General features: G+C 37.8%; 2 protein-coding genes, 1 non-coding gene and 2 pseudogenes across 3 annotated transcripts; 2 read left to right on the top strand and 3 right to left on the bottom strand.

The window, feature by feature from the left end:
• The window catches only part of LOC144252770 (RNA-binding protein 14-like), an 8,252-nt pseudogene extending 4,346 nt beyond the window's left edge, over positions 1-3,906 (top strand).
• Positions 3,907-32,078: 28,172 nt separating this feature from the next.
• On the top strand, positions 32,079-33,645 carry LOC144252803 (BUB3-interacting and GLEBS motif-containing protein ZNF207-like; annotated as a pseudogene).
• An 11,626-nt stretch (positions 33,646-45,271) lies between these two features.
• On the bottom strand, positions 45,272-88,960 carry LOC144252766 (profilin-1-like). The gene is made up of 3 exons (XM_077794881.1): positions 88,943-88,960; positions 46,408-46,465; positions 45,272-45,848 (listed from the first exon to the last, which is right to left on the bottom strand). Exons 2-3 carry the CDS (start codon positions 46,415-46,417, stop codon positions 45,358-45,360), a joined length of 501 nt encoding a protein of 166 aa, XP_077651007.1. The 5' UTR covers positions 46,418-46,465; positions 88,943-88,960; the 3' UTR covers positions 45,272-45,357.
• On the bottom strand, positions 87,597-142,470 carry LOC144252802 (DNA polymerase alpha catalytic subunit-like). Its single transcript, XM_077794910.1, is given in 29 exon segments — positions 87,597-87,647; positions 90,110-90,232; positions 90,659-90,808; positions 93,145-93,202; positions 93,204-93,258; positions 95,044-95,139; positions 97,214-97,337; positions 97,822-97,951; positions 100,761-100,936; positions 102,175-102,291; positions 105,327-105,416; positions 106,738-106,799; positions 107,713-107,797; positions 110,693-110,847; positions 111,719-111,865; positions 112,740-112,818; positions 114,430-114,546; positions 115,295-115,407; positions 121,553-121,728; positions 122,267-122,468; positions 122,725-122,812; positions 123,244-123,336; positions 124,164-124,226; positions 124,694-124,809; positions 130,795-130,875; positions 131,905-132,001; positions 136,040-136,164; positions 141,174-141,520; positions 142,400-142,470. Coding segments are annotated over 29 exon segments (3,387 nt in total).
• LOC144252806 (small Cajal body-specific RNA 24) lies at positions 93,967-94,099 on the bottom strand. The gene has a single exon (XR_013343062.1).
• Positions 142,471-144,179: the final 1,709 nt, after the last annotated feature.

The following is a 144,179-nucleotide window of genomic DNA, read 5'->3' as shown; positions in this document are numbered from 1 at the left end:
GTCCTGTTTGCACCATTGCAATTTCTACAATTTCTAGTATGGACACAACCCCGAGAATTTTTTTTCCTTTCTAAAGTTTTCTTCTGTGGTAGATTAATAGTTCAGTTTTGAGATTTATAGCCTGTCTTAGTCCCTCTTCCTCACACAATTCATTCAGGTCTTGAATGAAAGCCTCAGGGGTGACCTTCTAGCTTGCAGTGATTGCAGCTTCTTGCCTCACAGCTGAGAAACCAGGTCTTTCCTGTGTGCAGTCTGGCCTATGAACAGAACTCCAAAGGATAAGGTATACCTCTCTGTCCTTTAAAGAGGAAGTGGTGGAGGATGTAATATGCCTGAGGGGGAGGGGTCTTAGTTTCCATTTCCCTTACCTTGTAGATGTACATAGGATCTAGAATCTCTCTTTCTAAGCTTACATTTTTTTTTTCATACTACACAGTTATACCTTACACCAATCTGTCCCAGGGACAGATGGGTGTAGCAAAGGGGCATGGGGCATAGAAGAGCTAAAACTGGTCCTGACATTGATATACTTTGATTTGGGCAAAGTAAAAATTCTTGAACATGTTTGCCCAACAGTAAAGTGGAGATGATGATCCTTTGTTGTGCCACCTTACAGGATTGTTATAAGGCCCAAGTGAGGTTGTGTGCATGAAAGTACTTTGAAAGTTGGAAAGTAATGTGAAAAGAAGGGAGATTACATTGGAGGAATTTTGTGAACTGCTTGCTCTTTGTAGGCTCTTGCCTGAATTGAATCTCTTTCACCTTAATTGATCTAGGCTGAGAAATGGCTAGTGCTTGAGAGCTAAGCGTCAAAGGTGAGCAGTGGTGTTTGGTGAGCATGGGATGAGAACACTGAATAATTGAGTGATCCAGAAACCCTTTCTTTGTTTTGTCTGCTGGTTTAGTCTTAAAATAGCTGTGAAGATTTTTATCCTGTGTTGCAGTTCATCTTTACTCTTTCTTTTCTCACCAGGGAGTTGGGTGAAGTGGCAGGGGGAAAGGGGAGAATGGGAAAAAGCCCTAGTCAAAGGTGACTCTTTGGGACAGTCAGAAGCTTTGTTATGTGGGAGCCAATATTTTATGACATACTCCTGGGGAGGAGGGTTTGGTGGCCTGGAGGTAACTGGCAACAGCTGGGGGCTGTTGTATCCAATTTGGGACCCATCTGGTAGCATGCCCTGCCCCCCTAATTGCTAACCCTCTGTCTGCTGCTTTATCAGACTACGCGTTTGTTCACATGGAGAAGGAAGCAGATGCCAAAGCCGCCATCGCGCAGCTCAACGGCAAAGAAGTGAAGGGCAAGCGCATCAACGTGGAACTCTCAACCAAGGGTCAGAAGAAGGGGCCTGGCCTGGCTATCCAGTCTGGGGACAAGACCAAGAAACCAGGGGCTGGGGATATGGCATTCCCTGGAACTGGTGGCTTCTCTGCCACCTTCGACTACCAACAGGCTTTTGGCAACAGCACTGGTGGCTTTGATGGGCAAGCCCGTCAGGCCACGCCACCCTTCTTTGGTCGCGACTGAAGCCCCCTGCGCCGTTCACCTCCCCGAGCCTCTTATGTGGCTCCTCTGACGGCCCAGCCAGCCACCTGCCGGGCCCAGCCCTCAGTGTCGCTGGGAGCTGCCTACAGGGCCCAGCCTTCTGCCTCTTTGGGTGTCGGCTATCGGACTCAGCCCATGACAGCCCAGGCAGCCTCTTACCGCGCTCAGCCCTCTGTCTCCCTTGGGGCCCCATACAGGGGCCAGCTGGCTAGCCCTAGCTCCCAGTCTGCTGCAGCTTCTTCTCTCGGCCCATATGGTGGAGCCCAACCCTCAGCCTCAGCCCTCTCCTCCTATGGGGGTCAGGCAGCGGCAGCTTCTTCGCTCAACTCCTACGGGGCTCAGGGCTCCTCCCTTGCCTCCTATGGTAACCAGCCATCCTCTTATGGCGCCCAGGCTGCCTCTTCCTATGGGGTTCGTGCAGCTGCTTCCTCCTACAACACCCAGGGAGCAGCTTCCTCCCTAGGCTCCTACAGGGCTCAGGCTGCCTCCTATGGGGCCCAGTCTGCAGCCTCCTCGCTAGCTTATGGAGCCCAGGCAGCTTCTTACAATGCCCAGCCCTCGGCTTCTTACAATGCCCAGTCTGCCCCATATGCTGCACAGCAGGCTGCTTCCTACTCTTCCCAGCCTGCTGCTTATGTGGCACAGCCAGCCACAGCTGCTGCCTATGCCAGCCAGCCAGCCGCCTATGCTGCACAAGCCACTACCCCAATGGCTGGCTCTTATGGGGCCCAGCCAGTTGTCTAGACCCAACTGAATAGTTATGGGGCCCAAGCATCGATGGGCCTGTCAGGCTCCTATGGGGCTCAGTCGGCTGCTGCGGCCACTGGCTCCTATGGTGCCACAGCTGCCTACGGGGCCCAGCCTTCTGCCACCCTGGCAGCTCCTTACCGCACTCAGTCATCAGCCTCATTGGCTGCTTCCTATGCTGCCCAGCAGCATCCCCAGGCTGCTGCCTCCTACCGTGGCCAGCCGGGCAATGCCTACGATGGGGCAGGTCAGCCGTCTGCAGCCTACCTGTCCATGTCCCAGGGGGCCGTTGCCAATGCCAACAGCACCCCGCCGCCCTATGAGCGTACCCGCCTCTCCCCACCCCGGGCCAGCTACGACGATCCCTACAAAAAGGCTGTCGCCATGTAGAAAAGGTACTGTATGCCCCCCCGCCTCTGCCCCCAGCTGGGGCTTAGGGCAAGGGGCTGAGGTTGGCATGGGAGGGGAATTTTAGGCCCCTCCCTCGGTCTTTTCTCCTTTACTCCTGTGGGGTGTGCAGAGGCCGAGGGGGTCGGTGTCTGTGAACTTTTCTGGTCACCAGGGTTCAGGTGGAGCACAGAGCTCAGCCTGGGGTGGTACCAGTCAGGCTGGGAAAATGTCACCATTCTAGACTAGCCCAGGTGCCTTAGGAGCCACTGCCTGCAGGATTATGGCTCATACCCTTTCCCTATGTCTCAGGGATTCTTAAGCCTGTTACCTTGTTGTCCTGGTATTGGTGGGGGTGGGCGTGAAAGAGTAGTCCTTTTGGCACTTAATGGCTGAAGGCAAGTTTATGAGATGCGTCCACACTCTGGGAAGTTGGGGACCTTGCTTTCATCCGCCATTCTGTTGATAAACAACCAAAGTCTTTGTGTAGGACCCATGGGTGGGGATATTTTGTTTGTGGTTTGGGACTATAGACCAAAATTCACCTTGGCCACTTCGGAAAGGAGGGCTTCAGTGGAGGGCTTGGTTTCCTAATGAGTTGAACCCAGGCTTGATTTCTTGGCCTGGATAGGGTGAAGAACCTTCTGACACAAGGAAACCAAACTGTTGGAGACCAATGTGATCACACCCTCCCTGTCCCTATTGGCATCTCCCCCATGCCCATCTGGAGCCCTCCCCTCAATTGTCTCATTCACCAACTGTCTTCTTCTCTCGACTAGGTATGGTTCCGACCGGCGTTTAGCCGAGCTCTCTGATTACCGCCGTTTATCAGAGTCGCAGCATTCGTTCCGCCGCTCGCCGACAAAGTCCTCGCTGGATTACCGTCGCCTGCCCGATGCCCATTCCGATTACGCACGCTATTCGGGCTCCTATAATGATTACCTGCGGGCAGCTCAGATGCACTCTGGCTACCAGCGCCGCATGTAGGGCCATCCTGGGGATGGGGCACCACGGGGAGGGAGGGAGAGGTAGGTAGGGTGCAGACCCAGGTTATAACCACTCTGGCCCATACCTCTCCCATTGCGGTTTTTCATCCCCTCCCTCTACCATGTGGGCCTTCCCCAGGAGACCATCCTTTTGAGTGTTTGGCAGTAACTTACTTTGTTCCTTCGCCTCAGCATCACATCTTGTTACTGGCTCTAGATCTGCGGTTTCCCCTCTACCCTGCCTCCCATCTCTCCAGAATGGAAATTACTTTTGTTTTTATTTTTTCCTGGCTCCCTTTTATTTTTGTGCGCGATATTTAAGGTCGTGTGGATGGGGAAGCAACCTGCAGCTGAGGTCGGCGGCGCCTTTTTCTTTTAGATGTGAGGGAGGCCAGGAAAAGGTTAGCTTAACCATTTCCTGTGCGCCAAGCTGTGCCAGCAGTCCAGGGGTCCCTGATTGTTCCTCTGTAGACTGTTGAGACTGAGATCCTATTGGGACAGTCAGTTGGTATGTGTCCAAATCCCTGCTTACCACTGATGTTCTAGCGATGGTGAGCAGCACAGTCCCAATTCCCCATCTCCCCAAGTAGGTGGTGTTAGAAAACCTTAATTTCCCCCCCTTTTGTATGGACTACAAATAAAACTTGGGGCGATTTGCAGTTTGGAAAAAAAAAATAAAGTGTGTACAATAACCCTCTATCAGTAGTTGATCAATCAAAGAGCTAGACAACAAGTACAAATATTCATGAACCAAAGAGTTCTACCTATTAGCTTGATGAAATTGACATGTACAGAATATTCCATCCAACAATGGCAGAATTTACATTCACATTTACATTAATATGAAAACTTGACAAAGATATAACATTTTCTGGGTCATAAAACATACTTAAAATTTATTTAAAAAATCATGACTGGAGTTGTGGCTCAGGAGTAGAGCACTTACCTCACAGGTGTGAGGCACTGGGTTTGATCCTCAGCAACACAAAAAACTAAATAAAGAAAATGAAGATATTTTGTCTATTGCCAACTAAAATTTAAAAAAAAATCAAAATTATGGGCTGGGGATGTGGCTCAAGTGGTAGCACACTCGCCTGGAATGCGCAGTGTTGGGTTTGATCCTTAGCACCACATACAAATAAAGATGTTGTGTCCACTGAAAACTAAAAATAAATATTAAAAATTCTCTCTCTCTCTGAGTGTCTCTCTCTCTTTCACTCTCTCTCTAAAAAAATCAAAATCATACAAAAAATTTTCCTCTTATCATAATAAAATTTAGAGGATTCTTTGAAAAATACCTCAATATTATAAAATAAGTGACACAGTTCTGCAACAACCCACTACTCAAATTATCAAGAGAAGTTTAGAAATATTTTGAAGTAAATGAAAATGAAAATACAGATTACAAAAATTTGTGCAATACAGCTGAGCAATGCTTAGATGGAGTAATTTATAGCATTAAATTCTTTTTTTTAAAAAAATATTTTTTTTTAAAGATAGAGTGAGAGAGGAGAGAGAGAGAGAGAATTTTTTTAATATTTATTTTCTAGTTCTCTGCGGACACAACATCTTTGTTTGTATGTGGTGCTGAGGATCGAACCCGGGTCACACGCATGCCAGGCAAGTGCGCTACCACTTGAGCCACAACCCCAGCCCCAGCATTAAATTCTTATGTTGGAAAAGGAGTTCTAAAATCAATAACCCACGTTTCAGTAGAAGTATAGCAAGTGAAGTTCTAAAGCAAACAAGAAATAAGAAAGGGGAGGGGGAGGATCATCAAATTTGAAGCAGAAATAAAAAAATTGAAAAGCAGGAAATAATAAAGAAAATCAACAAAACCACAGTTGGTATTTTGACAATATAAATTAATAACAATTCTAGCCAGGCTAACAAGATAACGAAGAGAACACATAATAAGCCAACATTATAAAGGAAAGAGAGACTATCATTACTAATCATGAATCTTAAAGATGACAAAAGAGAGCTATAAACAACCAGCCCTATCTATAGCCACAAAACTGGTAGCCTAGATGAAGTGGACCAACTACTTAAAAAACACGAACTAAGAAAATTCACAAAAGAAATATAAAGTCTGTATAGCATTGTATATTTACTAAGAAATCCAATCAATAATTAATAACCTTTCAAATAGGAAAGTATCAGTCTCCAGTGTTTCATTGGTGAGTTCTACCCTAAATTTATAGTTTTCTAAATTCTCCACAATCTCTCCCCAAACATAGAATCAGAGGGCATAGTAACACATTCTATAAGACCAGCAGCACCCTAACCAGATAAAGACATTGCAAAATAGGAAAAGTATAGAAATCTCTCTCTCAGTAACACAAACACAAAACCCCTCAACAAAATATTAGCAAATAAAATGTGTAAAAATGTACATACTGACAAAGTGGAATTTATTCTAGGTATACAAGGTTTAACATGATCTACTACATTACCATGCTAAAAGAAGAAAATACATGAGTTCAAGTAAAAAAATTACTTAGCAAAATCCAATTTCTATTCATAATAAAAATAAAAAGTCCTTGTCTTATACAGAATATACACAAAACCCTAACGAAAACATCATACCTAATGTGAGCAATTTGATGATTTTTCCAAGAGAAAAGCAAGGGTACCCATTTTCACTATTTCTATTCAACATCATATGGGAAGCCCTCACCAGTTCAAGAATAAAGAAAAAAATATACATTCAAAGGAAGAAACAAGGTGTTTTTTATTTTTAGATGACATTGTAATCTATGTAGAAAATTCAAAAGAACAAAACCAAAAACTATTGGAAATAAGTGCATATCGCAAGGTCACAGTATACAAGATCAATACTTGAAAGTACATTTTGGCCTCATAAAATGTGTTTGGAAGTATGTCCTCTGCTTGTATTGTTTGGAAGAGCTCAAGAGCTAGGTAACAAGAGTGGTGATAGAAGGGGAAGTGGACACCGGAAAATGTAGGCAAGAAGATACCAAGTGGCAATGTACAAGATAAGCAAGTTTAGAGATGTACTGTACAATGTGAGGACTGGGGTGATGAAATTGTACTATGTATGGTTTGAATTAAATGAGTATATTTTAGCTATTCTTGCTATGTAAACAAAAATGGGCAATGTAAGATGTGGGATGATGATATGCTAATTTTCTCCAATGTAGTAACATTTTTATTCTGAATATCTTACAAATGTATTCTCAAGTTTGTATGAAGACGACAAAAATTTAGATAGACATAATTTGGAGAAACTGAACTACTCAAAATTAATAACCTACAACTTCAGTTAAAAAAATAGGGTCTCATAAAAAGTATGTAATCACTTTGCATAGACACGCTGACTCAACATAGAGACTTATAATTTTGCTTCCACCAATTAGATGCACTTGCAGGACAGTTGATTGAGGACATTAGATATGCAAGGGAAGAAGCAGAACATAGAATATCCATGCCTGTGTGAATCGTGGCAAAGACAATGACTTCCTATTACAGTAGGTAGAGACACTCATTTTGCTACTAAGTTCACTGGATGGAGTTGAGTTTCAAACCACTGAATGAAGTCACTAAGAGGGCATATGGTAATGTAACTAATGGCCTCATCTCAGTATATGGTATGAAAATGAATTCTAATTTGTTGTCATTAGTAAGAGGGTCCTAAGGGAACCCCCCTGTCCTCACAGGGTGAGAGGCTGCCTGGGAACATGTTCTCCAGTTACCTTTTAACTTCCACCTCCATGTCTCAGCAAGTGGACAGTATATGAAAACAGAACTTGATGCATTATAATCTCATGCAGGAATATACTTTTTTCCTGGAAAATTTATCCCAGGACACCTTAAAATCTCGACCCTTAGCCACACATTTTCCTGACTTTGATTGTTTTACATAGATCCAATGCAAAGCAAAATAAAAAGGCATGTAGATCTTTCACCATCCAAGATTTCCCTACTCAAAGGAAAGGTCCCTTTGGGACTGGAATTGAGACTTGGCGGGCACAGTCGCCAGCCTCAGAAGATGGCTCCGCAGGTGTCTGTAATGTCGACGAGGATGGAACTCACAATCAGGAGCAAATACACAATGGCAGCTTGAGGACTTAGATTAAAACATATAAGGGACTTTCAGAGTGAGTTTGAAATCTGCCTTGTCTCACACTGTGCTTATTTTAAAAAATCAAATAGTTCTACAAGGCTTCAGACTAAAAAGGGGCCGTTCCTTCCCTGGTTTCCCACGCCACCCCTCACTCTTCTTCCTCCACAAAGCCACTGCCACTTCCAAACGTCATCTTTCCTTTTGGTACACATTTGCCTTTCTTGAAATAGCACCGCAGGCCGCCTTCTGTGGACATGATTATCCCTGACCAGCTCCATTTTCCTGGGGACTCCTTCCACCCCTCTCTGTCTCTGAGCCCACCTCCTGCTCATTCTTGGCAGCTCCCACGTAGGATGAGCACCAGGTGCCATGTGGTGAGCAGGCCCCAGGCAAACCTCAGAAGTGGGCCTTTTTCCCCTTGACTTCTCTGATAAAAATCTAGATGACTGGCAACTTTATTTCTCGCCATTTTGATGCTGTGAGGCAGCTTCTGATGGCGTTTTTAATGTGCCTGCAGGAATCAAATAATTTGTTGTGGCGCACAGTGTGGAGGGATCCTAAGCCTTCCCACATCAGCTAGGATGACTATATGATTTATCATCCCTACCAGAATACTTGAGCGAGTCAAAGGGAGATGTGAGCCATCAGCCAGGACACAGTCCGGGAGCCCGGCTGTCCCAGGCACCCTGCAATGAGTAGTTGCTCTAATATTAGCTTATTTACTCTGTGGTTAGCCTGTGGTATGCCAAGAACGGCTGTGAAACTTCACAGCCGGCACAATGGAGCAAATGACCAAACGCCCCCAAAATGACATGATTTGGTGGAGAGGCCACAGCCAAAGATTCACAATGTTCTGTGGCACTTACTGTAGAGACAAGGACGACAACGCGTTTTCTGAATGGGTTGATGTTCCTAAGCAGAGAAAACCAACCAACTGTTGCTTTTGATCTTCCACTTCATTTCAGATACTTTGAAACATGTAAATTCTTTGGATGAATGTAAATCATTAAGGACATGTTGGATTGAATAGCCTATTAGGGTAAAAAGGCCATGGGCTTCTTAGATAATAAAGAGATGTCACATCTCCTTGGACAATAAACAAATTATCTAAGAGGCTCCAGTGTTCATGGCTCTGAGATGTCAACATTTTTGTAGTAGAATAATGGAGTTGGAGTGGCCTTTGATGAGGCTGTCTGAGCAGAAAGTACTGCTTCTCAGCCGTACCTCTCCTCCACTGTGGCCCGTCCCAGTGACATTGGTGGTCCAGGAGCTTGGCTTTGTTAGCTGAGCTATGGAGCTGCTACCATGCCTGATGCTCCCAGCCAGGGGCAAGGCCAGGGAGCCCACAGATCCAGTGGAAAGACATTTCCACCAGCAGGAATCTCATGAGCAAAAGCCCCTGGGGCAGGCAGTTAAGGGGTTTGGGGAAAATGAAAAGCAGAACTGTTGAGGGCAAAGAGCATCTGAACTAGAAGCTCACAGATGGGACCATGAAGGATCCTGAAAGCCAGTGTGCAGAGCTGGGACTTGGTTTCATGGGCTTCTTTTTCTCCAAGGATGACAGTAATCTTAAAATGGGAGGGTTAGGAGAAGCATCCCTTGGGAGGCGTCGGCAGGAGTCCAAGGCCAGCGAGGGCTGGGGACTGCAGCTGCCTTCTCCAGGCCTCCGGAAGCCACCTTTCATTTTGCCAGATGGGAGTCACAGAAAACTGGGAAGGGAGAAAAGCTCATCATTTCCCAAAGAGCAGGAGAAGCTGGGTTCTGGAACACACAGATGATACGTTGGATATTAATATTGGTTCTGAGCAAAGATTTCAGCAGATCTTTGAAGAGCTAGCGTGTCGACACTTGGCAGGAAAGGTAGTTCCTCAGAGCCAAGCCAACTAAGTTCCTCTCTTCATAGTGTTACCAGATTGGGTTTCCAGGGCCGTGGCGGAAATTCTTCTCCAATCTCCTCAACGAAACGGAGGAAGGTGGGCAGGGTGGGCAAACAGCTTGGCAAGAGCCCAGATATAAGCAAATGCATGATTAGAGGTGCAGGCAGATGTCCCCAGTGCTGCCGGAGGGCTCTGTCCACATCCTACCCTGATGATGTGCTCATCAATGACAAGGGTGAGGAGACCTTAACGGGTCTATTATGGCATATTCTCTGCTGTCACAGAGCTGATGTGTTACATGTCAGACTTAAGAGTTTAAGAGATTTTGGTTGTAAAAGGATGCATGGAAACCAATAAGATGACATTTAACAGGGATAAAGATAAATCCTGTCTTTGGATAGAAAAAATTAACTAGCTCAGTATAGGATGGAGAAGACCCAAGAGCGGTTCATCTCAAACAGACTGATGGTCTATAATTGACCGGAAGTTCAATGTGAAACAATAGCCCACATCCTGGCTGCTCAAAAAAAAAAATCAATATAAACTTTGGGTGCATCAATAGACTCATAATATTGAAGGTATTAAAGGGAAGTGCTTCCAGGTCAGAGCGTTCTGGGGTTGTCGTGTGTAGTTCTGGGTACCAGGATCAGGGGACAGGACTTGGGGAGGAGGGGCACATGCATCTAGGCAGATGAGGGTCTAGAAGCTGTCACATGATGGACAGGGAGGAAATGGGGACGTTACTCTGAGACACGAGGGCTGTCTTCCAAGCATTTGAAAGTCTGTCGAGTGTAACAGGTGGCCAATTTTGTCTGGAGGGTTCATTCATTTATTCAGTAGCTTTTTTCTCACTGCCAACTACATTCCACATTGTGTCAAGCATGATGGGTGTTAGAGGCATGTGATCTCCCAGGAGAGTGGACACAGGGTCCCACGGGCTGAGGTGGATTGACATTAGGGATACATAAGGGAAGCACAAGGGGTAGACTTGCTTGTGCCTACAGAGGCCCATTCATGCCTACCTGACCAGGAAGTCAGGGTGCTGGTGGGCCAGGAAGGCGGGCACTTGGGACTGGGGAATGGTGCTGACTGAGGTCCAGAGTATTCAAACACATGGCCGTGAGAGCCGTGAGCTAGAGTTTGCGGATGGCATGGTGTGACAGGGGTGTTGGATACCAAAGATGGCCTTCGAAGCAGGACAAAGTGTATGCCAAGATGTTTGCACTTAATAGTAGGCAACAGAGAATGAAATGACATCAAGTACCTTGTCTCTTTGTGCAAATTAACCCTCCAGTAATGAAGCTGAGCTGGGGGCTTAAGCCCCTGACTACCATTGCAACATTTCAGAATAGAGGAAAACTTGAACCAGGGCAGGAGGAGATCGAATTGACCAGACAAAAGCAGGACCTGCAAAGGATGCTTTGGCAAGGACAATTTGGGCTAAAAATAAGCAACAGTCTATTTAATCATTGAGGTTCTTCAACTTGTGAAAGGAGCTGAGTGACCACTTGTCAGGGATGCCGTAGAAACCACAGCTGCATTGCCAGGCAGGTGGGACCTCACAGGGCTTAATGTCCCTTATCAGTGCTAAGAATTGGTGATTATCTCTCACAGTGTGGAGTGATGATTTCATCATGAGAAAGCATGTTTCATATTTTAATATCAGTAATGAAAGGTGGCATTGCTGGTTCTTGGTTTTGAGATTCTATGCTAACGGTATGGTCTTGCTAGAACTCCCGGAGCAAGAGACCACAGACTAGGCAGTTGAACAACAGGCACTTGCTGTCTTTCTGGAAGCTGGAAGTCCAAGATCAAGGTGTGGGCAAGGTTAGTTTCTCAGAGGTACAACGGAAGGACCAGGTCCAGGCCCCCCTCCTTGTCTGTAGATACAGTTTTCTACCTGGCCACCATCTTTCTTCCTTGAGAAATTGTGTTCACATTTCCCCTTCTTATGACACTTGTCACATTGGATTATGCCCCAGTATAATTACCTCATTTTTACCTGATTGCCCCTGTAAAGACCCCATCTCTGAATAGGTCACATTCTGAGGTCCTAGGGGTTAGGACTTCAGCACAGGAATTTGGAGGGGGCATAATTCAGCCTATAACAGTAACTGAAGGTCAACTCTGGACTTAGAGAGAAACCACAGCCCCTAACAGGATCTCTGAGCCCTCCTGTGAGCAGGCCCCCTCTGCCACAGTGAAGTCCTAGGCTCCTCGGTGCCTTCATCTGCCAGAAGTGGACTCCCCAGCTCAGTGCTCCCCTCTGGTCCCTCAATTTCCTCCTCAGGCCAATTCGGATCCTCCAGAACTACTGGAATCCTTCCATTTTGTTTCATAGCACTTATTATTTGTAATTATGAATTATTTTACCATCAGCGTGCCTCTGCATATTCCTGGGGGAACATGCTTTAAATATCAACTAGGCCCAGGTAGCTGCATTTAAAGGAAAGACTCACAATCCAAGTAAAAATATGTGTTCTTACTATGTTCAGTACCCGGGGCAACTCTCTAGTCCATTTCATAATTTTAAATTGTGGTAACAGAGAACATAAAATTGACCATTACATTCATTTTTAAGGGTACAGCTCTGAGGCATTGGCAGAGTCACATCATTGGGCCACCATTGCCACCATCCCTCTCCAGAACTTCTTCATCATCCCAAACTGAAACTCTGTCCCCATTCCATCTCCCCAACGCCCCCGGCACCCACCATACTATTTTCCAAGTCTATGAATTTGCCTACTCTTAGAGCTTGATATTAGTGGAGTCCTGTAGCATTTGTCCTTTGGGGACCAACTTACTTCACTCTGCACTATGTCCTCAAGGTTCATCTATGCCATAGCATGTGTCTGAATGCCCTCTCTTTTAAAAATGGAATGTTCCCTGGTCTGGCTCTCCCGCCTTGTGCTTCTCCCATCGTCCATTGGAGTGTACTTGGTTTACTCCTACTTTGGGCTACTGTGCACTATGCTGTCGTGAACACGGGTGTACAAATACCTATGAAGTCTCTGCTTTCAGTTCTTGTGAGAACATACCCAGAAGTGGAATTTTCTATTTCATTTTTAAGGTGCTGATTACAACCCTATAACCTGAGTTCATGGCCACCTGCAGTTGGAAAGACTCTATGTTTTCTGTGCTGCACCTTCGGCCCCAAGCCTGGTGTCTGGCACTGTGTAAATTTTTTGGAAGCCTGTTTCATTAAACAATAGATGTCCAAGGCTTCATGTTTCTAAGTAATTTTTTTATTGCTCTCTATGAATAAATGGTACAGAGCTCCTACTTTCTTTTCTCTTTTTTCACACATTATACAAATGCTGTTATTAATTCCACTGAACACTATGGTTACATTGTCCTACAGAGTGTACATCATTTATTACAATGACAACATTTTCTGGGCTTAGGCCACAAATTACCTCAAAATGATGTGGAATCACAGTCTGTTAAAATAATTGGGAAAAACATCACACATTATTAATTAAATCTTCAGAGATTTTTCTTGAACTTTCTCCATGAATTCTTTTTTTAGTGTCATGTAGATTAAACCTAATTGACTTAATGTTAATATGCTTGAAATGATTCTATATATTTTTTTAAGCCTAAGGTTTTATCATTGTGGGAAAAACACAGCTGTTGGATACCCTAGGTTGAGTGTAATGATGATCTTTATTGACTCAAAAGCAAGTGGACTGAGTTCTTCCTTGTAATTCCACTCTAATGGAATTAATATCTTCTAAGAAAATCTCCAGCTCAAATTTACAACTGAACTTTTAAACAGAGTTTTCCTTTCCCACTTCTGAATTTTCTTTACTTCCAAACCTCAGCTGTGGTGACCAGATAGTATTCTTTTACCATTCAAAGTCAGGAATACAAAATAAATATTTTTTAAAAAGTCACTAAAGAGAAGCAACTTCTTAAAAAATATTTATTTTGTAGTTATAGGTGAACACAATTCTTTATTTTTTAGGTGGTGCTGAGAATCAAACCCAGCACCTCACACATGCCAGGCGAGCACTGTACCTCTGAGCCCCAGCCCCAACCCAAGAGAAGCAACTTTTAATCATGTATTCATAGTTAACATTTCCCTTCCTAGTTCAGAAATGCCACGCCCGGATTATGCCAAACCTCCCCTGGATCCTGAAGCTCAAGATTGGGAGGTTGAGTGTGAAGATGGGCACCGAAGAGGGGAAGGGTGGCAAATGAGAAAACAGGAGGGCAAACTCAGAATGTTCATCGTGTTCCGTGTCGCCCTTTGGAAGCTCTCTCTGCACAGCACCTGCCTCTTAGAAATGCAGGGGACAGGGAGACCTTTACTTGGCCCTTTTGCCAAGTGTCTTGGGCTCTCATTTCCCTTCCCTGATGAAGTCCTCAAACATGTGTCCTCCTCTTGGCATCCAGGAACCTGATTTCCATTCCCACTGCCCCCTGAGATGCTCCAGGTAACCTGGGAGCCTTTTGCCACCAGATGAAGGGTCTTTCCCCATTTGCATCTTCCCTGGCCTTCTGCAGAAGACCCTGCCAAGCACTCACCCCCGGAAGCTGTCTGTGCTCTCAGCTTCCTGCACCACATCCTCTGAGGAAATTCTGGCCTCTCCAACTGCTCCTTTGGAATTTCCTTCTCCCCCCCTTGCCAAGCTCTGCCCCAGTTCCCCTCTGACTTTCCACTCTCTCCTTTAGAGAATTCACTTACAACTCTTTGCCAAGGATTCCTAGAGCCCAACCCTCTCACTCCAGCTGCCACAGGGCACTCCTCACTGGAGGTTTCGCTGTCCCTGCCTATCCCCCAGGTCCACCTTGGTTCCTCTATCCAGGCCCTCAGTGCTCATTTCTGGAACACTCAAGACACCCTGGGCTGCTCCAGCAGCAGTCCCTGACCCCTGGTGTCCAGGTCACACACAGACTCAGCTCCCAGCCCCATTCTCATCAGCATGTGCACCCATGAAAACCTCCACATAGCCCTCCATCTCCTGCAGGGTCTTGTTTAGACCCCTCTGGCTCTTGGAACTCTCTCCCCTGGCTCCTGGCCCTCAGTCCAATCTCATTCTGCTAATGTCTGCTACATGAGCCATCCATTTCCACCAGGCAGGGCAGGCTTCTTGGCCCCTCTGCAGGTCCTGCTGGCCTTCTTTCCTGCAACATCCTTAGGACGTCCTGCCCACTGTCCTTCACCCACCTAGGTCTTTCAGCCTTTATCCTCCATATATCGTCCCTTGTCAACAATCCTTGTTTTCCTTAAAGAACAGGCCTTAAAAGTCCCCCTTTGCCTGCAGCACCTAACAGCAGCCTGATTTCCCCATAAACTAAATGGGCCACACACAGAGTGACAGACCCCGTACCCCACCCTGCCATCTACTGGTATCTACTCTAGTAGTTTCCAGAAAGACAGGCCTCCAGACCTAGGGAGGCCCAAAAGTTCCCTAACAATAGCTCATACATCCCCCCGCTATGTTCAACCTACAAAGGTTCACACCTAAAACTTCAGATTTGCCCATATAACTCAAGGTACGAGTGGTTGTGCATCAGAGGTGTAAACGTCACACTGTCGCTTCTGGACTAAGTCCATCGGGGTTAGAGCACCCTCACCGCTAGTGCCCGCACTGTCATCACTTCTGGCCGTGGGTAGTTAACTCAGAAGGTTGACCTAGCTTTAATAGGGGCAGGAAAAGTTGCAAACTCACGGATGGGCGCGCTTCTCCCGCTACGGTACTTTGTCCTGACCCTCGGCCTCGCCCTGACTGAATGAAGGCAGATGCGAGGCTGTGACTGTGACGGGCCGGGCTGCCCTGGGAGGGAAGCCGCGGAGGGTGGCAGCTGCGCGCTGTCCTGGCCGAGGCAGGGCCAGCCGCGGGGGGAAACGGGCGGCGAGGGCGCGCTCGGAGGACGCGGCCCCAGGGAGGCGCCCGGCCAGTTGTCTGCGCTGGGTCCCGGAGCTGCGCACGGCGCGAGGACAGCGCGTCCGCTGAGCGTGGGCAGGGTCCCGCGCCCCTGCTCGCGGCCTCGCCCTTTGTCCCCTCGAGGCCGCCCGCCGCTGCAGGGCCGGGCCTGGAGGCAGTAGCCGCGCCCGCCCTCCACGTCCCCGCGCCTCCGAGGCGCCCCCTGGCGGGCGGCCCGGGCAGCGCGGGCGGTGGCGGCGGGCCGGTTGCCATGGTGATCGGCGGCAGCCGCCGCCACAGCAGGGCCGGCCCCAGCGCCAGCGCAGCAGCGGCGCGGTGCGGCTCAGTGTGTGGGTGAGCGGCAGCCGGCTGGGAGTGGGCGCGGCCCGCGGCCTCAGCATGGAGGACTGCTTCTCAAGCTACAGCAGCCTGTACGGCATGTCCTCGCTGCTCCAGTTCTGCAACGGTGAGGGCCCGCGGCGGGCGGCGCGAGGGGGGCCAGGCCTGGCGGCCGCGGGGACCACGCAGTCACCCCGCTCCCGCCGCCGCCGGCGCATTGTGCTGGGGCCGCGGGGCCACGCTCGCCCCGGGCCCCGCGCACGCGGCCTGCGTGCGGACCCCGGCGGGAAGCGCGGGAGGCGGCGGGGAGGCCGGCGGCCCCGCCCGGCCCTAGGAGGAGCGGCGGCACGGCCGCCCTGTTCCCGGGGAGCAGCGCCCTGGACGCTGCGCCCGGCCGGACAGCCCCAGGCACCGGCCGACTCCCGGGATGCGCGGGTGTGCTGCAGAGGGACCCGGGACCCGCCGTTTCGCGCAGCCCGGAGCTTTTCAGCGCAAAGACGGCGAGGACTGGCTCCAGGGTGCTGCGTCTTATTTGGCGTACGGGATAATAGTTTTTTGTTGAATTTTTTTACAAGAAGGAAACATTCCTACCTATGCATAGGGCACTGGGTAAACAAATATGAAATCCTGCATGCTTGGAAGAGTTCTGGTCTCACTAGCAGGGCTGAAACAGATTTTCACAGCACGCTGCATGTATTATCAGAACATGATGTGTGATAATTCATGCACAAAAGTTTACCACCTATTTTTTTACATGTTGGGGTTATTGCTTCATCAGAGGACCCCCAAAGTTTGTTAAAGGAAAAAAAAATGTGTATTTTGTAGAATATGCTTACATTGCAGTCGGGGATAATTCAGTCACTAAAAGATGGGGTGTAAAATTTCAGGAAAAATTGTAGAATCATCTATTTTACATTTCAACTCAGTTAAATTTTGCTTCCTGTATTTTGAAGCTCTATATTGGGCACACACATGTTTAGGATGTTGAATATTCCTGGTTTTTATCCCTTTTTTCATTGTGGAATGACTGTCTAATATACACTTTATTAGACACCTAGTTTTTTTGACATTAACAGTAGTCCAGCCTTCTTTGCTTACTGTTTGCATGGTGTATTTTTTCTATTCATTTACTTCCATTCTATCTGTATCTTCATATTGAAGTGCATTTCTTGTTAACAGCCTATAGTTGGGTCTAGCTTTTTAAAAATATCATAAACAGTACCCATACAATTTTTTGTCAGAGAAATTAATCATGGCCGTCTATTTCTTGGTATTTGATTAGCATTTTGCAATTGTACATTCCTGCACATCAGATTTGGCATATTTGGACCATTGTTTTTTAGATTTTGTTTTTGCCCTATTCTCTTGCTTTTCCTTGTGTGCCAATTAAGTGTGTGTTGGACTGCTAAGAGTGCCTAGTAGATTCCCACGGCTCTCTTAATTTTTGGTCAGGCTTTTTTCTGTGTCCTTCATCTTCATTGCTTCCGATATGCCTGCCTTCAGGTTTTCTTGATCTTTCCTCTGTGTGTCCTTTCAGTTGTTGTCCATGCAGTGAACTTTTATTTCAGAAATTGTGTGTATGTATATATATGTATAAGTTCTGGAATGTGTATTTGGTTCTCTTTTTAATTGTTTCTATTCTGCTGGGATTTCCCATTTCTCTACTGAATTTTTATTCACTGAAAGAATGTTAATTTTTCTTTTTAGAATAGTTATAATATCTATTTAAAATTCCTCATCTGGTAGTTTCAATATTTTGTTCCTCTTGAGATTGGACTCAATTCTATTTTCTCTTCTCCTGAGAATGTGCTCCATTTCTTTATTCTTGGTGTGTTTGGTTATTTTGAATTATGTGCTGGGCATTGTGAATGTTAAGCTACATGATATCTTTTTTCTTTGGTGGTGTTTCCTTTGTGTTAATAGGTGCTGTTCTTGTCTGGACTTCAGCTGCAGACCCTATCTCTGGACCAACAGCTCCACTCTCAGTTCTGATGTTTTGCAGTTCGCTGCCAGATCAGTCAGAGATTTGAGCATATGGGATTTGGGGACCCTTCTCTTGCTTTTTTCCTTGTAGGATTTCCCCACCTTTTCCAGTAGTGTTTCCTAACTTGATTTTTTTTTTAATTTCTTAGGGCAAAAATATTTCAAAGCTTACCACTTGGGCCCTTACCACTGAGTGTACTGCTTATCCCCAGGGTAAAAGCAATGAGACAGGCTTCTTGTATAGTTTCCTACATTACTTCTTCTAAGTGAATGTGAAGTCTTCAGTGTTGAGTGTGAGCATCCCTCTGGAGATGAAATGTGAGTGCCCACCAGAGTCCAAGTGTGAGCTCCCCACCATAGTCTTAAGTTTGAGCTTCCCACCATAGTCTAAGTGTGAGCACAAGGGCCCACAGTGCCCGCCAGAGTCTCAGTGTGAGCTCTCCACTATAGTCTTAAGTGTGCTGTCCACTAGAGTCTCAGTGTGAGCTCCCCATCAGAATCTATGAGCTCTCATTAGGTTGAGTGAGCTTCCCACTAGGGCAAGTGTGAGTGCCCACCAGAGTGCATGTTTCTGTTCTCTTCCCTGTACCTTCACGTAGATTTTTTTTTAATGCTACTTCAGGCTTTTGGTTTCTGCATGGGGTGGAGGGTGCTTCCAGGAGGGTCTTTTAGTCTGACATACCCCAAAGCAGAAATCCCTCCACGATGCTCACATTCCAGGTGGAAGGGTAGCAGTGAACATGCCAGCAAGACCATTTTATAGTTTTTAGAACATGCTGTGCAACAAATAAGGTCAATGAAATAGAAAGTAACAGCTTTAGATAAAGTTTTTGGGAAAGTTCTCCCAGAAGCTCCTATTTGAGTTGAGTCTCAAGCATAAGAATTTGGTCATGCAAAAAGTTGGCTGAGAAACAGCCCAAGCAAAGGCAATGCAGAAAAAAAAAATCCCGAGGAGAGGAGAGGCCAGCCCCTTGGAGCAGGATAGGCGAAGGGGAGGACAGGAAAGGCAGGAGGATGCCGGAGTGCCTGCCTGGGGGGCATGGGGGGTGCGATGCTATGTACCGAGCACACTGGGCCACTCGGCACTTTGTTCTTCAAACTCAACTGACATAGCCCTGTGTGGCCTACCGTCAGCATAGCTGAACACAAGCCAGCAGACCAGGCAGAACAGACTTCTGTGCAGGTGAAGTGGACAGATGCCCGCATCCCTTCTACTTCCGAATTCTTAATGTCATAGAAAAGACAGTAAGTTGGCCAACCTGCAGAAAAGGACAACAGCAGTTAAAATCACAGTTGAAACTTGAGAGGCACAGACTAAATGAAAGGAGAACAGGAGGAGGGAGGGCTGGAGCACAGGAAGGAGGGCTGGAGCATGGGAGGAGGGAGGGCTGGAGCATGGGAGGAGGGAGAGCTGGAGCAAGGGAGGAGGGAGGGCTGTAGCACAGTAGGGAGAGCTGGAGCACAGGAAAGAGGGCTGGAGCACGGGAGGAGGGAGGGCTGGAGCAGAGGAGGAGGGAGAGCTAGAGCACTGGAGAAGAGAGAGCTGGAGCACAGGAAGAGGGAGGGCTGGAGCACGTGGCAATGCTGGGACAGATCTGCCTTCTCTTGTGCTCTTTTCATTCTGTCTGTGTCTCTCAAGTTTTGAGTTTATAAATTACAATTTTCATTTTCAGTTTATAAATTTCAATTAACAATGCACAATTTACAGTCTAGTTGGAGCCTTGTGCCAGCCTGTGGTTGGAGATGTGATTGCTCTGGGAGTGTCTAAAACTATCCCCATCTTCCCTTTGGCCTAGATGACAGCGCGTCTGCCGCGAGTAGCATGGAGGTGTCAGACCACATCGCCTCCTTGGAGCAGCGGGTCCAGATGCAGGAAGACCATCCAGCTGCTCAAGTCAGCGCTGGCCGACGTGGTTTGGCGGCTGAACATCACTGAGGAGCAGCAGGCTGTGCTCAACAGGAAAGGACCTACCAAAGGTGAGTATTATTCAGGAACGAGGGCGGCACAGGTCTCATTGAGATTGCTGACAGCAGCAAAACTCAGAATCACAGTACAACAATTCGCTCTGTCAAAACAACCACGTGAAGTGTGGCAGTATTTTTGGCACAATGTTGGTGAATCACACTGCCTAGGGGGTGTGCATTTGTGTGGTCATTCAGTGCTCTTTGGGTCGGAGAAGGGACTGTCCACATGCCCTGCTGAGAGCTGTGTTCATCAAGGCTGTGGGGCTAGAGCCTGAAGAGGAACCGCTCCTTCCAGCACCTCAGAGGGCCCCGCAGGGATTGGTTGCTGCCAGCTCCCATCTCTATCTGTGCCCTCAGCTCACACAGCACACGCTTCACTGATGTACGCCACCAGGGAGGCCCCCAGCCAGGGCACAGAGGTTGGGTCCCTCCTTGAGGAGTTCTGAGTCCTGATGGTGTCCCTGACTTCCCTGCCTGGCTAGGGCACTCCTCCCGGCCTCCCCTTCTGTCTCCAGTCTTCTCTGCCATGGGGTGGGGCAGGGGTACCTGTGCAGAGGTCTGAGCCAGTGGATTTCTGGCAAATTTAAGTCACTGTTTCATGTCCTGTGGCTCCTGGGAATGAGGCATTAAAAAGTATTTGTGGTAAGTACTGCTTAAAAATTGGGGAATAAATACCTCGGAAACGTCTCCCTGACTGGGTGGGCCCCAAGGCCTGCACTGGATGGGTGCCATTGCTCTTCTGCCACAACGTGTTCACAGTGGCTGCCGTCATGGCTGAAAGGTTCCTTTGGTAAGAACATGTTGAGATCCCTTGAAAAATGCCTTTCTTTTTTGTTTGGATTCAGCAGATCACTTCACAGTTAATGTGTTTTTCTTGATGTGGAGATGACTGTCCAGTATATCTCTTAATTTTTTTCTCAAGTACTTGGCTGCATTTTCACACATCTGGGAAAGGAAATCTCTCTCTTTGTCCTTCAGTGGAGTCCTGCCCCACTGTGTGTCAGATACACATGCTTAGCGGATGTCTATATTTTGAATAATTGTTTTAAGTAATCTTTTTTTCCTTCCGAGTTGCAAAGTGATCAGGGTATTTTAAATAGAAACCAGGTTATTTTAGGTATTCTTGACCTACTCGGCTTTCCAAAAATAAATGTGATGACGACTGTATCCCAGAGGGTTCATTTGAAGGAGTTGCCTTATGAAGATTCAAACTTCTAAAACTTTATTTTTAGAAAAGTTGGGAAAAAACAATATAAAGGGCTTGCCCAGGAGTTTTATTTTCTTGATTATGAGGAAGCTTGGTTTTTGTAAAACTTCTTCTAAGAGAAATGATTTGTTTTCATAGTTACTTGACTTTTTTTTTATACCTTGCTCTTCATAAGTGAAAATGAATCTAATCATGAAAGCCAGCAGGTCACTGAGAGATGGAGTCCACAGAAAGTGGACGAGCGGGAGGTCTCCCGGGAGCAGGCGTGGTTTCTGCGCACTGTGCAGCTAAGGAGGGGAGGGCAGGGGAGGACAGGGGAGGGGAGCATATGCATCAGAAGCTGTGGGTGCCCCTCTGTAGAGAGCTGTCCCTTGGCCATGGCCTTGCACCGTGGCCTGACCCTACACTCTTTAGCCACAGTTTGGTGTAGGATTTCCTCTGTGAGATATGTTAGGGTTTTGGGAGGCTGTGTTATTACAGGTCAAGCACATCTTACCTGAAACACTCGGATCAGAAGTATTTCTGACTTTTTCAGATTTTGAAATAGTTACATATACTTCATGAAATATCTTGGGGATGAATCCTAACAAAATTCATGTATGTTTCTTTTTTTTATGTATGTTTCTTAAACACCTTATGTACCAGAAGGTCATCTTGTTAATCAGTTCTCCATTAGCTGTACAGATGCCTGAGACAGTCAACTCATAAAAAGGAAAGTTTTATTTTGGCTTATAGTTTTGGTCCATGATTGACTAGTGTTATGGCTCTGGGCCTGTGGGAAGGCAGCACATCATGTGACACTGCATGCACCATGGCCTCAGAGTGGATAAAAAATGTGCCCCCACTTACCAGAACACCTCCCACTAGGCCCACATCTTCCAGTAGCCCCAAGCTGAGAACAGTCCATGAAAACAGGGCCTTGGGGAGCCACTCCAGATCCAGGTGGTAGCAGCAGTTTTCTACAGTGATTCTGCATGTCTGCATTTTTACTGCAACCTGTCATGTGTGGAATTTTCTACTTGTGGTGTCATGTCAGTGTTCAAAAAGTTTCAGATTTCGGGGGCATTTTGGATTTTTGGATGAGGGATGCTTGACCTCTGTTATTGTTATCATTTTGCAATATTTTGGCTCTTGTTCCTATTACAGCTTTGAGATAGGCTGGACACAGGCATTCTGAGCTTTAAGTATTTAGGGACTCCCCCAACCCCAAGATTAACTGACAGAAACTCTAGGCTCAATGTTTGGAGCTGCAGGTGTGTATCCTTGTTCTTTGCCTAGGTGACAGCGTGGGTGGTTGCACCACAAAGGAAGAGGCTGCCTTAGAAGCCAGGGAACATTCAGAGTGCTCAGGTGGTTCAGCTGGAAGCCAGTGCCTGATGTGTCCGTCTTTGCGGTGGTGTCCTTCACTGTTAGCCTGCAGTTAATACTCGCTAGCCTCAGTGCTGCCTGGGGGCTCATGGACCATAGGAACAGTTTGTTCCACTCGGCGTGTCCCCATTTTGCTGACCTTGGATTACCATATAGTGGAGAAGAGATAACCCAGTAGTTTGAAGTTTATGGAGGCCTATCTTCTTCTTTTTTTAAAATTTTATATATATATATATATATATATATATATATATATATATATATATACACACACACACACACACACACACACACACATACATACATACATACACATACACATACATATGAGTTGTAGTTGGACACAATACCTTTATTTTATTTACTTATTTTTATGTGGTGCTGAGGATCGAACCCAGTGCCTCTCACATGCCCGGCAAGCGCTCTACTGCTGAGCCACAACACCAGCCCGAGGCCTATCTTCTTAACGTTCCTGCTCGTATTATTGTTTTTCAGAGACGTGACTGGAGTGGGGGTCTCGCTGCTGGCCGAGCACAGTGACCCTGTAGATGCTGCTATTGCGATGTGGAGAGAGCAGATGCTTGAGGGATGCAGGGATCCCTGCAGAGCTGTGCACAGTGGAGACCCCGAATGGGAAGCAATAGGGCCAGCCAGCTGGCAACAGGGCAGGCCCCAAATCGGTTACTTCCATATGGCTACGTCCTGTTCAGTCTTAGAAAATGCTGAGAATTGGTAATAAAAGGAAAGCGCTTGTACGGTATTTTAAGTCAAAAGCAGGATATAGAATTGAATACACTATCACTTCAAGTAGAGATGAAAGTCATGCAGAGAAGACTGGAATGAAGTCGACCAAAAGTTGGTAATTTTTTTTTTCTGAGTGTGGGATTAAATTTTTTTTTTACTTTTTATATAATTTTAGTTTGTTTCTAAGTGTTCTGTGGTACCTAGTCCTTAATAAGCAGGAAAAAAAAATGTTTTAAAAATCACTTCTTTTTTACTGCAGACTCTGAGGTGGACAGCAGCGCTCTTGGCAATGTCAGGAGGTGGGTTGGCTCCCATGTGTTCTCAAGGATCAGGGTGTGGGGTTCACTTAATAAAAGATCCATTGTGTGCAGGCATGGCTGATTTCCATGTTAGTGCTGGAATTTTAAATGTAAAATGCAGATTAAAATTTGCTATTCTTCCATGTATCTGGGATTATCTCTTGTTACTCAGGAACCAGCAAGTAGTTTATATTATTTTAAATTATGCTCATTCGTTCAGACTATAGTTAGGCAGCTTATCTTTTAAAATACTTTAATGTGCCTTTGGAAACTATTTTATTGGCTATATTAGCTAGTGGATCCACTCATTAAGAGATTGGAGAATTACATTAATTAATAGCTTTATTAATTAATAGATCAGATAATTACTAAAGAACCAAAAGGCTTCAGTTGGCACAGTCAGCCAGCAAGTGAGTCCTGCCGTTCTAAGACCGTGAAACCCTCCAGCCCCAGACCTTAACCTCGGCCACCCTGGCCACGAAGACCAAGATCTTCTGCCAGCCCCTGTGCTAGCCTAACTTAACACTGAGCTTCAGAACAATTCTCATAACTACTGCTGTTGATTGGACTTTGCAATAGCAATTTTGGACGTGTTGGCGCATTTCACCTCTCCACACTTCCACGTGGCAGGTGTTATTGTGCTCTTTTTATAGAAGAAAAAGCGGCCTCCAGGAGGCCTGGATAATTTGTCCCAGTTGCTCAGCTGGCTGGGGACAACCCTAGGCAGCACCTCCAGGAATTCTTTTTGCCAGGGGGCTGCTTCCTTATGCAGGTGTCTTAGCAATAGAACTCAAAATTAGCATGAATCAAATCAAACCAAATAGTTAAGAAATGAATAGCTGCATGGCTGGAAATAAGAATTTTATCCACCAAGATTTAATTTTATTTGCAAAGTATTTCCAATATAATAGACCACATTCAGCACGCCCTTGTGTAGAAATATTATGCTATGGTCTCTCCCCAGGCTTTATTAGGTAGGTACAACTAACAAATTCAATACTTGGGGATATTCACCCTCATGGAATCAATGAATAATTAACTTAGTTCTTTATCCTGGTTAACCAATTTCAGGGAGCAAATGGCCTTTTCTATCTCTCTCGTCTATGCATGTTCTCCATATCTTTCTCCTCACAAAATGGTGAATTACAGGGGGAGAATTTCTCTCCTTTAGCTAGAAGACCCTGTTTCTTTCACTTTCTCAATAGTTGCCCTGCCAGGCTTAGTAGGTTTTTTGCACTGTTTATAGAAAACATTGAGTATGTTCCTAACTCTTCAGAGGTCAAGATTGTTCTTAAACTTTGTAACACGAAAATGTTCAAATGTACACAGAAGCGGGACAGCACCTCTGCCCGCCTCCTCAGGGACTCCCTCCACTGCTCTCCGTGGTGGGTCACCTAAAAGCAAACCCAAGACCAGTGTCACTTGATTCACAGCACGTCAGTATGTCTCTCCAGGCTACAAGGACTCTTCCCTAAGTCTGTAAATTACTGATCCTAGTAACCGTTAAACACTGACAGTTCCTTTACATCCTCTAATATCAAGTCAGCCTTCATGTTCCCTAATTACCTGATCCATTCCTTTAACAGCAGATTTTTAAATTTTGTTTAATATGAGATGCATTTCACTTATCGTATTGGTTTTTAATATTCACAGAAATCTTGATATCACCCAGGTAGGAACCCGCCCTCCTCCACAGTCATTTCCAGTGGCTCCTCTTGTAGCTTGCAGCCACACCATTGTCCCTGTGGGTCCTCCCATTCTCCAGGGGTCTTCTGTAAACAGGATCCTACAGTGCGAGGGCTGTCACCACTGTCTTCCCTCACTTAACATAACCCTTCCAAGGTGCATCCATGTTGTAACATATCTATTACGTATTTATTCACTTTTATTTTTTTCAGTGCTTACTAGGCTAGCACTCTACCACTGAGCTATATCCCCAGCCCCCATCGTTCCTTTTTATTGCTGAATAATATTTCTACTAAATGCAACATTTTGTTTATCCTTGCATCAGTTGATGGACATTTAGGTTGTTAACAAATGACATGAATTCAATTCATTAGTGTCTATTTTCCACATATTTTTATTATTTTGAATTTTTAATGTTACAGCATTCTTGCACAACTATACCCACCCCTCAGAATTCAGATTAAAAAATGGTACAATGGAGAGCCTCATCCACCTGTTGATCAATATATTAAAACTCAACTTATGCATTTAGATCATTTAAATTTTGGGGGAAGGAGGTACCAGGAATTGAACCTAGGGGCCTTCAATCACTGAGCCACATCCCCAGATCTTTTTAGTATTTTACTTTAGTATTTTACGGGGTCTCACAGAATTGCTTAGGGCTTCACTAAGTTGCTGAGTCTGGCTTTGAACTTGCAATTCTCCTTCCTCAGCCTCCTGAGCTGTTGGGATCACCATGCAAAGCTCATTTAAAAATATATATTTTTTAATGATGTAAGAAGCCAGGCATGGTGGCACATAACTGTAATTCCAGCAGCTCAGGAAGCTGAGGCAGGACAATCACCAGGTTGAGGCTCTAAGCAACTTATGGAGACCCTGACTCAAAATAAAAAATAATTAGGGCTGGGCTGTGACTGAGTGGTAAAGTGCCTCTGGGTTCAATCCCTGGTACCAATAAATAAATAAGAGTTAGGGGTTCAAGCCTGCTTTACATCTTCAGGTTTGTGGGGCAGTGAGCACCAGGTACCCTCCTCTGTGCTTTGCCCTGTTCACAAGGGCGTGTCCAGAGGCCTGCAGGGCAGTGCTGGGAGTTTCTAGAGCTGCCTAGAGCTCCACATGGGGTTGGGACATGGCTTACTCAGCCAGTGTCGTGCGGTCTTACTTACAAATAGCTCTGCCGTGCTTGGCCTTGTGCAGAGGGTGTTTTATATTTTGGCCAGGACGGCTTTAGGATAGATTCCTAGAAGTGGGGTTGCTGGGCGGGAGGACAAATGCTTCTGTGATTTTGCTAGGTCCTGGTGGAGGTGATGACAGGAATCTTCCCTAGCACTCAGCAATCATCTATTTTGTTTTGCAATTTAGCAAAACCAGGTTGCCTTCTCCTATTCCAAACATGGACATCTTTTAGATTTTGAAATAGATATTTAGGAATTCTTCCTTTCTTTTCTTTTCTTTTTTGGCAGTACTAGAGATGGAACCAAGGGCCTTATGCATGCTAGGCAAGTGCTCTACCATTGAACTTCCTTCCCAGCTCTTTTTATTTTATTTATATCCTCTGCCTCAGCCTCCCAAGTACTGGGGATTACAGATGTGGCCCACCTGGCCTAGTGATAATTAGGGATTCCTGATGCTTAATGGTCAAATGTACTAAATTAAACTTCAGATTTCCACATATAATCATAGACAAAATAATATTTTGTATAATTACATTTATTTCTCAATCTAATGGGAAGTTGTAGGTACCAGATATTATACACAGAGTTATGAATATCATGTAAGGTAAAGGGATTGGTTGATCTTTAGATTGATACTTAATCCCATAATAATATGCTTTAGTAGGTTTGACTAGCTTATACTGGAAATTCTGTATTTACAGCAACTGCGATTTTGAAAATATATCATCATGATTAGTACCTCTTGAAATCTAGATATCCCAAAACTCCCATTAAGAAAGATGAGAGGAGAAATGTCACTCCCGGCTCGGGGAGTGTTTCCGTTGCTGCCATCCTGGACGTGCTTTAGTTAGAGCCAGAGATCTTTCAGTCTCCTAACTCGAGTGCGACTGCAGGGAATTTGACCCCGGGTGGTTGGTGACACTGTCGGTCAGCGTGGGGCGCATCAGGAAACCACCGGCCACACATGCTCTGCCTCTTGCTCTGGCTGCTGTCCCTCAGGCCTCTCAGACCTGACAGTCTGCCAGCGGGAAGGGATGCAGCATGCTCAACTGCAAGCCTCAGATGTCACTTGACAGAGGCTCTTCTCACCTGTGAAGGGGCATGGACTGCAGAGCAGGAAATTCCCTAAGCAACATTTAGATGGAAGCCTTTCCCCTGTAGGCAAGGAAAGCAGGGCCCAGGGGGCCTCACCTGTGGTCACACTGCCAGTGGGAGACATAGCAGGCACCAGCACCCTGGTTCCTGACCTTACACCTGAGTCCCCTCCCTGCTCTGCCTCCTGCGTCCCTTTGCCTGGCATCAAAGGGAGCACTTCTCTGAATGTGATTGGCCATGGCTGCTACACTTCCCTGCTGTCCTCGTGGTCCAGGCGGAACCTGTTCAGTGGAAGCTCCATCAACCAGCTTTGCACTGCTGTGCCAAATGCTACTGGTGACCTGCTTACAGGAGGAAAGGTTTACTTTGCTCCTGGTTTCAGAGGTTTCAGTCCACGGTCACTTGGCCCATTGCCTTGGGCTGTGGTGAGGCAGAGCATCACAGAGTGAGCACGTGCTGCAGGGAGCTGCTCACCTCAAGGTGGCCCAAGGTGGTCGGCAGGCAAAGAGAGAGCAAAAAGAGGTCAGGTCACAATGTCCTTGTAAGGGGATGCCCCCAGTGACCTGCTTCCTTCTGCTGCTGGACCCCACCTTCCAAAGGTCCCACCTCCCTCAGCACCACAGGCTGTGACCAGGCCCTCAGCAGTGGGCTCCTAAGTCCGTGCTGTCTGGAGGGCAGCTGCCCTTCCTTCCCCTAAGGGAGAATGCGAAGGGCTTCAGAGCCTGAGGCTTTTGTGATTTGGTGACAGAAAAGGAGCCTGGAGAGACATCACGTGCAGAATCGGGGTTCAGTGCACTGTTGGAGCTGGGGTGATGCTGGTGTGGGAGAGGCCAGTGGTGTCACACGTGGGGAGTGTGGCTGGAAGTGATCTTGCCAGTGCGGGAGCTTCCCAGCCTCATCCCAAGGGTGCTCCCTGGCCCTCCCTCCCTTCTCCCTCTATCCTTCCCTGATTTCTCAGCCCAGCTCCAGTAGTTCTGTCTACTTCTGATGCTACTCTGGTAGATTTTAAGGTAAAATTTCTTATACGCCGTGCAGCGTGCACTTAGTTTTCATTACACAGGCTTTTAAAATCCTATTTCTGCTTTAGGGAGAAGGGCAATGCTAGGTTATTATGAGGCTGAATTTGAACTATAATTCAAGAAGGAACGAGCAGCCAGGTGTGGAGGAGCACGCCTGCAAGCCCAGCCCTCGGGGGGCGGGGGGGAGGGCAGGCCAGCCTTCCTTCTCCTGAGACCTGGTTGTAAAGTGGGAGTCAGGCCAGGCCTCAGTGCTGGTCAGGAGACGCGGTGTGCTCCACGCTGCTGACCCTGCCCAGCTCCAGGCGCTTGGGGACTGCTGTCGTTCCAGCGGTTGCATTTTGCCTGGACTGACCACCTGTAGCAGGTGTAGCAGCAGGCTCCAAAGGGCCCAGGAGTGTGGGAGGCCATCCTCGCATGTGATTTGAGTTACCTCCCTGGCTGGGAGAGAGGCGCTTAGACACAGCCGTGTCAGAGCCTTTCCCACCCTGTCCCAGGTACGAGGGCTTGTCCGTGCAGAGGCGTGCCTGGCCACTGCCCCGAAGACCCAATAGCTGGCCCTGACCTTGGGATGCTGCCCCCCTTAACCTTCATTGGATGGGATTTTCCCTGGAATTTTTTGTTCCCCAATAAAAGCTCACTCCCTGGCATGCACTCCCTCTCTCGCTAGTCTCTTCTGTAAACCTCTCCACCGCATTAGGTGGCTGGAGGTGGGAGCTAGGAGAAGCCGTCCCGGAGCTGGGAATAAAAGTAAACGAGAGTCTGCCTCTTTAATTTAAAACTCACTAGCAATTTTTTATGCATCGAACCTTCTTTTATGAAGCTCGCGCTGGTTGCCTGGCAGACAGGAGTGTTGCTGGGGTGTTCTGACCAGAGCTGTAAGGAGACTGGATTGGACAGAAGCAGATGGCGGGAGATGTGCTGGTTCTGGAAGGCTGAGAGGGGAGACTCAGAGAGAGCAACAGTGGGGACAAAAAGAACTGTGCCACCAAAGCCCACTTATTCTCTGGGCCCAAATCAAGGTGTCAGCAGGTAGTTCCTTCTGTACTCCAAGGGAGCACTGCTGTATTCAGCGCTCCTCAGCTGGAGACACATCATGCTGGTCCCTGCCTCTTCACACAGCCTTCCCCTGGGCATCCACACATGGCCTTCTTGCGAGGGAACTCTCACTGTGTTTAGGGACCACTCAATCCAATGGTTTCATCTGGCTCCCTACCTTGATAACACCTGCAAAGGCCTAGTTTCCAAATACAGCCATATTCTGAGGTTCCCAGTGGATGCAAATTTGGTATATCCAAATTAGGAGCTCAGTATGTATATTCATATATATATATATATATATATATATATATATATATATATATATATAATTTTTTAGTTGTAGATGGACACAATATCTTTATTTGTTTTTATGTGGTGCTGAGGATCGAACCCAGGGCCTCCCATGTGCTAGGCAAGCGCTCTAATGCTGAGCTATAACTGGCCACTGTGTATTCTTAAAGAATGGATGAGACTGAAAGGTGGGTAGGGCCGAGAGAGGAGGCTGAGATGAGGCGGACAGCAGGAAGGAGAGCAGATGTGAGAGAGACTGAATTCTTGGATGGGAGCCACGACGTGTCTACTGAGGAGGGCATTAAAATAACAAGGGAGTATGTCCCTCTACCTCAGCACTAGAAGGTATTTTAAAATTGGAATTTTGTGTGGAATTGTCATGGGTAGTTTGGAGACCTAAATTTAAGGCAGATTTAATTTTGTGATTAACAAGTAAATCATGCTAGTGTTTTGAAATGAACTTTTATTTTAGAATAGCTTATATTTACCGAAGGGTTGCAGGGGCAGGCAGTCCCCTGGACCCTGTGCCAGTGACCTTCTTGCTCACGATTCTCTGGGGCCGCTGTTGGTACAGTGTTAATGAAAGCCCATCCTCTGTCAGATTCCTCACTGCCCCTGCCCTTGCTGTGTCCCAGGAACCCATCCATCCAGGACACCATGTTGCTTAGTCATCTGTCTCCGAAGGCCCTGCTAGACTGACGGGCCCCCTGTTTTGATGACTGGGCAGTTTGGGGGAATTCTGGTCAGGGCGTCCCTTGGCCTTCAGTGTAGGGGGCTGCCTTCTGCACTCCTGGTTAGCCTCGGGTTGTGGTTTCAGGCAGGAAGACCATGGCGAGTGTCACTCTCTTCCCATATCCTGCCGGGGTACAGGTCCTGGGCATGACTCACCTCTGCCCTTATTGACCACCTTGTGAGGGGTCAGGCTTTCCCTGCTCCACCTTGTGTCCTATTTGGAAGGAAGTCACTGGGCCACCCACACTGAAGGAGTGGGAGTTGAGCCCTGCCTTCTGGAGGGAGTACCTATAAAAGTCAAGAACATGGACATTGTCATTCTGCCTGGGGGTGTCCCCGTTTATTTATTCATGCAACCATTTATTTATTTGATTTTATTTTTTGGGCGGGGTGAGTGCAGTCATTTATTTTTCAGTCTGTGCTTATGAATACCTACACTGCGCTTTGGTTACAATCCAGCGCTCTGTTCCAGCTTTGGCCACTGAGAACTTTCAGTTGGCTCCTGTATCCCTTTGGCCTGCCCCCTCAATCCCGGGTTTGGGAGTTCTCTGTCACTGAGTGTTTCTCTCCTTATCTCCCCCTTGCCTATCTGTCACTCATCTCCACCAGTGAGAGACCCTGCTCCTACCATCACCACTGCCTCCCAGGGCTGGTCACCACCAGCACACCGTGCTCTGCACAGTTCCTCTGTCTTTGTCTTCCAGTCTCTTCTGACCTCTAGAGTTTCCAGGTGGTCACTTCCCCTCACCCTGCTCAGCGGGGTTGTGGCATGCATTTGCAGTAGGGTTGGGCTGTAGGTGTGGCAGAGCACTTGCCTAGCCTCCAGGAGGTCCTGGGCTCAATCCTCAGTGCTGGGCTCAATCCTCAGTGCTCGTAATGCAGGTACATTCTTGTTTGCAATCTGCATTCCGTCACAGGTCCCTATCTTCACTTTGGATTTTAGTTGGTTACATCCAGTTCCACTCTTGGTGGGTCTCTGGGTTTTCACAAGGCGTGGTGCATATATCCACCACCACAGCATCACAGAATAACCTAGAACGTCTCCTGCTCGACCCCACACCAGCCTCAGCCAATGTGCCCTTCCAGAATGTCATGTGAATGGAATGACACAAACTCCCAGGGTGGCTCACTCAGCCACGCTATTGGTACCTTGGTTTGTCCCTTTTAAATCCCAAGTCATGTCCACTCTGTGACGAGAGCACTTTGTTTCTCTGTTTACCTGTCTAGGGGAATCTTGATTGCTTCCAGTTTATGACAGTCACAAATGAAGCTGCTCTTTGTTTAAAATGCCAAAATTCAGACCAAAGAAAGATTTTTACAGATTCAAGAGAGAAGCACCAAGTCATTGGTAAAAGGTAACACATCTGGATAACTCAAAGGGCCAGAAGGACATGCAATAATATATTTCAAGCATTAAAACAGAAATACTATAGTGGCACCTCCTCATACACAAATGCATCTTCATTAAGCTTCTCCACAGACCCTCACCATAATTGTTCTTGTTTACAATGTATCAGCAAAGATCTCTACAAAATGGCTCAAATGTGGTTACACTCCCTATTTCTTTTTGATCTGCTCTGACTTGCAGAAACTAAATCTACCCCTGGGTTTCTTGTGGGACGAGGTGGTGGCCATTGGGTCAGAAAAGTGAGCAATTTATTTCCTCCTTTTCCTGCTTTTTTCTCCTCCCTTTAATTTTCCGAAAGGACACAGCTATGGGTCGCAAGAAGAAGAATTAGCTGAAGCCGTGGTGCTGGTATTGTAATAGAGATTTGATGATGAGAAGATCCTTATACAGCACAAAAAGGAAAAGCATTTTAAATGCCATATATGTCATAAGAAATTGTATACAGGACCTGGCTTAGCTATTCATTGCATGCAGGTTCATAAAGAGACAATAGATGCTGTAAGGAATGCAATACCTGGGAGAACATACATAGAGTTGGAAATATACGGTATGGAAGGTATTCTAGAAAAAGATATGGATGAAAGATGACAACTTCTTGAACAGAAAACACAAGAGAGTAAAAAAAAAGAGGCAACAGGATGATTCTGATGAGTATGATGATGATGACTCTGCAGCCTCAACTTCATTTCAACCACAGTCTGTTCAACCTCAGCAAGGTTATATCCCTCCAATGGCTCAGCCAGGACTGCCACCAGTTCCAGGATCACCAGGAATGCCTCCAGGCAAGCCTCCACTGATGCCAGGTGTTCCTCCTCTGATGCCAGGTATGCCACCAGTTATGCCAGGCATGCCACCTGGATTGCATCATCAGAGAAAATACACCCAGTCATTTTGTGGTGAAAACATAATGATGCCAATGGGTGGAATGATGCCACCTGAACCAGGAATACCACCTCTTATGCCTGGTATGCCACCAGGTATGCCCCCCCCCCGTTCCCTGTCCTGGAATTCCTCCAATGACTCAAGCACAGGCTGTGTCAGCACCAGGTATTCTTAATAGGCCACCTGCACCAACAGCAACAGTACCTGCTCCACAGCCTCCAGTAACTAAGCCTCTTTTCCCCAGTGCTGGACAGATGGGGACACCTGTAATAAGCTCAAGTATAGCTTCATCCAATTCATAAAGTCTTTCTGCATCTTCTAAAGCTCTGTTTCCTAGCACAGCACAAGCTCAGGCAGCTGTGCAAGGACCTGTTGGTACAGATATCAAGCCCTTAAATAGCACCCCTGCAAAAACTACAGAACCCCCAAAGTCTACATTCCCTGGTTATACACAGTCTACAGCTTCAACCACTAGGGCAACAAATAGTACTGCAGCAAAACCAGCAGCTTCAATAACAAGTAAGCTTGCTACACCTACAACCACCAGTGCAACCAGTAAGTTGATCCATCCAGATGAGGATTTATCACTGGAAGAGAGAAGGGCACAGTTACATAATTATCAGCATAATCTTCCTCGATTAGGACAGGCCCCAATCAGTAATCCACCAGTTGGACCAATTGGAGGTATGATGCCACCACAGCCAGGCATCCCACAGCAGCAAGGAATGAGACCCCCAATGCCACCTCATGGTCAGTATGGTGGTCATCATCAAGGCATGCCAGGTTACCTTCCTGGTGCTATGCCACCATATGGGCAGGGACCAACAATGGTACCCACTAACCAAGGTGGGCCTCCTCAACCTCCAATGGGAATGAGACCTCCTGTAATGTTGCAAGGTGTGCTGTTTATATAGCCGAGCTTCCGTCAATAAGGCTTCATTGTGACTTTAACAAACATTATCTTCCCACATACCAGGAAGTATTGTAAATTTATTTCACATAGGAAAAATTATTTGGAATAATAAAGCAGGAACTTTTCCTGAGGTTGCAATTTATACTGCATGGCTTCTTTTTCATGTTTCGTCTAGGTTTTTAGAAGTGAAGTATAGTAAATTTGGATTGTTAAATTGTGAAGGCGCTGGAATTACATGAACATACCACCTTAATAAAGGCAAGTTCTGTAAGCTTACATTGCTATTTGTAAAGTTATGCATTCACAGCATTTCAGATGCTGTTGGACTTCATGTCCCCAACCTAGTTTGGTGAGGGCTGTTTCCAAGTACCTGTACATTGGAAGTCTGAATGTGTAACAATACTTAATGTATTTAGAGTTCCTCATGTTGCAGGGTTTAAGAAATCTGACCCACGAAGGTCATGTGACTTTTCTGTACTGTTAAACTTCATTGTAATAAAGAGAGAAAAAAGTATGCCTTTTTATTTATAACCCAGCTGTGGACCACTGCCTGAAAGGTTTGTACAGATGCATGCCACAGTAGATGTCCACATAATAAAATTCATAGTTATCAATGCAGTTTTGATACATTATTGAATTCTGTCCTTTGAATAGTAGATTGTTTCTTAGCTGCATGTTTTAAACTGAACAGTTTATATAGAATTGTATGTTGATATTTCCATTAAATATACATATTAATTATTATGCAATAGGTTTGAAATCTTCATATTGTCACCTTTCCACACCCTTGGGTGTCATCAGATCTCATAGATATTTAAAATATATAAGCCTTAATAGTTCTTCCATGAGCTATTTAGAGCCTACTGCCAGACCGATTAATTTCATGCTGATTATTTTTGAGATTTCAGTACTGCATGGACCTCAGAAGCTTTTCAGGTACAAACTTCTAGAAGCTTAGGTGCATGTAGTAATAGCTACTTATGTTGTTAATGGGTTGTTATATGTTATTCTAAGTGTACTACTGTGCCTCTTGGGGTACTTTGATGGTAATTGGTGGACTGACAATTTTTAAATATATTAGGTTCCTGGAAGGTAACATTATTTATTTGATTAGATGGATACCTTCTGTTATTAAGCCTACTTGGCTTTGCTGTTTTTATCCTTGGCAAATTTGAATATTATTGTGTTCTAATAGAGAACTTTTCTGTAGAGATAACTGCCATTATTCAGTATTTTGTGTTACAAATCTTTTATAATAATAGCCCTTGTTGGACTTTTTGTTTTTCCTGATATCTTTAAGTATCAAATAATCCACAAAGTAATTATCAATGAATACAAGTGGAGTTTCTCTAATTGTAAGGCTTCTAAAAAGTGAGTATTTCTTAAAATAACTTTGAGGTTATGGGAAAAATGTTAAAAAATAAAGTTTTAAGGCAAAAAGGCTTTAACTTTGTAGGAAAATATATTTAAATGTTTACTCATTACAGAAGAGTTTGTATTTAAGTGAATAATTTCAAGTATTTTAAAGCTGAATGGTTTTTAAAATCTGGTGTTGTGCTCTTCTGATATAGCTTCTGTACTCTGGTACCATTGAGGTGCAAAAAATTCCATACTTTGAAAAGACAGAATCCATTTATCACCATGAAAGCTTTTGCCAGTCCCACAATCCTTTCCACTGTTTGCATAGCTAAATTGTTTTGTAATATGCATAAGTTTTTTTTAGATTTGGTCACTTGTTTTTCATACTTCCAAAGAAACAAACTTTGTTGAAAAGTATTTAAGGTAAAAGTGGCCTGATTAAGAATGATTAATCATTTATAATGATTAAATAGGAAATGTTCTCCCAAATCAGTGTCAATAAAGGATTTCATGTACAGATTTATCCACAAACTTTATAAGAGTTGGTAGACCTTTATAAAAATTGTGTAAAGCTTTATGTGCATTTTATGAGAAGACCAATATTTTATAGCAAAGTTTATTGTTCTCTGGGGTCCAAAGGGATAAAAAAATTTAAACAAGTGATAAAATTCTAATGAACAATTAATTGATAGTGTTATGCATGGCATTTAAGAACTAAGTACATTATCTTTCCTGTACCTTGTAAGTTATGTGGCTCATAGGTGATGCCCATTTAGTGTATGTAATCTGTAATTTTCATGCACCTAAAGATGATTAAGCTTCTAGAAAATACCTTTTACCTAACTGCTTCTGGGGTCCTTAATGTGGTTGAATCATGAGTGGGACAAATTATGTTGAAATAACTCTTTTGACTTGTGCTTCTTTAAGTAGTAGATAAAGTTGAGTCAAATTGAATTTTAACTGTCCTACTTTGGGGATTTGATAAATTCAGGCAGGCACTGTAATTGCCATTATTGAGGAAGTTATAAGATTAATAGAACTGCAGTTTTGGCTCTTTCATCTACTCCTCTTATCACCCTTTGTAGAAAAGCAAAAACAATGTTTTGTCTGGCACTAGTTTCTATTTTATAAGATTTACAACTGATGATAGTAACAAGGCTGGCAAATGAGGATCAATTTTTGAGAGACTGCTGGAATTATTTCATTTGAATTTGTGTTTTAGAAATCTCTCACAATGTTTGCCATTAGATATGGGAGAATACCTATTCCATTGATCAAGTTATGTGTTGAACTCAGTTTAATTAAACTTATATAGGGGAAAATTCCCTTTCCCTAGGAAAAAACAAATATGGGCTTAAAATGGAATTGTAGTAGATAAAAGAGCTGCTCTTTTCTCCTATTCTTGCTTGATCATTGGATTTTTTTAAAAAAATAATGCATGTATTTTAAATTAATTGGGTAATGTTTTTCTAAAATTAAAATTTTCTTCTTCCTATAGCCCTGCCATAGGCTGAGGCTGAGTCTCAGTGTTGCCCTGTTCAGTCTGAGGCAAGTAGGATTTATTTTATTCCTTATAGGGGCTTTCACAGCTTTATGGCTGTTGGATATTTATGTCCCCAAACTTGCAGCAAGTTTGGTGAAGGCCCCTAAATTTAATTAAACTTAGGATTTTTATAATCTTTGGGCAGAGAAGGCTTTATATTAATATTCACATTTGACTGTGGTGTAAACAAACAAAAACAAAGTATTTTATATTACATTAACAGCCTCAGTAAAGTTTATATTATTGTATAGAACCTCAGTAAATTGACAATTTGACATTCTTAATTTGGAGCCATGAAATGTTTCTTTCAAAATTTTCACTTTCATTTCTAGGAAAATCTTACTGGTTATACTCTCCCCAAACTATTAAATTTAACCTCAAGGATAAGTTAATTATTGGAACTGCCACAGGGTACTGATATATGTTATTAATCTTAAGCTTATACATTGACATCAAGGTTTGAAAGGACATCTGGAGATGTTTGTGATTTTTAATATTTTCAGATGTCACCACATTAGAGCAAATGTTAATGTAGTGCCCTGTGAAGAGTGGGAAGGTTGTATGTGTTTGTGTGCTTGTGTGGTATGTACGGGTGTAGAGTACATGTGTGATAGAAGAAAAGGGTTTGAGTGTTACAGACCTGTCAACCTGGATAGTTTACTAATTTTTAGGAAACCAAACTAAAATTGGATCGTGTGGCAAAGTTACAACTATATTAAACTGGTTTTGAAAATGATTACTTCATAGTTCATACTCACTCTTAGTGAGCAGTGTTTTATGCAGTATGCAGAGATGAATAGTATCCACATTTGTTTCCAAGCAAGATTAGTTTTATTTGGTGAGAAAAGTTGTATGTCTATGTGTGTGTGTGTTATAGGGGATAAAGAGAAAATTGGAAGAGGGGCCAAAACAAACCTGGGTTATGTTTGTTCCTTCTTCTGTATTAAGACACCATCCTAGCCAGATAGCATTTCCTCTGAATGAGAGCAATTAACATATAGTATGATATAGACCTGTATTGTGTTTTTATTCTTGGAAACTTAAAAATCATTAAAAAGCAATTCAAATTTGGGGAAAAAAATTTACCCCTGGACTTAATGAATGCACTCTGCTTCTGTGGATTTATAATCTGTAAAATCCCTGACAGTTCTAAGAAATGAGACACCAGGTAACTTATGAGAACTCACAGAAAAAAATAACTTTCATGTAGACCCCTGCAAAAATGTATACCTTCAAGCTCCCCTGTCGACACCACTGGGTATAAAGCTCAACAAATGTCTGGACTCAGTATTCAGTGAGAGAATTTGTTTTAAGTGAAAGCTCCCTCTGGAGATGCTGCAGACAATAAACCTGCTTCCTGCTAATTCCTCTGGTGTCCAGTCTCATCTGTCTTACTTCAGTACTGCCAGTCTACACTGTGATCTGCATCAAAGTTATTCTTCAGAAATAAAGACTTTTCAAAACAAGAATAAACTAAAATAAACTATGACAACTAGGCTACCAGTGTAGGAGATTCACAATGGAATTTTATATACACAAGAAGAAGATTAAAATAAATCATTGGAGAATACAAAGAATGAATGTAACCAGAAGAGTGGATAAGCAAATGCGAATTAAGAGTGAACCCTCTATTATAAAGAAACACACCTCATTAACATTGGATTCACATCATGTTAATTATCAACTTAAAAGATATAGACTGAAATATTCAATTAACAAACAAGACCCAAATGTATGTGGTTTATAAGAAACACACCTGACTTGCAAAGTTGTTCACATAATAAAAGTGAAAAAATAGAGAGATATTCCATGTAAATGAAAGCCAAAAAAGTAGTAGCTATTTGTAAATGTGATAAAGGTGACTTCAAGCAACAATTACTCAAATGTAGCAAAGAAGGTCACTACATACTGCTAAAGGGAAAAATCCAACAAAAATAAAAACGTCTGTAAAATATTTACACGTGAATGGCATTGCAATCAATTTTATAAAAATAATTACTATTCAGTCTAAAGGGACAAATAGGCCCCAATAAAAAACATAAGTGTTGGTGAAGTTAATATTACTATCAAAAGTGACTGGTTAGGTGGACAAAACATCAATAACTGTCCTATATATCACTTTTACTTTATTTCATATCAACTTAATAGTTATCTACACACTATTTCATCAGAGAAGAACAGAACTCATAATTTTTTAGCATACAAAAAACTTCCTTTCTAATAGATCATATATTAGGATACAAAGCATGTCTTAGTAAATACAAAACTGAAATAATTCCCTCTAGCCCTTACCACATCACAATGGATTGCTATCAGAAAACAACACATACAGCCTTTTTAACAAGTGGGTCTGGGAAAAAATAGATACACACATTAAGAGAAAAAGTCAACTCAAGAGTGGATCAAAGATTTAGGAATTACACAAGAAACTCTACAACGGCTAGATAAAATTGTAAGGTGAACTTTTCAACACATTAACACAAGCATCAATTGCCCTAACAAAACTCGTAAAGCATAAGAAATAAAACCAAGAATCAATAAGTAGGATGGCATCAAATTAAAAACTTCTGAACACTAAAGGAAACAAATAAAAGCATAAAGACAGAACCTGCAGAATGGGAGATCTTTGCCACCTGATCCACAAATGCGTGTTAATATCCAGAATATATAAAGAACTCAAAAAACTTATTATAAAGCAATTAATAACTCACAGAATAAATTGAAAAAAAAACTAAAGAGATCGTTCTTAAAAGAACTACAAATGAACAATAAATATATTTAAAAAGTTCAACATCTCCAGCAGTTTGGGAAATACAAATAAAAACTACATTGAGATTTTACCTCACTCTCTATAGGATGGCAATTATCAAAAACTCAAGTAATAGTAACTGTTGATGAAGATGCAGAAGAAAAGTACACTTGTACATTGTTGGTGGGACTGCAAATTAGCACAAACACCTTGGAAAGCAATGAAGAGATTCCTCAAAACACCAGTAATGTATTACTCAACTCTCCCAGTCCTTGGTATATATTGAAAAGATTTAAAACCAGCACATTTTAGGAATGCAGCCCCATCAAATTTTATGGCAGCACAATTCAAAATAGAAAGGCTATCAAAAAGAAGCCTAGGTGCCAATCAACAGATTAATGTATAAAGAAAATGTGGCACATACATGTAATGCAGCTCTACTTAGTAAGTCATCAATAAAAAGAAATAATGGCATTTGATTGTAAATGAATGAAATTGGAAAATGTCCTGCTAAGTGAAATAACTCAGACTCAAGAAAGTCAAGGGTTGAATATTTTCCCTTATATTAAGAAGGTAGATAAAAATAAAGAAAAAATGGGGGATTCCATAAAAATAGAGAGGTCAGAGGAGTAGAGGAAGGAGATTTAAAGGGATGGAGGGACTGTCAAAGGAAGTGTGGTGAAATGAATCTGAAGAAATTTTCCTTTGTACACTTAGGAACATATCACACTGAATTTCACTTTGATGTATATCAATGATGTACTAATTAAAACAACTACAAATAAATACAAGAAAGAACAGTGGAGTAGATAACAGATAACAGAGGTAGGGAAGGGAGAATACTGGGAATTCAAACTGGAAAAATATATACCATGCTTGTATGATTATTGCAAAATGAACCCCAATATTACATGTGAAATAATTATCTAATTATAAAAGAAGCAAATAGTGAGTAGAACTACAGAAACTGCATGAATACTTGAAGAATCAATAATACAGTTGCACAATCAAAGGGTCACTGATGAAATCAGGGGTGGAAAAGTTTTAAATAGACCCAAGAACCACAAGAGAGTCAAAACACAACATCTCTATATTTATGGGACAAAGTAAAAGCAGTTATTTTTATTGCTTGTTTTTTATTTTATTTTACTGAGACATTGTATGTAAATATAATAGTGGGGTTCATTATACTATATACAGAAATGCACATGTCATATTTTGATAAATCTTACTGCACAGGAACTTTTCTTTCCCTCTGATGTCCCTTCACTAATCTACCAAAAGCAATTGTATGAGGGTAGTTTATAGCAATGGCTACCTCCATTAAAAATCTGAGATATTTCAAATTAAATACCTCATGAAGCATCCAAAGTCTAAGAAAAACTTCAGTAAATGAATTCTAAAACCAATACATGAAAGGAAATAATTAATGTCAGAGCCAAAATTATAAAATAATTAAAAAACATATTAATAATAAAACAAATAATTGGTTATTGAAATTGTGAATAAAATTGATAAACCCTTTGCCAAGGGAACTAAAAGAAAGAGAAAGAAGATTCAAGTGAATAAAGGTAAAAACAAAAACAGAAATATTAAAACAGACACCACTGAAATCCAGAAGATCTCTAGAGACTATAGGAAAACTTATTTGTCAATGAATTGGAAAATCTAGATTATTTTAAAAACTAAAATTGCAACAAAAATATCTAGAAGATATTTGTAAAATATGGCCTAAAATTTTTGAATCAAAGGGATAGAAAAAAAAAACCAAACAGCTCAATAACAAGCAATTAGGTTGAAGCAATAATAACAGGCCTCCAAGACCAAAGGTGAATGCATGGCTAAATTTTATCAGATATTTAAAGAAGAACTGATATTAGTCCTCCTATTACATGTAAGAGCAAAGGAAAGATTCTTCCAAAGCAATTCTGCAAAGTATTACCCTTACTGGAAAAGAGAATATGAACAGAACAAGGGAAAAAATTGATACCAATATCTTTGAGGAACATAGTATAAAAATCATAAAATCTTTACAAATCACATTTGACAACACATTACAAAATTACATACAGTGTCAGGCATGGTGGTATATGTCTACATTCTCAGATAGGCAGCAGGTTGTTGAGGAACACTGTAATTTCAAAGCCAGCCTGGGAAATTTAATGAGACCTGTATCAAAGTAAACAATAAAAGGTGCTGGAGATGTGGCTCAGTGGTACTGTGCCACATCCTGGTTTGAGACTCTAGTCACATAAAAACAAAAACAAAAAACATAAAAGCTGGTTTTGCTCCAGGATGATTCAATACATGCCAATCAATAAAACTAATGCACCACATATAGAATCAAGGGCAAAATTTTATGATCACTTAAGCAGCTGCAGGAAAAGCCTTTGATAAATTCAATCGCCCTTAATAACAAAGCCCGGAGAAACTAGAAATATGAGAAATTTATTATAAGATAATAAGGACCAAGTATATCAAGCCCAAAGCCAATAGTATAATGAAGAGGAACTGTTGGAGTCTGTAAACAAGTCAGGATGGCACCTGGCATTTTGCCAGAGAAATGTTAGAGTCTGTAAACAAGTCTGGATGGCGCCTGGAAAAATGCCAGAGGGAGTGGTTTGTGAAGTAAGGCCAGCGAACCATTAAATGTGGAGATTCCTTATTGGTTGACTGATGTATCTAGTTTATGCTAATTAAGATAAGCTGGGTGGAATGTATAAATACCTTTGTTGTCCTACAATAAAGGGCTTCTACTCCTGCTGTATCAATCTACACAAGTTCCTCGTCACCCCCCCCACCCCCGCTATTTTGCTGCAGCTGGAGTGCGGCAAGGAACATTTTCACTAAAATCGGAAAAGACAAAAATATTCATTGCTACCAATCTCACTAATCACAGTACTTAAAAGTTTAGACAAGAGAAAGAAATAAAAGAGATTCAAATAGGGAAGTTAAAATGTTAAATCATTTCTATATGCAAATGATATAGTCCTATTCTTAGAGGAACATAAATGATGTATCATGAAAATTCTACTTTTGATGAACGAATTCATCAGAGTAACAGGAAACAAAATAAATATATAAGAATAAAGTGTCTATACACCATAGCATACCTAGTGAGAACAAAGAAAGAGTAATAGCTCATTCAAATAGCTTTAAAAATAGCTAGGAATAACCCTCAAGAAGACAGTGAATGACCTCTTCAAGAAAAATTACATTTGATGAAAAAGGAAACTAAAGAAGAAAATAGGAATTAAAAAGACCTCCTATGTTCATGGAGAGGCAGAATTAATATTGTGAAAATGGACATAGTACCATAAATGAATTATATATTCCATGTATTCCCATTCAAATTCTAATGACATTTTTCACAAAAATTGGGAAAAAAAGAACTACTCCTAAATTTGTATGGGAGGAAAACAAACAAAAAAAGACTTAGACAAAGTGATGCTGATTATAAGACAAACAATGGATAAACAACAATGCCCAATTTCAAAATATAAAACACAGCCATGGTAATAAAAACCATGGCCCTGGTGTAAAGAAAGACTCATAGACCAATGGATAGAAGAAAATTCAGAGAGCAAAGTCACACAGATACAGTCATGTGATACTAGGCAAAGACACCAAAAACATATTTTGGCGGAAAGACAAAAGACATTTTAGAAATAGTGTTGGAAAAACTAGATATCCATATGTAAAAGAAGGAAATTAGATGCCTATTTTATAACACTATACAAGAGTTTATTCAAAAAGGACTAAAGACATATGTACCAGACTAGAAGGTTTACAAATGCTAGAAGAAAAAATATATGGAAAACACTTCAGTATGTAGGCAATGACTTCCTGAATAGAGCCCCCTACAGCTCAGAAAAAAAGAGCAACAATGGATAAGAGGGGGTGCATCAAACTGAAAAAATTCCTGCATAACAGTAAGAAGTGGTAGCCTCCAGAATTGGAGAAAAGAGTAGCTTTACTAGCTACTCTTCTGACAGAGGGTTAATAACCTGAAAATATTAATGCAAATATCTTAACACCAGAAACACAAAAACCTTTTCAATCAATGAGCAAATGCACAGTGAGTCCTCAAAATAAGAGATACAAAGGCCAACACTTCAGTGAAAAAAAAAAACCATAACATCTTTATCAATCAGGAAAATGCAGATCAAAACAACAAGCTCCCATTTTCCACAATTCAAAAAAGTAATCATCAAGAAAGCAAATAATACTGGGAAGATGAGGAGAAAAATCTCTTATATGTGAATGGTAGGAACATAATTACTATATCCCTATGGAAATTCATATGAAGGCTACTCAAAAACTGAACATAGAACTACTTTATTATCCAACTATACTACTCAGTACTTAATGGAAAATATTAAAATCTGCTTACTTTAGAGATATACATATGCCCATCTTTACCATGACACTATTAATGATAGGCAAGTTATAGAATCAGGCTAGATGCTTGTTAATAAAAGAATGGATAAAGGAAATGTGGTATATATACACAAGGAAGATTTCTATGCATAGAGAACAACAAAAATAAGTTAATTTTAGCAAAACGAATGAACCAGGGAAGCATAATGTTAAGTAATATAAGCCAGACTCAGTAAAAAAGTATCATATATTGTTCTCATATGAATAACTAGAGGTGGAAATGTTCAACATAAAAATAAATGAATAAAAATTTTTAACCATTAGCATACATAAAATTGGGAGTAGGGAGGAAAGAATGTTGAAAACAGAATTATGGGAATATACTTGATCTATATGTATGTACAAATATGCCACCGTGAAAATTCTGTATAATTAATGTGTATCAATTTTTAAAAATTTACCATCTTTTTTAATTTTTAGAAGTTCATTTTTTTATTTATTATATTCATTAACACTAATACTTGTTCTGTTTAGATTTTTATTTTTTTGAATAGCAGTACTATCTGTATTATATATATGTATATATTATTAATTGATTTCTTTTTAGTTATATGTCACATTGATTTCTTAAGCATATAAAATATGCCACATTTATTTGCTTAGTTTTCTATTCATTATAATCACAAATGATTGTGATTGTAATCCCAAACCCTGCCTCCTAGTCATTGAAGGACGTCAAGAGTAAATGATAGACAAATATGACACATTGTTCTATATGTCCAGCATGTACTTCCCATAACATTCCAAAGTTTGGCCTAATATTAAGTTGCTACTCTTATTAATTTTAATATTTATTATTTAAGTATCAGCCATCTTGACTCTTATTCAATCTGGACACAACTTTCCCTTCATAAATGAATTCTTTGTATGCATCCCCTTTTCTCAGGTTCATATTCATAAAGCTGTTCTTTTGGCTTCTTTTCTATTTCTTTCATTCCATAAGGGCACACTGAAAAACTGTTTATTCCCACCATATTCTCTCAATGTTAATTCTATAAATACATCTCATCTGTTGCTATCCTTGTTTTCTACTATAACCTGGTAGCCTTATTTCTTTCTAGCATGTTTGTCATCATGGAAGATGATATGTAAAAAAAAATGCAAAGAATTTTTTTTTTAAAAATACATTACCTTTGAATCAGGTGACGGAATGGAAGGACAATCATTCTTTATTCTGATTGCCTCCACAAGTGTGATTTCAACTACTTCCTTCTTTGATTGGTAGGTTTACTGTTGACAGGTAAGTTTCCACTCTTTTGGTTCCCAATGTCATATTTTACTTCTGACGGTAAAAACATAATAAACAGTATATAAAATTCTGTAATTTTTTTTAGTAGAATCTTTTTTATTCAGAAAAAAACAAAACCAAAAAAAAAAGAACAAAAAATCCAAAACACACAAAAAAAAATGAGAAAAATTTTTTTCCAACCACACACAGGAGGAGTATGGGTAAGGGGCAGGTATCTTTCCATCCAGCCCCGGCCCTGCCCCAGCCCCAGCCCGTGGTTTTGGCAGCAATAAGGGTAATAAGGTAATGGCCCAAAAAATAAAAATGGTGTCTGTGTATGGGAAGGAGGGGGTGCAAAAGCTGTGGGGAGTGGTGAGGGAAGGGACAGAAGAGGTCAGTACTGGGCATGCCGCAGGTGGGAAGCCATTTCATAACATTTCTTGTTGATCAAACCACCGTGGACACCTTCTTTGCCCATCAGCAGGACTAGCGTCTTGGCAGTCATGGTGACAGTGACATTGAAGGTGGGGGCTCCACCGGTGCTCTTGGTACGAAGATCCACGGTAAATTCCCCATCCTGCAGCAGTGAGTCCCGGATCACAGAACATTTCTGGCCCCCAAGTGTCAGCCCATTCACGAAAAAACTTGACCGGTCTTTGCCAACCAGGACACCAACCTCAGCTGGCGTAATGTTGACGAAGGTTTTCCCGGGGACGCCGGCCCAGACGGAGGGCGAGTCCTTGTAGCCCACGATGGCTGCGACCTGACAGGTCCCGTCTGCCATGAGGTTGTCGATGTAGGCGTTCCACCCGGCCATGGCGCTGCTGCTGGGACTGCTCTCGGAGCTGCTGCTGGGGCCGCGGGCTGGGCTCGGGCTGCCTCGGACTGGCGGGCAGGGGAAGGCGGAGAGCTCAGGGCACGCGCTACCATCCTGACCGCAACTCTGCTAGCTGTGCAGCAGCCCTCGCACCGCCACTTCCTGCTCTTCCCCCCCCTCTGGATTTTTATTTGCAAAGGCGGTAGGGGCGGGGCCTGCTCCCCATTCTCTCCCTCCCCCCGTCTGCCCAGATACCTAACTTTGCAAATGCAATTTTAAAAATCCCTCCCCCTATTGCAAAATTTGCAGAGTTCGATGGAAAGCTATGAAAATGGCTGGGGGTGGGGGGTGGCGGGGGAAAGGATAAGATTAGGTCTTGCCCCAGTCGGCATTGACTACAAACTAGACTTTGGTATAGGGGAAAGGGGTGAGCCAGAGAATGTAAAAGAGAAAGGAGGAATAATTAGCAAAATGCAAATTGAGCAAATTAAAGCGAGTTCGGCGAACCCAGGGTTAAACAGAACGACTCCTCTTTCCCCCACCTCCGCCGGAGGGAAGGAAAGGCCAAAATTCTGTAATTTAAAGTCAATAAGCATCAGAATTTCAGGCAGTCTTCAAATATCTTACCATTCTTCATGGATTGTCTGGAAGCTTCAATTAATTCTTTTCCTTCTTCTGGGATGTTCTAGGAAGAAAAAAAAATTAAAATATAATAAGAACCAAAGTTGACAAAATAATTAATGTTCTCCACTACTGCAGGGTACAACAGAATAAGCATTCTGATGTATACTCAAACTAAAATTCTCTCACTAATGGGGTAAGGATTATGAGCCATGACAGAGATATCTCCAAAATGTCACTCCCCTTACCTCCAATTGATTTTTACACAAATACTGAAATACATTACACTATTTTTAAGTTGAATGTTATAGAATAAAAATCATATCCATATTTATTTAGAATACTTTTGAAAAAGACTAACAATATGAGAAATTATAGGTAATATTTTAATGTGTTTTTATGACTTAATATTGGCATGAATTACCTCTTGAGGGGAAAGCTCATAAGACATGAGCTTTTAGAGTATCAAAGATGATTGACTGTATTCATAAACAGTATAAGTTTTGTCCATCTTATGTGTTAAATAGCTAAAGATAAATGATTATACAAATTTTGCTGCTTTCAAAAGAAAGAGAAATGACAAAAACCATCTTCTGGGGTGATATCAATGAATAAAAACCACACAGAGTTACTAAACAGAAACACTAACTCAATAACCAAACCAAAGTGACAGAAATGGCACAATGAAAAGACACTGAAGAATGTTTTCTGCAGGGAAAATTAGGCATTAGAGTAGGTTATTGTTTTAGAAAGGGATATATATATATATTCTTTTCATTCCAGTACCTTCATATAATTAAATTAACAAAACAATAAGATATAAAACAATACAATATCTCTTAATAAACCAGGTGGTGCTGCTAACCACATCACCAGGTTTGCTTGACATAGGTAACAAAAGACAGTGGAATATGTTGTTTTTTAAAGGATAAGCAAGAAGGAAGAAACTACAAATTTTCATCTGAAGTCCAAATTTAAACTCAAATTTGGAGAAGGCTTGGAGGATATTGTTGTTCCTACTAACACATTTATGACATTACTCTAACTTGTTTATTCTTCCTTTATAGCACCAATTTGAGATAACTTGCTCAAAACTTTCACATCCAACATATTAATAGAGAATGAAAAATTAAAGCATATTTTTGAATTCAATATACTTAATTACTAGTTATATCATGCATATTATATTACATATGACGTTTCAGCAAGTAGACATTTATTTTATCCACATTTACTCATGTTCAACAAAATATATAACACCAATTGCTAGAAATAGTGCATTTTTCCAAGCCAAATGAGCTCAGTTAAGTTATGAATAATATCATAATAGCATTCTAAATGGAATACAGTATGATAACTCTATACTTTTATCCCCCAAATAAAAATTACACCCTTCTTACTCACATAATATTTGGATCTTCATAACTGAAATAAAATTAAAGTTATTCAAAAACAAAAGATGTTGTTTACATTTAACCTTATTTTAGCTGCTCCAGGATATTTGCAAATATATTTCCTAACCTAGAATAGTTTATAAAATAGTAGTGTTTTGCAATGAACATTTAAGTAAATATAGAAACATCTAAAATTTGAAATTTCAGAGTGTGACATAGAATTTGGATATTTTAAGAAAGTATAATGAAAAAACAACAATTCTGAAACTAAAGTATTTCAATTATTGGAGTTTCTGCTTCTAAACTGGTTATTACTTTGCACATGCCATCTAATCTTCGATTAGATGAAGAGTAAATTTTTAGAAAATTTCATTACCTGATATTTTTTTGAGAATTTTTATTGGTTCTTTTCAGTTATACATCAAAATAGAATTTATATACTAGGATATAATTATAAAAGCATAGAATTTAATTTGTTCTAATTCAGGACCTAGTACTTCCTTATGTTCTTCTAATCTATCTGCTATTTACTTATAGTTTTTAAAATTACTGAAAGTTTTAGTGGAAAGACTCAATGTATGGATATGTAAGCCCTTCTTAATGCAAGTATTAAGATATAGATTCTAGATTACTGGGTTGCCACAATTCGCAATATTACTTTAGTATAAATACAGAGCCAAGGAGTGAAATAGAGAATACAAGTCTCCTTAAATGTTATGATACCGAAACATCAAGGGTCCAAGTGAAAAAAGAAAAGTTATATGCAATGTATATTATACATTCCAAACTAATGGCAACAGGGAAATTCCACAATTCTATAAAAATTAATTTAGGAATGGATATTGTAAGTCATGTAAGAATGATTTAAAACCACAGTAATATAAACTGACCCAAAAATCCTTGACTAAAATATTATATTTTTCTGCAGTTAGAAAGCTGCAATTTTTCTGTTACTATTTATTTCCCAGGCTATCATTCCTTCCTACCCCCGGGACCCCCAAGTACTTAAGAGAACATTGATACAAAAAAAACACATTTTTAAAAAATTCAACATAATTCTTTAAAATGGATTATTAGTAAATTTTCATATAAAATGTAAGAAAAATATAGCTACATTTTCAGCATTAACATCTTAAAACACAAAATTCAGAGCAAGAACATGAGCTTTACAAAACATCACTTTACCTTATTATGAGCTTTATACTTGCTCTCAACCCTTGCAAAGCAGCAATCACCTGGATGTGATTTTTTAGTAGATTTTTAGAGCAAAAATGTATAAAAAAACAGGTGAGTAGTTTTCTTTTTAAAGTAAACTCTGTTTAAAGTTAAGGTATAATTTATTAAATAAATGGTGTTTCTTGATTGGCATAATTAAAATATGACCTCCATTTAAAAAAAATAGCTCGTATTTACCTCTTTCTGTCTCTACTGCTGTGAATCTATAAAATATTCAATGAAGGCACTCTTAGTTCCAATTCAGAGAAAAAGCCAATAAATCAGCAGAACCTGATAATAATTTATTTTTGCAAATTGCCTGTCTTGAAGGCTGAACTTAAAATCCATGTAATAGCTGGCATTTTTCTTCCACCTGAACTGAAACAAACCTCTGATAACTCAAGACAAGGTAGCAAGATGCACAGTTCCCTATCTTGGAATTCCAGGAGTCAAATACTAAGCAAGGTGCTTGAAAATGTCGGTCTTTGTTATTCAGCATGGAAATCACCAGTAATAATACACTATCCAATCCCTTTATACATAAAAAGTGCAAAGAGTTCTCTGGAACTTTAAAAAAATTTTGAAAGCTACAAAATTTGTCTGAAAGATGTATTCTAAATGTTATTAGAATACATCTTTCAGACACATTGAAATAAATTATAAAATTGATTTTTTTTCTGTGTCATTCCCACTTTATTCAAGTCCTCATAAACTAGGAAGCATTTTAAAACCTTTACAGACTCTCAAGGGGAAAGACTGCCAGAAAAGCAGAGTCTTGGTATTTGTACCTCTGTTTCCCTAACTATTATGTAAATGTCCTCCTTCCTCTGGGAATCCATTTCCCAGTTTCTCATCTGCAAAAATCAGTGGCAGTCTCCAAACTTGAAGTTTACATTCCTTAAATATACAGATTCCTGACATAAGGTTAAACTAAAAGGAATCTCAATCAGTGGCCTGTCTAAATATATATCTAATCAAAATAGAAATAAAAATATTAAAAGCTTATGACACTGATGTTTTGTTATAAAATATTCCTCCAGACCCATATTGGAGAAATTTTTAGAATTAATATTAATTGTATTTCTGACAGGTAATTAATGAATGCATTAAAAATTCCTATGTCTCCCACTTTGTACTTATCAAATGCAAGGAAGAAACATGGGGATTATAAAAGTTTGATACTTAAAAGTAAATTATTGGTCCCATAACCTTAATCTTTACTAAAAGCTGTAAAAATGAAAGAAAACCTTATCTTTGTCACATAAAATAGGATAAAGATATCAGTGTCAAACAAGGGGAGACAAGCAGGAAGTGGCTTTTCTCACAGCTCCATGACATGGGATTCAGAGAGTGAGAAAATTACTTCTCTGTGAGGTGGGGATTAAAGCATGCCCCTGATACTCAATATTGGACAGAGAGCCTTGAAAACTGGGGAATTTGGGGTGCATCAGATGAAGATGAGAAACAGAACTGAAGCTTAGGTTCTGATGTGAGTGGGGGAAATCAGTACATGAGGACGGAAAAGACTGAAAAGTGCTGCAGACAAGGGGCTAGTGTTATGCCTCAGAGGTAGAGTGTTTGCCTAGCATGCATGAGGCACTGGGTTCAATTCTCAGCATCATGTAAAAATAAAATAAAGATACTGTGTCCACCTAAAATTAAAAAAGATAATAATAATAAGAACAAAAGTGCTGCAGACAGTCTTGGAATGCAGAATCTGGGACCAGGGGTCAAGCCTGCCCTGGGCAGACTCAAGTTTTTCTACTCATTAAACTGTGGAATGAAAGTCACCACCAGTCTGCCTGCTATGTACAGGTAGCAGAAGATGGAGATATATTTAAACATCTGTTACTGCAGTGGCTCCAACTCAGACTGAGTACTTAGATCCATGTGTTGAGGCTCAGTCCGATACATAAATCTGCCAGACACCAGCCACAAGGCCTAAACTGAGCCTAGCAAATCAGTAAAATTCCTGGCATGGACAGTATTTTTCCTGGAGGTAATGCAAGTCAGATAAGCCAAAAAGAGCCTATCCTCCTCTCTTCCCTTGACACAACAGTGCCCAAAACCAGTGGCAGTGGCTTCAAAATCTCATTGATCAGGATTGATGGTTCTTGGTGCTTGGTAGCAGACCTCAGGATGTCAGAAAGAACAGTGCCCTGGAAATACAGAATGGTAAAGGATTGGCTTCACTGTCCCATGAATGTAGCCCTGAGGAGAAGAGTGAGGTATAGTACGAGGTGTGCATTTATTTATTTATGCCTAGTAACTTCCCATGGAATAAAACAATTGGGGAAAATACTGGACCTCACTGCCTTCCCTGAGTATATCTTGTACAATGCAGCATAACCCTTATCATGGAGATGCAGCTGACAGCACTTCTCACAGCTCCCCATGCCATTCCATGGAGAAGGGAAACTGAGATATGGAAAGATACTTTGGAACAGACAACAAGCACATAATCTCAGTAACAAACCAGGTTTTTATTTTTGTTGTTGTTATTGTTGTTTTAGTTTTTCTCTGTGTACAGATGGATACATGATGAATATTTATACATTTGCACATCTACATATGTTTCTGGTTCTTCATTTGTGCCATTGTTAAACATAGTTATTTTTTCCATTATCTGTTTCTGAGGGTTAAAGATTTCAATTAGCATATTTTGCATTGGCTTTTTATTCTGTTTCAAATCTTTTATTTCCCTTTGTTTCTATATCTCTCGTTTCTCTTACAAATAATCAAATTCCATTGTTCTCTCTTTACTCTTTATTTCTTTTACTACTAAGCAAATAATCTAACATTACATTTTAAGGACCTAGAGAAAAACACTAAAATCAGCAAAAGAAAGCAAATAATAAAAATCAAAGATGAAACTGATAAAATCAAATATTGAAAAAGAAATTAATCAATTTTTTAATAAACAAAATTGGTAAATTTTAGCCAAGCTAACACAGAGAGAAACATGCAAAGTACTAAAATCTATGGTGAAAATGGAAATATCAGCATAGACACTACTGTAACAGAGCATAAATAGAGTCTATTTTTCAATATCTATATCCAAATAAGCTAGAAAATCTTAAAGACATCAGTAAATTCCTGGAAACATGAAGTACCCAAATTGAACCAGAGGATATAGAAAATTTAAACAGATCTATTGCAAATAATGAGAATAAAGAAGTCGTCAAGACTCTACCAACAAAGAAAAGCCTAGGACCAGATGGATGCTCAACCTATTTCTACCAAACCTCTGAAGAAGAACCAATACCAATCCTCCTCAATCATTTCATGAAAGTAAAAAAGAGGGAACTATTCAAGTTAATTCAATGAAGCCTATCTCACATTGCTACCAAATCCAAAGACACATCAAAAAAAGAAAAATTCAGACTAATATCCTTGATGAACATAGATGCAAAAATCCTCAATAAAATACTGCTAAATCCCATACAAAAATATATTTTAAAAAATAGTGCACCATGACCAAGTGAGTTTCATCCCAGGAATACAAAATTGATTCAACAAATGGAAATCAATAAATGTAATTCATCACACAAATAGACACAGAGATGAGAACACATGATTATCCAAATAGATGCACCATCTACTTTTGACAAAATACCACATCCATTCATGCTTTAAACTCTAGAAAATACAGGAATTAAGGAATCAAACCTCAACATTGTAAAAGCTATACATGACAAACCCAATGCCAACATAATTCTAAATGGAGAACAACTACAGAATTTCTTCTAAAAACTAGAATGAGACAGGGATTCCCACTTTCACAACTTCTATTAGTACATAAAGAAACTCCTAGCAAATACAAAATGTAGATATAATACCCTGCAATCTATCAGATCATAATGGAATAAAACACCGAATAACCAAATTCACTATTGAATGATAAACAGAGAGCTGAACAAATCAGGTCCTTTAATCTCTAGCTAGAGCAATGTGGCAAAGGAATGTAATTAAAGGGATATCAAAATGAAAAAAAGGGCTAAAACTAGCTCCATTTAAAGAGGACATGATTCTATACTTAGAACACCCCCCACAAAAAAACTCACTAGAAAACTTTTAGAACATAATTGAATTCATCAAATTGCAGGATACAAACGTAACACTCATCAATCAATTTTGTTTCTATTCTCCAATAAAGAATGAGCTAAAAAAGAAATTAGGAAAATTATCCTATTCAAAATAGTATAAAAACACTTGGGAAAAAATCTAACAAAAGAGGTAAAAGACCTCTACAATGAAAATTACATAACACTCAAGAAAAAAATTGAGGAAGACCTTGGGGGATGGAAAGACTTCCCATGTTCTTAGTCAGAATTAATACTGTCACAATGACCATACTACCAAAAGTGCTATAAAATTTCAATGCAATTCCCTTCCAGAGCCCAAAGATGTTCTTCACAGAAACAGAAAACATGCAATCATGAAATAACTTAGATAAACAAGAGACCTAGAATACCCTAAACAATTCCTAGCAAGAAAAATGAAGCATGAGGCATCACAATATCAGACTTCAATTACACTACAGAGGTCTAAAGACAAAAACAGTATGCTTTTGGCAACAAAACAGGCAAGACCACCAATGAAACAGAAGACAGAAACAAAACCAAATAAATACAGTTACCTCATACTAGACAAAATCACCAATATAATATGCTGGAGAAAAGATAGCCTCTTCAACAAATGGTGCTGAGAGAATTGGAAATCCATATGTAGTAGAATTAAATGGAAACCTAATCCTCTCACCACACAAAAAACACAACTCAAAGTGGATCAATGACTTATGTATTAGACTAGAATCCCTGCTCCTGATGGAAGAAAATGTAGGCCAAAAACTCCAACATATCAGCTCAGGAACAGACTTCTTAATATAATCTCTAAAGTACAAGAAGTTATTGGTGGGCCTGACCATGGATCGACAAAGAAGAATGCCTATCTTGCTCATTGTGCAACAGAGAAGTCCTAACATACAACACTATGTTTTGGAACAGAGTGTTGTCAGAACACTGGCAAGCACCATTTCCCTGCTCCTTTGACAATAAATTATTCCCCTGTTGGTACAAGGCAGTTCCTAGACTCTTGGTTTCAAGAATCCTGTAATATTGGCACATACCCACTATAGAAGCTATTTTTGCTGCATAATAGAGCAGAAACAATTCTCTGAAAATGTCTTTGGAGCAGTTTCTCTGTGCCTTCATGCTCCCAATAGTAGATGCTGGAAGGGCAAGACTCTTCTGCAAAAAGTAAAATCAATTATCAATAAATAGTACTGCATCAAACTAAGAAGCTTCTTCATTGCAAAGAAAAACACCAAGAACATGAAAAGGGAACCAACAGAATAGGAAACATACTTTTGCCACCTGCACCTCAGAAAAAGCATTAACTTCAGAATAAAAAACTAAATAATGGGGCTGGGGATGTGGCTCAAGCAGTAGCACGCTCGCCTGGCATGCGTGCGGCCCGGGTTTGATCCTCAGCACCACATACCAACAAAGATGCTGTGTCCGCCGAGAACTAAAAAATAAATATTAAAAATTCTCTCTCTCTCTCTCCCCTCTCTCACTCTCTCTTTAAAAAAAGAACTAAATAATGATGATGATTTTGATGATGATGATGATGATGATAATAATAATAACTTAAAACTAATAATAACACTACCACCCATTTAATAAATGAGCAAAGAAATTCAACAGGAACTTCACAGAAGAAATACAGATGATCAACAAATATATAAAAATGTTTACAGAAGTTAAATAAAAGCAGTAAACAGACCAGGGAAAGATGGCTTACAAAGACATTCCAGTGTAGGAGAGAGCAAATATGCTAATATCTTACTTCCAGCTACTTTTTCTATTTTATGTATGGTACCAACAAAACTTTACCTCCCTTAAGGGTAAAAGTGTTCAAAGATGGCAACCTTCAGAGTTTATATACTCTTATCCACACCACATTGTCATGGGTAAATGTAGAAAGAAGCACTAGAAAGGTATCAGTAAGTTGTTATGTAGTAGCTGATATAATAAAATATTTACATAGACTATTAACTCACTCATGCTTTCAGAAGGAGCCAAACATTGTCTATCCACATAGGAGAAGAAAATCTTTCCCACTTCATTTACATTATAGAACAAAACAAAATAATATAACAACAACAATCAAAGAAAAAAAACAATGTGAATCTTGTGGCATTTCCTCTGAATTTCCTGGTAGGACAGAGGAAAGAGATAAGTGGTAATGTATAGCATAGAATGTATGAGCTCTGGCTTCAATCCCCAACAGCAAAATAAATAATGATGATGATAACTATAATGGAGATGATGATGACTATGATGATGAATGATGATTTTTTTAAAAAAATTGTACTGTTAAAATGATACAGGCTGAATTTATATTCACCACTCAAAAGAAGAGAATTATTTCAATTCATGCATTCTATTCAAATTTGAGTCTTATTTCCCATGGCAAGGTAAATGTAGAAGACTTTTTGATGACAATTTTATAAACTATGACTTCTTTAAAAATATGTTTTTAGTTGTAGTTGGACATAATACCTTTATTTTATTTATTTTTATGTGGTACTAAGGATTGAACCCAGCATCTTGCATGTACTAGGTGAGTGCTCTACTGCTGAGCCAAAAAAACCCAGCCCAAACTACAATTTCTTGAGACTGTAAAATTCCATTAAGAAGAGTTTATCTGGTCCCAGGAGAGCAGGATGGTCCATTTAGTACTGTGTTATACAATATGATGTCAATTTTCCCAACCCTCCTCATAAGTGGAAGTCTTTTATAGACTCCACACTTCTTCAGCATGCTTCAGTATGCATTTTATATGTCCTCATGTCCTATTCTGATGAACAAAAGCACTAAAAATGGAAGACAACAGCTTTAAATGTACCCAACTCACAGAGAATGTACCTCAATTTCATGATGCTATGCTGGCACCACAAAAGCACTAATATAAATATAAATATAAATATAAATATATATATATATATATATATATATATATATATATATATATATATATATATGTTCAAATGTATTGTTTTCTTTTTCTGTTTAATTGTGACCTGAATGATTTATGGGCATTCATACAAATTCATATTTTTTCTCATTTCTAGCATTTTTTTTTGTTACTGGGGATTGAACTCAGGAGTACCCGACCACTGAGCCACATCTCATCCTTGCTTCATTATTTTATTTAGAGAAAGGATCTCACTGTGTTGCTTAGCACCTAGCCATTGCTGAGGCTGGCTTTGAACTCAGCCTCTCCTGTCTCAGCCTCTCAAGCTGCTGGGATTATAGGCATGTACTACTGAGCCCAGAGACTACTAGCATTTTTGAAGCCACTTATTTTTCATGGATCAATATTTGGAGCTACCAATAAAGAAAATTCCATGAGTAGATAAATTCTATGTCAATTCCTACCAAATCTGTAAAGAAGAAATTACACCCAAAACTCCTCAAATTATTCCATTAAATAGAAAAGGATAGAACACTTCCAAACTCATTCTATGAAGGAAGAATCACCCTGATAACAAAACCAGACAAAGATACCTCAATGAAATAAATCTTTAGATAAATATCTCTGATGAACATATATGCATAAACTCTTGACAAAATACTGAAAAATTACATACAAAAACATATTAAAAACATAGTGCACCATGACCAAGTGGAGTTCATCACAGAGATGCAAGGTTGGTTCAACCTATGAAAATCAAAACATAACTCATAAATAGACTTAAAAATATCACATAATTATCTCAATAATTGAATAAAGAGCATTTGACAGAATACAGCACCCATTCATGTTCAAAATGGTAGTAAAACGAGGGATAATAGGAACATAACTGAACATTTTAAAAGCTCTATTCCCCAAAACCGAAGACTAACATCATTTCAAATGGAAAAAAATGAAGAATTATTTCTAAAAACTAGAACAAGACAAGGGTGCCCTCTTTTACCACTTCTATTCAACATATGAATATTGAAATTCTAACCAGAGCAGTTTAGTTAAAGAAATTAAAGGGATATAAATAGAAAAAGAAGAGCTCAAAGTGTCCCTATTTGCCAACAACAAGATTCTAAAACTACACCACAAAACTTCTAGAACTCATAAACAAACTCAGCTTAGTAGCAGGTTATAGAATTAACACCCATAAATCAATTATGATCTTGTACACAAATTATGTATCAGCTGATGAATCACAATAGGCTCAAAAAATTAGAAAAACAAAATAATTGGGAAACAATCTAAGAAGTGAAAGACCTCTTTTATGACAATTACCAAACACTAAAGGAAGAAATTGAAGAAGCCCTTAGAAGATGGAAGATTTTCAATGGTCTTGGATTGGCAGAATTTATGTTATCAAAATTGCCATACTACCAAAATTCTATAGATTTAATGCAATTCCTATTAAAATGTCAATGATATTTTACAATGAAATAGAAAAAGCAGTTATGAAATTCACTTGAAAAAACAAGAGGCCCAGAATATTCAAAACAATCCTTAGTGAAAAAAGTGAAGGAGGCAGCAGGCATCACAATATCCAATCTCAAATTATAATATAGTGCTAAAAATGGCATGGTTTTGACACCAAAACAGGCAAAAAGTCCAATGGAACACAGAAAACATTACAGAAATCACATAAATATTATTATCTCAAACTAGACAAAGGCACCAACAACATACATTGAAAGAAAAGACAGCCTCTTAAACAAGTTGTACTGAGAAAATTGGAAATATGTATATGGCAGAATCAAATTGAACCCATATCCCTATTCCTGCACAAAACTCAACACAAAGTACATCAAGAACTTAGGCATTAGACCAGATATCCTGTACCAATGGAAGAAAATATAGGCCCAACTCTCCATCATGTTGGCTTCCTCAATAAGGCTTCTAAACTGCAACAAATAAAATCAATAAATGGAAAGGTAACAAAGTAAAAAGATTTCTCACAGCAAAGAAAATTATCAGGAACATGAACAGAGAGCCTACAAAATGAGAGAAAATCTTTACCACCTGCACCTCAGAACATTAGTCTTGTGGATATGTAAAAAACTCAAAAAACCAGCTCAGGAGGCTGAAACAGGAGAATCAAGAGGTACTAAACAACTCTGTGGCTAAATAAAATTCAAAACAGGGCTGGGGCTGGGGCTCAGTGTTAGAAACTTGCCTTGCCGGTGTGAGACCCTGAGTTTGATCCTCAGCACTACATAAAAATAAATAAATAAAAAACAAATAAATAGATAAGTAAATAAATTGTGTTCATCTATAACTAAAAATAATAAAAATAAAATGCAAAACATAGGGCAGGGGATGTGGCTCAGTGGTTGAATGCCCTTGAGTTGAATCCCTAGTACTTGCCCCCATGGACAAAAATCAAAAAACTTAACCCAAACATACAAATAACCCAATACAGTTGGGCCTATATTCTCTTCTAGTGGGCACAGGATGTCTATAAATATGCAAAGAATCTGAACTGGTAGTTAATAGAACAAGAAATACAACTGGTCAACAAATATATTTTTAAAATGCTCAAAGTCCCAACAATTAGAAAAATGCAAATTAAAACTACATTGAGATTCCACTCTTGGTTCAGTCAGAATGGTAATTATCAAGAATGCAAGTCACAATAAATGCTGGAGAGTATGTGAAAAAAATGTTACACTCATACATTGCTAGTGAGACTGCAAATTTGTGCAAGCATTCTGGAAAACAGTACAGAGATTCCTCAGAAAATTTGGAATGGAAACCCCATTCAACCAGTTATCAACCCAGTTGATTCTTGATTTTATTTGTTGCAATTTAGAAGTCTTGTTGAGGAAGTCAGTTCCTAAACTGACATGATGGAGAGTTGGGCCTACATATATAACCAAAACACACTGTAGTATGTTAAAATCAACATACTACAGTGACACAGCCATATCAATATCTACAGCAGCCCAGCAATAGTTAAGCTATGGAAACAACCTAGGTGGCCTTCAAAAGATGAAATTTAAAGACAATGTGGTATATATACACAATGGAGTATTTCTCATCCTTAAAGAATAATGAAATTTATGGCATTTGCTGGTAAATGGATGGAATCTGAGATTATTATACCAAGTAAAATATGCCAATACCAAAAAACCAAATGTCAAATGTTCTCTCTGATTGTAAATAGAATAAGTTATATCCCATGTATGTACAAAATACACTATACTGTCATATATATCTTCAAAAATAAAAATAAAACCTGGTGCTGAAAGAAATTAAAAATAAGAACAGAGATAAAAAGTTTTCACCTAACACACCCATTTAGTAATGAATAGAGATAACTAAAATTAAATGGTGTGAACATCCTAAAGCAAAACTAAAAATAAATGAAGCAACTCTTATGGAATTATGCAGGTATGAGATCTTCATTTATTCAGGTCCTCAGCCTAGGTCTCTCCAATGTATTTGCAGACAGCACATTATTGACAAGTTTGGAAGAACCACAACAGAAAATGCATTTCAGATACTCTACTGCCTATATTACTAGTCCAATAACGTGACTCCACTCTCACAACACCAACACAAAAAGTTGTTACTTGACAGTGCAAACTATCACAACTCAGGAGTCATAGATAAGACATAGGAAACTACAATACAGACACCATTTGGAAAAGAATTCAACATTACACGTTTAACCAATAGCACAGGACACATCATCCAGGGAAATCTATTTCCTTAGCAGACACTCACATAAATGTGGAAAAGATATATATCCCTGAAAATGTACAAATTTCAATACAGAAATATACGAAAGGTAAAATGCAAGGTAGCATGACTGCTTCATAGTTCATAACTCTAGAAACTCTTTCCAAAGATAATGCAATAGACAAAAGTGCCAGAAAAAAAGTTTGGAAAAGGGGTTTAAAATTGTGAATTAATTCAAAGATGAAGCAAAGAAAAACTGAGTAAATGAAGGAAAACAATGCAGGACATGGAAAAAAAATTCAATACAGATTCTGGAAAAGAATCAATTAGAAATCTTAAAAATGAAGAGCCCAATGCCTCAAATTAAAAATATCCAGTTGAAGTCAGACCCACAAACTAGATCAAGTGAAAGAAAAATATCATAGCTTGAAGGTGATGAAATATCACATTCACACAATATCAATAACAATTAAAACAATTGTAAACAACTTACAAACCCACTAGACACAATTCATAGACTACTTTTATGAATCACTGGTACACACAATGGAGAAGAGGTACAGGCTGCAGGCAATGCAAATTTTCTCAGTGAACAAAAGTAACTATTTCTTTTATATTGTGAAAGTTATGGACATCCAGGTATAAGATTTTAGAATACCAAGTGGACATGGCCATATGAGAACCTCTCCAAATCATAGTCTATAAAATTACCAAAGGTAAACTGAAATCTATAATAAGGGCCAAAGCAATTATAAACACATCAGAAAAATATTAGATTTATGAGTAGAAATTTAAAGGCCCAGGATAGTAGGAAATGGTATAATTCAAACCTCACATGAAAAGGTTAATAAAAGAAACGAAGAAAAAACTGTAAAATGGATGAAAAGGGTGGTCATCATGTTAAGGTGAAAAAATCAGAAAAAAAATCCAATTATCATATTCTCTTCCTAACATATGGTATCTGGAAAGAGAAATTATGGAGGGAATATTAAAGAATAGGGATGGTAACTGGGGATGAAAAAGAGAGAGTAGGGAAAATTGGAATTAAGGAGAGTGGTCAGGATTCAAGTATTGTATATGAGTGTATAGAAATATCACTGTGAAATTCACTAATTTGGTCATTCAATAGGAGTTGATATTAATAGTTGACAAGAACACCTGTTTTTATAACAAGGACAATTTGTTATCATGTGACCATATACAAAACACAATGTACTAATTTAAAAATATTATTCTTACTTCTGCAAAGACATAAAATTTCAGAATCAAAATTAATGTAGAATTTCTTCACAATATCATTTAGATGATAAATTTCCTATAATTAATTACTAACTCCTGAATTCTATATGATCAAGAAAGATATTAAGAAAAATATGAATGGAATTTGAACATTTATTTTTTTCCACTGTTCTTTTGTGATCAAACTTTCTTACTCTTATTTACACAGGGCATGAACACCAAGAGTAACTCACTTTTGTGAGTCTTACCTGGATTGAAATTTACTGATGTTCTAGATTGTGCTTTCATATAACAAAGAATTAGATTCCTGTTGCTGTGTTTTGAAAAGTAATAAAATTGGTATTTTAATATTCAGATGAAAACAATGACCAAATACATTTCAATACTTATTAATGTTTTAGATCTAGTATCAGAACTTTTTAATATGCTCTCCAAATCTGTATGCTGTATAAACATTTTATTAACTTGAAAATTATTTGTACAGTGTTGTTCTGTTTTTGAGATGTTTTTTCATGATGATGGTCAGGCTGATCTTAAATTCCTGGGCTCAAGCAACTGTCCTGCCTCAGGTTCCCAAGTGGCTGGGGTAAATGCATGTGTCTCTGTACTCATAACTTGTAATTAAAAAGAAAAAGTAAGATGAAATGATCATGAATTGAGAGAAAGACAGGTACATATATTAACTAGTGTGTCTTGAACTCAGAAAATGCTCTGTCTGTAAAAAATAGCTTTTTGTTCTTGCACAAGTACTTTCCCTTAGGCTTAAAAGCCTTCTAAAAAATTAGGGTTGTATAACTTTAGTTCACCTGGTTGTTATTGAGATTTACGAAGTTAATATTGAAATATTTTAAGCAAAATAGTAAAATAATGACATACTTCACTACTTAAAACTGACCTAGAACTAATGTGTATTTTTCACAGATTCTAATATTCAAAAGTTAAAATTATTTTAAAAAATGCTTGTGTCCTAACTTTCATTATTAATTGGGCTCTTCTTTGTGCTTTATAACTCAGAGCAAATCAGCAATTAATTTATAAATCTATTTATAAACATCTCCTTTAATAAAGAATATAATCATCCCCTTCTGTGAGACTAATCAATAGCATCAAAGGCAAGAAATTAACAAATGCCAAGTACTGGCTTGGTCGACTACCATTTCTTCCCTACCTAGTTGAACAGAACCAGCAGATCTTTGTAAGAGTAGCTACGTTTCCATGTTGATCTCCAACTGACATGGAACACAAACTCCTCTTTAACACAATGGATGCTGAGGAGTCATGATGGGGCTTAGCTCTCTTGCATTCAATGAATCTACTTAATCTCTTCCTTTTGAGATAGAACTTAATAAATGCTCAAAACTTTAGGCAGTGATTCCAACAGCTTGTAAATTTTTCATTGCTCCGGAAAACCATTAGAAGTGCCATTCAAAAGTTGGCACCCACCCTGGAAAACAGTGATATGGGGCTCCCTGCAGTTAAAGAAAATCTATTTCAAGGGATGGAAGGATTCAGGGAACAGATCTATTAGCCACATTGACAAAAAACTCTTGGTATCTTCCAGTGACATTACTTGAAGCTCTCTAATAGCTTTGAATGATTTTAATTTTATGACAGAAAAAAAAGTCCTCAAAGGATAATTCACCAGAAAGGGCAAGGCTAATAGGAATCAGGTTCCTACAATGGGGACAAGGTCAGAGTGTTTAACATTTGTTGGCCAAAGCTAGAGGCTAAGTTGCCAAAGCAGAGTGCTGCTGCTTGGAAACAATTGTTAAATAAAAAATCATGAGTGCATAAGAACTAAAAAGAGTGTTGTAACTATTGAGTCTAAGTGTGTGTTACCATGAAGACTCAGAGTTTGGGATCATGTTATAATAAAAGCTGTTCATTACCAGACTGCAGGGCCAGTTCTTGCAGAAACACCACAGCAACAGAACTGACAGAGACAAAGGAATAATTTAAAACCTATTTATCCCCCTCCTTTTGATTATAGAATTGTCTTCATTAGACTTCAAGGACTACCACATATCCAGCAACCCCTATTGGCTATATATATCCCAAAGGAATGAAATAAGTATGTCTAAGAGACATTTGTACTCTAATTTTCATTGCAGCACTATTGAAAATATCCAAGGTAAAGAATCAACCTTAGGATCTATTAATAGATGAATGGATAAAGAAATGGTACATACACACAATAGAATAATATTCAATCATTAAACTAAAGAGAATCCTGGTCTTTGTGAGAAGATACATAAACATGGAAGGCATGACGTTATTAAATTAAAACCATGCACAGAAAGATAAACCCCATGATTTTACTTGTAAGTACAATCTAAAATTATTTCCCATTGAACTGCAGAATGGTGCTTACCTGGGTCTGAGGTGGATGTGGGAGGGTTGATAGAGAGATTTTGGTCAAAGGAGACAAAAATCTCAGTTAAGAGTAACAATTTTAAAAGTTCTGTTGTACTTCATGTTAGCTATAGTCAATAATCATATAGCTTAACTTGAAAAATTCTGGGACAGTGGATAGTATGTGTTTTCACAACAAAAATAATAAATATGAGACGTAATACATATGTTAATAAATAAGATTTTATTATTCCATAATGCATACATACTTCAAAACTTGATGTACATAATAAAGAAAGAAAGAAAGAAATACAATTTTATTTGTCAATTAAAATAATAAAAAAGAAAAAAATAGAAAAAAAATGTTAACTGTAAAGTAGGTGGGTATAAGATCAACATCTTTATTGTGGTAGCTCTTACCTAAATTGAATGCTTGAATAGAACAAAATAGCAAACTCTCCCATGAGTAAGTAGTAAGGAGCTTCTCAACTGTTTCAGTTGTATATTTAACTATATATATCACAGACAAGGGCTTTTTCAATGATGACCAGATTTTGTTGTATCTACCAATGTAATTTGTCACATAATGAACAGAAACTGATGAGTATTAATAGGCAGATGAAACATATTTAATAATATTCAATGTCTATTAGTGACTAGGAAATTATTTTTAAAAATCAGAAGTATAAATCAATTAACCTATTAAAATTAGTTTCCATTTTTCAAAAGGACAACAAATATGAAGCAAAACATCATCTTGATTTGGTGTGCTTGTATAAGAGACCATACATAAATATCTGCTAGAATAGATTTTCTTATTTTAAGTATATTTTAGCCTTGTCTCTCAAGGCAAAAGTATACTTAAAATAAGAATATTTAGAAGAATTTGGGCAAAAAAGTAAAACTCAATACACTCTTTGAGAAAATGGACATTTAACTTTTATAATTATTAAGACAGCTTGAAAAGTAGCTGGCTATAAGATCAACATACTAAGTTTGATGTTTTATCCGTCAGTTAATGTTTAACATGCTAATTATGTTAAATTAATAAATTCGATTCTAATCCAATGAGAGTTATTTGGAAAACCTGTGTTGTTTTGTTGTTATTGTTACATTGATAACTTTATTAAAAATTGAATAGAACATAATTTAAAGGCTCCATATCCATCATCTTGCTCCCCACTTCCATCTTCACTGAGAAATTCTGCAAAATTTTTTTCTGGGTCTGCTGTTTTGGGCTTCTATTATTAACCACATCTTTATTTCCAAATCTGGTATTGCAACTTTTTGATCATTTTAGAATTAGCCTCAAGAGAATGATGTCTCCTATTGATCCATTGCCAAAGTTGTCACTTTTGTCAATTTTCTGATAGTCTTTTCCTGGATACATTTTGATCCTCCAGTTACAAGTTGCTTATATAGCCTTCAGAGGACTCATTGCATGTCTGTATTTATTTCATCACATTTTGAATAAAAGTTCTGCTCAATATGGCATCTTCTGCACATTCCTCCTAGTGACTTTATTCTTTCTTTTTTTCTGACAAAATCTTGATTTTACTCAAAATTTGGACATCTTATATCTGTACTTTCTCCAAATTTAATTTAATAGAATCAGGAAAGTTTTGGAAGAACATTAAATAGGGTCTGTCAGAATCATGTAAAAACAATTTTATACAAAATTTTGATGTAGTTCAAAACCTACTCATGTCTAAAAATATTACTAACAAAAAGTTGGAAAGTTTTCCTCAGATATAAAATATTGGTACCTTTGTTTAAAAACAAATTAATCTAAAGTGAGATTGTTCATTATGTTCAATCTTCAGAAGAATTTCTTTGAAATCAGAAACACAACGTAAATACCTGCTAACAACTGTGAAACACGTAATATTTTAAATGCACATCTTCTATCATTCAGTAATTTTACCAAAATCCTTCAATACAAAAATATAGGTACATGTAAATATTCATGCCAATTTATTTGTAAAATGTAAATTCAGCTAGGCATAGTGATGCATGCCTGCAATCCCAATAACTCAGAAGCCTGAGGCAGGAGGATTACAAGTTCAAGGACAGTCTCAGCAACTTAGAACTTGTCTAAAAATTTAAAAAAAAAAAATAAAAGAAATGGGGATATAGCTCACTGGTTTGGTGACTCTGGTTGTTTCCACATAGGAGCCTAATTGCACTGTGACTTTTGTATATAAAATTGTGTTTTTATATAGAATGTAAACAAGATTGTATACAGAGGGTGCAATGATGAAATGCATAGCTTCACAGTGAAATCAAAATATCTTTCTTATATTAGGAAATCAACTGTAGTGTGAATGTCTTTTTTATATAAAAGAGTGCAATAAAAAGATACAACAATGTACACAATTCATAATATAATGTATAATATTCCATAAAATATTATGCTTCATATCTCTAAATAAGAAACATGGATCCTAAGGCAAATTAAAAGATTAATTTTGTTTTAAAATTAGCACAACATGTTACTAAATTGTCTCATTTCTAATAAGATTTTAGTCTATCATTTTCTAATTAGACAGGATGAAAAATACTAATGACTCAAAATCAAATGATAAACAACATAAAATAAAGAAAATAATGAAGAAATTAATATAAGCTGTACACAGAATGATGAGATTTGATCATTAAAATATCTAAATTTCTTACTTGCAGAGAAAATACCAGATTTTGGTTACACAGTTTTATGTTTAAAGCCTTGAAATTTGGTAATTTTTTTTGCTATATCTAAGAGATGAAGATACAATAATCAGAGTGAGACGTGTGTATATATAAATAAAAAATATCTAAGTATATTATGGCTAACATAATTGTAAAATGATCTCATTTGTCTTTAAATCAGTGGCTAACATAATTTTAAAATGATCTCACTTTTCTTTCAATCAGTGGCATTCAGGAAATGAAAATATAATAAATTTTTTTATGAATAAGCATGCACGTGCATTTCTAGTGATTAAGTTTATGCATGGATTCCTCTGAGCCACTTGTCCCCATATGTTTGGTCAAATATTATTCAGATGATGCACATGAAGGTGATTTTTTAATGAGACTGATTTGAATCAGTAGAGTGTGAAAGCAGATTACCATTTTTACTGTGGTAGCTCTTACCCAATTTGAATGTTTGAATAGAACAAAATATTATGATTAACTGAGTAAGTAATATGGAGCTTCTCACACCTGATTACCTGAACAGAAACATCTTTTTCTGCTTTGTTTCTGCCATTGGACAAAAACTGAAACATCAGTTCTTCTTTGATCTTGAATTGTCTGATGTTTAGACTGGAACATATCTTCCCTCTTCCTCTTCTATATCCCCAGCTTGCCTACTGCAGATCCTACAACTCCTCAGCTTTTATAATTGCATAAGCCAATTTCTTAACATAAGTCATATTTATGTCTGTACAAGAATGAATGTGTGGTGTGTGGATACAATGTTTTTTTTTTCTATTTCTGTAAATAATCCTGACTATCTCACTATGGAAATTAGATACCAGTAAATTTACCATATAATTTATTCAACCAGAATGAGATTTTGAAGAAGTTTTAAGTCTCCTAAAAATTTCCAAATGAGGAAAGGAATATGCAGACTTCAATCATCATGTGAATTATTCATGGCCCATATCACACTTCCCCTAAAACCTTTTTAAACTGAAATACAATGAGAATGTAGGGAAGTACTATGTAAAGGAAACAACAGTAAGAGCTGTTTGTAAAATCAGTATACAGATTCTTCACCATGGTTCCAGATTTATTTGCCTACATAAATTAGAGTGAAAACAGCATCTAAGACATTAGGAGGAAATTATGAGTATGTGATTTTTCTAGAACCATTAGGGACAGTTTTTTTTTTTTTTTTTAATATTAGAGTAAAAACCCTTTCCATGAAATCTATGGACACACTTTCCTTGCCTTTTACAGTCACCTGTTCAAAACTTTCATTGAACATTTATTGTGTGACATTACATCTTCTAAATTTTGTAGATAAACTGGCAAGAATCAAGGACTACAAGATGCTTTTATGTAACCTGTTTCATAAAGGAAAAATTACAAGTAATGAAAAAACATATTTTCCAACAGCATCTCCTTCCCCTGAAAAAAGACAGCAATCAAAATTAATTTAAAAAGAGCATCATGATGCCACAGAGAGTGAGGAATTTAGAGCATGTACAACAACAACAACAACAACAACAACAACAAATATATCCTTTTAATTCCAGAAACACAGGAGGCTTGTGGCATAAGGATTGAAAGTTGGAAGCCAGAATGGGTAACTATCTCAATATTAAACAACAACAACAAAAAACTGGGAATGCAGGTCAGAGGTAGAGCACTCTTGGGTTCAGTTTTCAGTGCTGACAGCAAAATCAAACTATACAAAAAAGAAAGAAATCACCAAATAAATTTCTTGCCTATGTGCCTAAAATGTATGTACAATAATTATTCTGACATTTATTTAATATTTTTACTAAAACAACTAGATGGAAAAAGTGTAAACAGGCTCTCTGAAGCAACATAATCAAAAGAAGTAAATTAGGCCAGGTCTGCCTGTAATCCTAGCAGCTCAAAAGGCTGAGGCAGGATGATTACAAGTTCAAACCCAGATTCCTCCACAATGGTGAGGCACCAAGCAAATTAGCGAGACTCTTTTGGAAGGAAAAGTCAAAATAGGGTTGGAGATGTGGCTCATTAATTGATTGCCACTGAGTTTAATCCACAGAACTCCCCCAAAAGAAAGCAAGTACAAAATAGTCAAGCAGAAAATTCATTTGCTTTTTAAAAATGTTTGAGAAGAAAATTTCAGTGAACAATATTTGTTGGAATCACACCTGAAAAATCAAAAGCAATCTGGAAGTAGACGAAAGTGCTCTGATAATAGCTGAAATCAATGGAAATTAGTAGCACTTGTGGAGGGAAATGAGATTGGATGGTTCCAGAAAATCTCCTTCTCCCACATGACTCTTTGGTAGTCCCTCCTGCTTTTAAAAGATTAAAGGAAAGTGCGTGGGCACTTGAAGTGAGAAAAGAAACTCATTGATTAGTTTTGATTCTTATTTAAGGACAGCAGTTACTCTCTCTTACTACGTACTTTAAAGTTTTAAATAATTTTCACAAGGAAACCACCCATGTGTAATCAACAAAACTATAATCCTTGGCATAAATATGGAATATTATTAGTTTTAATTCAAGCGTGGCAGATTTGAAAAACAAGAAGAAGTGTAGAATGGAAGGATAAGCCAAGAGAAGATACTTAAAATGGGGAAGAATTTTAATAACTCCACAAAAGTTTATCCAAATGGCCAGTGAAAATATATTCAATCTCATTATTACTACTCAAGGAAATACAAATTAAAACCACAAGATACCATTACATACATATATATGACAGAACTTAATAATTGAAAATATGTACAAAGAGCAACATGATCTTTTATGTATTCTAATAGCAGTAAAATCTGTACTAGTTTGGAAAACTGCTTAGTATTATTTCTTAAACTTGAAGATATACATACTTGATGACAAAACATTTCTATCCCTGAATATGTACTACACAGTAATTAACTGCATAAGTCTACCAAGAGACATGCACAAGAATAAAATTATGTCATTTGCAGGTGTAATGGTGGAACTAGAAAACATCATGCTAAATGACATAAGCCAATTCCAAGAAACCAAAGGCTGAATATATTCTCTGATAAATGGATGCTGATCCACAGTGGGAGTGGGGGTAGGGAAGAATGAAGGACCTTTGGATAGCGCAAAGGAGAGTGAAGGGAGGGGTGAAGCATTGGGGATGGGAAGGACATTACAATTAAACAGACACTATTAGCTTATGTATATATGTATAATTACAGTACTGGTGTGACTCAGCACCATGTACACCCAAAGGAATGAGAATTTATGCTCCATTTGTGTACATTGTGTCAAAATGAATTCTGCTTTACTGTCATGTAAAACTACTTAGGACAAAAAATCACAGTACCTGGCACATAGTAGATGTTCAATAAATATTGTTAAAGTAATTTACACAAAAGAATGTTCATAATAGCAAGTTTTATCAGTAATAGAAAAACATTGTTGGGCTGGGCTTGTGGCTCACTTGTAGAGTTCTCACCTAGCAAGTGTGAGGCGCTGGGTTTGATCCTCAGCACCACAGAAAAATAAAATATAATAAAAGCATAAAAATTATCAACCATAAAAGAATAAATTACATCTTATGAAGAAAACTGGAAGAAAATTTAGTACAACACCATTATCAGTGATGCTTACATATAAGAGATGACAATATTCTTTTGTATATATGTACCACATTTTGTTTATCTGCTCATCTATTGATGAATTCTTGGGATTCCTTCCACCTTTTGGCTACCATGCACATCTCATTCTGTAAGGATTAGTGGTGTTGAGTACCTTTTTGGCCCTTTTTTTGGAAAAATATCTAGGTAAGTCCTTTGCCCATTCTCTAACCAGAATTTTAAAATAATTTATAAATAGAAATTCTTTATACATTCAGGACATGTATTGGAGACATGATTTTCATGATATTATTTAGTATTTTAGTACTAATTAGTACTCACTCAAAATAAGTTCAATTTCCTGTTACTTTGGAATGAGAATCATAAGAAATAAGGCTGGACTAGTGTGACTTAAGGTTATCACTTTCTTTAGGAATATAAAACACAATATCAGACCATATTTAAGCCACTGTTTTAATTTAAAGTGGCTATCTACTTCAGTGACAATAAAAATCTATTTGTGAAATTACTATTTAAATAGTTTTTGAATTTTATTTCCCCAAAGCACATACATTATATGGTCAGATGGAAAAACATTTATATAATGAGAAATTGTTAGATATCATACATACACAGTTGCCTAAAATTTATTTTCAAATACATTGTTGAATTGCTGTTACTGATAGCAATATTTTAAAGTTCTTTTTGTAGAAAACACTTTTCTTTTTTGTTCTTTACAAATTGGTCCCCTCCCATGGTTGATTATAAATCTTGTTTTTCATTTTTTTCCTCATATTAATTCATATGAAGCCTCTTTATAAAGATGAATTTTAGTTTTTAAAACATTCTTCAATCATTATTTAATAGGAAGAAGAAAATAATCTCATTTCCCAATTTACAAACTCTTTATGATACAATTTTATATTCACATGAAAATATCAAGTCTGTCCTTCATTGCTAAAGACATATGTACTCTCTGACTTCAGCAAATTTAGAGTAAGCATTGGTTCCTTTTTTAGGAGGTCTGTAGTTTAAAGCTTCAGGGGAAGGTGTATTGTTACACCTCCTAAACCTTTTAGGCACATGACTTCACTTCTCTGTACTTCACTTCCTTTATTTGTGCCATGTTTATGATAAAAAGGCTTACCTTACAGGGATGTAATAAAGATTAATAAGCTAATGCATAAGAGAACATGGACAGAGAAATGCAAAAACAGTCATCTTTCTTTGGTTTAATATCTAATTTTTAAGTGTTTATAAAATAAGTCATTTATTTTAGTAAATTCTGCCAGTTTGGGGGGGGGTACTTACCATGTGTAGGAACTCTAGTAAAAATGAATATAAATAAACTGTAAAATATCCACACAGGAATACTATAGAGCAGTTCAAATCAGTGATCAGATCTGATATCAACATGAATATCATTCAAAAATATAATGTTGAATGAAAAAAAGAAAGCTGTAAGCTCAAATATGATATGATGCCATTTACATAAAGTAGGCACATTAACAGGTAACAAAAGCATATAAAAAGGAAAGATATATATCAACATCTTAATAGGTGCCTGCTTAGAGGGAAGGAGGAAACTAGAGAATTTACACACAAGAGACTAACAATCCATGATGTTTTCTTTTTTAAAAATGTTTTTAGTTGTAGATGGACACAATACCTTTATGTTATTTATTTGTTTGTTTGCTTTTTAAAATATTTTTTAGTTGTTGATGGACATTTATTTTATTTATTTGTATGTGGTGCTGAGAACTGAACCCAGTGTCTCTTGCGTGCTAGGCAAGTGTGCTACCACTGAGTCACAACCCCAGCCCCTATGTTATTTATTTTTATGTGGTGCTAAGGATCAAAACAAATGACTCACACATGATAGGCACACTGAGCTACAGCCCAAGCCCATGATGTTCTTTTATTTAAAGGAAAATCTGAAGCAATTATGACAAACTCTCAACATATTAATTCTGGGAGATGTGTACGCAGGTATTTGCTATTTTATGCATTTTATCTTATAAAAATTGTGGGAAAATGAAAAAAAAGTCAATTTGAAAATAATAAATGGTGTTGAGCTGGATGGACCTATTTAGGAAGAGTAGTCAGGGAGATCTTCACCAAGAAGGTGACATAGAAGGGCTGGGACTGTAGCTCAGCAGTAGTGCACTTGCTGGCATGTGTAAGGCACTGGGTTCGATCCTCAGCACCACATTAAAGATATTCTGTGTCCATCTCCAACTAAAAAATATATATTAAAAAAAGAAGGTGACATATAAGCTGAAACCTGAGTTGAAAAATGCAAACCCTGCACAAAGTTCGGGGGGGGGTTTCCAGACAAAAGGAACCACATGCATAAGGGCTCTATGGAGGAAAAGAATTAAATATGTGTGCAGAATACAATAAAAATGGTGACCCATGTGGCTGAACTAAAGCAGGGATGTGGGTGAAGGGGTCAGCAGGTAGGTAGCACAAATGTGAGGTGATACAAATTAACACCTTGGAGTCCAAGGTAAACTGAGATGGGATCCACTGAAGGGCTTGCAGATGCTATTATACTTTTATAACAGAGTTCCATCTGCTATTGGGACTATATTAGAAGGGATAAGAGAAGAAGGGAAACACCAGAGGAAGGCTGCTATGGTGATCCTAGTCACAGAGGATGGTGGCCTGACTTTATCATGGGGGTGGCAGTATCATTGAAGAGAAATGGATAATCAAAATATTTCAAAGATAGGTTGGCAGGACTTAACTGAAAACAGGATATTAGAACTGGGATGAGAAGAAAGTAATGGAAAGAACTTCTTCTTAATATAAAAATATTTGGTGTTTGCCCTTTTGTGCCCACTACTTTCAAGCATTCTATTAGATGTTGCTGAAAGATTAAAAAAAATTCCCAGCCCCTGAAACTGTTTTAAGAAAATGGAATGAACAAGCATATCAAACTCATGAAAATCTAACCTGTAAGAGTGAATGAATGTAAACGTAACCTGATGTCATTAAATTGGAGAGTGAGGAAGATCAGGTTAAATCACTCATGGAAAGTGAGTTGTGAAAAGTGAGTTGTGCACAGAAATTTGCGGTGTGGGTGGACAAAGGCAGAAGAAATGGCAAAGTAAAAACACAAACTTGAAAATAATTTGGTAAACAGCATACAAAAAAGCAGACTATACAGCCCTCAAACAAAAGAAAAACATAATTGGAGGTAAGAGAGGCTCTCAGGCCAGAAATAACAGCAAAATGTGTTTATTTTCTAGATAACATTTACTGAGTACTTTCTATGTATCACACATGCAACAAGGCATTAGCACCCATTATTCATTTAATTTTCTCAACGATCCCATTGGGTAGATACCATTATTAAAAAGAGGGAAGCTAAGGCTCAAGAGAGGTTAAATAGACATGGATTACCACTGGGGAAACAACAGAGGCAGAACAGAGTTATGTTTGCTGCCTCAGTCTACATGCTTAGCTGGTAAGCCAGGAGCCTAGAGGTGGTAGGCAGAACAGTTAGAGCAGGGAGTCTGAGGTTCCTGGGCCACTTAATAAAGTTGTTCTGCAAGTCACCTCCCTGTGCCTCAAATTTCTCATCTATAAACTGTGAATTATATCTTCCCATAACAATTCAACCTTTCCACCATGGTTGCACTCAAATAGCACCAACTGAAGGCATTGATCACTTCCCTGTTGCAAAATTCAGTGCAAAATTTTCAAAACTATCATTATTGTCTCTTCCTGAAAGCTGCCTACTACACCTCCCTGAAACACTCTTTCCTGGCTTCCATGACACCACTTGTTGCTATCTTTTCTACTTTTCTGGCTACTTTTTATAACCTACTTTTTAGGTTCATTCTCCTTCAGCAAGCTGAGGATCCTTACACCCATTCTTTTTCCACTCTCTCCTCTCTCCCAAAAAAATCTCATTCATCTCCATGGCTTAATTTACCACTTATATATCAATGACTCACAAGTTTATATCCTGCCACTTCAAACTTAACATATCCTTAACAGGGTGCTGTTGGATAGGAGAAATAAATTCTAATGTTCTATAACACAGTAGGTTAATAATGAGTGAAAACCTTTAATTGAATATTTCAAAATAGCTAGTGGAGAGGATTTTGAGGAACCCTACCACAAACAAACAAATACTTGCAGGGGTGGATATGCCAATTGCCACAGTCTAAGCATTAAATATTGTATACATGTAATGAAATGTCACATTGTGCCCCATAAATATGTACAATTACTATGCAACAATTAAAAATTTAATAACATTTTTTAAAATTAACACATCCAAGATCAAACTATTCATTATTCCCTCTCCCTGCCCCAAACTTGGTCATATTCCAGTCTTCTCTACCTCAGTAAAAGGCACCTCATCCATCTATCTGCACAAATCAGGCATTCAGGAGCTGACCTTCATACTGTTCACATGCAAAACTCCACATCAAATTTATTACCAAGCTTTGATGATATTTCTCTCTTAATCCTACCCCAATTGCTATCATCAGCGAAGCTACCACCATATCTTGCCTGAAATATTCTAATAACAACCTACTAATCAGTTTCCCCTCATCCACTGTGACCCATACAATTCACTCAGAATGATGTTCTCAAAATGTCAGTGTAAGCCAATTGCTCTCATCTCCACATAAAACCCATTAACATTTGCCCCTTACTCAAAAATGGCCTGCAAGGCCTGTATGGCCTGACTGTGGCCACTTCCCAGCCTCGTCTCACATCACTCCCTACTTCTTTAGTACAATCCTGCTAAATCAGCCTTCTCTATATTCCTTGGCCACATAATGCTTCTACCCACCAAAGGGCCTCTGCACATGCTATCTTTCATCCTGGAATACTTGTCCTACAACACTTTTTCTAATTAACTCCAGCCCATACTCTGCAGACTCAAGGGCTATGGGTTCTGGAATCCTGTTTCATTCTAGGTCAAGGGCCTTCCACTGCTATCAGCACTCAGAAATTTATGTTTCTTTTCTTAGCACTTATTTTCTTCAGAATGGCATAAATATTCACTTGGCCATTTGATTAATTGCTCTCACTTTCCAAAATGAAAACTCCATGAAGACAAAATCCTTGAATACTTACTCTTACCATCAATTCTCCAATACCAGAACCATGCCTGATACCTAGTAGGTGCTCAATACCTTGCACAAACGCTTCCTCTGGGTAGTTCTAAGAAACAATAGTAGAAGGACTACACTATGCTAAGGACTTTGTAACTGAAGCCCACTGTTACCTCTGACACTATCATCTTCTGACAAGGAAGAATGACATGCTCAAAGCAAATGAGTGGGTGAACATGGCACCCTTGGTGTCTATTCTAGGGCCTTCTCCAGTGCAAATGCTGGCATTTCCATGTGGTTTTGTACCTACAGAAGATCCTTTCCCTTGTTTACTAGTAAGTAATCATGAGTTTTGTCTTCCAAGCTCTTGCTCTAGTTTTATTGGAATCATTAGCTAAGGTTTTCATCTCAAGCTGGCAGGTCACTAGCAATGTCATTTGTCTCCATTTCCCTCCATGGTACACACTCAGCAAATATTACTTGAAGAATTTCTGGCTATGAGGCAAGAACCAGTAATTGAATTAAATATTTTCACTGTCTCTAAGTCAGTCTGCTGAAAACAAATTATTTTCTCTGCCCTATCAGGACACAATTAAAGAAGAAATATCCAGATTTTTTCTGTGGTTAAATTATCAGCTGTCCATTGCATCATGCCATGCAGTCCAACGTAAATAGAACATGTACCCTTCCCTGTTGGCCAGTGCTCAGAAATATTACATGTGGTCTCAAGAACAATGTACATTATTAATAGCCTATGAGCTTATGCCTTTCCCCACCCACCCCCAACTGTTCTCCCTACCACCCTCCTGCACAGGGCTGAAAATGTTGCCTGCCACTACATCAGCATGGGAAAAAATACTGAAACAAATATAGACAAATGTCTGATAATCCAAATTATGAAAGAAACCTAATAGCTTTTGTTCTACTCCCATCCTTACTCAACTCAGCCTCATCACTAGTTTCAAACCATCAAAGCTTTTGTTAAATGTAAAAAAGCCAATAAAAATAGGTAACAGAAAAATAAGCCCCAATCTATAAGGAAGAATTAGTAACTAGAACAATTCCAAAGATTACATATAAACTGTTTCTGGAAATCACTCATGCTTTGCTGTCCTTTTTTAAATGTGATTAGTGATTCACTTTTCATTTACATTCCATTTCAGACTGCTTTTCAAAAGAGAGGGAATTTTCAAAGAAAAAGTTTAGATTTTTGAGACTGACACATTGAAGTTTAATATTGGGATATAAACTAATTCAACCAAAAAAAATAATAATAAAAAGGAAAAAGCTGAAAATCCAACAGTAGCACTCAATTTCAAAGGAGGGACAACATCTCTAAAACAATGACTACAGGGCTCAGGAATCTCTGGATAAAATCAAACAGCTTCTTCACAAATATATACATACGCAAAAAAACTATTCTCCCCAACTTCCAAAACTCCTACAACTTACCAAACTCAGGTCACTGCAATTTTACACAGTATTTATGATCTGGTGAAATGACACAGGCTTACTCTGCTCACTAACATGATGAAACACAAACAGAAAGAGCTAATTCTATTAGTTTTCCCTCAGTTAATCAGTCCTAAGCCATAAGCCCAGCAAGTTTGTTTTGTTTTTAAATTTGACATGGATATACCTTTAATGTGCCTGACTATACGCTTCGAGCCACCATACAGCACTGACAAAAGTAAATTCTTCCAATTAGCAATAAATATACCCAGCATGGCTAAAGTAGGGAAATAGTGTAGTAAAATGTTATACACTGCAGATGCAAACACTTGGGCATCTGATTAATTTGGGGTTGGGGAGGAGGAAATATGCAAGGTTGTCAAAAGCTGCCATGCCACTCATAAATATATTATCTGAGCAGATGAGAAAGGAGAAAACCTACGGGGGAGAAAAGGTCAGTATTTTAATTTTTAGCAATTCTTTCTCTTCAATCCATTTACTTACAATTTATGAAAAGAGAAAAATGGATACAGGGGGAGAAAAAGTGAAGTTATATGGTATTTTCCTCTTAGAGTAGTTTTATCCTGGAAATAACCTATGCAGACTGACTGTATAACCAGACAATTAAAGCGTACACCAGTTTCTATGCCACTGGTGAATAGTAATTAATAACTTCACACTTTTTGTCTCTTAACAAGAAGGGAATGGCACTTTCAAAATCATTACTGCTCTGTCATCTTGGTTCATTGCCAAAGCAAGGAGCTTCAGAACACCTGTCAAATAACACGCAGCTTGTGGAAAAGAAACATATACCAAAATAGGATCATATAAAATTTTCATGTATGTAGAGAATGGAATGAATTTGGGTTAACAAAAAGTCACTCATTCTGACAAGCTTTGGGGGAAGAAAGGAAGAGATTTCCAAAGAATGTATATGACTGGAGTCAATATAATGAAAATCTACCTCAGCAGTGATCAGTGGCATCAACACAAAGTCTAATAGTAGTTATATTCTCAGCCTTAGCCACATTTCCAATTGTTTCAGTAATTAAAAGGACAAAATGCCTCTGCCTTCTCAAATAAGAATGCCTAAGTCAAATGTTTAACTATCCTTTTCCTTATTCTGAGTATCCTGTCCATTCTTATAAACTAAAAATAGGTTTCCATACCAAGATTCTGTTAAAAATATTCATCACCTCACATACACCCATCTATAACTGCAAAAACATGTAGGTGAGTATCATCCCAGAGGTAAGGCAAATAAACATCTATTGCATGGTGCACAGGCCAAGATCAAATACAAACATTTAAAGCATGATCCCTGAACCATTAAACAGAAGTGGAGATTAGAAAATATAGAAATAATTTGAAGTATAGGCTTTCCTTTTATTTTTATGTTTGTTAATTAAAAAAATCAATTTAAGTACTGATACTAATTTTGTGCAGATCCATTTTAAATATAATAATAAAAAATTCAACGTATAGGTGAAAAAAGAAGCCAAACCCCATTAGCACATAGTAGGTACTAAGTTTTGTTTGTTTTAATGAACAGTTGACTATTACATGTTCTCAGTATACCATATGCTATGTGAGATTGCTTTTGTTGATGGAATTACTAATTATAAACAATATGACTTTGTAATGTCTAGTCGCTGGACAAAACTGGGACTGTCTTCATCTTTGCACTGCCAGCAGCAATTACAGCATGGAGGACATGCTGGAGACTTTCCTTGAAGATTACTGAATCCATGGAAGAACGAAGTTTCTGATAATTAGTGTTTGGCTAAGTTCAATCATTTACTAACCTGAAGGGAAGGAAATCAGGAAAAAGACCCAAAGACAATCACAAAAGTAAGATATTTTGCATATAAATGTTTGGTTAAGAACTGTCAAGAAGGTTACTACATTGATGGAGCAGCATACTTCCTAGCACTCAGCAGGTACATAAAGCTGATACATTATGTCCTCCAAAGCAAACCCAGGATAACTGATCACTCTATTTTACAATTCTAAAGAAATTTTATATTTATTATCCAACTGAAATACGTCTTAAAAAAGAGCATAAAAAGTACATTATGCTAATTGGAAAGTGGCATTATGAGAGCAATTGTATGGATCATATGCACACATTATAGGCATTGGAATGATTAACTTACATCTGTGTTTTAGGGGTAACAAGCCTCCACAGGGGTTCACTACTACTTAGTTGACTGACTTCAAAAAGCAGACAAACTGAATTATGTACACTCTATAGTTAACCTTGTCAGTCTTTGAACAGCATCAATGAAAATCAATTTTCCACTTTCCTGCTCCACCAAAAAAATTTCCAACTTCTAAGATTAAAAATTCAGCTTCTAAGATTAATAGCCTGTGATGAAAAAGTACCTGTGTGGTCCAACATGGCATTCAAGCCACAAGACGACTGCCAGCTGGCCTGGTTACCTTCACAGCACATGCCAGAAAGCTGGTTGACAATGGATATATTTGATCAGAACAGGGCTTTGGTTGTAAATTTGTGCAGTGCTTACCCTCCACATTATGCCATGCAAATGTGCAAGTAATTGCCCTGGCTCTAAAATTCCATTGAGGCTCAAAAAAGCTCCTTTGGAGGAAAATAAGAATTAAAAATAGTTCAAGGAGGGACAAGAAGACTGAAGAAAGGGAAAGCAAGCCACAAGTACAGACTCTGACATTTACAACTTCACAAAAGCAAGTAAAACATTAAGCAGGGAATTAGATTATGTGTCTTTCTTGAAAGCTTTCCCCAAGTAAACAGACTTTCAGAAAATTGTTGCTACTACAAGGGTCCCCATTAATGAAAACACAGCCTGGGAAAGAAACAATCTGTCTCCAACACTTCTGATTGAAATGTTTAAATGAAGAGAACTAAACCCTCTACAGAGTCTGGAACAAAATCCTCAAATTTAAAATTAAATTTTGACATGGGTACTGCTATAGTTTAGATATGAGGTGTCACCCGAAAGTTGCTGTTAATGCAAGGATATTCAGAGCTGAAATGACTGGATTGAGAAAGTTCTAACCTAATCAGTCCATCCTACTTTGAAGGGATTGGCTAGATGCTAATTGCAGGCACATGGGGCATGACTGTAGAAGGTGAGTCACTGAAGATGTTCCACAAGGCTGCATCTTCCCTGTTATCATCCTTCCCTGCTTCCTGATACCACCATAAACTGAGCAGCTTTCCTCTGCTGGGCCCTTCCCTTGCGATGTGCTGCCTCATCTTGGGCCCAGAACAAAGGAGTTGGATATCTGTGGGTTGAGACCTCTAAAACCATCAGCACCAAATAAGCTTTTCTTCAGTTACTCTTTTCTGGTATTTTGGTTAAAGTGATTAAAAAACAAACAAACACTAAAACAGGTGCTCAGACAAAGGGGGTTGGGGGGATTAGAGAGACAGTCTTTTAAACCAAGGATGCTGGAACAATTTGATATCAAGAATGAAATTGGATGTGTACCTCATGCCCTATGTAAGAATTATTCAAAGAGGATCTAAATTTAAGAACTAAAACTAAAGACTTTTATAAGAAAATACAGGAGTAGAAATCAGGGATGTAATTAAAAAAATACTTAGAGGTAAATGAGAAAACTGATGCAACATATCAAAACCTCTCGGACAATATAAGGTAGCGCTAGAAGGAAAGTTCAATGCACTGAGCTCATTCATTAAAAGAACAGAAAGTCAACAAATAAATAACCTAATATTATACCTCAAAGCCCTAGAAAAAGAAGAACAAATCAACACCAAAAGCAGGAAAGACAGGAAAATAATTAAAATCAGATCTGAAATCAATGAAACTAAAACAACAACAAAAAATCCAAAAAAATTGACAAAATAGTTGTTTTTTTGAAAAAATAAATTGATAAACCCTTAGCCAAGCTAACAAAGAGAAAGAAAGAAAACTCAAATTACTAAAATTTGTGATGAAAAAGAAAACACAGCAGTATATCTTGACCTTAGATTAAGAAATGGTTCCTTAGATATAATGAAAAGAAAAGGCACCAAAATAAAAATAGATAAACTTAAGTTCATCAAAATAAAAACTTTTGTGCTTCAAAGGACACTATCAAGATAGAGAAAGACAGCTTAAAGAAACAGTGAAAATATTTGCAAATCATATCTGATAAGAGTCTATAATCCAGAATACTTGAATATTGAGAAGTGACATCATAACAACATATATCCATGCGATGGAATGTTATTTGGCCAAAAAAATGGAATGAAATATTGATACATGCTACAATATGAATGAACTCTGAAAACTTGTAAAGTCAAAGAAGCCAGTCACAAAAGATCACACACTCTGATTCAATATAAAAATCCAGAACAACAACAACAACAAAAATCCAGAACAAACATATCTGCAGAGAAAAAAGGTAGTTTGGTCATTATCTAGGATTGGTGAGGCTCGGAGTAAGAAATGGAAAGTGACTGCTATTAATTATAGTGCTTCTTTTGAAAATGTTCTAAAATGGACTTTGGTAAAGATTGTAAAATTAAATATACTCAAAAGTGGTGAATGTCATACTTTATGAGAATTGTATGGCATACTTTATGTGAATCATATCTCAATAAAATTATTATATAAAGTTTAAAAATTTTAAAAAAGATTTCACAGAAGTAATCTCAATTCCTTTAACATATAGCACTTCTGCATAGATGAGTAAAATAAAGCCCAGTAAAAGGTCCAGCATTAGCACTTCTTTCAATCATTCACTTGTTCATTTATTCATTCAGTAAATATTTAATAAATATTTCAGTAAACACTTATTCTCAGTAAATATTTAATAAGCACATATTATGATTCAGTTAATATTTAGTATTTATTAAGCCATGTATTACGACCAGGTGTTTTTCTAGGCATTAGAGAGAAAGACAAAAATCCCTGAGCATAGGAAGTATACCTCCAGAGGGAATATGGTGGAGAAAATACGCAATATTAGAAAGAAAAATATAGTGTGGTAGAAGAAGATAAGTATTTAAGGAAAATAAGGAGAGTGAGGAAATTAGGAGATGTTAAGAACTTACAATTTTAAGACTAGTGTTCAGGCTAGGCCTCATTTGAAAAGATGACGTCTGAATAAAACAAGAAAATAGGTGAGGAAGTGAGGTATGAGATATATGGAAGTGAAAATAAGTAGTGGATATCACAAAGGCTCAGGTGGAAGCATGCCCAGAAAGACCAGAGTGAAGATGGAGAAGACAAGAAAGAGACAAAGTCAGACAAGTAACAGGAAGCCAAATCTTATAAGGTCTTGGTAGTAAAGACATTTTGCAGAAGGAGATGGGACTTTTCATTTTAATGAGATCACTCTAAACAGCGAATTGAGAGTAGACTGAAGGGAAAAGAGCAAAAACAAAGGTCACTAAGTATTTTACTGACATAATTGAGACAAGAGTTGATGGTACCTTGAACTAGAGAGACAGTAGTAGAGCTGTCCAGGTGAAGTTAGATCCTGATATACAGACACATTCATCTAGAGAGGCAGATGGCTATGAATTAGAGACAAACAGAAAAGTCAAAGAAAAATGGTAAGGTTTCTGAACTGAGCAACTTATAAGATGACTTTACACATTAAGTACTAAACACGTATAAAGCACCCAATTATGCCAAATCTACTTTACTGTGTCCTGTAATACTAGAAAATCAGTGATATATCTGTTCAAGATGTAGGTCAGCATGTAATTTACTACAGTTTTAACTATGAGCCTCTATGTAGAATTTTTTTGGGGGGGAGGTCATTTTAGTCCAATACTTAATAAATACAAAAGACTGAGGCACATCTGTAATTACATAAAATACTAATATGGTACATTTCACTAGGGTCCTCTGGACAAAGAGATGCAGCAATGTTAAGCAGAACGTCTGAAGCAGACAGGCACTCACTCTCTCCCTTGTTCAACCTAAAGGAAAATTAGCATCTGTAGAGTCCATTCCAGTCTTGACTGTAATCTAACCCAAAGGGAGAGTAGCCTATAAAAAGAACTTCTGACCTTCCCCTTCATCTGCTTTACTTAACCATGCAAGAGGAAGCAAGTCTCAGATGTGACTGTGAAGGGAGGGTGGTGTGACTATGAGGAAGAGCACGAGAGAATTTAGATTGAGAGTGAGGAAATCCCATCTTCCTTAATGAAAGGAGGCCCTAGAACTTTGAAGGTTAGTACTGACAAAAGATTCTGAAAGATTGGAGAAGACAACCCATAACCCCAGGACCATCTCCTACTACCTCTGACATCTAGTGGTATAATGTGGGAGGGAGGGTTGCTCCTTTTCTGACAGAGACATGTATCACCATTGCAAATGGGCCCATGCCTGAATTTCCCCAAGCTCAGATGAGATAAATATATTCAAAAACTTCAGTAAATACAAGGGAAATAAGTCTAAATGGTCTTTGATGAAGCTTTCTTCTCTTATGCACACAGATCCCAGCCCATTTTTCACAGAGATCTAAGATAAGAATTGAGCCTATCTTTCTCTTCCCAGCTGTCTCTAACATCAACTGTTTTATGTCCACCTAAACTTAGACCTTTCAAAGTCCAAAACCCTAAAGGACACACAGAGGTCAATGTTACAGATATCTTGGAGGTGCTAGTTTCCAACTATTAAGACACGAGGATAAGGTCATGCTAAATTTGTCTCAAGTCTAAAGTTTTGGCTATTTTGAAAGAAATAGTTTCAAGTATAAAGAGTACTTCAAATCAGGTCTAAGTGTAATTCATTTACTTCTATAAATGTAATACAGTGTTATAATAAAAGACTATATGTTTATATAATAGACTATTATATATATATATATTATATGATTATGCATTATGACAATAAGTATATATAAAAATAAATATGTATGCATTATTTAATTTTTGGTCACTGTATTTCTCTCAAATTATTTAAAGTCTAAGTTATCATAACCTGGACTGGACTTCCATGGGCTGTTTCCCAAGTGGAGCTTCTTCTTCTCATCTTGATATTTAGCAACATCACTCTCATCAATTTTTAGAGAGGATAGAGACAAATGGACAAGAAAATGGAGATGTTCCTTAGTACAAGTTCATCAATATAAATGATCTGCAGTTAAAATGCCACTTACTTGACTGCAGAAGTTGTTTCTATAGAATTTAATGACATATGACAAGAACCAAGCCTCTAAAATAACTATTAATTTGTACTAAGTACTTCAACTTATTCCATCTGAATCACCACAAATTCTGAGCTATTAGAATACAAATTAATAAAACTGAATACTACTGCATTATCAGATCTGAAGAAATGCAAAGAATTGAGAATCTAAATGTTCCTGAAATATGACAATAAAAAGGGAATAGAGCTGGGGTTGTAGCTTAGTGGTAGAGCATTTGCCTAGCATGTGTGGGGCACTAGGTTCAGTTCTCAGCACTGCATATAAATAAATAAAGGTCCATTGACAAGTAAAAAAAAAAATTAAAGGGAATAGAAGTTTCTTTGGTCTTGAATTTTATACTATAAACAACTTCAAAAGTGGTAAATTAAAAAAAATGATAAGTAATCTATGACCACTGAAAAAGGATATTACTTTTTCTTTTATAAAATATGTCTGCTAAAATATATTAAGCCCTCATTTTATTCTTTAAAAAAAATCTCACATTAATCTTGTATTTAAAAAATCAAAATGTTAATAGGCCAGTTGAAATAAAAAATGGTCTTAATGGTGACTATTACAATTCTAGAAACAGAATGAGAACTTGCTTTCCTACCACTCATGTGGTTTCCATGGGTCTGGTCTGTGAATTCTTTATTTTAGGTGACAAAAGCATACATTTTTAAGGCTTATATATATATAAAGCAACAGTTCTTTACCAGTTTCACATCAAGTATGTGAGAATCTCTTAAATGCTTTGCACTTTCTTCCCCAAAAATGCACACATAGGCACGACATACAAAATGTTACATAAAATTTTCAGTATTCACAGATCTCCCCTTAGTGCTGTACTTGATTGATAAGATGTTCACATACAACAATCAAAGAATGAGTAAATTTCAAAATTTGTATTTTTTATGTCCAAAAGATGTTTTCATTCCTTCTTCCTACCTTTAATTTCCTCAATTTCACCAACTATGCCTGGCAATATTCAAAACCAGAGTTATTCTTCTGTTACACATGATTATCTTTTAGACCAGGACCAGCAAACTTTTTCTGAAAGGGTAGACAATATGTGTTTCAGGCCTTTCAGGTCACTCAATCTCTGTGGCAACTAAACTGCACACATACTCCTACCTTACAAAAAGGAAAAAAAATAAGAAAAGAAAAACATAGGGAAGAACAACAAAATCAACCCTGAGAATGTAGTTACCTTAGAGGAAGACAAAAAATAAATGATAGAAGGTATGGAGAAAATGGTCTTTAGTTGTCTCTATAATATTTTACTACTTTTAATTTTAAAGGAAAAATGCTAATTTTAAGAAAAAAAGATTGGAAAAGTAAAATCTCCACCTACATTCTAGGTTAAAATGGAGGACTCCCTTAACAATTATAAGATTCTATTTTACCACTGACATCAACAAAGGCTAGAGCCTTCTGTCCCAGTTCCATTCCCAAGGCTCCTGATAAGTGCTCCCATATCACCAAGAGGATCCCAGAAAGCCTTAGTCAAGATTGTAATGTTTGCATGTAAGGATTTGGACACATTTTCTAGATGAACAAATTTCATTTCTGAGCACAACTGTAAGCTATAGTCAGTTGGCAAACAGGCTGGCAAGGACTCATTTCAGCCTACTGGGTGGGAAAATGAAAATGCATGGACTCTACGCCCAAATATTAGAGCACACACTCACTTGAAAATGCAATGAGAAATCCAAATCAAAAATAATTTTCTCAAGAGTGCAGAAATAACAGAATGCAGAAATAAAACAATACCAATGTCAGTAAGTACTAATTATTCCATAAAGACAAATACAACCATTATGCTAAGGATTATGCAATGAGTATGCTTATAAATATATAGTAAGTTTTAAATCCCTTAATAAAAAAAACAAATTCAAAGAAGCAAAATTATATATCAAAATCATTTCTTATTTTCTCTAGATCAGCTTCTAGTACTGTGACTGAGGGAATAGTATATTGTGCCTCCATGGTCAGAGACATATTAGTTACTTGGTAGAAGCATTAGCTTACTATAATAAGTTAAATAATTAGTCTCATGAATAAAACTTGCAATTCAAATATCATCATTATTTTAAACACTAAACAGACTAGACGATTATAATCTTTTGGACAATTTTAACCTTTTATTAATAGTTTCATGAATAATAAAAGTCTAAAATGTGGACAGATTTAAGTCACTAAATGGCCTTCGCTATTGTTCACAGAATAAAATACTTAATTGATTAATGATCTTAGGGTGTCTATAGCCATCTAGTGAACAATCACTTCAATTACCACACCAGACACTTGACAACTGATAAGTTTTCATTATAGTTTAAATATACATGCCCACTTAGTGCTGTAGGCTGACCCAATTTCTTTTTTATGTTCTACTCAATACACTGAGAACAAATACAGATACAGATGGTATTTGTAGTGATTCACTTTTGAGTGTCTATAAACAATGTTTCCATATTCTCTGGAAACACTAACTTCCGTTATTCTTAAATAACTTTTCACACTGTAAGGTCTCTCATACAATTTCTTAATCATTAATCCTCTACCGCTGAGCAATTAAAAATCATGGGGGAGTTTCAGGATGAAAGATCACACCTGTGAAAAGACAATATTGATGCCCATTTGACACAACTATTAGCACTTTTATTATAAACCTATTTTTAAAGTACAATTTGCAATTACTGAGTACTCAAGTAGCCATAATATATTTGATTACAGAAATTATTAGTTCACCAGAGCCAAACATGCATGATTCCAACAAAACTGAACACACAAAAAATAGGCTTAAAAAATTAAAGGAAGGGGGAACTTCAAGGACTCCCAGACTATGCATTAATCCATCTCCAAATGCAAATTTTTATTTTTGCAAAGGTATGCCATCAGGTTTCCTTCTAATTAATTTCTGCTCTAACCTTAATATAAGGAATTGAAAAGCAAACTACTAATAAGTTCTTCAAGTTATTATTTTTTGTCCATTTCATCTTATCACCAAAAAAAAAAACATTTAATAAGTTATGAAAGTATTCCAAAATCTCCTTAAAAGGACTCTCATTTTACACTTTATCCTACCTATTGTTATCCCTTTAATAACTAAGAGATGCTTGAAAATCACAGCCTTATCAGTACATATGAAAAATTCTAGCAAACACAAAGAGAGATTATCACATAGACTATTTCCATCTGCTATTTCTAATAATTACCACCAATACTTTAACAATCATTTTTATCTTAGCAAATAATTTGTGTAGAGGACTTTGAATCTTCTAGAATATTTCCAGGGAGGAGTTGTATAATTATTATTTCTCATTAACCTCATATTAAAGACCTACTTCCCATAGGTGCAATATTCATCATGATTTACTGAAAGGAATAAGGGGGGAAGGGACAGAAACAAACAATTCAAATCACATGATTATTTATACATTTGTCTGAAATTCTTTGTTTTTTAGTGAGTCGAGTAGGGGTTTTTAAATGATTTATTTAGTAAAAATTTGTTGTTGGGGCTGGAGATATGGCTCAAGCGGTAGCGCGCTCGCCTGGCATGCGTGCAGCCCGGGTTCGATCCTCAGCACCACATACAAACAAAGATGTTGTGTCCGCCGAAAAAAACTAAAAAATTGAGCTTAGGCTCCCTATTAAAAATCTAGCTAAACCAAAATATTGCCCTTAAAATACAATGGATTAGGGGAGTGGGGGAGATTATTGGACAAATTTGGGGCTTATCATTATCAACAGTGCCCTTTTAAGCTTGTGGATTTCTGAGCCAATGCAGAAAATGTAACAACAGGGATTTCCCAACAGCAAGAGGCACTCTCCAAGGGAGTAAATTGTCAACTATTGCCTCTCATGAGAAACTTAAGAGTAACCTTGATCCAATCTCAATAGTCAACCCATGTATTATCACCCAGTTGGGGCATAGTGAGTGCATTTCCAAATACAAAAATAAGATGGTATTCTATCAGAAGCCACTGGATACATATACAGAAATAAAATTTAAATAATTTTGAAGTAAGCTTAGCCTAAGAAACTGAAAACATCCTTCTCTCACTTCAACTAGTCCCTAAAGCATCTATATCTTTCTAATGTAAAAAAAGGTCTATGTCTTATGATGAATATCAAAAACGATGACCTTCTAGAACTAAGAGGCAGAATATAAAGCAGAACCACAGTCATGAAAGATGTTCTGATATGGAGGAGATAGACCTAATTCCATAAAAGATAATCAGAAAGACATGATTCAAATTCAAAATAGCTACTTGTTATCCTTTACCTCTTTGGGGTTTTAGCTTCCTCTGCAAAAGGGGACATTAATACCCATGTCAAAAGACTCTTAGTGGTTTTTATAAAACAATGCAAATAGGTTCTAACATATCACTAGCATTCAATAAAAGCTTTGCCCTTCCTTGCTGTGCCCTAAGCCAAGACAGTGCTGCCAACAAAAGAATGACTCTAAACATCCTGATGTTTGTTTCATAATAATTAGATATGCACTATCCAATAAAGTAGCACTAGTCACATGCAGCTATTTAAGTTCATTTTAATTATAATTAAATAAATCTAAAAATTCCAGTTCTTCAGTCAGTTAGTGCTACAGGTTTCATGGCTAGAGACAATTGTATTGGATAGTACAGATAGACAACATTTCATTACCTTCAAATCCTACTGGATAGAGCTGATATAGACTCTAAAGCAGGGGTCAGAAAACTTTTTTTTTCTGAAAGTGCCAAACAGCAAATTATTTAGGCTTTGCTGACCATGCAAGATTCTATCTTTTTTTTTATTGGTTGTTCAAAACATTACAAAGCTCTTGATGTATCATATTTCATACATTAGATTCAAGTGGGTTATGAACTCCCATTTTTACCCCAAATACAGATTGCAGAATCACATCGGTTACACATCCACATTTTTACATAATGCCATATTAGTGACTGTTGTATTCTGCTACCTTTCCTATCCTCAACTACCCCCCCTCCCCTCCCCTCCCATCTTCTCTCTCTACGCCATCTACTGTAATTCATTTCTCTCCTTGTTTATTTTTCCATTCCCCTCACAACCTCTTATATGTAATTTTGTATAACAATGAGGGTCTCCTTCCATTTCCATGCAATATCCCTTTTCTCTCTCTTTCCCTCCCACCTCATGTCTCTGTTTAATGTTAATCTTTTCCTCCTGCTCTTCCTCCCTACTCTGTTCTTAGTTGCTCTCATTATATCAAAGAAGACATTTGGCATTTGTTTTTTAGGGATTGGCTAGCTTCACTTAGCATAATCTGCTCTAGTGCCATCCATTTCCCTGCAAATTCCATGATTTTGTCATTTTTTAGTGCTGCGTAATACTCCATGGTGTATGCAGAAAAAGCATTTGACAAAGTACAGCATCTCTTTATGTTCAAAACATTAGAAAAACTAGGGATAACAGGAACTTACCTCAACATTGTAAAAGCTGTCTATGCTAAGCCTCAAGATTCTATCTTAACTACTCAACTCTGCTATTACCACATAAAAGCAGTCACAGATGATACATAAATGAATGATCTTGGCTCTGTTTCAATAAAATCTCATTTACAAAAATAGACGGCAGGCTAGATTTGGCCCAGCAGGGCATAGTTTGCCAAACCCTGCTCTAGAGTATTCCATGCCCAGACCCCAATACAAGCATTCTACCCAGAACCACTATCTACCACCTTTAAGAATGAGTGGTCTTGGCTGGGGACGTGGCTCAAGCGGTAGCGCGCTCGTCTGGCATGCGTGCGGCCCGGGTTCGATCCTCAGCACCACATACCAACAAAGATGTTGTGTCTGCCGAGAACTAAAAATATAAAAAAATAAATATTAAAAATTCTCTCTCCTCTCTCTCTCTCTCTCTCTCTCTCTCTCTCTCTCTCTCTCTCTCCTGTCTCACTCTCTCTTTAAAAAAAAAAGAATGAGTAGTCTTACATTCACTGACAGGAAATAGCAGTTTAATGGAGTCAAATGAATTTAATATTTACCATAACTATTCTTTTACAAATCAAAAATAATCATGTACATAGTACTAAACAGATGAAGTTTATAGTGTTCATAAAGTCATAGTACCTAAAATGTGTTTGGTATCTGGTCTATCATTGTAAAGCAGATACTCTCCATCCACATAAAGCCAGCCTGACATACTCCTGGAATTCTGAATTTACACACCCAATTAACTGCCTGCTTAATATGCCTGGAGATCTATTACTCATCTCAAAGGCAACACATACAAGAAGGAACTCTTAATCCTTTAGTAAAAGGCTACATTGGCTTTCCTCCTGACTCCCACCTTTCCCTCACAAATACCGATAGTTAAACTCGGTACCAAAAACTAGCTCCCTTATGTTTCCTCTTCAAAAAAGGCCTAACCTGACCAATCTAAACTAGTCATATAAACATTCTCTAGGCCACTGCCCTGTTTTAATTATCTGCAGAGCATTTACTTCTGTCCTAATATCTTAGTTTTTTAATGTTTGTGTATTCATTTAATTACTGTTTGTTTAACTAAAGTATCTTCTTCATAATAGCCCAGGCCTCAAAAACATGTCTCCCTGCCCCCATCATCCTAGGAAGAATACAAGCTTTACAATAACAGATACCTATATTTTTGCTTAATTCTCTATCCCCAGTGACTAGAACAAAGTTTGGCACATAGATGTTCAATAATTACCCCCCACCCATGAATGAATAAATTTTTATTTAAATGCCTATGTCTTAAACTTTTTCTAAAAAGTGGGTATTTAAATCTAGATAACTAGGGAGCAAACTTGTCTCTCCCACACTACAAAATATATAGTTAAAAATACTCTAATATTTAGAGATGTGAATATGATTACATGATTTACCTCTCTTCCTTTGTATGTCACCAAGGCAGCCAGTGGTTTGGCGTAAAATCTGCTGTAGGAAAATCCCAGGCAACCGTACATACTGTTCGCTGTGAGCTTCAAAGCCTTCTGTTGAATGTCATACTGCAGGCCACACAAGGACGAAAGACAAACAACAATATTTGCAGATGCTTAAGAATTACATTAGGTATCTTTCTAGATCACCAATGAGAAAAAGAACCCCTCAATATCCCTGAAATAAAAAGAGCCCTTAAAATACTCTGTCTTCCAAGGTCTATGATGCCCTAACCTCCTGGAAGCAAGCATATATAGACTCCAAAGTTTCCAGAATTCAGAAAGATCTTGCACAGATACATCCATTGCAGATAGAAGTACCTCCTATTCTGAGGCAGTCTAGTGTTTTTGAATGGCAACTTACCCACAAATAAAATAAGCACATGTGCTTGCCCATAGCATCTTGAGTGTTTGTACTATTATATACTATTCCTAAATAATCAAATTGTAAAAGCTGAAATTTTCATTCAGACGTCTCTTAGTGAAAAAATATACCTGAAGAACAAGATCTGGGTTTAAATCTTGCTGTTTCATTAGCTGTTTGACTTGTTTTCTCCGTTCTACCAGTTTCCGGATTTCTCTGGGCAAAATGCCCATTTCTAAGCTTGGATCTGGCAACTCAGGGATCTGTTCTTGTTCTCCATCCTGATAAACACACAACAGAAATTTTCAGAGAGTAAAACTTCAGTAAAATAAAATTCTAAAATAATATTTGGTAGGCACTTTACCCCATGATCACATCTTTAAAAGCTTCTTTCTTATATGAGTAAAGATTAACGTTCCCTAAGAAAGAGTTGAACAGATTGCAGACCATGGCCCTTCCCACTACCACCTTCCTCCCACCCGTGTTCTATCAGCCTGTCATTCCCAATATCTCCCACCCCTGTAGTTACTCACAAATTTTGATTTCATTTAAAGGGATGGGTTTTTACACATGCTACCATCCTCTTCAACAAGATTGAGGAGCAACATGTTTGGGGAAATTGCTTTTAAAATACAAACGCTCAGACAGACTTCTAGGATTTAAAAAAAATAACCAGCAGCTAAACTACCATTTTAAAGCATTTGTACGACCAAACAAAATGCTATAGAAATTTAAAACTATGGAGAATCATAGCAATTATTGTAAATGTTTTAGACTAAAAATAAAAAGCTAAATACTAAACTAGCAAATTTCTTTTAAGAATTTGAAGCACATTTAAATAGGCCATGACATTTCTAAAAATTAATACAAATATATTCCTTAGCACTGATGTTATACTTTTTACCTATAAATTGCTTTACAATTGGCAGAAGAATAGCAACATTTTCAAAAAGCAACCAGCAGTCTTCTTATATTAAAATTTACAGCAGGAAAAAGCAGGGAAAGAATTAGACCATTTTTCTCAAGTCTCCATTAATTCTATTAACAGGCTACAAAGAAAAGCCAGATGCATTTGCCCTTTCAAAGGTACAAAATTTAAAATAAACCTCTTAGCTTAAAGTATGTCAAGTCAATGCCATTTGATAAGCCAGCCTTTACAAAGTATCTAATTTTATAAAGATCAATATCTGTAAATGAACACTCTTAGAAAAGTAGCAGGGACCTATTGTTTTCCAATATAGCACATGATGATAGCAGACCTATTAAAAAGATCTTGCTACACATTCCAATTTATTTACAGCAACTATGAAAGTCAAATGAAAAGTAAACTTGAAACAATCTGGAGTCAAAAAATTTGCAATCCACTCCCAGCTTCACCATCACTACCTATGTGACACTAACTGATCTGAAGATAAAATATAGTACATGAAAATGATACAGAATCCATTAATAGCTACATGTATACTTCTTAGGTGACTTCTAAAGTCCTTCTACTCTGAAAGGATTCTGTTATATATCCAAAATCCAAATTGAAAAGATCAAATAAACAAAACACTGCTGGTCAGCAGTTGGGGAAAAGGGCTGGATAATGATAATTACCACGTGCTGGTACAGTAGTAGGACAAAGCCCAAAGAACATTAATCAAAGTCAGTCACTATTTGGGAGGTTGTCTACCCAATACCACCTCTGTAAGATTACCCTCTAGTTCCATAGAAAGATTCATCTTTAACAGCCAGATTTGTACTCTGTGAACCCACTCCTGTGGTCACAAGTGATAGGACCAGAGGTGCTCACTGACCTAGGCAAGCCTATTAGATTCTCTTTTTTGGGAATATGGAATTGGAAATGAAAAACAGCTCCTGGGCAGGTGGCTGGAACTAAAAAACATGTAAATTAAGAAGCTAGAGGGCAAATAGGCATCTTCTGCTATGAAAAAAGAGAAGGAAGGAAGGAAAGGAGGACAAAGGAAAGAAGGAAGGAAAGCAAACAGGAGGTATAAAAGAAAAAATAGAAGTATCAATACATGTTACAACACAGATGGACCTTGAAAATAATGTGCAAAGTAAGATACAAAAGACCACATGTTGTATGATTCCATTCATATGAAATGTCCAGAATACACAAATCTATATAGGCAGGAAGATTAGTGATTCCCTAGAGCTGGGAGGAATGGGGGGAGGGATATGATAGTAAAATGTTTCCTTGGGAAATAATAAAAATGTCCTAAAGATGAACATAGTAATGATTACAAACTGAATAATCTAAACGCCAGGACTGCTATGTGGACTGTAATGTGTGTGAATTATACCTCAATAACACTACTTTTAAAAAGATACTGAACCAGTTTATCTCTTTCTGGACAACCTCTCTTTTTGATAACTAAGGACATAATTAATATATCCTTTAAGAAGAAATACTACAGGGACTGGGGTTGTGGCTCAGTGGTAGAGTGCTTGCCTAGCATGCGTGAGGCACTGGGTTTGATCCCTGGCACCACATAAAAATAAAGGCATAAAGAAGAAAAAGAAAAACTACAACACTAACTCCTTTGGTTCTCCTCCTCCTTTAAGCAATACTTTTAATCCTAATTTCAAGAGACCCCAGTTAAAGACAAACCTCTGTAACTTTCTGTGTCTCTGAAACAACGCTTTGCACTGTTGTAAAACAAATGTTTGATGGAAGGGTATAAACTGTTGAAGTCCAGCAGCAAAATAAACTTATCATAAAAACCTGAAATAAAAAGGTCACATAATGTCAAAAAAGTCTAAAGAAAAACACTGTCAAAACATATTAGAAGTACTCTATTAAAAAGTGTAATAGAAACCATTTACTCTTCAGCACTATAAAGCAGACAAAAGAGACAGAAGTGGACTATCACACCATAAAATGATTGGATTAGAGTGAAAGCCCAGATCACAAAAGATTGATGAAAACATCTGTCTCCCCATGAAACCAGCTTGAACCAGTCCTTCCCCAACAGTCCCCAAATATACCATTATTATGGGAAAACACCACTCAGGGCCAATTATTTTGGAGAGAGATCATATCTACTTCCAAAAGAATGTTGCTAAATTCTCCCTCAAGCAAGCATTCCTTCCCACCCAACACCAAATAAAACACCAGGGGCTGGAGATGTGGCTCAAGCGGTAGTGCGCTCGCCTGGCATGCACGGGGCGCTGGGTTGGATCCTCAGCACCACATAAAAATAAAAGATGTTGTGTCCACCGAAAACTAAAAAATAAATATTAAAAAATTCTCTCTCTTAAAAAAAAAACAAAAAAAAAAAACACCAGTAAGTGTGTGGATATCCACTCCCAGCTTCACCATCATTATATATATATATATATATATTTACAAACACACCTTCAAACAATAAAATGGGTAGCACATTTACCTGTACATGAACTGTGCTGAAAACCAGATAAGAAATATTTATATGAATGTCAGTAGTGGAACGATCCACCCTTTTTGCTTACAAAAGGTGAACAGAAAGCTACTATATTTCTCTAGGACATTTACAAAGAGTTTCCTTCACTTTGAGAAGAAACTGAATAAAAATAATAAATGTCCAGTATTAAGACAATAACCATAAACATATATTATGGACAGCTTACCCTGTGTCAAACAATTCTATTTATTCCTTAAATCCCTCTATAGTAGATTATTCTTATGTCCATTTTACAGAAGAAGAAAACGAGTCTTATAGATGTTCAACAGGCAACACAAGATCACATAGTCAGCATTCAAGTCCAAATGTAACACCAAAGTATTACTGTTCCATGTGACTCCAACCAATAATACATCCAATTTTGTCAAAAATGTCTCCTACTCAAGAGTGAATTACTTGATAAAATTCACATTATGTCCAACAATGTGAATATGTGTAACACTACTATTGAACTGTACACTTAAAAATGGTCAAAACGGCTTAAAAATAAGATCCTTTCTAGCTCTACCACAAAACACTATCTTTGCCACTCTTGACAAGGAAAAGTTATTCTCCTGTTAAAATTCGATTTTGTGGCTATTATCTGTATTTAACTCTGTTGGCCAAATGAATTGGTCCTAGCATACTGGCAGAGGCAGAACCTACCCTCACAGAATGGAGGGAAGAAGGGAGAGGTACTCCCATTGCAGGACACATAGCTTCTACACCGGACCAGGGGTTGGCAAAGCATGCACAAACCAAACACAGCTAACTGCCTATTATGTATCATTCATAAGCTAAGAAACATTTTTAAGTGGTTAGAAAAAGTAAAAAAAAAAAAAAAACAGTATTTCAAGATATGTAAAAATTATATAAATAAAAATTATATTAGAATAGCAGAAAAATCCACATTAATTCCATATTAGCTGACTGGCAAACAAGATTTGCACAACATACAAGATAAAAATAAGATCATTATGATCTTATTTTTATCTACTTGCTGACTTCCAAGATCCAATACAGGTCTAGCTATACCTGAAAAAAAACCCTTAACGCCCAGAGTAAACCAATCCAAGGTCTCATCTTACCAACTTTGGGGTCCAAAACCAAGCCTCCAGCATAAGCTGCTTTCTTCCGCCCTTTCTTGTATTTATTGGTATCTCCATCAATTTCTTCATCTTCATCTCTCTAATGTCAAATGAAAGATAACTTAATCAGCCAGCAATTAATTAATTAATTAGGAAGTCTTACCATTCTCTCTTTTTCAATAACAGTACTTAGTTTTAACCAACATTATTTTTAGTTAGTGGTCCTACCTATGGGAAAATACAATTATTGTAATATGTTCATGAATCAAAATGAATGCCAAGCATGGTAGTTTCCTAAGCAATGCTATATCTCAGAATCTATGCAAGTTCTATTTTAAATATTTCTGAACTCATAGAAAGTTCATATTTTTAATTCATGATTATTAAAAATACAACTTTTCATATTATACAGAATTTGTAATTGTAAACGGGTCCTATTAAATTCATCACTCTAATATTCATGATGTAAAAAAAACTACAGTATTTCACATAGGTATTATTGTTCTCTCTCTCTTTTTTTTGGGGGGGGGGTAGGTGGTACCAGGGATTGAACTCAGGAGCACTCAACCACTGAGCCACACCCCCAGCCCTATTTTGTATTTTATTTAGAGACAGGGTCTCACTGAGTTGCTTAGTGCCTTGCCAATGCTGTCAAAGGCTGTCTTTGAATTCATGATTCTCCTGTCTCAGCCTCCTGAGCCACTGGGATTATAGGCATGCACCAATACACCCCAGCTTTTTTTTTAGATGGGATTTTGCTATGCTGCCTAGGGTGACTTCAAATGCCTAAGTTCAAGTGAATTCTCCTGTGTCCTCCCAAGTAGCACAGGGACTATAGGCACATGCCACGATACCTGGCTCACTCTCATTGTTAATATGGACACTTTAAAATAACTATGTCCACATAATGAAAATCCATTCCTGTGTAGTTTACTAATGGCCCACATTTAATGCTTCTGGATAAATTAAATAGTTCTAAATTAATATTCACTATTAATTTTGGTAAGGTTCATAAAACAAGCAAATACAAGAACTTTAATCACACTTTTTTTTTAAAGAGAGAGTGAGAGTGAGAGAGGATTTTAATATTTATTTTTTAGTTTTCGGCGGACACAACATTTCTGTTTGTATGTGGTACTGAGGATCGAACCCGGGCTGCATGCATGCCAGGCAAGCGTGCTATCACTTGAGCCACATCCCCAGCCACCTTAATCACACTTTCAACATTAAATTTCCATTCTGTATCATTTACCATCAATAGATAGAACAGTAGCTAAAGTTTTAGCCCCAATATGATGGAGGCCACTTCAGAAACCTGATTGTAGTGTTCATAATCATACTAGTTCAAACCGAGTATCCCCAATCTGAAAATCTAAAATCTGAAGTGCTCAAAAATATGAAACAGGGGCTGGGGTTGTGGCTCAGTGGTGGAGCGCTTGCCTCGCACGTGAGAGATCCTGGGTTCGATCATCAGCACCATATAAAAATAAACAAAATAAAGATATTGTGTCAATGTATAACTAAAAAATATATTTAAAAAAATATGAAGCATTTTGAGTACCAACATGATGCCTTATTCAAGTACAAAATCCCCACTTCATGTAACAGGGTACAGTCAAAACACAGGTACACTAAAAATATGGTATAAAATTACTACAGGATGTTATATAAGGCATAAAACAATTTTGTGTTTAGACTTCAATCACATCCCCAAGATACCTCATTACAAAAATGCAAATATTCCAAAATCTGGAAAAAAATCAAAATCTGAAACGCTTCCAGTTTCAAACATTTTAGATTACAGATATTAAACCTGTACAGAAAAAATGCAACATAAAAATAAAAGCTCACTGGTTTAAGGAAATTAAAGGTTTAATTGACATTAAGCTTTGGATAGTGGTTAAGTGACAAAACATTTTCCATGTGTAGCTATCTACCAAAAAGGTCTAATTCCACCTTTAAGAATTTCATATTTCACAAATAATTTTGTCTGTACAGAAAAAAGTAGAGAAGGAAGCCACACAAACCCACTGGAACAAACTTGACATGATTTCTAGTACACAGGGGATTATTCTAGAGGCAGATGTTATTGCAGCAATTTTTTAAAAAAAGCTATCTAGGTAATTAAAAAGGAGGAATAAGAAAAGCAAAATACTACGTAATTTTGGACCCACCATTTTTTGCTGAGGCTTTCTGAAAATATGCTTGTCAGGCACGATATAGTTGTTTTTGTAAAATGCATGAAGCAACAAGAACTCATTACGCTCAGATCGTCCACCCATCAGTGTCCTGGACTATTAAATAGAAATTCTTTTTACAATTTGAGCTCCAAATCACAACAAACAAAAACAACTTTGAGTTAGTTAATTTTAATTTTATCAAGATACCTCCTTCAAAACTACTACTAAAATAAAGGCTGCTTTTTTGGGGGGGAAAGTAGTAAATTATTTCTAACATTTTCTTTAAGTATTATAAAAGAGACAGCTTAAATTATTAACAACTTGGCTATTTCCTTACTCCCAAAAGGACCATTCCACCAGACACATCCAGATGTTAGAGAGATGATCCTTATGTTCACCCAAATTTCAGCACACTGCACCTGGCATTCCTCCCCTTCTCCCAACCAGTTTTTCCTTTTACAAAAGATGCCCAGCTTTCAGAATCCAAGTTACTCATTTTATAAGCATGCATTTAGACTCATTATCATATAACAACTACCCCAAGCAAGCACTGAATCCAACAGGAAATGCTTTTTCCCCCTTTCTAAGTTAGGTTTACCATAATGTTTCCAGCGATGTTAGTGATCTGCAATGCTAATGGAAGAACATTTAGCTCACACATGATCTGCAAAATGAACCTGGCATCTTTCCAGGTGTGTTCCAACAGGTACAACAGATGAGAAGATTCACTGTACAGAAAAGTAAGAATGAAACAGAATCAAGTAATTAAAAGAAACAATAACTATAATCAGAACTTCATAAAATCTTCCAAGGAATTTTTGGTGTAAGTAACTTCAGAGCAACAGCACCTTGCCTTTGGAAACAATTTAAAAGAAGGTCGGTATGTAATTAGGAATTCATTTATACCACTGATCCCAGTGCCCTTCTCTAAGCACAAAAAAATTCCACAAAAAAATTCATATGTGTTAATAACTGCATACCTGAAAATCACTGAATCCTTTCATTCATTCTATGAAACAAGCATATATTGCATGTTTACTATGCACTAGGCACTGGCTATACCCAAAATGGACAGGAAGTCCTATCCTCGTGGAGTTTAAATCCTCATGGGGAAGACAAGAGTTTAAAAAATAAAAATAAATTAAATATGTAGTATATTATATAATGCAAAGTGTTAAAGAGAAAAAGTTAAGCCCCAAAGACAGTATAAAATATAAAGAACAGAGATTGAACTTTTAGTTAGAGAACCAGAGAAAACTTCATTGAAAATAAAGACCTGGAAGTGGTGAACAAGTGTTATGATTTAGACCTGAAATGACCCCCAAAAGCTCATGTGTTGAAAGCTTAATCCCCAGTACAGTACTGTTCAGAGGTGGGGCCTTTGGGAGGTAGCTGGATTATAACGATTATAGCATGATTCATCCATGATGGGTTTGGGAGGTGGAAGAAACATTTTAAGAAGTGGTCCTAGTGGGGGGATGCCCTTGAGGGTATACTTCTCTTTCTCTTTCACTCTCTCCTCCCCATGTGTTCCCCACCATGTTCTGCATTTAGACTCATTATCATATAACAACTACCCCAAGCAAGCACTGAATCCAACAGTGCTTAAACGCACAAGCCTAAATGCAACAACAGAGTCAACCAACTACAGATGAAACCTCTAAAATTGTGAGCCAAAATAAATCTTCCCTTGAGTTGCTCTTCTCAGGAAATTTTGATACAGCATAGAAAGCTGACTAACACAGGAGCAAGCCTTATGGAAAGGTATCTGAGGGAAGAGCAATCCAGGTAGTCAGAAGAGCATTCCAATGCTCTGAGCTGGTTATAGACAGTGCCTAGTGCACAGTAAACATGCAATATATGCTTACTTCATATATGGTAGTTTCAGGACCTGGAAGTACATAAATATGGCTGAATGAGAGAGAATGATAGTGAGAGCAGAAGACAGTCAACAGCATAGAGATACAGTGCATAGGACCTCATAAGCCAAAATAAAATCCAGTTTTACTCCAAATGAACAGTCAATGGGAGATTTTGAGCTGACTTTAATTTCAGCAGGATAACCTTGATCCTGGATTAAAAATAAACCACGAAGGAGCAAGAGCAAAACCAAGGAGACTGGCAATATAAGACCCAGTGCTACAGTTTGAATATGGTTTATCGCTCTGAAACTCATGTTGGAATTTAATCCCCACTGTGAAATATTATGAGGGTAGAAACTTAAATACTAAAGTATTTAAAGTGGGGGCTTTGAGCCCCCATGATTGAATGCAGGTAGCTTTATAAGAAGAGAAAAAAGAAAGCTAAGGATACACACATTCACTCTCTGCCTCTCACCAGGTGATACACTGTACCACCTCAGGACTCTGACAATAAGAGGATCATCATTAGATGCAGCTCCTCAAGCTTAGACCTTCAGAACCACAAGTCAAAATAAATCTCCTTTCTTTATAATTTTCCCAGTCTGTGGTACTGCATTATAAACAACAGAAAACAGACTAAGACAGCTTCAATTCAGGGGGAAGGGGATGGTGGCCTAAACCAGGGTAGGGTCAATGGAGGTGAAAAGATGTTGTCAGATCTAGATATATTTAGAAGAGCTGATAGAATTACCTAATGGATCTACTGTAGGATATCAGAGAGAGGAACCAAGGAAGCCTCAGAGATTTAGGGGAGAAGATGACTGAAGGCTTACAATGGTAATGAAAAAATAGAGGTATCATTAATTTAGTAAGGGAAGACTACAGAAAGACAATGGGAGAAGATCAGATCTCAGTTCTGAACAAACTAAAGGTTCATATTAAACATCAAGTGATTACATGAATCTGAAATGTAGGGGAAAATTCAAAACTGAATAAACACAGTGAGGAGCATCAGCCCCCATATGGTATTTAAATTTTCAAGACAATGAGATTACTTGGAGAGGATACAAAGTCAAAAGAGAGCAGTAGTCCAAGAACTCTGGAGAAACAGGTAGGAAAACATGAAAAAATAGCTAGAGAAGTAGCAGAAACCTTACTTTAAAAACAAGCAAGTAATATCTCTAAATGGCTTAGTGATTGCTCAGTTTTTTGTATTTCCAAAATATCTCATTAATTATGTGAAAGAATGGGGCTGGGGTTGTGGCTCAGTGGCAGAGCACTTGCCTAGCATGTGTGAGGCACTGGGTTCGATCCTCAGCACCACATGTAAATAAATAAATAAATAATAAAGGTACATCAATGACTAAAAAATATTTAAAAATTAAGTGAAAGAATTGACAAACTCTAAATTCATATCAATTTCCAAATTACCAATAGGAAACATCAAGGTAGTGTTAAAAAATGTGAAGGAGATGGACATAAACAGATCAAATTAGAATAATTCAAGAAGTAAACTAGTTCAAATTATGAAGTAATGGACATGGTGGTGCTGACATAAAGACAATGTTCTGCTCCATGGTACCATGGCACAGGTCCCTATAGCTTAAGGATAGTAGTGGCATCCTTCTATTGCTAATTTCAAGATAGACAGATTCTAAAGAATCTGGGATCATACCTGTACATATTTTGTACATTTTCCATTGGAATTGCAACCCTTTCCATTTTCAGAATCTGTTGAACAAGTTCAGACAAATGGTAGCTTTTGAAATGAATCAATTCCTTTGCTGAAATTTCCACATCACAGATCATTCAGCCACAGGTAGCATTTCTTTCAGCAAATCCACTCCGGCCCTACAAAGATGAGGACAAAAAGCAAGTCCCATGATTATTCCATGCTATCCTACTTTGAGGTTGACCTCAAAATTTACAAAAATAAAATTCTCATTCTTCCATTTATCAATGAAAATTTTTGAACATTTATCATGTATCTGATTGACACTATTCTAAGGATATGGCAGTGAACAAAGTAAAAAAAAAAAAAAAACTAAGAATCCTGACTTTATTTTTATTGTATATATTAAATGAATAACATAAATAAGAAAGTATATAGTTTTAGGAGTTAATAAGTTTCTGGCAAAGGGGAAAAGTAGAGTTGGGTAGGAGGGATAAGGAATTTGGGGGGACTATACCTACAGGTATAGACTGGTTGGGGTATACCTCACTGAGAAGATTCCATATTCAGAAAAGTCTGAAGGGAGTATGAAGGGAAAAAGGGGTGAGATAAGCAAATGTTTACAATAAGTAATAATAACCTCTTCACCTTAAAGATATGAACAGAAAAAGAAGAGTAAGAGTCCCAACTCTGATAGCAGAGAGCAGCAGCAGAATCCTCAAGAGATCATTATAAAAGGGACAGATTCCTAAGTTCTCTGATGAGATAGCATGCTGATTTTATTTGTAAGCTTTAGGTAAAATAAGACTTCAATCTCTGAACAGTATCAGGGTTAGGAAGAAGGTGCTTCATACAAAGACGACCAAAACCTCTCCACATGTGAAGCAAGCAAGCAGAATAAAAAGTACATAGGCTTTAAAAGAGTCAGACTGATCTGGGTTCAAATCTCAGTTCTTCCCCTACTAGACCTGTGTGAATGTCTACAAAATGAAATTGAAGTTGCTATGAGAGGCTAACTACATAAGAAAGCACATAGCTCACTGCTTTCTTATATTTCACATTAGCTCCCTTCCATTCATTCTTCCAATCTTCCTGAATGATAATACTCAATGAATTCTGAACCCTGCAACCCTACCCTAAGGCTTATCACTTTAGGAATGCTGAAGTAAAAGTAATATGTATGTGCTGTCTTTCTTTACTATTTCTAGATTCCAATCATTGATTTAAAAAATGACCAGTGGCTTTTTCAAGTAAAATGCTGGATTCCAAGGAAAAGACATTTGGTATCAAAGTTAAAATGTACTGAAGTTCCTATAAGACAATCAATTCCTATTCAAAAAAGTATAGTACTTTCTTGGTAAGTACCCAATAAAAAAATGGCAAATAAAAGAAATAAGATTTTCAAAACTACCATTACCCCAAGCTTCGGCATGGTGGATCGCTTCAGACGACCTATCTTGGACCAGTGAGGAACTTTGCACACATTAATTCGCTGCAATAGCACTTCCAGTTCAAACCCATAAATATTATGACCCTAGGCAGAAAAAGGAGGCAGCCAATAACATTATAACAAATGCAAATTAGATGATTTACCTTCAAACACACAGAATTTCTTTGCCCTTTCTTTTTCTGGTCTCTAATTGAAGACATCACATCGTGAGCTTACCTCCGATTGGGGGTCCTTTCTTCTTCAGGAATTTATTCATCAGCAGCATTCATTAGCCTTGACATTAACAAGGCTGCTAAGCAGATTGCTTGAATTAAACTTTATTTCATACTAATTGATGCAAGGTTCATATGATCTCTTTTAATTTGCAGTGCATGCCTCACAATCTCAAAAGCAAATGTAAATTTTAACATCCCATACTTTTACATGATCACTAAAAGCTGTATTCAAACAATTCAATTTTGCTTCCTTAAAAACAGAAAACCTGCTTGTGTTGTAGGAGTTTGCAAAAAACTTCTTAGAAAATTCAGGAACTGCATTTGGCTTCTTTAAAACCTGAGTTCAACCCCTACTGATTTAGAAACTTAATAAATATGCAACAAAATAAATATATAATACCAATGAATAGTTCAAGTAAAAAACTTAAAAAGAAGTAAACAAAATTGTATAGAATAGAAAATAACTCAAAATGCAACTAGATTTTTTCATTTCTATAATTCCCAATTTCTGTCACGTGAATAACATTACTCACTTAATTAAAAATTAGACGAGGTTCAAAATAATTGTTATCAATAAATAGATTTACTTGATACTAATTTTAATTAAAAACATATACTACCACTTGGAGTATACAAAATCATTGAGACAGAAGGCAGAATGATGGTTGCCAGGGGCTAGGGGAACGAGGAGGTAATTAGTACCATTTCAGTTTCAGAAGATGAAGAATTACAGAGATGGATGGTGTTAATGGCTGCACATTATGTATGTAGCTAATATCCCTGAATTGTACACTTAAAAGCAGTCAAAATGGTTAATTTTATGTTATGTGTACTTTACCACCACATAAAAACAATATACCCCATTATATATTTATGGCAGTTTTGTCTATTAAATTAAAGTCCCAAAGGATTATAAGAATGTATCATTTTCAAATTATCATGCCTGGGATCAGGGACCCAAACTCATGTCAGGACTCTATCTTACATTCGAATTTCTCACTCAGACTTGGCTCTAACATCCTAAGTCAGGCCAGGTATCATAGTGCTCCAAGACATCACTCTGGGGACCAAATTACTGTTAGTCGAGACTAGGTGAGGGCCCAGTGCTAAGCCAGAGCATCAAAGGACTATGGACAGATTTTTTCACACTTTAAATATGGGTCCTGAAATAACAAAGGGATGTGGGTGCAGAGACATTTTTAACAATCCGCAGGCTTTCAGGACAGTAGCTATGCCACTACAAGATAAGATATCTGAGAATAAAAATGAACCTGAAGGATATGGCAAACATTTTTGCAAGGCTTCAATATAACCAGATTACTTTATGACTTTTGGCAGTAAATAGATGGATCTAGAGACTATCATACTAAGTTAAATAAGCCAATCCCAAAAAAAAACATGTTGAATGTTCTTTCTGATATGTGGATACTAACACACAACAAGGGGAGGAAAGAATAGAAATTAAGTGTATTAGACAAAGGGGATGAAGGGAAGGGAGAAGACTGGGAATAGATCGTAGAACAAATAGGACATAACTTTCTTATGTTCATATATGAATACATCACCAGTGAAACTCCACATCACGTACAACCACAAGAATGGGATCCCAATTAGACTAAGTTATACTACATGTACGTATAATATGTCAAAATACACTCTACTGCCAGATGCAGTGGCATATGCCTGTAATCCCAGAAGCTCAAAAGGCTGAGGCAGGAGGATTGTGAGTTCAAAGCCAGCCTCAACAACTTTGTGAGGCCCTAAGCAACTTAGCAAGACCCTATCTTAAAAAACAAACAAACAAAAATACCCTACTCATGTATATCTAAAAAGAACACATTTTTAAAAGATCTTTTAAAAAGAAGCTGTAATATAAGAACAGTTTTTTATTAATTTTTCTAACACTAAAAAATATATATATATAGGGGCGGGGGTGTGGCTCATTGGTAGAGCACTTGCCTGGCATGTGTGAGGCACTGGGTTTGATCCTCAGCACCACATATAAATAAACAAAATAAAGGTATTGTGTCCATCTACCACTAATATATATTATAACCATATTACTAATATCATATTTAAAATATAGGTGTTTATTATACTTTCTGTCAAAAAATAAAACAATAGAGTTTGACTGATCAATTGACCCAGAAAAAAAGACAAAAGGAAAAATTCCTATCAAGAAGCATATAAAGGAAGGCCAAAAAACACACAAAAGTAAATATCTTGCTTTATAACTTCTACGAACTGGGGCAAAACAATGAATTATTAGCTCTCACTATCTAGTCGGAACATGGGAAGTTGTCAAGAGAAAAAAAATTGCTAGTATGAGCTCTCAAAGGTATGTCATAGAGATCCACTAGGCTCATAAAACTAAAATACTTAGTTTTCTGATTTGCACCCAATCAAGGGAATTAATTAACTCCTGTTGACACTATACATCTGGGTCACTAAGCAAAAATTTTAAAGATACTAATAGCTTATATACATTTACTAACTGATATGCTGGTCTCGTCAACTGTAAATAACTAGAGTATTTTAAACTTCAATAATAATTCAAGGGTTGCTTTAATATTAGAAAAAACAGCCTAGGGGGCTGGGGATATAGCTCAGTTGGTAAAGTGCTTGCCTTGCATGCACAAAGCCCTGGATTCAATCCCGAGCAACACACACACCACACACACACACACACACACACACACACACACACACACACACAAAGCCTATCTTATAGTAGGCTAGGGTTTTTCCCCTTTCTATTTGTAATTAGTATAGCAATTCATTTCACTCTGAAAAGATTCTTTGGAGCTCAAAAGTAAATAAACAATAAAAATAACCAATAAAGTCACACTGAAAAGAACTAAGAAATGAAGAGTTTCCCCGCAACATGATCAAAAAGCTACTTACCACAATGATATCAGGATCAATTTTGTGAACTTTTGCAAGGAAAAAACCTAGCAGTGTTCTTTCTGTTGTAGCAACCTCAACCTTCACATTCTGTTAATAAAAACATACCAGTCACAAACTCTTTAAAGTATTATACCTTGGCTTCTTGTTTAACCAGGATTAAGATTTCTTAGGGTTAAAAGAAACTCCCCATTTCAAAACTAAATGCAGAAATGAAATTTTAGATTCTAGGTTTTGCAATAATAATTGCACAAAGTCTCTGAGGAGCTCATTCTAGTAATATGCATGAGAATAAAGCAAAATTTTAAGTGCTAAGCAACAGCAAGAGCAGAAATGTCCTTCCATAAAGACATGTTTGTACATTGGACACATTTGAAAGCATATAAATCAGAGTACCTTTCAAAAGCATTACTTAATTTCCTATATAATCCCTGGTAGACTTCACTGTTGATGTATTTATCAGGAAAAGAAATTCCAAGGGTTGTATAAACTATTCTCAAATAATGGTATAAGAACAGATAAATAAGAAACTAGACTAAAAACAAATATAAAAATTGTGAGTATTTTAAATATAAATAAAATCTATCTTTACACAAAAGCCTTCCACTTGGATTGCTGAATATAAATCAAGTATTCAATCTGCTCTTATTAAAAATCTCTTAAAATAGAAATTGAAAACTATATGTATTCCACAACTACGTCACAAAAATGTCAGTTTGACTCTACAAGAATTCCTAGGTCACTGTACTTGGATAGGTAATTCAGGACATGTCACAAATGATAGCCTAACCTAAAAGTACCCTCAAACTGTTGGACTTCTCAAGTCAATTTAAAATAATATACATGAAACCTGACAAGGTTGCAGCATTTGATTTTGTCACGTGAAGACATTAACAAGTGAACTTTTAATCAAACATTATTACCCTATGTGTATACATGATTACACAACTAGTGTGATTCTACATCATGTACAACCAGAAGAATGAGAAGTTATACTCCATTTATGTATGATGTGTCAAAATGCATTCTGTCAGGCTGAGGTTGTGGCTCAGTGGCAGAACACTTGCCTAGCATGTATGAGGCACTGGGTTTGATTCTCAGCACCACGTATCAATAAATAAAGGTCCATTGACAACTAAAAAAAATTCTTTAAAAAAACACATTCTGTCATGTATAACTAATTAGAACAAATTTTAAAAAAGGAGATGAAAGAAAAAAAATAAAAAATGTACACTCCAAAAAAATTATTTATATTGAATACATTTAGCTTTGTGAAAAGCTCACTACATTTTATTATTCCCCTGCCATTTTATTAAGGGCCCAGAAAAAAATTCATGGAGCATACTATCCTCCTATTTTCTTTCCAAACAAATAAATACTTCATATTTAAAAGGAATAATTAGCTATTTACCTTTTCCTTAATGACTTTAAGGAAAGCACATGGAAAAATACAGTCCTTCGGTTTAGACACAACTATAAGAAGGGGGAAAAAATTCCAAAACCCATTTTATTTTAATTTCAGGTAGACATCAATGCATGTTTCCAAATAGAAATTTGGAAATTAGATATAAATATTCCCCCATCCCTAAATGTTAAAAGGTTCAAGTATTTTCATTGATCATGTTGGGATTCAAATGAATCACCAAGCACAGAACTCTATCCCTACAATTGTTAAAACTTTGATCAAATTTTGCTATCCATCAAAGTCAAAATGAATGATTATAACATTCTCTCCCAGAGGAAATCCCACCACCACCAAAGCCTTAACCAGTTTACAATGAAGTAACTCAGTTCAAACTTCTCAAACTTGGAAAAGAGTTTCTCCTCTACAACATAAAAATAGCTGTTCTCACAGTAACATAGAGAGGAGGTGAACAAAGGCTTGTTGAAATGAGCTAATGACTAGTTTCATCCACATTTTCACCAAGCTATTACCAGGGTTTTCTTCTATGTATTCCCCCTACTTAAGTAATAAACTTCACAGTAATCATAAATTTTGTTTTATGTTTAGCAAAACTAATGTGTTGCTAAAACAAAATAAATTTGCTAAAACAAAATTTATTTAACTGGCTTTCAACATGGACTATATGAGTATCCTCCTTGGAGACTGACTCATTAAACACACAGAATTCTGTGGATGTTTCACACATTGAATTGTAGTACAACTCAATTTCAATTTGATATTACTATAACCTCTCCCGAATAGGCGAACATTAATTTATTCCTTGGCACCTGCCTCATTGCACAGAAAACTCTGGACAATAAAACTTAGTTTCCATAGCTAAAAACAACCTTAACAGTATGCACTATTTATTCTTGAAAATAATTTTTGAAAGTCTAAGAAAAAAATCAAGTCTTTAACAAAGTATCTTTAAAAAATACATACCACAGAAGTGTGACTGAAAGGGAGGTTGTGGGGGTGCTTTATCTAATGCAAAATTGTGATGAACCAAAGCTGCTATAGCAATAACCTGCAAAGAAAGGAAGGAGGAAATCACTTATCAGACACCTAATATATATTCTGCATTCTTACTGATATGTAAAACTACAGGTACAACCCTACCCCACTTATCATCTCCCTGCAATTTACATTAGTTGAAGAAACTGAGTTGTTTATCCTATAGAATGCTCCGTAGTATGGATTCTGTTGCTTATATCCTAATAGGGTCACTTTCATTTAACACATTCTGTTTCTGTACTGCCTATAAATTCACAGTTAGATCAAATGACTTTATCAAAACCAGGTTCAACTATTTGGCAAAAATACTTTAGAGGTGCTACTGATTACTTCTATCAGAAAGCACAGACACATAATGTCTGTTTTTCTATATTTCAGTGAAATTAGCAGCCACTGTCAATTATTGCCTAGAGCCATTATTTCACTGGAGATTAGAAAGTGGCATTATTCCATTTTTCCTTCATTATTTATTAGCTGAAAACCTTCTAAGAACAGAAACTTCACTTCATCAATTATTTGGTTGCCTGAGGTACAGTATGTTTTCCAGAAAAGTCAGGATAATGCTTGATTTGATTCCCTCATTTATCAGTTTTAAGAATGAGTTAGTTCCCGAGTATCCTTCATAAATGAGCAATGTGGCAGTGGTATTGTTGTTAGTATCATCATGAACTGAGTGTTTCCATCTATTGCAATTATTCTTATCGTGCTCACATTGTCCCACCTTTGGTCAGTAGGATACTCTGCAAGTTGTTCCCTAGGTCCTTCTGACATATCTTCAGTAGATTTTAATATCATCCTTACTTTCTGATATAACACGATGTTCAAGATTTATCTTAAACATTCCCTGCCTTCATTAAGCCATTTCTCCACAGAGCCCTATTTACTTTATTAGGAAACAGTCTGTGAAAACCTAACTCTGGGCACAAGAGAACGGACACTTCTTTTTTAATTTTAACTAAGGACTTATTGAACCTTTCCCAAACACTTAACTATTAACTCCAATCATCTACAGAAATGATTATTTAAAGATCAGGGCTTGGGTTGTAGCTCAGTGGTAGAGCATGCACTCAGCATGCACAAGCGCTTGCATTCATTCAGTCTCCAGCACTACCAAAAATAAAGATGAAATCACATACTAAAAGAATGCAAATATTGTCCAAAATCCTCTTTTAAAAATACCCCCATTTATGTCAAAATGAAGCAAACATAAAGAAACTCCCATTGATCAGAGTAAGAAAACCATAAGGATCAAATGTAACAAGCTGACCACACTGGTGCTCGCCTATGGTTCCAGCTACTTGAGAGACTGAGGCAGGGGGCTCACTTGAGCCCAGAAGTTCAAGGCCAGCCTGGGCAACATAGTGAGACCCCATTTCAAAATAATAATGTCAAAAATAAAATAATAATGAATTCAACAGATAGGGAATACACATACGTGTGTGTGTGTGTGTGTGTGTGTGTGTGTGTGTGTAAAAACCACCATTTTAAAACTCTTAATGAAATAACTAATTGAGGTAAAATGACTAATTCATGGAGGCATTAGAACAGTAGTTCTCAACTGGGGATAACTGTACCCTCACATTTTCCTCTAAGGAATATTTGGCAATTGCTGGAGGCATTTTTAGACTGTTACACCTAGCAGGGAGAGGGGGTACACACATCTAGCAGGTAGAGGCCACGGACACTGCTCAACATCTCACAACGCAATAGACCACAACAGCACTCCACAACAGCCCAAAACACATGTAGTGGCAAGGTTAGATGAAAAGCTGATGGAGAAATATACAGTGGTTATCACCATTTGAGCCCACTGACCAATATTAGCTTCAATAATAGCAGCTTAACCTGACATTATGTGTCTTCCAATATGAAGTACACTCTACTACCTATAAAGTATTTTGGCTAAGAAAGTTGAACTTGAATCTAATTCATCCTTTAGAGATAACTTATAGCATATGGATGTATGAAGGATGGAGGAAGAGTAGGCACTCTGTTTCTATAAAGGACCAAAAAATAAGTATTTTAGTCTTTGCAGGCCTCATGGTCTCTGTCATGACTAACTGACTCTGCTGTTGTAGAGCAAAAACAGTTGAAGATATGCTGTGTTTCAAGGAAACTTTATTTACAAAAACAGGTAGTGGGATGAATTTGGCTCACAGACCACTGTTTGCCAACCACTGGTAGAGAGGAAGAAGTCCAATGATACCACAACAGAGCAAACAAATACAGACAGAAAATGGGACATTATATGAGACAACTATCAGTGATTCTTGTAATCATTCAATGTCATTGAAAAGAAAGTGGGGGGAATGGGTGGGAGTTATACCATTTAAAAAGAGATGAAAGTGGCACAAAAATTAAACACCATCTGTGAATCTTGTGTAAATCCTGATTCAAACCATCTGTTAAAAGACATTGTGAGAAACAAAGTCATTTAAGTATGTGCTGGGGATTTCAGACTAAATCAAGGAATCACTGTTACTGTTATTGGGCTTGCTAATGATGGTATATAAGAAAATGTGCATATTTTAAGAGATGTATACAAAGGCACACAGGGTTAAAATGACATGCTGTTTGAAACTGACTTTAAAATACTTCAAGAGAAAAAAAAGAAGGGAGAAAAACAGGTGTCACAAAATTTGCTAACTGCTGAATATGTGATTGATATAGAGAGTTCATTGTATTATTCTCTGTGTACATTAAAAAAATATTTTCAGCAATTTAACTCCTTGAAAAAATCCACAACACCAGACAAAGAAACAAATTCAATTCCTTCTCCAAAATGAAGTTTTGTACTAAATTAGTATGCTTTCCCCTCCAAGAACAACTTTGTTGCAGTAAAGCTATACAAGTTCAGGCCAAGTATTACACCTAAGGAACAAATACAAAATATGTCCTTTTTTTTTACCTCATGTTGATGGTTCTTTGCATTCTGCAATGTTTTCATGCTGAAAGACATCACCACAAGTGGAAGAGGACCAATATCCTTAATTACATTCACCAGGTCAGGTTTCAAAGCCATGGCCTCAAATTTACACCAACTGATTGGCTGGTTCAAGAGCTCTGAAAAAAATAGAAATAACACATCAATCGCTTTTGTTAACTTAAAAAGAAAAAGTACCATAATTATGACAACTGTGATTAACTGAGATATTCTTCAGTCCTATCTTCTATTAAAAATGACATAATATCTAACTAAAAATAAGCCACATTACTGGATGTGTGTGTACCTATGTTCATTTTCTTGAGAAAAAAAAGTCCAAACAGTGGCTGAGGCTATGGCTCAGTGGCAGAGCACTTGCCTAGCATGTGTGAGGCACAGCATTTGATCCTTAGCACCACATACAAAAAATAAGCAAATAAAATAAAGGTATGCTGTCCATCTACAGTTACAATTTTTTTTTTTTAAATCCAAACAAAGCTTTTTGTAAAATGATCTAAAGAATCCAGAACCCAAGATAGGTTTAAAAAACCCAAAGCACTACCATGGAGGAATCATAAAACATTTTTAAGAGATTCATGAAGATAAAAGAGTATCTCAGATACAAGTGCTAGAAAATATCAAGTAACAGGCAAAACAAGTACTATCCACATTAGGATGTGATTCTTCTCCCCTCCAAAGGTCAGCAGTTTACTATGGAGAACAGCTGGGCATTATCTGCCAGGTGGGAAGTACATGTAAACAACAGCATAATGGGACGCACCCTGAACGGCTGCCTGTGCTAAGGCCTCCTTCTAAACTAAACTGCCAGGCATTACAGAGATAAAGTGATTCCAAATATACCTACAATCATCCAAGGAAAATCTTGATGAAAAAACACAAAAGGAAATAAACACACTAAAATATATAAACCAATTCCTTAACTTCCCTTTAGGGGAAAAAAAGCACATTTATCAGCAACCTACTTAGCATTATGACTAAATTTTTCCTTACGTGGATTTTTTACTTCAAGCCAACAAGGTACTTTGATCTTTCTGTTCATCAAGAACAGTTCCAAGCTGGATGTGTTGGTTCCAAATACATGAGAAAATGTTTCTCCTTTTAAATACTGAGGAAGCTTCTGCCTAAAAGGAAAAAAATCTTTTTTGTTTAAAACTATTACTTCACATTTTCCAATTCTATATTTGAAATAAACAAAAGCCTCTCTATGAAGCAGCAGAAGAAACCCCTTTGATACATGTGAAATGTAATTTGCTACAAATGAAATCCAAAACAATTCACAGTAGGAAACAAAAACAATTCACAATGACAAAATAATGCATCTTCATGACACCCATTAGAAGAAAATAGGCCAAGAAGCTCCCCCAAGAGAGAATTTGTGTCCAAAGCTGTACATGCCTCACTGATAAAGAATAGCCAAGTAAGTACCACTCCATTAGAAGAATGAAAGCAACAGAGTGGGACTTGAAAAATTGAAATTGAAAAAGCTTCCATGGTACTTTTCATCACCACTGCCAAAAACATTTTTTAAAAGTTTCCCTTTTCCAACATTGTGGGATCAAAACACTAGAACAAAGGTAAAAAGAGATTAAGGTCTAGTTAATTAACACCCTACAGCAACGACCTTGCCTGTCACAGGAGCAAGAGCAAGAGCAGCACTATAATGATGCTACTGACACTCCTCTCTCACCTTTCCACTGCTTACAAGAGACACTTAACAGACTAATGATGTCCAACTCCATCATGTGGCATTCATTCCACTTGACAAACAATTGTGCTGTTTCAAGTTATTTGTTTAAAGATGCATACTTGAAAGCAGAGAAAGACAGTATAACCTGTAGACTATGTACTTAAAATTAATTTTATCCATTTCAGTTATTCATTACTATATGTCCACCTCAATGAACTGTGGGCTTGAGGAGTTCTGTCAGTACTACTAATTGAAAGCTAGTTGAAAGTTCAAAAGTAGAAATAAATGCCATTCACCAAAACCAGGTAATTTTCTTTGTTTAACTTACCAAGTATCTAACTTCCAAGTACTGAGATTTTTCGGGAACATCAGGTATCTCAAAAGCATAATTCTTTTCCACTGTCTGGATAAGTAGATGTTTTAAAAAAATCATTAAGACAAAAAAGTTTTCAAAACTCAAATTATCCAGCATTACATAAATAATACATTTTCCTATATTAAATCATCAGGAATCTAGCATCCTTGTGGGACACAAGAGTAATTAAAGCCAAAAAGGTATCCTTTCACCTTTCAACTAGGACTAAGACTCATAGTGACAATGTTAAAAAGACTTCTCTTAGACACTACAGAAATCAAAATATTTGCATTCAAATAGGAGCAATAAGAGATTTATTTTTACAATGTTAATGCATTAAATCATTTGTCAAGAGACAGGTTGTGGCACATGCCTATAATCCCAGCTACTCTCAGAAATCTGGGTAGGAGAATCGTGAGTTTAAGTCCAGAGCTATACATGCCTCACTGATAAAACATAGCAAAATATTGTCTCAAAAAATAAAAATTATTTGTTACTAATTGACATTAAGCAACTCCATCTTGCTAGAATAATCAACATTATAATTATAGTTCATATGTAGTAAGCATTGGCTATGTGTCAAGTACTATTCTAATCATTCAATATGAATCAAGAGATTTAACCCTTTTGACAATGCTTGCAATAGGGCCTCATTTGTCAAATAAAGAAACAGGCACAGGGAAGTCACTTGGCACTTGTTCACAATCAGATACTAGTAAGCAGCAGGGCTAAGACTTAAATCACAAGCAACCTGACTCTAACATTCATATGCTTCACCATTACAACACATTGTCTCTGGAATTTTATGTTTTTAGTTTTTGTTTGCAGTGCTAGGAATCAAACCCAAGGCCTTGTGCATTATTACTTGTGGAAATTTAAAGAAGTGACTCAGCCACAATCCAAAACTTAAGTAGTTAAGACTGTTTGCTGTATCTTTTGCAACTCAATCCTCCCTTTCTTTCCATCACTACTAACTTCCCATATTTTTAGTGGGCTACAGACCCCACAATTATGGCCAAAGGCATCAATATCTCACTAAAATCAAAATATTGTTTCTTTTTTTAGGGGCATTCTCCACTGAGCTATATCCCCAGCTATTTTTATTTTTTGAGACAGGGTCTCACTAAGTTACTATGGTTGGTCTCAAACTTGTAACCCTTCTGCTTCAGCCTCCCAAGTCACTGGAATCAGAGGCATGTGCCACCAACACCAGTTTGGACAATTTGTCATACATATCACGAATATAAGACTTTCATTCTATCAGAAATAACATCATAGTCCCTGATTTTTAAAACTAAAACTTACTTAACCTTCTAATCAAAATGCATTGGCAATAACTAATTATAAAATCAAAATGTTTTCTTTGCCATTTCAGAATAAAAACATGAAATGTAAGCATTTAAAGTAATTTGCTTTGAGTTATCTATATATTCAAATTCATGACCATTATTTTACAAGCAGTTTAAAAAGAAAGCAAACTATTTTTAAAAATCTAACACAGTTTTTATATTCATGCCTATGAGATTGCCATTCTATGAATTAGAGATATGCAGAAGGCACTTTGTATGAAGTAGATATGCAATACCTATTTACAAAATCAAGACATTAACAAACAACAAATTAAGAGAGCTGGTCAAAAATTTACAACCAAATACAAACCTTGGACTTGAACTTCATAATTTTATATTTTGCTGCTATTCTTTCATCAAATTCATTGTAAACATCCTTCATTGTAACTGGAATTTCTGTTTCCTTCCCTGTATTTAGATCAATTTTCTGTTCTCCCGTGGGAAGGAGAAAAGGGAGAAAAAGTATCTGTACATAAGATCTTCTTAACCACCAGAAACCCAAGTTTAAAACAGTTTTCATCCTCCCCCATTTAAACACTTAATAGCACAGTCTCAACAATGAGTTCAAAGGCAAAACAATCCCTAAAAAATACTAAACCCAATGGCCAATTCCTCCCAAAGCACCATAAAGCAAGGCAAAGATGATCAATGCTAAGAAACAATGGGAAAATAAATATTATAAATCCTAACCAAGATGCTCCACAATTCAACAGAAATGGGGAGGGACTGATACTGGGAGGGAGCTGGAGATATTAAAAGTCCTAATAAAGAAGAAGCAAATGGAACTGATCTTGTTAAATGGCCACAGGGGAAATATTACAGCTGCCTATGCAACAAGAGCAGGAAAACTGGGCCAAATGCCATGTCATGTTTTAGAGCCTTAGAGTCCCAAGCCCAATTATTATGGAAATGAGGAGTAAGGGAAATATAACATTCTGTATTAAAACTCAGACACTTTTACTCTAACAAGTTGAAAAACTGAGTTCAACTTCATTTCTCTAATTTCCCCATCCTCTATTGGAATTGCTGACAATCAGTGGTCATGAAGCAAGGAGTAAGAAAGAATTGGGGTTGTGAAGAACTGCTGCCCTACTGAAGGACAGGGTTGACCTTGGAGTAGAGAATGGGTGCCATATATAATTACTGAAATCTCAAAGCTAATCACTAATGCTTACCATTTCACGGGGAAGGAAGTACAGCATTCGCTCAATGTTTTTCACCATGACACAACAGCTCACATGGGTCTTGGCTGATTCAATAAAAACTTTTCCAAACAGAAATACCACACCTGAAAGAATAAGGGAAAACTTAATTGAAATTGAAAAGAAAACATTTCAATTACACCAAATCATGGGAACAACGTAAATGTTTACTGAACATGTCCACACATTTATACCTTTGTGATAACATTCTGACAGCAAACATATATAAAACCAGTTCTTTGTTTTTAAAATATTTATTTTTAGTTGTAGTTGTACACAATACCTTCATTTTATTTATTTACTTTTATGTGCTGAGGATCCAACCCAGGGCTGCACACGTGTAAGGCAAGCATTCTACTGCTGAGCCACAACTCCAGCCCCAAAACCAGTTCTTAACTCAGTACTTATGCCATAGTACACTATCACAGTGGTACAACCCCTGGGAGAAAGGGGATAGAATAATTCTCTAATTTAGTATAAACAGTTTCCCTATAACCAGTATTATCCAGATTAAGAAAAACAAAACAACTATTGTCCAACAAGTCTGCTATTACAACCTCTCATGAAAACATGCAAATATGAGAATATCATTCTAAATTTATTTTTTATTTACACTTACTGATAAAAAACAATCTTCATGTATTGGGATACATACATCAGTATTTTTCTGTATGTAAAGTTGTATTTGGGAAAAACAATTCATCTTGTATCTTATGGTTTGGAAGTGAGGTACCCCTCAAAAGCTCCTGTTGATGCCAAAATATTCAGGAGTAAAATGATTTGATTATAAGAGCTGTAACCTTAACCTAACAGTCCATTCTAGCTTGAATGGACTAACTAAATGGTAACTATAGGGAGGTGTAGCATGGTTGGAGGAATTGGGTCACTAGGAGCATGCCTTTGAGGTTTGTATTTTGTCCCTTGCACCTCAACTCCTCTCTCTGCTTCCTGCCCACCATATGCTAAGCAGCTTTCCTCACTGTACCCTTCTGCCATGTTCTGCCACACCTTGGGCCCAGAGCAGTAGTCAGACAGTCGTTCATGGACTGAACCTCTGAAACCATAAGCCCCAAATGAACTTTTCCTCCTCTAAGTTGTTCTTGTCAGGTATTTGATCATAGTGATAAAAAGCTGCCTAACACATCTCTTATTCTATATAAACATATATATCTCATAACAGGGTTCTATTATAATCTATTTCACCCTTTCTATATCACAAGTTACTTAACATATCTAGCTAGGTAGTATTTATACTGTTCCTTTCTCTTCTGCTTCTATTTAACAAATGGTTTACTAATAAAATCAGTAGATATCCTTCTTTTGTGACCCTCAGAAATATACACAACAAAGTAAAAACATGCCTTTCTAAACATCAAGTTATTGTTCTCCCGTCTCTTCAACAGAAAACTAGCCATTAAGAAAGGACTGCTGGGCTGGAGTTGTGGCTCAGCAGTAGAGCACTTGCCTAGCACGTTCAAAGCCCTGGATTCAATCCTCAGCATCACATAAAAATTAATAAAATAAAGGTATTCTGTCCAATTACAACTAAAAAATATTTTTAAAAACAAAGAAAGAAAGGACTCCTAAGATCTGATAGTCAACCCAAGAGATGGTCACTGTAAAAAAATTCCCAGGCTCCATGAACTAGACAGCAGTAATCAACATAGCCACTTATCTGAGACACTAAGAAAATTGTGGTACATCACAAAGCCAATTACCCCAGTTTCACAAGACAGCTCATCATCAGTATTTCCTTTTGTCACTTATTCTAGTAGAAATAAGACTATCTAAGGATTTTCATTTCTGCAGATGATTAAAATTCTTACAAGAGTTGTGTGATTTTCAGCTGGGGTGAGGGAAGTGGGGAAGATAAGGGAGAGGAAAGGGCGGACCGTGGGACGATTTAAAGGAAAAAATCACAGTAGCACAGAAATTTAGAAGTCATCCTCACGACAGTTAAAGATGGGAAAACAAAATTCCATGCAAAGAAAAATAAAGACTCTAATATTGGATTCAAAGATTCAAATAGCTCATTTTACAGTCAAACTAATATCACACTTCATGCAACACATTTGACACTGTTTATGCCTCGTTTGCCACAAAAAGATCATGGTAAACAAAGATTACATTCCCCCCAAAGTTACTAGCTGAAACCAGGTGCAGTCAGGATTATTCAACCTTGAAAAAGTCATAATGAAGACAGGATATCTTCCCATATGCAAAGAGTAAGATTCTTTTCATAATTATGGTGCATTCAGCAACAACTGACTGACTTAGAATCTGTAAGAAAGTGAGAAACAATAACAGGGTCTTTGGGAGTACTTCATTTTTATTAGCATCATTGATTTCACAAAGCTCAGTGATCATTACCTACTATCACGATGAAACTGTTCAACCCTCTGAAATTAAAGGACTTTTAAAAAAAGCTATTTTATTTAACCCATTGGCATCAAAAACATAGAAAGATGTGCCACCTCAGAGAACACAACTTGCAAAGTACCACAGAATGGCAAAGTGGACTGACAATGAGAAGGCCCGACTTCTGCCACTGAAGAGTCAACTACTTTTTTTCCCCAGAGCTTGTTTCCTACTAAGTGAATAACTAGACTAGATAATCTCTGAAGCTTTTTTCAGCACTTGTATGACAAAAAAAAATATTAACTGAGCTGGCCATCATGACATGTGCCTGTAGCCCCAGCTACTCAGGCAGCTGAGACAGGAAAACTGCTTGAGTCCAGCTGGAGCATCACTTGAGCCCGTAAGTCTGAGTCCAACAGGGGCAACATAGTGAGATTCCCCCATCAAAGAAAGATAATTGTGAAATGTTTCCCTGGGCCAGAGGTACAACTCAGTGGTAGAGTACATACCCTGGTTCAATTCTTAGCACCACCAAAAAATTTTTCCCCACTATTGATTTTAAAAGCCTATCCATGGCCGGGCGTGGTGGTGCATGCCTATAATCCCAGAGGTTTGGGAGGCTAAGGCAAGAGGATCACGAGTTCAAAGCCAGCCTCAGCAAAAAAGCAGGGTGCAAGAAACTCAGTGAGACCCTGCCTATAATAAAATATCAAACAGGGGTGGGGATATGGCTCAGTGGTCAAGTGCCCCCCAGTTCAATCTCCAGTACAAAAAAAAAACCTATCTATGACACTGGCCTGATATCAGAAATTAATTACTTTGAAAATTTACTTGTGCCTCCATGTTTCAATCTTAGCCTCCAATATCCCTTACTACAAACCATCACTAATTAAGAAAAATGTCTGTGATGATATATATTTGTTTGGTAACTGACCCATCCAATATAGTAGCTACTTTTCACATGTGGCCATTAAGCACTTAAAAGGTGGCTACTGGTTGAGAAACTGAATTTTAAATTTTATTTCCTTTTAAACAGTATAAATTAAAAGAACTACAAATGGCCATTATATTGGACATTATGGTACCTTAGTAGATCCCTGCCTTGTGAAACAATGGTATTTACTAATAAGAGTATAAACCAAAAAAACAAACGATAAAAATAACAAACTCTCTTTCACAAAGAGTTTAGTTGTGGATGGACACAATATCTTATTTTTATGTGGTGCTGAGGATCAAACTCCGTGCACCATACATAATAGGCCAACACTTTTCCACTGAGCTAAAACCCCAACCCAGAACTGTTGTTTAAGGTTCTGATCCTTGGCAACCAATGCTGGCAATGATGCTTTATAGGCACTTACTTGGGAGGGGGTCACCATCCACTTTTGTTTTACTCATTCTTATTTCACACTGCTACAAGAATTTAGGAAGAAAACTAAATAATGGCAGCAAATTCAACTCTGGTGCTCTGTAACTCTCCATGTGCATCCACCAGACTGTCAATCACTGTGTAGTTTATTTCAGAGACCATTTACTGAATGCCTACTATGGACCTGGCATTATACTGAATACTGGAAATGAAAGATTTCTAGCAGCTTAAAGGCTTTGAGATAGAGAAAAAAACCTGATTCAGATCATTTCAAAATCAGATGACAAAACTACAATGAGAAAGGGTATGATGGGGTCATAGGACTCTAAGGTCCATCTAGAGGTTTAGGAAAACTTTCAGGAAATGACAACTGAGCTGAATCTTGAAGAATGTGTCAGATAAGGGCATCCCAGTCAGACAAATACTATGAGTAAAGGGACACGCAGCAGCAATTTCTAGGGCAAAAATTCATAGACAGCAGGCATCAGAAACCTTGCTAAGGAGCTTGGACTCTGTGTTATAAGCAATAGCTACTGAGGATTTTTTTTTAAATGAGGAAATGATATAGTCAATGTTACTCTTCTGATCAATCACTCTGGCAGTAATGTGGAAGACAACAGTTTAGAGATCAATTAGGAGGCTGGTACAATGAATTCGGTAGGCAAGAAGGGTTCAGGGCACCAGTTATGAGGAGATAGATTATCTACTTTAGAAGAAGTAAACTAAAAAGTGAGGAAAAGGAGGGAATCAAGGATGGCTTCCAGGTTTCTGGTTTTGATGGAACCATTAACCAATGGGTTAATAATTAATCAAATCTATAAGGTCCCTTTTACCATGCAAGGAAACATCACAAGCTCCAAATGTTAGTACATAGACATCTTTAGGGAGAGGGGTCATTATGCTACCTATTACACCTCTCAGTTCCATGAAGTTGAGAAGTTCTCTCAGAGGTCTTAGAAAACAGGAAGAAGGTTAAAAAAAAAACAGGACTTAAAAAAAATCCCAGAATTAACAGGCAGCTACTCAAATTCAGAGATGAGAAACAAATGAGATATGTCAAAATTATTTTGCCTCCTATCTTTTAGGCAAAGGGTAAAGATTAAAAACAGAGAATCTCCACTATTTCTGTTTAATGAAAAAACATTCATTTGGAGGTGATTTTTAAATTTTAAAAAAAGTTATCCTGAAGAACTGAAATAATACATATTCAATTTGGTTAAAGAGAAACAGGCCCAGAAGCACCACCAGAAACATATTTGTTCAATTTGAGGAGGGTCTTTTCTAACAGTTACTGTTGTTAAAAATGGAATGACCCTCCTCTGTCATCTTAAGGGCATTCTTGGCTCTTGTAAGATGATTTTTTTTTCCTCTACAAAGAGGGAGTTAGTAAGGCCCCCCTCATCAGAAGGTCAGGCCTATGAATTCTAAAAGAGAATAAACTTTTTGTTTCATTTGTTGTGTGGCCCTCTTCTTCAATTTATCCCTAGCATTTTGTGAATCAAGAATTCACAATACTAGTTCATTAGGATGACCTGGGAATCAGTCTTGATTTCTTCTTTCCATCAATGCTCAGATTCAATCCATCAACAAGTTTGTATCAAAATACTTGTTAAATGCCTTCATTTCTCTCCTTCCCAGCCTCCAGGGTCCAAGTAACTAGTACCTCTGCCCTGGAATGACTGATCTCCAGGGCTTCTATAATTTCCTACCACCCCACTCTAGCTCACCCTTCTACAGCTATATATACAAGCATGCACACACAGAATAACATGTCTGTTATTCTCTTCACAGACAAGAGAATTCCTGTTTAAAGGCAAAGTCAATTATGGGACCATCCATCATTATATGCCCTTTTACCTTTATCTCCAACTTCTCTGCATACCAATCTTATCACTTGATAACTATGCTACTATCACACAGGCCACCTTCTTCGTGTCAGTCCTTCCCACTTACTGGATTCTTAAGCTGAAATGTCCTTTCCTCGACTCTGTATGTGCCTCACATCTTAGCCCAGGGATCATCTCTTAAGACAGGCCTTCACTGAGCATCCTACAACTAACTCCCTTTTACATCAGTTTCTTTTATTTATAGCCAATTTCTCCCCACCCACTCCCACCCCATTAAAATATAAGCAACATTATAGCATAGGGAATTTGTGCAGTTTGTTCACCCCCTCTCAGTGCCTTAAACATAACATGTGTCCAATTTGCTAAATAAAGAGACAAATTAATGACTGATTCCATTTGCAGAATAATCCTGCAACTTCAGATACATCGATGGCAAAGTACAAGCACATTCAAAAATCACAAATAACTGATTTTTGGAATAAGCATTTTAAGGACTATTCACACCACACGGTGGCTCACACATTTTACAATGAACAAGTCCTGCTCTCCTATAACACACTTACATGAGGGCAGAGCCTGTGCCAATGTTCAGCACTAAATATTCAAGGGAAAACTTGCTACTCCATCAAGACATATGGTTACTTTATCTTTGATTACCTGGTTGGTTATACTGATCTTCATAAGCATCCAACCAATAAAACTGGAACACTTATTCTTCATCTGTCCCTTTTACCAATGGGAGTTGACTGGAATCCACTTGAATTTCTTGTGCTGAGAAACTATCATCTTCCTGATCAATGCCCCAACAAGAGTCATCTGGGAGAAAACTTCCCCTGCAGAAATTAAATTTTCCAACCTTTTCAAAATCTAACAGAGTAGGGCTGGTGCTACTGCTCAGTGGCAGAGCACTTGCCTAACGTGTGAGGCACTGGGTTCAATCCTTAACACTGCATAAAGACCTAAACAAATAAAGGCACGCTGTCCATCTATAACTATGAAAACTTTTTTTTTTTTAAAAATCTTGGCTGGGACTGTAGCTCAGTGGTAGAGCACTTGCCTAGCACATGTGAGGCACTGGGTTCAATCCTCAGCACCACATAAAAATAAATAAATAAAATAAAGGTATTGTGTCCATCTACAATGAAAAAAAATTTTTTTTTTTAATCTAACAGAGGGGCTGGGGATGCGGCTTAAGCGGTAGCGTGCTCGCCTGGCATGCGTGCGGCCTGGGTTCGATCCTCAGCACCACATACAAAGATGTTATGTCCACCAAAAACTAAAAAATAAATATTAAAAAAAATTCAAAAAAAATCTAACAGATTGATTAGAGTGCTATCTGCCAGGAAAAAAAATACCAGAAAATGCTCTTACAAGCAAGACGTGGTCTCTTTCCTAGGATCCGCCTTATGTTTCATCCTCTCTGCTGGCTCACTCTCTTGGTCCCAAGTCTTGGCAGCCACAGGCTTCATATCCACCTCCTCAGCTTCCATGGGCTCATCAAAGTCACCATTTTCAAACTCCATTTCCCCTGACTCATACTCATCATCCGGACACTCTGGCTGCACCAGCTCTCCTATAGACATCAGCATATATTCCTGTCACATGCTAGTACCTGGGGCACAATGGTTTACCCAACACTGAAACATCAGCACATCCCTTTTCCTACACTTGTATTTCTCTTTAGTCTCCAAATTGGATGTTTTTAACTTTTAGTGCTACAAATCCAAATCTTTCACACTTAGACTTGCCATCACAATACCTCCACTTCTTCTACTGCTGTAAAAACAACTGCTCAACACCCTTGCACTTCTGCCTGACATCAGACTTACCAGCAAATTCAGCTCGTTTAAGAGGAGCAGGAGTTAATGAAAGCTCCTTCCTGGCGACAGGGGAAGCAGTTTTTCCTGAAGGAATTGCCTGTAAACATTTTTAAATGTTTAGTCACTTAGACTTGCATACTAAAAATATGTAACTGTCCTACCCTGACCAAAGATAATGACAGTTCCCATTTATAAAAAGATTTTATGTATTATTAATGTAATAGCTTCAATTATTTTACTGTTACCTAGATTTACAGAAAAAAATACTTGTTTCCAGGAGGAAAATTATTGCATTTAGCACAGTTGTGATACCTATAATAAACACATATTAGTTACTACAAAATTTACTATGAAAAAAGCAGGCACATGCTATTTTTGAAATACACAAAACTATATATTGAATGGCAGTCCTAATTTAAAAAAAAATCAAAAATAAATTCAAAGGCATTTCCTTCACATAGAAAAGCAAAAATACATAAATTTAAAACAATATCATAAATCCAGAAAGGGTATCTCTATACACTTTACCTTGGGGGTGTACACAGCAAAAGGATTCAGAGAAGCTCCAGTAGATCTTTTCTTCTTAGGTATTATTATAGGTGGAAGAGTTATTTGAGGTTTCTAAAAGGAAGGGTAAGACAGATATTCACTGCCATGCTTGGTTTACCACGTAACAGAGAAAGTGCATTTCGCTCACTGAAACCCAATAAGCATTTTTACTTCCCTGCCCCCCCCCCGCAGGATCTATGTTCATACACTGTGGTTACTATAGCAACAATACTACAGAAATCACTAGAAAACCTGAATAGATACTGAATCCACCCCTCACCAATTCTTTTCTTTTTAAAATTTAACGCAGTCTTTCACTTATCCTTCCAGAATATTACATTTAAAAACAATCAAGATACATATGACTGCATAGTGTTGATGCTAGATTATTTTGATCTATGGCCATTTAGAAAGAAATACACTTCTAAATAAGCACTTAGAATTTATGAGAAATGCCCAAATTTCAAATTCGCAGTGTAGGTGAGCCTATTTGAGTTCTATCAGGAATAGGACACTAACTCTTTCTTCACTCCCACTCAGAATTAAAGACTGACAGGCTTCAATCTATTTAGGGAACATATGCTATAGCAACTGAACACAAGCAGTGAGCATTCACAGAACTGATTCCTGGGTGTATTCTTACTACTTCCAACATACACCCACACAGCCCCATCTACATAATCGCATAGCTGTAACAGCTAGAAACTACTCACCTAAAATGGTGAGAAGAAACTAACTGGAAGATTTTATTTTTCTTTTTATTTTTGTGGGATATTTCTTTTGGTGGTACTGTCCTTGCATTTTTTAAATTCTAGCAAAAGTCTATTCCATACAACTTCTGAATTATTTCTAGAACCAATGTTCCCTGCACATTTTATAACTCCCAAAGAATCACTTACCTCAGTGTTCAGATCTTGTAGAATGTCACCTAGCAGTTCATCCTTAGGCAAATCTACAGCTTTCTAGAGATTATAAAGGAAGGCAAAATGAGAAAGCCCTGCACATTAAATTTTCACCCAGACCACACACATGACTATGAAAGGAAGAACCTAACCAATCAGTCCTTACATCTTCATTTCATTCACTCTAAGTGCTCAAATCTATTCAGATTTTAACTACCACCTGTGTATACGTAAATTCTAAATTTATAGCTCCCATCCTCTATTTTAATTCTCATTACATGATATTCCTTCTAGTCACTGAAATTAAACACACTTTCAATTCAGTTTTCCTGTTCAATCTTTCTTTTCTATGTCCCAAATTCTAATCATTGAGGTGCTTAAATCATTTGAAAACTAAAGTCAACTTAGTGAGTGAAGCTAGGAAAATGTTATTTAAATATGTATTAAGTTTCTAATATCTGTATAATCATATTCTAAATTCATTTCACAAAGGAAAAGACAAAATATACAGAAACCATGAAACTCACATCTGTGGTTTTCTTTCCAGCACTGGCAATGAACATTGACTTGATATTGTTTGGTTTTGTCACTGCAAGTTTCTTTACATTCTTCTTGTCTCTGTTGCGTGCTTTAGCATCCTTTCCTATTGGAACATATATTATTTAGAAACACAAAAGTTCCCAGTTCAAATTGGAAAACAAAAAGCCTAGTAGTCACTTGTTCTCCATATATGGGAATTTGGGAAGAAAATATTAAAACTTCAAAATACAAATATATAAGATTTTACACGAGGTACATAAAGAAGAAACTTTAAAATAAGCTAAATTCAAAAACTCAGGCTAAACGTTATTACAAAAACTGATAAAACACAAGTTAAATATCAGGATGAGTTAAGTGTGACTATTTAATTGCTAATGTTAGTGTTAATAAAAAGTCTTTTTTTTTAAGTGAGACAGGAGGGCTGGGGTTGTAGCTCAATGGTAGAGCACTTGCCTGGCACATGTGAAGCACTGGGTTCAATTCTCAGCATCACATAAAAATAAATAAAAGTATTGTGTAAAAAAAAGTGATATAGGAAAGATAAAGCCAAGCTGGAATCAAGATATTATCCTAGTAACCTTCATGAGATCATATCTTTGATTTTATATGTAATTTGACAGAACAACTTAACTGTAAAGAAATGGAATTACCAGTTATGATACTGTAGCATCCTGATTTCCATTTTTATGAGAACAGCAACTAGACACATGCAACTATGTCACATTAACACTAAACAGCACAGAGGCATTTGCTCATTAAAAGAAAACTTTTGCCATTTAATCTCTTCTGACCATGTGTAAATCAACTTTCCTAATACTGTCGATTTTAATCTCACTTTCTGATTCATCCCCAAATAGTCTCAATCTCAAAAAAACTAAATGAATAATTAAAATAGTGTGGTAGTGGCATATACATAGAGAGACCAGATGAGTAAAAAATACAATCTAGAAAAAAGACCCCATCACATATGGAAATTTAGCATATAATAAAGGTGACAACTTACATCACTTGGGGAAAAATAGATTTATAAATAAATAGTGTCGGCTAGCCATTTGTAAGATCCATATAAACATCAAAAGGAAATTTTAAAAATAAAACTATGCAAGTACTTTAGAAAAGCAAATTCCTTTGTAACCTGGGTATAGTAAAAATCTAACACTAATTCAAAATCCACTTTCAAGGAAAAAACAGATTGATAAATTCAATTACACCAGAAAAGGAATTTAAAGAAAAACCTGGAGAAAATATTTACAATATGTATCACAGATAAAGTATCCATTACCCTGACAAACATTTCCCTGATATAAAGATCTAAAACAACCAATTGAAACTCAAAAGGAATGTGAGCAATAAATACAAAGTTTTATGAGAAGATCCACAACTTTATGTATAAAAGAAATGCAAATAAACACCACACTGAGATGCCATTTCTCGCATATCAGACTCACAAAAATTCAGCTTAACAACATACTATCAGCAGGGCTTTGGGGAAATACACACTCAGACACTGTTCATAGGAGGGTACAAAAGAAAAACTCCTAGAAGAACTTGAGAACTTGGCAATATCTTGTCAACGCCTAATAAAAATTTTGTGAGCATTTACTCTCTGAGCCAACAATTCCACTTCTAGGAATTTTCCAAGGAAAACATAATATGCACAAGAGTTACTGGATGTGTGGCACTATTTGTAATAATAAATTATTGAAAATAAATGTCTACCCGAAATAATTATTTTAATAAATGATAGCATATCAATATAATGGAGTACTATGCAGCCATAAAGACATAAATAAGAAAAATCTGTTAAGTACTAATATGAAGTGATTTTCAGAATATCTTAAATGAAAAAAGCAAACTACAAAACTATCTATAGATGATATCTTTTGTCTAAGAAAGAAAATAGAAATACGTACACACAATTCCATTCTTAGGTATATATCCAAAAGAAATGAAAACAGGTATTCAAACAAAAGCTTCAACATACATGTTCATAGCAGCATTAAAAAAGGTAGATAACTCAGTGCCCATCAACTGATGAATGGGTAAACAAAATGGGCAACACATATCCAGATAATATTATTCAGCCACAAAAAAGAATAAAGCACTAATACATGCTATAGCATGGAAGGAACTTTAAAACATTATGCTAAGTGAAAGATGCCAGACAAAAAAGGTTACATATTGTATGATCCCAGTTATATAAAACATCCACAACAGGCAAAACCATAGAAACAGAAAGCAGATTAATGGTTGCCAGGTGCTGAGGGAAGGAAGACTAGAGAGTGACTGCTTAATGAGTATGGGGTTTCCATCTGGGGCAATGAAAATATTCTGAAATTAGATAATGGTGATGGCTGCAAACACTGCAAATGTACTAAATGTCATGGTAAATTCTGTGATATGTATTCTACCATAATAAAAACAGGCATTTTTCACATGGCAAGGCTATGAAAAGGTTTACAGGACATTTGTAAAATATGTGAGACCAGAGAATTGCATTAAGGAACTTGTATCTTTATTGAGACCAACTGGAGCAGTTTGAAGACAGAATATACCTAATGGTTAAAATGTTTAGTATGCAAGGGAGCTGGGGATATGGGGATATAGGTCAGTTGGTAGAGTGCTTGCCTTGCATGCACAAGGCCCTGGGTTCAATCCCCAGCAACCGCCCCCACACACACAGTTTAGTATGCAGAAATCCACAATTAGTGTTTGTTTTATTGTGCTTTTCCAGTTATTTTTCTTCATTTGGACTTGACCAATATTTTTCTCTATTTGAAAACAGCATGCCACGGACTGGATTCACACCATAAGGAGCTGACTTTATACTCAAAACTACAATTTCTTGTAAATTTTTAAAATGGATTTCAGAATTCTGTTTGCCTTCATAATATCTTGTGACCTTACGTGGGCTCTTAGTGAGGTTCACTGAAACAATGGGGATTTGTGGGTGAATGACAGTGGCAAAGCATGAAATAAAAATTTCTAAGACTAGCTGTCTTCCAGAATATCAACTCATTCTCTTTACTAATGTATTGCCAAAACAGATAACAATATGAAAAGAAACAGTGGTGGCTCATTTATTCAACAAATACTGCATACTTCTTTCATGTCTGCTGCTGTGATCAGCCCTGGAGTGAGTGGGACATGGGTCCTTTCTTTGAGAAGCTCCTTAACCAGTCCAACATCCTAATTTGCAGCTGACCAAAACTAAATTCTACATAGGTGTTCGGGACTATGTCCAGTTGATATAATTAACAATATAGCCATAACACAGGTCTCCTTGATTCTGGGACATAATACAGTAAATGGGTTCATTCTATCTTCCAGGACGCATATAAACTACAAATACACAATTCGCCACAATTCTACAAAAGGGTCCCAGTGTATAGAGTTTCTACACTACAGTTTGGCAGAAATTGGTCCATTCATACTCTAATGGATGGATGAATGAATAAATAACATCCCCTCTGAGGGAAAACCAAACATATGTTTTTTTTTAATAACTGTGAATAAAGGAAAGATAAACCAGAAATTAATTAAAATGGTTATTTATAGAGATGGGTAGAAATAAGTCAGAAGGCATAGGAATAAGAGCAAGACTTTTCTGCATATATCTCTTGATATCATTTTGATTTTGACATTATATAGTTATTTTATAATATTGTAAAAAGTTAAAGACTTTTAAAAATTTGAATACAAAAACAAATGAACCTATAAACTCTCACAATAAATCTTTAGAGGGATATACACCAAGAACAAGTAAAATTGCAAAGAAATCATAAACTTTACTTAGAAAGGTTGTTAATAGAGGGCTGGGGTTGTGGCTCAGAGGTAGAGTGCTTGCCTAGCACGCATAAGGCACTGCGTTCGATCCTCAAAATAAAATATATTGTGTCCACCTATAACTAAAAAAAAATGTACCTTAAAATAAACAGAAAGGTTGTTGGTTTAGTAATTCTAAATCAACTGTGTATATTTCAGAAAACAAGGATTTTCATTGAAAGTGTAAAAATATGAATTGAGAAGATGAATTCAGTAGTATTGGACTGGGATAAAATTTATCAGTATGAATTCAAAACATACATAATTTCCTAGTTCTGTTCACCAAAAGGGCCTAGAAGCTAGAAACCATCATACCCCAAGAGCAATAAACACATCCTTCTCCCAGATCTGAATAATATTCCCCATGAAAGGAACCAGATAGTGGCTAGAAACAGTTGATTCCAAGTCTGGTACAGGAGGAGTACAAGGTAAACTTTGAACATCTTCTCAGCCCTGATAGATAGGAAATGCTCAGACTGATTGGATCACATCAAAAGGATGCAGGCACCAACTAAAAGGGGTTTCACTCCTACCAGCTAAATCTGGGATAATTTGAACACCGAAAGGAGAAATGGTAGCACTGAATTATAACAGTAAATTTTCTAGAAACCCATGAGTTTGAATTGATAATTTTAAAAAGGAAAGAAGCTGAGTGCAGTGGCATGCACCTGTAGACCCAGCCACTAAGGAGGCTTAAGCACGAAGATCACCTGACCCTAGAAGTTCAAGGCCAGCCTGGGCAACGTAGCAAGACTCTATCTCAAAAATAATAGAAAAAATTTAAAAGGAGAGAATCATCAACAGATGCTGAAAGCACTGGGTGAAAATTCATGGGAAAATGGGATATACACATGGTCTCAAATTATCACCACTTATTTGCGTTAATCATAAAGGGGGAAAGGTAGCTTTAGAAGGAATCTGACATATCATCTTAACCAGGAGATCAAATTTATTATCAACACTAAGGGAATGGAATGCTCTTTACAGAGGGCATGAATTCAGGGCCTTGTGTATGCGAAGCAAGCCCAGGGTCAATTTCCAATACTGCAAAAAAAAAAAAAAAGGCTGCAAAAGACTCAGCAAACTGGACACATATTACTATAGACAATGATAAATGATAATATTACTGTGGTTAAGCAGATGAGAGCCTTTATTCTTAGAAAGGGACTTCTGAAGTTCAAAAATTTCACCAACAATTAGTCTGTGTCAGTGGTTGGAAAGGGGAGAGGAAACAAATGTTGCAAAACATTAATGTGCAAATGAGAGTCCACTCCCTCTGTAAGAGCATGATAGCAGAGACGTAAGGCTTTGTGGCCAAATAGGATTCTGTAACATGATTATGTATTCTTTATATTTATCGTTTTTTCAAAAAACACACTTTGGGGGCTGGGGATATAGTTCAGTTAGTAGAGTGTTTGCCTCCCATGCACAAGGCCCTGGGTTCAATCTCCAGCACCAAACACACACATGACGCACTTTGGAAACATAAAAACCTTTCCTTAGCTCAATGGCTGTATAAAAACAGATATGATTTGATGATATGGGGGGGGGCTGTTAATGGAGAATGTTCTAAAATAACCTATGGTTATAGCTGCACAATTCTGTGATGAATTTTATACTTTAAATGAGTGAATTACACAGCATGTGAGTTATATCTCAATGAAGTGTTTTTTTTTCCAAAAAAATTAAGCCATAGTTTGCTGACCCCTTATCTATCACTTGGTGGTAGAAGACCAATTAACAAACTAAACCAAAAAAAAAAAAAACAAAACCAAGGAGTATTTCCCATTCTCATTTTACAGAACTAAATCTGGCTTGTTTACCTGAAAAAAAATGCCAAGATTGTACAGTTAAGAAAATTTAACACATTCATTCATATCATTTTAAATTTCAATTAAACAAAGCAAGCTGATTACACTAGTATTAAACTTTATTATTGTACTGTACAATTACTGAAGAGCTAAAATTCTGAGTTCATCATTTCAGTAGGAATTAAAACACATCACTTACTATGGCAGTCCTCAATATCAACAACTCTAAACTGACCATAGGACTAAAAATTTCATACTTTCTGGTACTGTTTTTGTTTCTTATATTTAATTTTCTACACAACTGTGATTCTCTCACTGTCAGAACATATACTCTATCTAAAAATAATTGTGTAGGTTCTTCTCCCTCAAAAGGAGACTGTTTCAGAATACCAAGTCATCTTAAAAGTTTAGACAATTCTTCAAATCTCAAAATGACATTCTCTTGTAGGTACCTTTCTCACTGGTTTCAAGAGCATTATCTTCAAGATCATCATCAAAAATCTCTCGGCTGTCTTCCACATAACCAATACCATCTGCAGGAACAAAATTTAATATTGGGATCAAGTTTTCACAAGTCATCAACAATATTTTAGCCTTGGCAAAAAGAATACTTTTGTACCCACTCAGATGTTCTCCTAGTCTGTTCCATTTATAAGTACAGCAGAATCCTATTCAAACAGGTCTCAGACAATGCAGGTCATCCACACAGCAGATGTGGCATCAAAACCAAATATATACTATACCTAGCTAGGTGAAACAGGGAAATGATCTGGTCCCATAGGATCAAAAACTTAGCTACAAAAGCTTGCTTCACAGGTATTTTACTCTACCAGAAGAATTTTTTAAAAACCCTAGTCTACATGGGAAAATTAGAACATAGCTGAGCTCTATTACAGAAATAGAAACATAATCACAGACACAGTCTATATCTCCTTCCTGTGGTCAGCAATCATATAAGCAGGAAGCTTTATACAAGGGACAGAAGAACAGTAGAAAAGAACCAGCTTTTACAGTACTTTCCATTGCTCATATTACCTCTCATACCTAAAACTTCATGTGCTCCTTGCAGCAATCAGGGAGATAGTTTTCTTATCTCCATTTATAGAATAAAAACTTGTGGCTCAATGGCATTAAGTAACTTGGCCACAGTCACACAGTTGCAAAGGAGAAAAGAGAACCTCAACCTCTGTCCCTTAATTCAGATGCTGTGTTTTGGCCCCACAGAAACAATTCACTCCAATTCACCCTCCTCCCAATTCACCCTTCCCCACTTTGGTGTTGGGGGTTGAATGCAGGGTCTCATGCATCTTCACAATTCCCACAGAGTTGTTTCCTGGATGATTTTTACTATATCTTGAGGTATGTGCCTTGATTCTCCAAAATGTTGCCAAATCAACTTCTTATTGTTCTGCTTCCTCATCCTCAAATAACTAAAAATGATCCAAACCAAAGGTATGATTGTAACAATGCCTTCCCTCCACCCAGGCAAAGTAGAAACTCCACATGAAAACCTACAAAAAGCAACTAACACAGTGCCTGGCAGGTAATTTCCTCCTACATACCATCATCCACAATCCAGTCATTATCCTTCCGTGCCTGAACCAGCTTCGAATACTGATCTTCATCAACTTCTTCATAAACACTTGTGAAGTCCTCGATCTGCCATTATACAAGTTTGAGAAAAAGCTTCAAATGGAGTGAAAGTGTTAAACAATTCTTATGAAAAAAAATTGTCAAATTGAAACTGGAATGGCAGCCTGATGGAGAAGCTGCAACCAAATCATGAGTTCTGACATTAAATACCACTACAGGGTTTTCCTTAAATAGACATCAATTAACTTAGTATTCCTTTTAGGTGGGTGTTAACATAAGATATTAAATGATTCCATTAGCATAATATACTTGTCACACCATCAATTACTCATCTACTTCATAAAAAACAAACTGAATTATAGCCAATTCTTCATTAGCTGCTTTGGGGATTATTCACTTGTAATTTCTAGACTGGTTGCTCCTATACTTAGCAAACCTGTAAGGCATACCACCTCTTTCTCCATTACTGATGGATGTTCTACAAATAGACAACAATTTTAATGCCTGTTTGACTAAATAAAATGCAAAAGGAAAATCTCCCTCATCCAGCCCCCTACAAAAATTTGGCAAAACAAGCATATTCTTCTATAAGCCAACAAGAAAAGGCTTTTGAGTGTTCGCTCTTTGCTTCACCACTGATCCTCCACCACTCTCAGGTTTTGAAACTGCACAGGGATTTATATGCTGAGCTGTTTGAAAGGCAAGTCCAGAGAAAGTAGCCACACTAGCTGCCTGTCAAAGGGTCATAGTACCATGAGCTACTGGTACAACTAAAGTAGAATACCTCTGCACAAAATAACAGAAGTGCACCATTGCTGCCACTCCCCATGGTAATAGGCCACATACACCCCAAATGAGAATCTGGTGAGCTGGTTAGGAAGATTTCATAGATATCTCATGAAAAATATCCGCCTTCTCTCAAGAGTTCTGCATTTTTCAAATAGGATATCAGGGGAGATGACTAACTCTACCTGATGAGCTAAGACTCTAGGAAAAACCTGGGACACAGAGATTTCAGAGCTTGATGAACAGAGCTGACTGATTTCTGCCACACCTATAAAGCATATAATGATTACAGGACTAGGCTTTGTTTCACCTCTTTTTTAACTTACTCTCTAGGGATCACTGGCAGGTACTGATTTGGCCTTTTACCATTTGATAAAAAACAACCTACTCTACCAAACTTATTAACAAGCCAAATGTAAACTAGTCCAATTAATATTATCATATTAACCAATTTTCTTTTTTGGGAGGGGAGGCTGGCATAATTATTATTGTTGGTTGAAGGGATACTGTTGTTTTTTATTTAAATAATTGATTTATAAGCTATTTGGGGGGGTACCGGGGATTGAACTCAGGGGCACTTGACCACTGAGCCATATCCCCAACCATTTTTTATATTTTATTTAGAGACAGGGTCTCACTGGATTGATTTGCACCTTGCCATTATTGAGGCTGGCTTTGAACTCGTGATCCTACTGCCTCAGCCTCCCAAGCCACTGGGATTATAGGCATGTGCCATCACGTCCAACTGATTTATATACTATTTTTGAGGGGATGGTACTGGGGATTGAACCCAGGGGCACTTTACCACTGAGCTACATCCCCAAACCCTTTTACTTTTTATATTGAGATAGAGTCTTGCTAAGTTTCTGAGGTTGGCCTTGAATTTGTGATCCTCCTACCTCAGCCTCCTGAGCCATTGAGACCATAGGCAGGTGCCACTGTGCCCAGTTGATTTATATAATATTAAGAAGATCCTAGAAAACTTTCTCTTTTTGATACTGAGGATTGAATTCACGGGTGCTTTACCATTGAGCTAAATCCCCAGTCCTTTTTGTTTTTCTTTGTGGTTGTAGATGGACAGCATGACTTTATTTTATTTTTGTATGCAGTGCTAAGGATCAAATCTAGTGCCTCACACATGCTAGGCAAGTGCTCTGCCACTGAGCCCCAGCCCCAGCCTTTTTATTTTTTGAGATAGTGTCTCACTAAGTTGCTTAGGCTGGCCTCAACCTTGTGATCCTCCTGCCTCAACCTCCCAAGTTGCTGGGATTATAGGTATGCACCACTGCACCTGGCTAAGAAAACTATTTTTAAAAATCATTTTGGGGGCTGGGGTGTGGCTCAGAGGTATAGCACTCTCCTGGCATGTGTGGAGTACTGGGTTTGATCCTCAGCACCACATAAAAATAAAATAAAGATATTGTGTCCACCTACAACTAAAAAATAAATATTTAAAAAAATCATTTTGAATAAAAAGTTCTTTTGACTCTTTATTTTTTCAATATTTTTTAGTTGCAGTGGACACAATACCTTTGTTTTATTTATTATTTATTTATTTTATAAGTGGTGCTAAGGGTCAAACCCAGGGCCCCACACGCACTAAGCAAGCGCTCTACCACTGAGCCACAATCCCAGGCCCTGACTCTTTATTTATTAGTGCTGGGGAGCCATACAATTAATATCACAGTGTTTAAAGAGAAATCAGCCAAACTGTGCCAACATCAGAAATGCCCCACAAAACCTACATTAAAAATGCTTTACTTTTGCTTCACTCTAATTCTTTTAGCAACATTTTATTATCTGATTGCCTCCCTTAACTGAACAAATGGTGCCAGCCACATGGCAAAAAATCCTCTTCTATTTGCTTAATTGCCCAGTACAGTAAAGGCCATAGTGAAATGTGCATATTCCAAACCCAGACTGCCTGGGTCTAAATAAAGGATCTGCCATGTGATCTCACTGAATTTCTGTGCCCTCACCTCAAACTGTTGTTAGTCATAGTATCTAATTTATATATGGTTACTAGATGGATTAAATGAATAAATATATTAGTAAAATCACTTATAATAGTGTCAGCTGAAAAATAAAGTTAGGTATTATTATTTTCTAGCATTAATCACTTTCTAGCCTTGGCAGTTAAGATACTCAGAAAGAGTGCTGAAGGTAAAGCTAAACCATGATATATAGATGGTAATCACTTTACTTTTTGCATACAGGGCAAAAATAATGAGCAGAGGAAAACCACCAAAAGTGTATTACATTCAATCTTACAAGCAGGACATTGCAGAAGTAAGGTCCAAGTCTCCATTCCCTTGCAAATTAAAACAATACTGTCCAAGGAGAAGGTACTTAACTAGGCTGCTAAAGACTTTAAAGTTAAAGCACCGCTCAGTTCCCCCAGCAAAGCCAAGGGACCTAGCAGAGACACAGCACACCAAATAAGGAAAGTATAGATATAGCTACTTTAATTTTGGAATTTTAAACTCATCTGTAAAGTGCCTTACAGGAACTTTTAAGGAATGAGTACTCTCCATAATCTATAAATCTACCTCATAATTACTATTAAATTAAATTAGTATTTAGAAATACACAAATATTTCTAAATCCATGTGATTTCTTCTTTGGTGGCTCAAATATGTGTGAAAACACTTTGTAAACCCTAAAACAACTTTATAAAAGTCAAAGGGTGTTTTGTAGTTTTGCTTTGTTACTAATGACTTGTATTCAGTCCTCAACTGAAGCTATTCTGGGAAAGTATTATTTCAAGCAGGTTACAGTTTAGGTATACGGTATGCCCCAAAAGCTCATGTGTGAGACAATGCAAGAATGTTCAGAGGTGAAATGATTAGGTTATAAAAGCCTTAACCTGATCGGTGGATCGATTGACTGGGCATACTATAGGCAGATAAGGTGTGGCTATAGGAGGTAGGTCACTGGGGTGTGCCTTTGGGGTTTATATTTTGTCCTTGGTGAGCAGAAATCAATCAATCAATCAATCAATCTCTCTCTCTCTCTCTCTCTCTCTCTCTCTCTCTCCCTCCTTCCCCCCATTGCCATATTCTGAGCTGCTTTTTCTCTGCCATGCCTTTATGCCACAATGTTCTGCCTCTCTCCATAGCCCAAGAGCTATGGAATTGGCCAACTATGAATTCAATCTCTGAAACAGAGAGCCAAAGCAAACTTTTCCTCCTCTATGTTGTTCCTGTCAGGTCTTTTGGTCACTGGGACAAAAAGATGACTAATACAGTTACAGAGGTGACACACACTACCAGCAGGCTATAAATTAGATAAAGTACAGGAAGAAAAATGGTTACTTACTTCTTATTTATACTTCTCACTGGCTTTAGCCTTTTTCAGTCTTTCTAGAGCTTCTTGGCGACCTTTCTTTGACTTTTTTTCTCGACGAGCCCGAGAAGTTACAAAACTTCCTGAATCTGACACAGGTGATAAAAACAGAAAGGTATAGGAGATGTTACAAAATCACAGCCAGGCATGGTGGTGCATGCCTGTAATCCCAGTGACTAGAGAGGCTGAGACAGAAGAATTGCAAGCTCAAGGCCAGCCTCAGCAACTTAGTAAGGCTCTAAGCAACTTCATGAGACTCTGTCTCAAAATAAAAAGGGCTGGGGGATGTAGCTCAGTGGTAAAGTGCCCCTGAGTTCAATCCCCAGTACCCCCCCCCAAAAAAATGAAGAACACTTCTAGTCAACAATAATATGCAATTTTATTATATGTAATATTAAATTAAATATTATAATGTAAAATAATTCACAAAGCTCATGGCCAAATATGCAGATCCTGTAGTTCTTCAAAAATCTTCTTTAAGATCCTGTTACAACTGAAGCCAATGTTAATTTTTTCCAGAAAAAAAAAGGAAAGTCTCAAAGCCAACTGATACCCTACAGAAATATTAGCTGTTAGCTAGTCTACAGCCTTTCCATTGGAAATGACAGGCCACAAATAATCCAGTAGGTCATAAAAGAACAATTCATTTTGCTTCCTATTAATCAACATTTGAAAGTCTTTAAGAAGGATCTGTTCTTTGCAAAATACTAGGTGCTATGATGGACTAAAAGATCAAAAAATATGGTCTTTGTGTTTACCCTACCTACAATCTAATGTAGGAGATAAGTAGCAATTGGATCTTAAAGAATATGTAGAACACATGCCCTAATAGAAGTTCAGGTAAAGTACCTGGAATTTCAAAGAGAAATACATTAGAGACTGGGGGTATTTAACAAAGATGGTACCATAATTCTAATACAAGATGATACTATATAAAGATGCAAAAGTAAAAACATTAAAAGTGGAATTATTCTTGGGCTGGGGCTGTAGCTCAGTGGTAGAGCACTTGCCTAGCACGTGTGAAGCACTGGGTTTGATCCTCAGCACCACATAAAAAATAAATAAAGTGTCCATCTAAAACCAAAAAAAAAAAAAAAAAAAAGTGGAATTTTAAAGTTCATAGTGGTGAGCTGAGGTCATGGCTCAGTGGTAAAGCACTTGCCTAGCATGTGTCAGGTACAGGGTTGATTCTCAGCTCCACATATAAATAAAGAGCCATTGACAACTAAAAAAAAATATTTAAAAAAAAAGTTCATAGTGGTATTGAAAGATCATGACAGGATTAGAGGACAACAAAACAACAACAAAAACAAAGATGGTTCTAAGGAACCATCTTATTAATTCTATCACTGACTTCAAGGCCTCAGTGGACCATGATATTACAGGTTAATAATAACACATTACCAAGGTTAAAATATATTTTGTCAAAACTGATTGAAATACCAGAGGGCCTCAGCATTCACTCATTCAACTTTTTAACTCTTCATGCTTTTGGTCATTACAAACTGACCACCCCACACACATACTGAAATGAATTCATCCACAGATACCAGCTGATGAATAATCAAATCAAGATGACAGTGCTGCCTGCCAGCCATAAGTTTAGGCTCAGCAGCCATCTACTATATTCCATGCTAATTTATTAAAATGAGTAGGCACAAAAAGGGAGATGTATTGATAAAGAGGCATCTTAAAAGCTCCAACCCTAATGGCATATTCATAACAACACTAAGTTGTTTGACTGTTTGAAGTATAAGAAACAATCTAAAGAACATGTACCAAATACTGGCAATAAACTGTTGAAAATTATATCTTAAAGGTCAAGTATAATTAGAGAATCTTATTTTTTAGCTTCCTGTAAATGGAATCTCTATAACATCTTAGCCTATTGTTTGACTTTCACATTTGACTTTTAAATCCATTTTTGGAAAGGCATTAAGTAAAAATTAAGTAATGTGGGTACTTAATGATGATAGTCACAAAATCTTGGGTATAATTCAAATGATTTAAAATTTTTGAGTAGGCTTACATGAAAAGGTTTCAGAGATTATTAAACACAATCAATAAGAGTGAAAAGCTAGCCGCAGTATATTCCCTTTAAGACTCCCTTGACATCTGACAAAATCTAAAGGTCTTCAAATGGACTTACTCCACAGGAAACACTGCTCCACTACACAGGGTTTGTGGTACAATTACAAATAAGACAGAGCTGCCTGTAGCCTCAAGAGGTTCACAGTCAAGTAAAGCAAAAGACCCTGAGACTACCATCATAATACAAATATAGTGCCATAGAAGAGGTAAGAAGAGCAGACAGGAAATGTAGAGAAGAGAACCATTAATTTTCCGTGAGAAATCAGGTCAGTTTTCATAGGGGAGGTCTCCAATACAAGCCTAGAAGGAATTTCACCAGCACAGAACAGGGTAAAAAGTGGAACAAACAGAGGAAGAGGTGTGAGACAAACTACAAAGGTATTCAAATCCAAGGTGTACTCAGGAATCAAGAGAAAATCAGTGCAGAAGGTAAGTTTGACATGAGTGTAAAGTGAGCAGTACAAATGAGAAATTAAGATGTAGCACATCCCAGCTCTGCCATTTAGTAGGTAATATGAGACTACAAGTTAACCAGTTCAGCAGTGGACAGATGTTTTATTTGAAGCTGCCCAGCATCTGAAACAATCTGTGGAACCCCCCCCACGCCACACACACACACACACACACTTTAAGTCCCATGGGTTCACAGAGCCTATGCCTATACAAGCTGAAAGTTCCCTTTCCCAAACACTCTTGCAGCTGGAGCTAGGGCATTAAAATAGGCTCTAATGATTAGAAAAACCTGCCCAGTGGCTAATGTCCCAATAAGAGATATATGGACTTAAGGAAGATTCTAGAAGTAGCAAGAGTTGCAGGAAGATTGAGAATGTGAAGCAACAGTGCCAGCAATGTCCCAAGGTACAAGATCTAGCATCAAGTATTTAGTCATGGTTGGTAATGACCTCCTCAGTGGCCCAGTTTTGTGGCACAATTTTAATCACTGTTTCTGGCTAAGCAACCTGCAGACCAGATTTCCAGTCCTTCAGGATTTGTGCAAATGCTATGGAATTCTAATAAATTCCTTTTCAGTTTAAATTAGCTAGAGTTGGTTCCTTCAGCTTATACCAAAGCTCTCTGACTAATGCAGAACCTGAGGGTCCTGTGAAATGGAAATAAACCACATCTGTCTACTTCATAAAGCTGCAAGGATTACATGAGGATGGCTATCTTCATTTGTACTTAGCAACATAAACTAATTTAATGTTTATATTTGTTTCTCTTTGTGTAGATGCAGGGCAGTCAAATACACATACATATACTCCCACATACATAGTCTGGTTTCAGAGAGCAAAAATAAAGCAAAGCAGTTTCATCAGGGAAGATTCAACACAGCACTGCATATAACTGGAAATTCATCTCAACTCATGAGGACAAAAACCATGCCTAGTCTACCCATCATCAGAGCCTGGCAGAATACCTATGCCTGGTATGTACATAATAAATATTTACAAATGAACCATTATACCCACTTTTTTGATCACTAAACTCCCCTTGATCTCTTTTCATCCATAAAAATAGTTATAGATATTTCAACTTTTCACTGCTATTGTCAAGGTGCTCCACCTACTAACATTTAAAAGAAACAAAATCCAGATTTCCCTTTTTGGAACATGTCTCTAATGCTTCATGTAAGTAACTAGTAAATAAAGGAATAAGCATGAAAAAAATCCATTTTCAAAGACTTAAATATTTGTTTTAAAATTACTATCTGGAGTACCTCCATCCTCCCCAAAAGCAGGCCAAGACACTAGCTTGCAAAAGAAGTCTTTCAGGTAACAATCTTTCAGTCTACTCTAAAGGAAAAATTCCAGTCACAAGTTCTCAGCAAGTACTTAATCAACATCATGACTTAAGAGGGGTCTCAAGATTGCACAGTATCCTCCAGAGAGTGATTTCTTGATGTTCATGGATGGCATACAGTTTTTAGGGTGAAGAAAGGGCTTAGTGGCAAATCACTGATAGAAGGCTGCAAAGACTGTTCAGATACTCACATCCCATATCCCATTTGTAATCCAGGCTAGTCGACTCTCCAAAATAAATTGTCTTAAAAAACGAAAGGCTAAAGAACAAATTGAAATCTGTGATTTACAACTAGCTGAATGCAAAGGAAGCTGATTAGGAAGCAAGTTCTCATTAATGGTGATGTATTTGAGTGACAGGAGATGCTTGGGCTAAAAAAGTGAAGCATCTGATTTTATGTTAGAAGTTCACGGAAGTTAAGTCACATTTTAGTTGAACACTGTTAAAAAATCAGAAATCAGACGAATCTATTTGCATTTTTGTATTCTATTTTTGGAAGTAAAAGATTATCACTGAAAAACTGAGTGATATACAATGTACCCGAAATGCTGAATTGATGTATTTTTTAGGAACTTCGCCAAAATTATTAGATTTGAACGCTAAAAAATAGCAGCACTTGAAGAACTTTCCATAGAATAATTTGAAAGAAAAAGTGTTACTGCATAAAATAGAAATCCATTACTAAAAAGACAAAACGCATTTGTATATGGTGTCAGCACTTGCAGCTTTCTCTCCTGCCTAGTTAGAAAGTGTAACAATTTTCTGGGAGTTTCTAGCAAGGGAGGGGCAAATATCTTCTGTCGTAGTCCTCAAGCGGGTGGGAGAAGTGAAATACCCTCGATCAGGCCAGTGCCCCACCGACCCCAGTCTCGCTGAAGTTGTTCCCACACGTGGGTATGACTTACCAAAGGAATTTTTAAAAGGGGTCACTTGCTGACAGAGATGTGACAGTCTCCCAAACAGAAAACCCTGCAAAGGGTGGCTCGGATTTGCAAGCCGCCCTACTAGAATGCTGGTTCTGAACCCGAAAGGCCCCCGCCCTGAACCACAAGGTCTGAGCCAAAGCAGACCCGCACAGCGAACCCGGCGCACGCCTCCTTCGGAAAAAATAAAGCAAAGACCCCACCACCACCACCACCACCACCACCACCACACGCAATCACGCTGCTGTCCCCACACTCCCAACCAGTGCTCTGAGTGCGGAGTCGTCCCTCACCGCTTGCCCCCAGTTCGCAGTCGTCACCGTGCACAGGCGCTATAGTCCCGCAGTCTCCCGATTCCGCGCCAACCAGCCTGAAACTGGCGCGGGGGCCGAGATAGGCGCCAGCCTGAAAGCCAAACAGAGGCTTGGGAGGCTGTGGACTTCCGCCAGGAAGGCCACTGACGTGCTGCACAGCACCGCGCCCCGCCCCCCCGGGCCTTCCCGCAGGCGCGCATTTGGCGCCCTGTGATGACCCCTCAGGGAAAAACTTGAGCTGAGAAGAGACCGGAAGAGAGCTGGAGAAAGAAGCGGTCAGGCTCTGTAAAGGAGCTTGGCAGAGGATCTGCGCAGGCGCATGCAAGCTACTGGGAAAAGATTTGGGCGCGTGGGAGTAGGGGCTCTCTGGTTCTGAGAAATGATTTTCTAAGCAAAGAGGCGCGGGCGGGCAGGAAGGTGGGCGTGGTAGGGCTGGCCCCCTGGTCCCCCTCCCCCAAACCCGGAAAACGACTGCCTCCTGGTGCGCACTCTGAGTTTTGTCTGATCCTTTGCCTCAAGGAATGTGAACACTGTGTGTGTGTGTGTGTGTGTGTGTGTGTGTGTGTGTGTGTGTCCTAACTTAAAGGTATATGCACCGCTCAGAGCAGTGGCTCACACCTGTAATCCCAGCAACTTGGGAAACTGAGGCTGGAGAATCATGAGTTCAAAGCGACCCTCAGCAACTTAGCAAGGCCCTGAACAACTTAGTGAGACTCTATCTCAAAATTAATAATAAATTAAAAAAAAAAAAACATGGAAAGGGCTTTGATGTGGCTCTGTGGTTAAACACCCTTGGGTTCAATCCCTGGTACAAAAGAAAAAAAAAAAAAAGTATATGCATCATCTTAACCAAATGACCAAAAGAAGCATCACTAATAAGTGGCAGTCTAACCTCGTCACATTTGACCTGATGTGATGCACTTGAGAAAAGAACAACATCGCCTATATGCTCTTCTTGCAAATACAACACACACTAGCCTGAATCTAAACATGAAGAAACAATCAGACTTTTTCAAAGTATAGGACCACTTATAGATACACAGTGCAGGATGACTTACAAAGCATCTTGCCTGGACTCCTCCAAAATGTTAATGTTTTGAAAGACAAAAGGGCATTAGATTCTTGTGTATGGTACAATACATGCAATGTAAGCATCTCATTTTTTTCTTTTTCCAAATAGGTATATTTTATTGAATAATGCTTACTGTACATTGGTAATATTTTCTCTACACTTTTGCCCACATGCTTGTAGACCTCTTCTTCGTGTGATGACCATTTTGTTTAAATAATGATTAGTAACATTACTTAATACCCAATAAACCTATTTTTACTCCCTGTTTCTCCTTCTGACACATATTCAGTCCATAACATAACCTACAAAATATTTTTGAATCCCATTCAAAATTCTTATGTGCCTGGTCTTGATATGTTTCTACTTTTTTTTTTTTTATTGTGCATTAGAGTTGTACATAGGAATGGGATTTTTTTGTTACATATTCATACATGCATAACAATATAATTTTGCCTTTTTAACTCTCTATAGCTCTTTATATAAACACTATCCACTGCTGGTAACGTGAAGTGTGCACTGCTCCTGTGTTAAAGGTGGCAGTGTAAATTGGTACAATATTTTGGAACATAACATTGCAATGTGAGTACAATAAGCATGGTTATATATTTTAAGCCATTATTTCCCTATGTAAATTTTTTTCAGTAATGAGGATTGAATCCAAGTCTTATGCATGCTAGGCAAGCACTCTACCACTGAGCAACATTCCCAGCCCTTTTTATTTTCTTTTGAAACCAGGTCTTTCTAAATTGCCCAGGCTGGCCTCCAATTTGCAATCCTCCTGTCTCAGCCTTCTGCATAGCTGGGATTATAGGCATGTACCACCATGCCCAACTCACATATAAAAGTTTTGTAAGAAATAATAAAGATGAAAAGAAATGCAAAGATGTTAATGCGTGCCATTTATGTTAGCAAAAATTTGGGATCTAAACGTCCACTCCAGAGCAGCAGATTAATGATGTGATATCAAAAGGAAAGTAATTAGGAAAATGCAAAACCTGGAAATTGTTTATGATATTTCATAAAGTGAAAACATCAGAGGGCAAAATGATGTATGCTCATTTAATTGCAACAATATATTGAATAATTATGTGAATGTGATATGCAAAATGGACTGTATCTTCTGAGATGGTAGAATTATTGTTTTAAAATATTGTTTATAATTTGTTCTCTTTAATATTATATTGGAAGGATTAAAGCATCATGTAGAATCAGATTTGGGAGTTGACTCTTAGAATTCTACTTCTGTTTAAACTTGTGCTGATTATTGAGATCTCAGGCTCTTCTTTTATAAAATGTTTATACTTACCTAAGAAGCTATTGTGAAATTTAATTGAAATAATACATGTATAGTGCCATCATGAAGTCCACACCTAAAAAGCATTTAATAAACAGCTATTCTTATCACTTTGTCAGTGTGTTGGTATCAACATAATCAAAGGGATATGATAGTTAAACTAATTAAGTGTATCAGCTGGCAGAAATTTCTTTCAGTGAACATATTTGGTTATGATCATTTTTTGGAGCATGTTGGTGCTTTACCTATTATATTAAATCTCTATTCAAGAAATTTCAAGTTATTTATCCATACAGGCATTTCTCCCCATTTTTTCTAGTAATAGAATGTGGATTTTCAACTGGGCACATTGGCAGAAGGATGAAAAGACCACATTTCCCAGTCTTCTTTGCAACAAGTTTTAGCTATATGACAGATTTCTGGACCACAAAATATAAGTGGTAGTGTTGTGAGGGGATTTGAGGGAAGGCTATTTAAAGAAATCTGGCATGTCTGAAAGGGGATTCTGTTTTGCCATTTTGCCTTTTCCATGTATTTCTTCTTGCAATGCAGATGTGATGGCTGAAGCTCAGAAGCCATCTTGGGTCATGATATAACTGTAAAAATGAAAGTCACACAC

Source organism: Urocitellus parryii, unplaced genomic scaffold, assembly GCF_045843805.1.
Source record: "Urocitellus parryii isolate mUroPar1 unplaced genomic scaffold, mUroPar1.hap1 Scaffold_59, whole genome shotgun sequence".
Taxonomy (NCBI): Eukaryota; Metazoa; Chordata; class Mammalia; order Rodentia; family Sciuridae; genus Urocitellus; species Urocitellus parryii.
This window is presented reverse-complemented; position numbering and strand designations above follow the sequence as displayed.